Genomic DNA, 144,179 nt, shown 5'->3' with positions numbered 1-144,179 from the left:
TACCAAAAAAGGCATTAAATGGTATATTCACTTTATGCGTAAGTCAATAATATGATTCTGTAGAACTTTACCCTATTCTACATGTTATGGAGTAAGAATTGTTTTCTTAATTTGTTTCCTTTTGTCCAGCTAGACTCCTAGGCTTAAAATACTGGTTGGCCAGTTGGCTAATTTAAAGATTTGTTGATATTCCTGCCCTTCTGAAGTGAATAAAGATTTTATTGAAAAACCTGAAGCTGAAGAAGCTCATTGCTCAAGCAGGTGAGAAAAAAAAATCCATTGGAGTTTATTCACTCCCTATTTCCTCTAAATTAGCCTCAGGGCTCATCAAGTCCAACTGGTGGGTTTGTGCAACAACTTTATTCCAAGTCCATTGTGGTTCAATGACTTGCCTTCCTTGTCAGTGGCCTTACATTTTTCTTTGGATGATAATCTGCACAAGATGGAGTTGTTGCTGATGAAGTTGAAGGCAAAGCAAGGCAAGGATCTGTTTCAGTTGGATTTGAGGAGTGGCTGACAAGTCTTCCCCATCATTTGGTATATCTGAACATAGGAGAGCATTAGCTGATTCAGCTCCAGCTCCATAGCATTCTCCTAGGTGTTGGTGTTTTCCTGTAGATCCAGTTCTATCTATTCAGACTGCTGAAACCAGTCATGATCTTCATCTAAATCACTAAGATTGCTTCCCATTTCTTCTTTGGCATTCAGTATGATACTCTGATTGGTAGACATTTGCTTTTGCATGGTCTGGAAAAAAGAACCAATAACAGGCAAAAAAGAAATAAGAGAGAAATAGAGTTGGCAGGTGTAATGAGCAAGGTCTGTTAAAACAAAAAGCCACAGGGCGTAGGAAGTTGAAATATACCAGAACAAAACAATTCTAAGATAACTGCTGCTTTAGAAATTGATTATCATTAAACATTTTTGAAAGTGCCATTTTATTTACTTCAATCAGCAGGACTTTACAGTTTCCACCATGCAAGGGCCTTGGCCACTGGGACTGTAAGGTCCAAAAAATAGAATCCCAACCACAGGCATCCAAAGTGCTTTATCAGATCTTTTTTTATTCTAAAATATTTTATTACACATCAGTAATAACTTGCAGTTTTTGAGCTGATCTTACCATGCTGTAACTTGTTATTGCAAATAAAAAACTGTGGCTTCTACCTTTTTTGAAAAAAATAAACAGCCAAACTTCACTGTCAGCTAAATAACTCCAACTGAACACTACCTTCACTTGTTACCCATTAATCAAATGGCTAGATAAGGTGGAACATGATGGAACAGTTTTATCACTGTAGTAATTGATTTATAAGTGCTTGAAGGGTTTTTACATAATGGGACTGAGTTCCCATCAGTCAAAAAAGGGTTAAAGTAAGAACAAAGCATGGTTGCTATAAAATATAAGTACCAAAGCATTTATTGAATCATGAAAGAGCATAAAAAAGGCATCAAGTAATGTATTCACTTTAATACTAACTAAATTATGTTGTAAACTACAAAATTACCTTTCTTTAATACAAATATTATAAAAGGCCATCATAAGGTCACTGCCCTCTTCAATGGGAAGGGTTGGAGATAGGTACTTCAGAATAGTTTGACTTTGATCATTAGGGCTGTGGATCCATCTCAAAAGATATTCATACACTTGACTCAATTAGTTTCTAAGATAGGCAAAATCATATACTTAAAAAAAATTTTACCCATAACTTACAATATGGCTTTAAAGACATGTAAATGTATTCCATAAATTTATTGGAAAAGCTTTGATATGGGTTAAAATCCTGCAAAAACAATATAAATTGCAGTATACATGTTAAAAAAAAACAATTCTTACTTTGTAATGTGTAGAATAATTCAGGTTAACATATTTTTGACTACAGCTCCACTTTATTTTACCCACCCCACCCCCTCCTAATTTGCAAATATATAGCCCAAATTATTTATTTTCCATGCATTTTGCCATGCCATGTGATTGAAGTTTCTGTTACAAATTCAATTTTAAATCCTTTACTGACTCTCAATTATGAAACCTTTTTCTCTTATTTAAAATACAGCTTATATACCTGTGTTAGCACCAATCTTGTTAAAACCTTTTTACCCATAAATTGAATCAAGGGTGAAAAAATCAAGAATCCATAAATACAACCAAAATATATAATACAGGCTATATATTTGGGTAAGGTTATAAAGTTCAGGTTAAAATTGAGTTTGCAACAGAAACAAATGTCATCTTTGGATTCAGGATGAAATTCTGATTTTAGAGGTAAGTTTGTTTCTTAGCTATCTGAATACTTTGTTAATCTGAGTGTTTACCCATTTCAACCTATGTACCCATAAATTGAATTTCTCTATGACAAAATGAAGAAAATGAAAGATACATATGAAATACATAATTCGGTTTATATATTTGAACATTAGAGGGGGGCTGGGGGTAAGTATAGTGGACCTGAAGTCAAAGTCTTTTTATAATATTATTCTGTATATTATGAAGTAAGATTTTTTTTTCTTAACAGGTTTCTTTTTCATAGCCCCTAATTTAGGCTTATACCTAAATTACATTTCAAAGACTGTGGCCAGTGAAAAAAAGGACTAGAAACTCAAAATTAAAGTAAAATATATTTTTGTCCACACTTAGGTAGTTTTACACTTATTATCAGTTCAGTCTTTTAACCCATATAAATGAGAAAAAGTTGAGATAGTTGCTTGAAAACATCTCCCCAGGGTATATCTTAGGCCCTGCAGTCCTTTGCAACTACTTTGCAAGATAGTAAGTAGCCCCTAAGTTAGAACTCTACTTGTGTGAGGCTCAAACACTTTCCTTTTGCCTCATTTGAGCAGTAAATCTATTTCTCAGGGTCTTACTTCTATAACACAAAGACTGTAAAAACTTATCAAAGGCTGGTGCATTTTGGAGAGAGAATGAGTTAGATTTTTTTTTGTTTTAAGATACCTTTTCATGGTTGTTATGTCTGGGAGTTTCATTCAAATAGTTCAACTCCTTTCCTAGATGTTGAAAGGTCCATAATCTATAATTTTTGGGTGGCTATTTCCAAATTTCTTTTTCTGAAAATGAATATTGTCATCCCTTCCTCCCCTCCTCCCTGATGGTTCCATATATAGGCTTAATAATATTAAAAAAAAAAAACATTTGAACAATGAAATTCTTAGTTAATAATTTGCACTATGTTTTTATTAGTCAGATTTATCAATGTTTTCTTCCATTGTTATTCAATTCTTTAAATATAATTTCAAATAACATTTTTTTTAAATATTGCTAACAATCCAAGACTAAACTAGATCACATCAATTCTAGACTAAGAGACTTATGATGTATGATGACATTCAATTGACAGATAATTATTTTATTATGGCTATATATTGTACCATCAATTTGAGGGGAGGAGGTCTATAGTCAATAAAGTAACCATGATGTTTGGAAATAGTGTAACATAAGAAATCTAATGATATTACATTTACTGTGGCACTTTATTTGTTTAGCATGTTTCCTTCACAAGTCATTAGCCACTATGTATTTTTCTCTGCTTTCAGCTACTTGATAAGTGACACCTTGCACCTTATTATTTGTCAGTAGAAAGCAGAAAACAATTAACTATGGTTAGTGGTATCATCATGAAAGATAGTTGCCTCATCACTACCAAAAGAATGCAAAACACTTATCTTGTCTCCATGTCTCTTATCTAGGTTTGAGCTTGTTCAATAGTTTGTTGTTTTTGGCAGCTTGAAATAATTACCTACATTTCAGAGCATGTTGAAGTTTTGCTCTTCCAGTTTGAATGTAGATATTATTCAGTTGCTGTAGAATATTTCAGTATATTTTTTAAGATTGACAAACTAGAGACTAATTCCTATTCAAATAAAGTAATTTAATGTCTGAAGAATCATTTGTGAAGGTCTTTCTTCAATCATTATGTCAGACACGGCCAACAGTTTAATTCAAATGTATTTAGAAGTTTTGTGAAAGAATGATGCATAAATAGTTGAACTTCTAATCCACACCACCAAAATAATATACATCCAGTCTGTTACAATTCAAGCTGGAGATTGTACTTGGCAGAAAGTCATTATTGTTGACATATTGCAGCAACCTAGATTAGACATAATTAGAACTTCCAATGGCAAATAGTATTGGCAAAACAAGAAACACTTGTGACCATCTACACAAGGCAATATTAATGTCAACCCCCAAACTGCATTTGAAGAAAGAAGAGAAGACTACAGATTACAGAAGCAGTAGCATGTCAGATTCTTTGGTACTTAAGGTATAAAGTTGGAAGTCAGGTAATAATGAGGGAGATGATCAATTGATCAAAAGGCATTGTGAGTATGCTACCACTGCTTTTACTAGTTTTAATGTGACTACTACTAAGACTAAGAATATTAAGGTGAAAATTTCAGGAAATGTTGAGGGGGAAGGTAACTAAATTAAAGTGCACTATGTGCATACAGTTTGTCAAAAGGATGTATCAGCACCATCTTGAGGACAGTGTACAGTATTAAGTTGAAACTTCCCGAGTATGATAAAGGGAATGATTTGCATTCTACTATTGCTTCTGCTGTTACTACTGCTATGACAAAGGCTAAGGATATGAAGGTAAAAATTTTAGGGAATACTGAGGGGGCAGTTGAATGGAATCAAAACACCCTGTGTATATGCAGGATGTCAAAAGGGTGTATCACCAGTTTCTTAGAAAAGGCTTGGAGCATTAAGTTGAAACGTACAGGGCTTGTTGTTGGGGGGGGGGATTCAGAATTAATGAAAGGCTATATTTGCATGCTACCACTACTACTTCTACTGCTAAAGCTAAAGATATTTAGGTAAAAATTTTAGGGAATGTTGCAAGGGTGTTGGACTAAACAAAAACACAGTATGTGCCTGCTGGTGGTCAAAAGAATGTATCAGCAATGTTGCAGAAACCATTTAGGGTATTAAGTTAACACATTTAGCATATGCTGAGGGGAATTTTGAAAGGAAAGGTGCTATGTGCATACTGTTACTATTGCTGCTACTTCTACTACAACTGTTGCTACTATTGAAGCTAAGGATATTAAGGCAAAGCTTTCAGGGAATATATAGTGGGATGTTTAACTAAGTCAGGAAGCAATATGTGTATTCAGGTTGCCAAAGGGGCGTATCAGCAATATTCCAGGAATAGTTTAGAGCATTGAGTTGAAACTTTCAGGGTATGTTGAGTGGGAGAGGAAGTGAAAACGCACTATGTGCATGCAGGTTGTCAGAAGGGCATATAAGCAATATCTTAGGGACAGCTTGGAGTATTAAGTTTAAACTTTCTGGGCATTGTGTGGGGGATGCTGAACTAACCAAAAGACACTATGTGCATGTTACCACTATTTATAACTACTCTTTCTACTGAGACTAAAAGTATTAACTTTCCAGAACTGAAACTTTCATAGAATATTTAGAGGGATGTTGAACAAAATAAGACCTACTATGTGCACTTAGGTTGCCAAAGGGGTGTATGAATAATTTCTTAGGAATGGCTTAGAGTATTAGGTTGACACTTTCTGGGAGGTTGAGAGGGATGTTGAACTAACCAAAAGGCACTCTATGCACATTGCTATTGCTACTACTACTGAGGCTAAATACCTTAAATTGTATTGTCCAGTGAAATAAGAGAAAAATGCTGTAGAGTCACTGGGTAGTGATGATGGAGAGTCACTGACTGAATTGCATCCCACTCTGTCTTCCATGGTTTGATGGACCAACACTTGTCAATAGCAATCTTAAAGGCATCAACAAATGGAGTAATTGCAAACAGTATCAGGAAGATTGTTCCAATGGGCAATCACTCTATTGGAAAAGTAGTGGTTGAGGACTCGGGTATCTGCCCTCTTCTGGGAAAATTTCTTACTATGCCACCTTGTCCTGGAGGAGTCATCAAACTGAAATGGCTTTTGACAGGTGAAGTCAGCATTCAAAAGCTTATCAGTCATTATGGTCTAGTGGGCTTATAAGCCTAGTGGTGCAAAGGTGAAATTTTAAGGGAATTTTTACAGGATGTTGGGCAAAATTTACACAAAAAGTGTAAATTATGTTCTGGTTTTCAGAAGGCATGGGGGCATCACCCCTTGGGGAGAGAGGAGTGAAACCATACGTTTTGAGGATTTTGACCCCTACAAGGTGAATTTCCAAAGATACAAACTTCCTTTTTACGCTAATAGATAACCCAATTATTCACTTTTCTAGGTGATTTTTTTTTCAATGGCATCCATCAAGTTGTTTCTTGGAGAGACCCAAAAACGTATGACCTCTTTAAGTTTCCAAAGTTGCCCCAACCAGGGGGTGACTTTGGACATACATAGGGCATTTCTGGACATTTGTTGATTAATGCTTGTAATAATTGATTCAGATAATATTAACAATTATTCAGATAATATACAAGTTAAATGCAACACTAAATTTGTTTATGGGAAATTGGGCCAAATCACAGCCAAATACAAGAGCTTTGGCTGTTTGCCCAATTCGTCTTACTAAAAACAGTGTGGGAAGCTTCATGATAGTCTTGAAAGTCAGTTTCTGCACAATATTGACATTCAGGGAAGATGAACTTCCCACCAAACTTGCACAGGTATTTTTTTTGTTACTCTGCCACTTATTTCTTCAGCTTCACCAACTTAATAAACAGCAGAATTTTGCTTCTTTCCCACCATAAACCTTACAAGCACAAAATTTCCACAAGATAATTTTTCATCAGTCCCAATCTCACAGATACTTCCACAATATAAAGACTTGTCATCCAACTCGTCATTGAGCTGCATATCTCTGTCTGAAATGCTGCCTCTAGTTTTGTCGGCAATGAATGAAACCTTTGACTTTTTTTTATCAACGTTTTTTTTTCTTTAGCAAGCCTTAGCTCAGTCTCTGCTTCTAGTACCCTTTTTTCTGGTACTTCTGTCAGAATTCTACTTTTGCCTTTTTCTACAGTTATTACTTCATGTCCTCTATAACACAACACAAACGCTATTCATTTTACTGATATTCTGCCTCCAGCTACATTTAGTTCCATTTTCCAAGTTACAAAAGACTTCTGTCAGTACAGGGCGAAACTGGACACCATGAAAAGTGTCTGGAATTACCCCCAAAAAAGTGTCTAGAGTTGCCCCATGTTGATACCATTTTAAAAATTTATTTCTTTGTAGATAATGGCCTGATATTTACTGATGAAAATTGCCATGCAAATAGCAGGGGTTGCATCCTGCTAATTTATGGCCCAATAGCTACAATAACTTAGAAAATATTTGACAAAGGCTACATGTGTCAGGATTTCTATCAGGCATATAAAACTTCTTTATCTCTTTTCTCGGTTGTCTCTTTTAACCAAAATTGAAAACTTGTGCTAAATGTGTGTTACATGAAGGGTATCTAGTAGGAATTTTTTGAATGGATTAGCTCAAAAACTTTAGACAAGATGTCAAACATACGGAGTCACCCCTGTGCAGTTTCACCCCTCTCTCCCATACTGCTCTAAATTTCTGCTCATTTTGAGTTTGACTCAGTTATTTATTGTAATTTCTGTGTGTTTGGGTTTCATTTAGGTATTGACAGGATCATTCCAGAGTAACAAAGCTGTTTCCGAGGAAAGGCCGAAAGCTTGTAGAACTAAAGCTAGAGACCAAGGCCTCCAAATGATTTTTGACCTGGGCTGAAGCTTTTAGTGATTGAATCCCTGAAGCCCTGTTCAAAGAATTGTATTTAGTCATGCTGATATTCTCAACTCTGGTCCAATAATTGCAGTCATGGCAGAAAATTTTTCAGCAAACTGATTTTGTCCATAGCAAATTAGTGTGCAAAAATGAATGATCAGTATTCAGATTATCTCCAATGTGTGATCAAACAGTTTGTGGTAACCAAATTAGTACTTGGCCAAATGGTAACCAAAACTCTAAAAAAACTAAATTTTGGTAACAATTAACAGGTCAAAAGAATTGTTTTCTATGGTGATACGAAATATATAAAACTCATTTAGTTTATTAAATTACTTGATCAAATTCAGCACATCAGAGAACCCTACTGTTAATGTCTCAAGCTCCTATATGCGAAAATGGGGATTTTTGTTTTTGTATTTTGCAAGAAGAAAGATCATGGATGTGTGTTTATTTGCTTTTTGTTGTTGTTTTGCTGAGGTCGATTGTATTGTATGAATGGTTCAAGGAAATTAGACAGGGGCTCATAAAAATTTATACTGTGCTTTTCAGGCTCCTGAAAGATTGGAGGGTAACTAGCCCCCTCCCACTCCCTTTTTTCCCCAGAGATATCCAATCAAAATGTTGAAATAGCCATTTGGTTCAGCATTGTTGAGTGATCCAATAACTCTGCCTCTAGGGATCACATTACCCCCATAGTACCTGGGGAAAGAGCTGTAAGCTATGGAATTTCACCAATGTTTACATTATTATAGTATTTGTTATTGGGAAATTTATAGAGTTTTTTTCAGGTAGAGGGAGAGGATTACTGCAGGGGTAATTTTTCATGGGAGCTTTATGAAAAAACTAAAAATTTTAACCTAACAGTCCAAGGGATTGAGAAGGGTGCAACTCTCATATACAGAATATTTTCTGTTTGTTTTAAGTTTTAATGTTACCCCTTGTTTTCAGTCGTGTTTTTTATCTTTTTTTTTTTGCTTCTAGACCAACATTGATGAGTTGAAACCTGACAAATTAATATATATGTTTTGTATGCTTTTGTCCATTTTTCCTTGGATTTATTACTTATGTTTGTGAATAAACTGTATTGCTTCTAATCTACTTCTAAATTCTTTAGGGCAAGAGTAAAACTGTTTGCTTTCCCAAGAATAATATCAGCTATAAGTTTTTTTTTTTGTTTTTTTTTGCAATTATATAAAAAAAAATTACTGAATTCTATGTGCACTATTTACTATCAACAGGCAACAGATGAAATTAAACCCAGATACCTTTTGCTAGTACCGTATTGAAAGTTTTTTTTATCTGTGACCGTTCAAGAGTGGATTTTCTAGGTTACCAATTAGCTTTACAGATTCTTGTTACAGTGAAACATTAGAGGGAGCAATTCTTCTCTAGGTTACATGATTGAAAAGAAACAGCCATTATGTTAATCAATGATTAAATAAAAGCAACCTGCAAAGCACTTGCGTCATTTGGGGGGAGGGGAACTAGTTAGGGATGTAGACCCCTGCTGACTTTAGGAGGGGTCCCAAATCTGTAGTTGCAATTTCTATTGATTTGATCTGAAGTGTGAAAAGTTTGTGTGTAAAAAAATGTTCTCAATTGAATCACTGCCTCTCACAACGGCTAGTAATGAAAGATTCTTTTCTACACTAAGCCTGATTAAAACCTACCCAAGACCAACAATAGGTAATAAAGGGCTCAGTGATCTGATGCTGGTGTTTAGTGAAAATGCCCTTGTAGCCCAGTAAAAATAGTGTTTGAGGTCAAACAAATTGCAACAAAAATGATTTTTGCACCAAAAAATGCAGAAAAATAAGGAGAACAACATACTAAAACCAAACCAAAATCCACCAATGGAAAAAAGTTTGACAGGGGAAAGAGGGAAAATTCTAAAAAAATGCCAGGACCTCTGATTTTAGCAATGTAAATACCCAGTCCTACGTAGGTTGAAGTCGCAGAACTCGAATTCTGCATCAGAATTATTATATCACACCACCGGGGTATCTGATAGGGTTAGCAGGGGAAACAGGGGAAAATGAGGAAGACTCAGATTCGCTCGATTTCATTGCTGTAAAGACTATTTCTGATATTATTTGAGACGCAGAATCCAAATCTTCCTTCAGAATACTAGTTTCCCCTCATCGGAAAAAACTGGCAGAAAGTGAAAAGTAGGGAAATTTAATTCTCTTTCCTTTTTTTATTTTTTTTCTTTTTTTTTTTTTTTGGCTGCAGAGCCCATTTCAACAAGGATTCGATCACAGTATACTAAGAATCATCACGGTGTATAAAATTGGTACAGATGGATTGTACTTCGGCAAATCACAGACTTAAAGCAAATCAAATAATAAAAAACTTAAAACAGGGTTGTTGAAATCATCATCAAGGTCAATGCTTTCTGAATTTTGGCAGTTGGTACCATGACACTCGGCACATGCTTTTGTGCAGGGAAGTCTGTTTCAGTTGCAACGCTTTGTTTCACAACCTGGCTTGCAAGCACATTGTACCATTCTCAGTAGTGCTTTGGGTGCTGGCTTCAAGTCCATTGTTACAGGTACGTACTTGGTTCTGTCTAGCGGCCAACCCCAGTCACATGGGTCCAAATCAGCTGAGCAACCCATCCATTCCATGACCTGTAGGAAAACTCTGAAGAAGTGAAACTTTGCAGCTGACAATGTCAGAGGCAAGCTTTCTGGGCAGACAAACGAGGTCAAAGAAGCCAGTTTTGTGACAAACATGGTGTGAAGCAAATCCTGAAGGCTGGTATCAGCTTTAGCCCGATAAACAAGCAGTGTGAGCTTTTCGCCTGCACTGATGATCTGATGCTTTTCTGAGTTCTTCTGGCAAAAACCGCCGTATTTTTTTCTGAATTCTTCATTGATCTTAGCCAATAAAAGTGACACTGGCTTTTCTACGCTGTAGAACCTAGAGGTCGTATCACATCCCAGGAAAGCATGGATGGGCAGTATGACCTCTGCAACTTCCCCAAGATTGCTTTTTAGTTCTCTTATGTTGTAGAGTTTGGATATTCCTGGCTTGGTCTCTGCTCAAAAGAAAAGTGGGTAGCTTCCTGGCTGGCAATAGTGAAGAAGCAAGACGAGCAGGTTTGTGTCACTGCCAGCAAGACAGGTTTCTACCTCAGAATAACTTGTCACTGCAGCTGCTGCAATCGTGAAATCTGCTTCACCTGAAGCATACACCATGTGACATCCTGACGAGCTTAGCACTGCACCAAGCAGGAGGATGAATTTTCCCTTGCTCTTCAGGTTGTTCAGGAAAAAGTCTTTTTTGAGGGTTACCGCTGTTGTCCCAGTAAAGTCAATATCAGGAGATCTTATGCCTTTCGATTTTTTCAAGTGAGTCTGGTCTTTTGTTGACGGTGAATCTTCGTATCCGTCGAATACAACCGTAGCATTTCCAAAATGAGCTTTGACATAGCTAGCGTAGGCCAGACATATTTGTCCAAAAGTAGCGCTGGTTGTCCAAGGCAATTTATGTAGGAGCCATCCTCCATCTACAACATATTTGCAACTTGTTGAAAGATTTTCAGAAGAGCCTTCGATTCATTTTCCAGAGGGCATTTGAGAGGGAAGCCTTGTCAGCTGTGCGTAGTAGTTGGTATGACCCGAAAAGTGTAGGAGGAAAAGAGCAAAGTTCATAACCAAGAGTATCCGACAGATCCTGACCATCAGCAGTGGCTACAGCCACTAGTCGCTGGAACAATAACGTTTGGTCAATCTCAACTGGTTCACCATCAAGCTTCGGAGCCGACTTTGCAGCCATAGTTACGACTTTATCTTTCCTTTTGAGTACAAAAGTCTACTGGCTTTCCAACCATCTCTTGCAGTATGTGCAACCCAACCTCTTTTGCTTCGTCAACGTTGACCTCTGGCAAACCTTTCACTCCAGTAGCAATATTCATTAGCTCCTGACCCCTGTTGAACGGCTGCAAAGGCTCAAGGAACTTGAGCAACTTCTGCAAATCTTTGCTGTCTCTCAATATCCTGGACCCCAATGTATCAACGTGCTGGTCGCTTGTGTGGTAAACAGATCCGGTTAGGTCTTGCACGATTGCATTCATTTGAGCTCGCACTGGCATAGATGGTGTCCAGATCGACTGCTGCACTTCATTCATACCTCTCCCTCTAGTGAGACCGCCAGCAGTCTTCAGGGTTTTCATGAAGACTTGTTCTATAACAAGGATTCCTTTCTATAACATCTCCTTTATTATTATTATTATTAATTTATTGGAAAACCCGTCATACAAAAAGGAAAAGACGGAGCAATAAGCAAAAAAAAGCAATACACATAAACTTAGGTGTTGTACATGTGGTTTTTAGTGACGAACGCTGGAGCTTAGATCTAAATCAGCTCTTTGAACAAATTACACAAAACGAGAAAGAAAAACTCAATTATACACTGCTCTGTAGGTACACGACATGTTTCTTTTTTTTAGGCTCCTAAATACTGAACAAACATAAATAATATGAACATCATTGCATCAAGCTGCAATTGGTAAAAAAAAATAACCCAAATAATCATCAGTGAATTAGAAAAGATATACAGTAGATAATCATATCAACTAGTGTAAACGGTAAAACCAATTAAACAAACCAATCCCCGACGCAAGAACAAAACTGAACATTTTACACGACTGATAAGATGTTGTAAGCACTCCCTGTTTGTGAAATTTTTTAGTTTGATAATTAGGGAGATATGGAGCAACGAAATTCACGAGATTTGTCTTCTTCTGGTAGAAAACTGAAATTGAAGCACAAATTGAACGAACATAGTGAACTGTTGTCAGTGAGGTAACTAACACAGTTTCCACGGATTGATCATTTCAAGCATGAAGATTCGGTTCCAGGAGTCGCAAGATGCCGTTGGTAAAAATAGAGATAAAATGTCACGAAACTGAGTATAGTAGCCACTTAAAAGCGAAAGAATTCTCAATGGTACAAGATAAACAAAAAATGACTAACATTCTTGAAGATTCGGAACAAAAATGACCAAATATTCACAAGAAAACTTACCAATTTTGAGTATTCAGCGCGTTACATTTTGGGTAATTCAGTCACTGAAGAGACACTAGATTTCAGTCCAGAGAACTCGTCGCTAGGTGTCATGCCGAATGCTAACTTGTTGATGCCAGGCCTATAACCTGCTAGCAGAATGGTCGCATCTTAACATTGCAATGACCTGAAAAACCAAAATCTCCCCTTATTCCCCCCCCCTTTCCTCCATTCATAAATTTTCAGGGGACAGAGTAATCGAGATTCTGATGCAAGATTTGGCTTCTACGTTAAAAATTACATCGGAAATCATCTTGACTTGGATCAATCCAAACACTTCTGGATTTTGCGAAATTTCTCCTGGTTCCCCTGTTTTCCCCTGATTTTTCTGCATTTTTTGGTGTAAAAATCATTTTTGTTGCAATTTGTTTGAGGTTGGGCCTTTTTTTGAGCTATTTTTACTGGGTTATTGTGAAATCATTGAATCTTAATGCTATGGTTTATATTTTTAGAAAAATTAGACCTTGTTGATTCCCAGTGTAGCAATAAAACTGTAAATCACTTTACAACATGATGTTGGAAAGTTGTTGTTGGAACTGATATTGGCAACATCAGTTCTATCTGTCAACATCAGTTCACCATTGCTGTAAAGACAGCCAGCAAGCCCATAAAATCTATTGTCAAAATATTTTAGCTAGTGTTGTACTTGCATTCATTAGTACCAAGTTGGTACAAGAATAAATAGGCTATCTCAAAAATTGTTTTACTTGTAGGGTATATGTATTTAAATTTATTTTTTACAGCTCTAGGTTTATGATGATATGAAATTTAAAAGCACTAAAATGCCTTTATGAACCATGGTTGATACAAAAATTCACAACAACATAAAATTAAAAGTGGAAGTTAGGTAATTTGCAGAACTATGTCTATTTCTGATTTGATAGTCTGGTATCATTCTGTTCATTTGTTGTGTCATTCTTATTTTATAGTAATGTTCAGCATTAGCATTTTTGCATAATAGAGTCTCATTTTTAGGTGCCAGTAGTATGTTTTGTTTCCGTTTCAATTAGAGGAGTGACTGGACAAGTTCCCAAAACATTTAGTATATAAAGGCACTGCATGGTTTTAAATCTGTTCTTTCATTGACATTGTCATTTTGGAAACTGTCAATTATTTATTGCTTGTTAAAAAATAAATCACGTTAAACGGTATGAAAACAGAGCCAGGATCGCCAACGACAACAATGGAAGAGTTTTCAGATATGGAACCAGGGACAATAGCTAATGAATCTCGTAATAAGCATTATCCACGAAAGCGACGTGGATGGACAGAGGAGGACATGCAAGAGGCTTTAGAAGCTATTACAAGTGGGGCTTTAAGTGCATCAAAAGCATGTCAGGACTATAATATTCCTGCTAGTACAATGCAGTTGCGTTTGAAGACTTGGAAAGTAAAGAACATTGGACGTAAGCCACTAAAAAAGAAGCAGATTAGTAGTACAAAGGCGATTGACCGTGAAATGGAAAAGATCCTGGCACAGTGGATACTGGATTTGGCACGAGCTGGTTTCAATATTAAAAATTCTGAATTGAGAGAAACTGTCCAGAAATGCCTGAAAGATAATGAAGATTTTTTTGCTTCAGCAAATAAGTTCAAAGATGGCTTGCCAAGTGAAGGATGGGTTGCGGTAAGTGTTTGTAAGTACTTAGCAGCTCCCAATATTCATTCTAAATTTTATAAACGAGGTTCTTATTTTTTCTGTTTTTTGATTATAAAAGATAACTTTCAACTGTAAAATAAAAATCTAGTGACATTTGTAAGGGATGCATGAAAAAACTTGGACATTTTAACTATGGGTCCACTGAAAATCCCATCTAGAGGTGCTAAACCACATTTTTAGTTTCATTGGGAAAGATAAATGTTTAGATGATTCTCCAGAATTTTCGGATATAAAAAAAAAAACAAAGGAAGGTAGGCTAATGCAGTTTGTCTGTAATATTTATGACATGTTTTCTTCCTCATAAGGTGTCTCCAAGGGATGATGGCTACCTCCTGTTGGTGTGTCTCTCTTTTTAATATGCTGCCCAGCTACCTAACTTAGAAAAAACACCTTGGAAACTAAAAGTCAATAAAAAAAAACTGTATTAAATAAAAATGTTAAAGAACTTTAAAGCCATCAAAAATATTAAACAATGAGCATTTTTGTATTGTCATTTTTTACAATTTCCTGTAAGTAATGGGGGGAAATGCCCATATGTGTCAATCAGCAGTTTGGAACTATTCACCTTTATTAGTGGTGTCAAAACAGTTTTTGATATGACAAATTATTCCTATAACCTACTGACGTAAAGTGAACACCCGTATGACTTACCAGTTCAAAATTGCACACTTTTATTAGCTGTGTCAAAACTGAGTGTTTACTATTAAAAACAACTGTATTTTCCCATAATCTATGAGGGAGTGTAAGCATACCTTTGAGTATTGCAATTCTACACCACTAAAATGTGGAGGCATGCAAAATGTATTTACAAAATCCGCGGGGGGGGGTCTTTTTTTATCTAGAATTTGTGTGTTGGTGCATTTTAGTATAGATTGAGTAAAATTGCCTTTTGAAATAAATTAATTGATATACATAGCTGAATTTTGTGCTTGAATTTATATTTCTTTTGGGGGGGGCTGATTTTTTGGAAATTCCCTTATAAATTTATCACATTTTAGGATGTTCAATCTGTTTTTCCCTCTCCCCCCCTTCTATCTCTCTCCCTGTCCCCTCTCTCTCTCTCTCTCTCTCTCTCTCTCTCTCTCTCTCTCTCTATCTATCTATCTATCTAACTTACATATTTGATTGTTTTTGTTTTTTTTTATTGGGGGCAAATGTATGAAAAAATCTGTCTCCAGGGACAAATCTCGCACTCGATGATCCGGCCATTGGGCATTTTCAAATAATGCAAATACTACATGGATCTTAATAGTGCATAATAGTTCAAACTGTTTCAAGCTTTTGAAACAAGTGATGCAGGTATTATCTATGTTTCGAAATGACTGTAATGTTGTAAAACAGTGGGGATAAAAGAAATGATTTAAATTTAAGCATCTGAAGCATCATATCGTGCTGGAGTCAAGATAAAAAGGGACTTCACCATCTGGATGAAATTTTCAGACTATTAACACACCTGTTTCTGTTTAATTTGCCTATCTTTTTAATTATCATTAGAAGTCCCACATTTGATCTATCAAGCCTGTCTACTCTGAAGCTTAGTACTCTTCCCTTTTTTGTCTTTTTTTTATAACCGTTAGCCTTGGACAATTCAAGAGAGGGAAGCTGCCCATTGAAGCAGACGGGCATATTTTAATCTTAAAGTTGAGGTCCAGATCAGGGGAGATGTAAAACAGAGCACAGGTTGCAAGCATTTTTAGTACATTATTTATTTCGTTGAAATCCTTCTCTCCTCTGAAATTCTTGGGTATTATCTTGATTCTAATAATGTTGTATTTAAAAATAGTCAGTTAATTTGTTCCTTTCTTAAATGTTTTTTTTTTTTTAGCTTTTTCAAAATCGACAGTCTGCTACTTTTGACCAAGCTGAGAAGGAAAGACAAAAATTTAATAGCCTCGTCCATGGGCGCGATGGTTGGTTTTCTGCTGTGCGATCCTATTTGAAAGAAGAAAATAAGTTGCAAGTTCTTGATAAGGCTGGATCAGTTTTCTGTGGAGAAGAGCTAAGTTTTGAAATTAATCCAAATACTGGTGAGGTAAATTATCCATTTCAGCCAAATGCATTGGTAAGGAAAGGGGATCGTGAGATACTCACTTTGTTTTGTGTGACCTGTGCTGACGGAAGTCAGGCACCTCCAATGGTCGTGTATCCCTTTGAAACTTTGCCAGATGAAATAGGAGAAAGCATGCCCGAAGGCTGGGCGGTTGGGTGCTCTGGTGATGGTTGGATAAAATCCCAGACAATATTTGAGTATATCACCAATGTATTTTATGCTTGGCTATCTGAAGGCAAGGAACGTTTTCCTGTGGTTCTTTTTTTGAGTAATCGACGAGGTCATATGAGCTATCAATTGACAAAATTTTGCGCCGAGAAGGATATTATTCTTGTTGGGTGTCCAGAAGAAATGGCTGTAACGCGCTCAGTTTTCAAGAACATTATAGATGGCTGGCCTGAGATAAAATCAGGCAGGGATATAAATAAAGTAAATCTTGCTCCATCCTTGCAGCCCTTCTTTTCCAATCATAATATAGAAAGTCTCATAAGAGAATCCTATAGTGTATGCTCTATTTACCCTTTTAAAAAAGCTGCCACATCTGCAAAGTCTGTGCCACCAGTCCCGGCTGAGCCAAAAAAACCTGCCAAAAGATCTAAAATAGAAGCTTCAACTCTTGTAACTAATTCAAATGGATTGACTCCAAAACAGTCTACTGCTCCACCAGCCAAGCGACCGTCTACACCTAATCCTCGAGCAGAAACACCAGCACCCGTTGCTACATCGTCAAAAGATGTGAGACGATCAGGGCGTTCAAGTATAATGAATGGACTTCGTCTTCAGGAAATTCTAATTCGAAGCTCTAGCTCCCTATTTGCCAACTATATTGAGACATGGATTGATTCAGACATTAAGGCTCAGTTTATGTCGTGCAGGAGTGCAGGTGCTTGGTCTGGTGACAGCACTTATAAAAAGCTATTTGACTTGTGGTATCAATTAGCTACAATAGATGAGTGAAAGGCTGTTGCATCTTGTGTTACCAGATGATTTGCTTCTAATAATGAAGCCTGGGATATACTATTTCTGTTTAATGTCTTTAGTACTGAAAAGGCATTCTGAATCCTTTTTTCTCTTTTTTTTACTATTTATATTACACATAGTTCTACTTGTAGGAAAAGACACTTGAGTTTCTTCTGAAAATTAACTCTTCATTGTTGTCTTCTGTTCATCAGCTTATGATTTTTCAGCAAGTAATTTTCTGTATTTCAAGTAATTTTTACAGTGTATTAATTGTATAGAAAAAAATAATAAAAATTTAGATCGTGTATCACTGTTTCTGAGCAATATTATAGTCGTGACTACTTAGAGACAAATCTAGGCCAAAATTTGATTGCATTGTTTTAGAAAAGAGTAAAAAAAAAATAAGAGGATCATTTGGACATAGTTTTGCAGAAAGCATCCAAACTAAAAACAAAATTTGAACCGAGTTAGAATGAAAGTCCTATGAATCAATTTGTATTCATAACAAAAAAAAATATTTTGTTTGCTTAAATGGGATTTTGATGTTTAATAAGATTAAACCTCCAGAAGCGAATTGACGAATTTTTACTTTGGCAAACAAACCTTCAAGTATTTAAGAAATACTGGGACTTTGGCCAGTTACGGAACTATTGAACTTTATGGACAGCTTTTGCACTAACCCAAGTTCAGTCTATTGCTTATTTTTAATACATTTCAATAATATGTCTCTTGAAAAAAAAAACCATCATATTAGGTTTTATTTTCTGAGCTTTTTTTGCTCTTAGTACAAAAGATCATAGCTTAGTACAAAAGATTATATATATATATATATATATATATATATATATATATATATATATATATATATATATATATATATATATATATATATATATATATATATATATATATATATATATATATATATATATATATATATATATATATATATATATATATATATATATATAGTGCATAAAATTCCTCAGGGTGGCTGATCTGAAATGTGCAGTTTTTATCAAAAAGGAAATAACCTACTCCTTACAAATAATGTCCTGAAAACTTTAGCATGATTTAAGAGGTAGTTTTTAATCTTCGTTTTAAAGATAAACTCTGCTGTAACTTGTTTGTCACTGGTAATTCTATCCTTAATAAAATTTGAGCATATAGAATCACCAAAAATATTTTTTGTGATTCACCCCAATTTTTAATACGTTACGCGTGTTAAGTATTATCTGTTTGAATAATTACTATCTTATCTCGGTGGTGGATCCTGGATGACAGGTCAGCCTCCTAAAATCTGGTAATTTTTACGAAGTCGGCTCATAACTTTATTCGTTGCATATAATTCGGTTCATTTCAGGGGTGCCAACTGGAGCGGGTCAGCACCCCCACTCCACAGGTTTTGGAAAATAGCTGTTTTTGTTATTTTCATTGAAAAAAAACAAAACAAAAAAAACAAATTTCACCATTGGATTTTAAAAAATACATTTACCCCTCTCCCCCACCCCCTTACATTTTCATGAGTTAACACCCCTTGCTGATTTTCGTGTTTTTTCTAGCTCATTGGAGCGAACTCACTTATGCATAACTGAATTTGAAAATCATCGGTCCTCCATCTGGTGTTGGGCTTCCAATCTGCCTCTCCAAACTCTTAATATTTTATAGTTTATTTTATCACCAAAAATATGTTTTATTGTAATCACCGAAAATTGGGGAGAATTTTAATGCTGCATTGTTTTCAGAATAAAAAATTTACCTTTTTCTTAATTTCTGAACATTTTCATTTATTATTTAAATAGATTATCAGCATGTGACATTAAATTGGTATTTATTCATAGAGAAATTTGACACTAGACTAGATCTTAGTTTTTTTCAAACGTTAAAATTCATTGATTCGGTTGAAGCTACATTAACGATATACTTAAGCTGAATAACTTCTTAACAAGCCAAAATGGTGGTATTGCAGTAGGATGGTAAAGTCAGTATTTGATCAAATACTCAGGGTTTGACACAAAACTAGGTGGTTGACACAATGGAATCCTCACTTATACTATAAAACTTGACTCTCATTTTATAGTGAAAATCCGGCTGCTTCGTACCAATAACTTGAATGTAAACACACGTTGCTGCAAAAACTGAGTCATAAAGATTTAATCATCCATTGAACTTTTAATCAAATGACGGTTTTATCATCTTTCTGCGACAGATATATGTGAGGGTGAATTTGTTGCTCATTGAATTCCTCTGTCATCATTCCTCATTGAATTCCTCATGTCCTCTATGTATCTATTAAATAAAAAAAACAAATGTTTTCATCTGAACATAAGGAGCAACAATAAAACTCGAAACAAACAGAAATTATTCTGTATATGAGGGGGGGTTGTCCCCTCTTCATTACCTTACTCTATACTTCCCATTAACAAATACTATCCGTAGACAATGGGCAAATTTCATAACTTACAGGCCTCTCCCCAAGGGCTGTGGGGTGTCGTGTTACCCCTAAAAGACCTAGTTATTGGATGTTTTAACTATGCTGAACAAATAACTATCTAAAAATTTTGATCAGACAACTTTTGGAAAAAGGCATGGGAGGGGGGCTAGTTGCCCTCCAATCTTTTTGGTCCCTTAAAAAGGACGTTAGAGCTTAATTTCCGTTCGCACCGTCTCCCGATCTTCTAGGACCACTTTTTCGATACGATCACCACTGGGAAAACAAAAAATAAATAAATAAAACCTCATCCTTGATCTTTCTTCTGGCAAAAAAAACAAAATTTCACATTTTTCTATATAGGAGCTTGAAATTTCTGCAGTAGGGCTCTCTGATACGCTGAATCTGATGGTGTGATTTTCATTCAGATGCGTTGATTTTTAGGGGGTTTCCTCCCTTTTTCAAAATTGTTCAAATTTTCACAGGCTCGTAACTTTTGATGGTAACACTAAACTTAATGAATCTTATAGATTTGAATTCAGCATAATAATATGATTCTTTTGATGCATCTACTGATATAGAAATTCCGTTTTTTAGAGTTTCGGTTACTATTGAGCCGAGTCGCTTTACGAACGGTAAGTGTTTGATTAGTCAATGTGGTATCAATTCCCTGCTGCAAAACGAAATATAAAACGGTTTGCAAAAATTGGGATCAGTAGAAATAAAGGAAAGTAGGGTAAAATGTCTAAATAAGTACTGACCTTTATATTCCAAGATAAAAGGAAAGTTTTAAAAAGAAAACCAAAAAGCTTTTAAATGCTTGTTTCTTATAACCTAATCGGCATATACACAGAGAAATGGTCCTTTGCCATAGAAAAAACACTGATGTTTTAGCATTTTATTGCTCCTCCACCCCTCAAAGAAATGAATGCATACGTGCCTTGTACCTGGTCATGGTCAAACTTCGTAAATTGTTCAAACTGATGCTTGAAACGTACTAGGCTAGATAAAGTTATATATATATATATATATATATATATATATATATATATATATATATATATATATATATATATATATATATATAAAGAATTTTTAGTATGACAAAATAATTAGAATCATTTCAGTTTTGCTTGGGAATTTTCATTTATAAAAGCCTGTATTTACAGTTCTATTAGAAGAGGAGGTTTGTCATTACAATTTCGTTCTAAATGTTTGTATTTCGGCTGAATTCTTAGAACGCTTGTTATTGGTTAATGAACCACCCTTCAAGTACGCTTGGGGGGGGGCTCAGTATGGTGTGAAAATAGTAATTTTTTTTGTACCGTTACAGACTTGCTAATTCGTGTACGCTGTTATTCAGGATATTCTGTATTTTCCACTTTTAAATACTTCTACTAGAGGCGGAGCTTTGTCGAGTAATTGTGTATCTAATCTAATTTAAAGAATTTATTCGAAGCCTTTTGGGAATTTGTAAGGGCGTCCTTCTTTGTTTGTTTAGAATAAACCGAAATACTATTGAAATGCCAAGCACATACAAAATTAAAACATTTTTTGTTCCTTTACCCCCGTCTTCAGTCAATTCATACGTGAAAACCTTGACTTTCTCAAATTTTTCTCTTGGTTATTCCAAAATTTTGAAGTTTTTATGGCAGCATCACATTTTTGTCAGGGTTGATCTCTGAAAATAAATAAGCAAAACTGTTACTGATTAAATTCTTCAATGCTTTTCCGTCCGTAAAAGTTCAAATATTAACAGTCTGTCAATTCACGAAGACAACTACACCTTTAAAGGAAAGTTGTAAATTCTTAAGCTGTTGTGTACCACGGGTTTTAACGCTATTTTTGGTGACTTTTCATCCACTTTTCTTTTTTTAATTCAGTGGTTTCTATAACCAAAAACTACATAACTAAGGTGTTTTCATTAAAAATTTAAATTCCCGATATTCCGTAGTCTTTTTTTATATGTATACCTGGTTGTGTAAATATCCATGTGACCAATTCAAACAATAAGATTTTATTTTCCCTGTGCTTGGTAGTTAAAGGTAGAACATTGTTTGCAAACCTATTTTGAAACTATGAGAAAAAATCATCTTTAAAAATTCGAAATTATCAAAAGAAATCAAATATCTGTAAATGCAACGTCTTAATAGCCAGTGTGAGGGCCTAATGAATGGAATGCCCATCTTGCTGGGTGGAAGAGGCCGGAAAGAAGGAAATGTAGGGATGTAGATGAAAGAAAATGTAGGGAATTTATATATTAAAAAAATCAGTTCTGAAATCTCAAGTTTTGAGGGGTGGTTGGGAGGGCCCCAGACACCCTCCCTTTTCGCAAGGATATTTAAAATTTGAGAATTGAAGTAAAGTTATAGTATAATACCCCAGAGTTTGTGTCTTAGGAGATGATTCTCAAGCCACTCAATTTGCAACATCGCCAAACGAGGCGCCTGGATACGAAGAACAAAAAAAAAGAAAAGTGACGTAAATTGAAAACCTGAAAGCAGGATTAAGGCTTGTGACGAGCGACGTTATGCTATAAAAGGATCCTGTAACCCCTCAATCCGTACTGAATGTAGTACATTCGTTTGCTTTTGAATAAAAGATTGTGAATTGAAAACATTTTGCGCTGGTGCTTACACGACGGGTGTTTGAGGGCTTCCAAACTTCCTTATTTGTCATAGTAAAAGTCTATGCCAAAATTATCGCAGAATTTTTATAAGATTCAGAAATTCCGAAAATTTAATTATTTGTCCAATATTATTTATATTCAAAATATTCACCCTTTTCTTCCCCTCAAAGGGTACTGGCTGTTGATTACCAGGGACAGCGGTGTAAAAGTGAAGCCTTCAGAAATTAATTTTATAGCACAGATTACACCAAAAGAAAATATTTTGTGCTCGAGACGTTTGCTAAATTTTGATTTAGCCTACAACGTTTTAAAGAAACTGCAAAATGTTTTTTTAATCAAGAAAAAATCTCCATATAGCTTGGAATCCTCGAGTCATTGAAAACGTAACTGCTTGAATCAACCGCTCAATTAGCCTACTTAATTAAAGGATTGATGTGTTAAAAAAAATTAAGATAAGAATACTCAGTGGTGCTGATTCATGAAAAAAGGAGAGTGGAAGGGGGCAAGTATTTTTTTTTTAATTTCTTTCTTATGAAGATACAAAAAAGAAACTTTTAAAAATCAAGGAGGGGGGGGGCAATTCTCTACTTTGAGAACAGCTTAGCAAATGGGTTTTGAGTAGTTTCTGGCAATTGTTCCAGAAGCAAAAAATGTCAGATACAACCTTTAGGTGGTGCAGTGACAGTGTGTGACCACGTACACACGCACTGTCTGTACGCTTTATCTATGCACGCATTGTACTGTGGAGAAGTGCCTGTAGACAATTTCTACAGTCACTATAGGCTATTTTGATGACACTGGTTACAAGATTTAGAAGAGTATTTAACAGAGAATCTGTTAATAATTTTATGCATTCTGTTTTTGTCCTTAAAGTAGCACCTTTTTTCCTTATTTTTACTTGTAGAACTAAGACTTGTTTATCAAAAAGCTTGAGATCTGAGTGTGTTAATTATTGGAAAATGAATACTAATTATTTGCCGAATAGTGCATATATATCACAGAATTTAAAAAAAGCTTAAGTTCTTTAATTGAGTAGATATAGAAAGGAAGGCTTCTGCTCCTTGAAGCAGTATCCAGCGAATCCTATTCTGGAGGGAAATTGTAAGAAAAACTTGTTCAAGACGAGCAAATATCGGAATAAATAGCCCTAAAAAATCACTTTCATCTAGAACCCTTTTCTTCCTCGTAAGAACCGTGTAACAGAGTTTTGTGTCCTGAAAGACTTAGAAAGTATTACACTACAACTCTACGTATAATTAGTCTAGCGATAAGGCTTATATAAACAAGGCTATTTAAACGTAGATTAAAAGTGGTAAGTTTTGTCCTATTTATTATGCTTTTGTTATTTATATCTACTTGGTTTAAAAACAAGGCTAAAAATGTGGTGATAGATTAATTAAAACACCATCATACGGAGAAGGGCTTCGGTAAGCTGCAAGGACGGTTTCCTCTTAGGAACATTCTATCTGTTGAAGTAGCAAACCCTTTTGAAGGAATTTGAATAGCCTATTTCCTGGAGTTTTGTCTGTTTGTTCCTGTTTACTCGCTTTATAGAGTGCATTTTGACCTTGGACTTTTGCTATTGTTCAATTAAAGTCGATTTCAAGTGCTTTACCCTCCTTAGTCACGTGTATGCTGACCGTTTTATCAAAAACCTCAAGTTAACTTTCCCTGTCACTGATTAGAACCAGCACGTCGTCACTCGAGGATGAGTTCCATTTATTGATTTTGGACAAATATCTTAGTTTGTTCTGGAACGGATTCCGTTTTCAGCACTACAGACAGTTCGTGCAATGGGAATAAGTTCAAATATTTTGCAATACTGTTAAAGAAGCTAACTTTCGACATTTCAGCCCCATGGGAATTATAGTCAGAATTACTTTTGACATGATTGTGATAAATTCAAGTGTAGTCCACTACCGTAGCTAAGGGTCCGAGACTACCCATTGCAGTATTTTGTTCCGGGAAGGGTTTAACTCTGTGAAGAGCGGTTATTTTTAGCCATTAATTAAAAAAACTTTTTGCGCAAAATAAGTTTTTTTTTTAAGTAAAAAACTCCGATTCAACCAAAAATGAGCAAAAATAGAATCAAATAATCAACCAAGTATACAACTAATACAAATCAGCATCAATAAATAAATGAAACCCCAAACGAACAGAAACTAAAATAAATAATAGTCAAACTCAAAACGAGCAGAAATTAATATGAGTAGGATTCAAAACCCTATGACAGTGTTCCTTAAAATCTTATTTATTCCTTAAAATCTTAATTAATTTCTGATTTCTTAAAGTTATAAAAGTGAAAACATTTAAAAGAATTTTTTCACTTAAGTACAAATTATATTCAGGCTTTTAGAAAGCATATATTCAGGCTTTTGAACCCTACTCATATTAGTTTCTGCTCGTTTTGAGTTTGGCTCTATTAATTATTTCAATTTCTGTTCGTTTGGGGTTTCATTTATTTATTAATGCTAATTTTTAGTAGTTGTATGCTTGGTAGATTATTTGATTTTTGTTCATTTTTGTTTTAATGGAGTTCTGTATTTTTTTTGAAAAACTTATTTTGTGTGAAAAAGTTTTTTTAATTAATTTTTGTTCGTTTTGTATTTTCTTTTTCAGGGAAAAAGAAAATAACAGCTTGAATCTTTCATGTTTTCCTTTAAGAATTTATAGTTTGGCCTGCTATTTATATGCTGGAGAAACTTTTTCAGCTATTTTTAACAACATACTCTTTTGAAAATCATGACACAAATAGTAGTGTTTAATTTAGTCATACATATCCTCTAGTTGACCTGATGAATAAAAGTTAATACCATTCCCAAGAAATTACATCTATTTTCTTTCACAGCCTGGATACACTTACATGCTTTTGATTTAGTAAAATGTAAGAGCAGAAGTAGTGATAGAAGTTGCCCCAAAAATTTTAACTTAATACCCTCAGTCGTTCTTGCTATATTGCTGAGATGCCTTATTGGCAACCAGTATACAATCAATGCGTTTTGATTTAATTTTCAAGCAACATTTAGTTTTTAAGCATAATGGGTAAAATACATAACTGTGGGGGGTTGAGCTACCCAATAACCCTTGACATGTAGTTGCTAGACTATTCAACTATTCTGAACAAAATGACTGTTTTAAAATTTTGACTGGAAGTGTCTGGAAAATTATGAGCTAAAGAGGAGGGCTGATTGCCCTCCAATCACTTTTGACTCTTAAGAGAGCAATAGAACTTTTAATTTTCAATAAAATTAGCTCCTTTAAAATATCAATGATACTACTAGCTATGATATAGTATCGCTGCCTATGTCCTTATATGCCCTATAGTGCTTATATGCCCTTTTAAAACCTGCATGTATGTAGTTTTTGTTTAATTGAAACTCCTTCTAAACGTTCACTAAAAGTTTCGACTTAATGACATTAGTGTCGTTAGTTACAGTAACCGTAGAAAAAGCATTAAATGTATGAACACAGTGTCTTCAAGCTATCTCAAAATCCACATCCTATGAAGGTATGAAGGTGAAATTTTCAGAAAATATTTTTGTTGTACGGATGACAACCTACCTTCTGTATGCAGGTTTTCAAAAGGGAATATCAGCAATATCTTAGGAACAGTTTCGTGTGTGAAATTAAAACTAACAAAGCTTGTTGTACTAACCAAAAGACAATATCTGCATCATAATACTAATGCTTCTATTCCTACAAATACCACTACTGCAACTAAAGCTAAGACCACTGCTATTAACTGTACTCCTACTGCTACTACTATGTTTACTGGTGCTACTACTACTACTAATAAACCTAAGGACATAAAGGCGAAAAGTTTGGGCAATATTAGCACTATAACTTCCAATTTAAAATCAAATGACAGGGCTGCCACAGGTTCAAGTGGTGAAAAGTAGGGACTTAGGGACCTCTTTATAGTCGAAAAAGGGACCTGTCTAGGGACTACTCTGGACGCAAAATTAACCCCGAAATTCAGTTTCCAGAAAGCTTTTGAAAGAAAAAGGAGCGACACATCACCAAATGGCACTTGACTAAGAAAAAAAAGGGGGAATGATCTTTTGCAAACATCTCTCCGTGGTCAGATGCCAAGTGATAATTAAGAAACAGACCACCAGAGAATCCTCATGTCATGGGAGGAGTTTTTTCCTTCTTTTTTCTAAAAGCTTCATTTTCGAATACAAAAAAATCAGATACGAAAATATAAGGAAAGAGATAAGGTTACGGTAACTAGAACACATAACCTATTTGTTTCCATTATTTGCACTGGCATCCACTGGAACAAAGATTTTATCTGTAACTGCTTCTTTTACTCTAACTGCTGCTGATTCTTTTAGCCCCATCTATCATAGCCTGCGCTAGCTGTATTTCGACCATGTCCTTCTTTTCAATGCCCTTTTTCAGCCAGTTATGAGCTTTCTTCAGTAACTTGTCTGCGGCCTGTTCCTTGGAACCAAACGCTTCTCTTTCTTTTCCTTGAGAGATTTTCGTGAGTCTCTATTGTCTGTCTTTTCAAAGACGTTTTAGCGAGCTGCAACTCTCTCGGTCTTTCTCTTCCCTCCAAATTTTGCCGCCATTTCTCGGTTTTTTCTTTCAAGGCTTTTTCCTGCTGTAGGTACAAATTATAGCTCTTTCTAGTGGATTTAGCCAGTTTTATCTAGTCTTCAGTAACAGCAACATTTTGCACAGGTCCTCCAAATATGCCCTACCTATCTATCAGAAACAGTTTTGCATTCAAAGCTCGCTCATACATCGAAGTTCTTTCTTTGCTAAGAACTCGCCCGGAAACGGAGAACCCTTGCTCAAAACTGGCATACCCGTGTGAAATGGTCAAAGCTTTTTTTACAACTTCAGACGAGTTTGGATAATTTACTCCTTTGATCACATTGTTCCATTTGTCGTCGATCCTTCCTGGCTCCGATGGAAGTCCTGATAACTAGACTAGTTTAAACTCGTCAACTAACATGTCTTTTTGCGTCACGATGGGTAACTTCCTGGCAACATATAATAAACTGTGAGCAGAAACTGGCTCTGAAGCTTCATCCAGATACATAAAAGTTAACACTTTCAACAACTGCTTTCTGCCGGTTTCACCAAGGGTCATCTTCCAGAAATAGGGTCCAAGAGCTTCGGTTAAAAAATAAGCGAACATAGTTTGCTCGAAGGAAAAGTTTTTGGCCACTGTATCACGGAACATTTTCCCATATATATCTGCAGATTTCCCAGAATATTCAGACTCAATCATCTTCAGAGCCCATGTAATTTCATCAACTGCTGTTTCATCCCGCACTGTAAGCACCTAGGTGCATGGGCAATTTGCCGGTTCACCACTCTTCATGTAAGATGCTGCTGAGGGATGAAGCTGATTCGGCATTAGCTTTATGGCAACATCCTTCTTATGTTTAGCAGTCCTGGCGTTCTGCAGTAAAGCGTAGAAGCTCTTATGGTAGACAAGCGATGTATTGCAGATAGAACAGTAGAAAGAGAACACTTCTCCCGGAACGGCTCTACACCTCTTTTCATTTGGGGTCCCGTCGCATCTTTCTCTTCCAACCAAGTCTCCCCGAATTTTCACTTTCCCATCCTAATTCAAACTGAAACTTCAAACCCTAAACTTAAAAAGAAAATAAGTTAGTAGAAAAATATAAAAACTAATACCAGAGATGTATCATTGGCAGTAAAATTAGCACTTTACTGAAAAAAATACAAATGAATGTGCATTGTCAGTTTAACATGCATATACTGATATTTTGTAATCAAAATGTTAATATTATTTGATTTATTAAAGTTTTAAAAGTAAGAACATTTATATTTATCAGTAAAGTGCAAATTTTGTTCTGGCCTTGGGAAGGCATAGGGGTTTTGCGCCCAACTTATGTTAATTTCTGCTCGTTTTGAGTTTGACTCAGTTAATTATTGTAATTTCTGTTCGTTTTGGGTTTTAACCCAAAACCTTATTTTGTGGAAAAAGTTTTTTAAATTAACTCAAATAAAAAAGGGTGCTAGTAAGTAATCTAATAGTTCAAGAAATGTATGTAAGCTCAAAATCGCGCATGAAACCTGATCTTTAAGACAGCTTTTTTTTGTATTTTGTACTTCGAGCTATTCTCTTATTTTATTATCCTCTGTGTGCATCAAAATGCCACCCAGAAAAAAGTTTTCTAAGCAATTAACAAAGCCAACCAAACCTTGCCACCTCCTAGCCTATTGACTCCAGAGGCGAAGGGGGTCACTCCTTTTCGTAACTAGTCTGTCTGCTCTGTCCAGACAGTAACACTGTAGCGATCAACTGTAATATGTCTGTAGCCTATATAACAACAAGTTTTGTCTTTCTTAGACAAGCCAAAACAGGTTCCAAGAATCTCAATCGAAACAAAATACAAAAACTGTATACTCACAGGTATTGGTAGCTATCAGGATATGGAGCTTTAAACCGAAGCAAGAAAAGGGACTTTAGGGACCGTTATCAATTTAAGGGACCAATAGGGACCTTCACTCGATTTTAGGGACTTTGTGGAAGTCCTGAAATGAGACCCATGTGTATTTAGTACGACCACCCATTCCATAAAAAAAACGAATATGCCCCCGGGGCATAACTTAAAACCCTTTCCCCAGGACTTCGGGGGGCTGTGTCAATCCTAGAGGCATTGTTATATGTTTTTTAGACTACTTTAAGCAAAATTGCCCCCACATAATTTCAATCAGATGCATTTGGTGAAAAGAGGGGTAGTTGGATGGGGGGGGGTTTACTTGACCTCCCTCTCTATTTACTCTTAAAAGGGAACGAGAACTTCCAATTTCAAGCAAATGAGCCACCTCTTAAAGTTTATACAACCATCTTTTCCATAAAAACCTTAAATGCCCCTTGGGCATAACTTACACACTCAGGCTCAGGTGGTTTGTATCAACCTCAAAAGCCTTGTTATATGATATTTGGACTATTTCGAATAAAAGGACTGTCTCAAAATATGTATTGAACACATCTCAGGAAAACACGACGTGTTTGCGTGTGTGGGGGGGGGAGTGGATATCTGTGCTCTGATCACTTTGACTCTTAAAAAGGGCACTAGAACTTATGATCACCAATCCAATGAGTCCCCTTCAAAGCATATATGACCACCCTTTTTATAAGAACCTTATATACCCCCAGGGCACAGCTTAAGCCCTTTTTCTGAGAGTTGTAGGGGGGGGGGGGTCTTCCTCACAGACATAGTGTCCAAAACCTTCAAATACGATGAATAAAATTGCCATCTCTAAATTTTGATTGGAGGTGTGAAGGCAAATACTGAGCGTGGAAGGGGGGGGGGCTGTTTGCTCTCAAATCACTTTGACTCTTAAAAACGGCACTATAACGTCCAATTTCAAATCAAATAAGCCCGATCTGATATTTTGCGACCGCCCATTCCATAAAAGCCTTATTTGCCCTCATGGAATAACTTACAACCCTATCCCCAGGGCGCGTGGGGTTTGTGTCACCCCTAGAAACTTATTATATGTTCTTTGGACTATTTTGAAAAATATTGCTTTTGGTGCATTTGGTTGATTCAGATGCATTTGGTGAAAAGAGGAGTTTTCAGGGAGGGGGGGGCTAAATGCCCTCCCTAACTTTTGACGCTTAAAAAGGAACTAGAATTTCCAATATTCAACCAAATGAACCTATTTTAAGGCTAAACAACCATTCCTTCAATAGAAAGCTGAATTACCCCCTGGGAATATCTTACAACCCTTGCCCCCCATCTCTAGGCTTTGTTTCAACCCCAAAAGCCTTGTTATATGATATTTAGACTATTTTGAATCGAATGGCTATCTCAAAATTTCTATTAGATGTAGTTCGGGACAATATGACGTGTGTGTGTGTGGGGGGGTAGCTGCCCTCCGATCACTTTCACTCTTAAAAAGAACAGTAGAGCGTCTAATTATTGATCCAATGAGCCCCCTACGAAGTTTATATGACCACGCTTTCTAAAAAAAAAAACTTTATATGCCCCAGGGCATAACTTACAACCCTTGTAATGGGGGCTGGGGGGATTTATTATCCTCAAAGACATAATTTCCGGACCTTTCAAATACGTTGAACAGAAAGGCTATCTTAAAATTTTGATTGGAAGTGTTTGGGGAAATGATGGGTGGGGGGGGGTCATTTGCCCTCTGATTACTTTCGATTATTAAAAAAAAGGACTAATCCTCTCAATTTCCAATCGAATGAGCCCTTTTTTAAGTTTCTACCACAACGCTTTCTATAAAAACCTTATATGCCCCAAGGGTATAATTTACAACCCTTGTCCTGAGGGCTGTGGGGGGGGGTTGTATTCGTAAAGGCATAATTTCCAGACCTTTTAACTACGTTGAACAAAATGACCATCTCAAAATGTTGATCGGAAGTGTTTGGGGAAATGATGGGCGTGGGGTGGTTCTTCCTCCGATTACTTTCGACTATTAAAAAGGGCAATAGCCCTCTCGATTCCCAACTGAATGAGCCTTTCTTGAAGCTTCTGCAATAACGCTTTCTGTAAAAAGCTTACATGCCCCCAGGGCATAACTTACAACCTTTGCCCTGGGGGGCTGTTAGTTTAACAGCCCCAACAACAAGCTCTTACAGTTCCTACGCAATACACTTAACTGTTCTTAGGGTTTGCACCGATACCATTTCTATGAGAGCTGACAAAGCAAATGTTCTCTTGAAGCAATTTTGAAGTCTAGAATGTACTAAAAAGTACATGGTTTTTATTTAGTGATTGTAAATAACCACAACGATCTACAAAATATTAGTTTTAAAGCTACTTTAGATGAATGGGTATAGGGAATGTTATTCAATAAATGAATTGGAAATCTGCATAATCTTTCGAGTATTGTAGGGCTGAATTCGTTTTGGTCGCACTATGTTGCAATATTTTGCATAGAAAAATATTAATTGACCATTGCCCTTAATATGCCCTGAGAGTTTCAATTTTGATCTCTGCCGTTCCTTAGATGTCGCAGATACACTTTTTGAGAACCTTGGATGCAAATAGTGTCTTTTGGTTTAGTTCAATATCCCTCTCAACTCGGCCTGAAAGTTTCAGCTTAATACCAGTAGCTGTTCTTCAGACATCGTAGATACATCTTTCTGACAAACTTGGGTGATGATCGTATCGGACCAAGGGTTATCGTAGATTGGGAGAGAGATCATTCGAACAAAATTGAAAGTTTAAGTGACCAAACAGATTAAAGGCCAACTAGCCCCCATCCCATTCCTCTTTTTTCCCAGAGGCATCCGAAGGAAATCTGTAAATAGTTATTTGCTTCATCATAATTTGGAACGCCTAATCAATATGCTGGGGGCTGGTTGCCCTCCGATCATTTTTTACTTTAGAAAGGTCACTAAAAATTTCAATTTCCAATCGAATGAGCCGCCTTCAAAGTTTATACGACCACCCCTTACATAAAAACCTTCTATGTTAACAATGGACAACTTCCATAACTTACCGCCCACTCCCCAGTGGTGGGGGTTTTCAACCCCGAAGACATAGCTATTTTACCTTTGGACTATTTTGAACAAACTGGCTATCAAAAAATATTGATCGGTCTTTTTTTTTGGGGGGGGGGGTACTAGAACCTTTGATTTCCAATCGAATGAGCTCCCCCTGCGTTTATACAACTACCCCTTCCATTAAAACGTCATATGTTAACGTCGGGCAAATTGCGTAACTTACAGCCCCTGTCCCAGGACCGTGGGAGGGGCTTATAAACCTGGTGGCAAAGTTATTTGAACTTTGGACTGTTTTGAACAAAATGGCAATCTAAAAATTTTGATAGGATGCGTTTGGTGACAAAAGAGCGTGGGGAGGCCTGGTTGCTCTCTGATCACTTTTGACCCTTAAAAGGGCACTAGAACTTTTAATATCCAGTTGAATTATCCCCTCTAAAGTTTATGTGACCAGTCCTTTCATAAAAACCTTTGGGCTCTTTTGAATAAAATGGCTATCTCAACAGTTTGATCAAACGTATTTGGGGGAGAGGGCTCGGGGGCTGGTGACCCTCCAATTACTTGACTTTTCAAACGGGCAATAGAGCTTTCGATTTCCAATCGAATGAGCTCTTTCCAAGGTTTATGTGACCACCTCTTCCACGAAAAGCTTATATGCTGACGATGGACAACTTTTATAACTTACGGCCCTTGCGCCAGGACCTGGGGGGGGTATCAACCCTGGAGGCACAGTTATTTCACTTTTAGACTATTTTGAAGTAAATGGCAATCTCAAAATTTTGATCAGATGCATTTAGGGGGGAGCCGTGGGGGGCAGATTGCCCTCTAATCATTTTAAACCCTTAAAAGGGGCTCTGTAACTTTTGATTTTCATTCAAATGAACCCCCTCCAAAGTTCATGAGATCAGCCTTTCCATAAAAACCTTATATGTCAAAAATTGGCAACTTGCATGACTTACAGCCCTTGTCCCGGGGCTTTGCGGGGTTTGTCAACCCCGGAAGAAAAGTTATTTGATCTTTGGCCTATTTTGAACGAAATGGCTATCTCTAAATCTTGATCGGATGCATTTGGGGGAAAAAATAATGAGGGGGACTGGTTGCCCTCCGGATCACTTTTGAATTTTTCAAATGGCACGAACTTTTGATTCCCAGTCGAATGAGCCCCCTCGGAAGTTCATAGGACCTCTCCTTCCATGACAACTTTATGTGTTAACGATGGGCAACTTGCATAAGTTACAGCCCTTGCTCCAGGATTTGGGGGGTTGTCAATCCCGGAGGCATAGTTGTTTGACCTTTAGACTATTTTGAGCAAAATGACAATGTCAAAATTTTGATCGAATGCATTTGAGAAAAGGGGCATGGGGTCCTTCTGCCCTCAGACCACTTTTGACCCTTATAAGGAGCACCAGAAATTTTGATTTCTATTCGAAAGAATCCCCTCCAACGCTCATACGACAGCCCTTCCATAAAAACCATATTTGTTAACAATTGGCAACTTGTATAACTTACAGCTCTTTGTCCGGGGGTTGTGGGAGATTTGTCAATCCTGGAGGCATAGTTATTTGGCTTTTGGACTATTTTGAACAAAATGACTCTCTCAAAATTTTGATCGGATGCATTTGGGGGGAAAGGAGCTTGTGTGAGGGGGAGAGGGGGGTTGACCACCAATTCACTGTTGACTCACAAAAGAGCACTAGAACTTCTGATATCCAATCGAATGAGCCTCCTCTAAAATGTGTATGAATGAGGGGGGGCTGGCTGCTCTCCAATCACTTTTGGCTCGTAAAAAGAACACTAGAATTCCCGATATCCAATCGGATGAGCCCCCTCTGAAATGTATACGACCATCCCTTTCCTATGAAGTGCCTCTGGTAAAATATTAATAAATGATAATATTGAAGCCTTACGATCCTTTTATAAACGCTAGAGTGTTGCCTACTGGTCTGGTTTCATCTTTCATTCTCATTTTGATCAGAAAATGTGATGAACTGTTGGATTCAATTCATTTTTTTAAATTATGTTACCGAAAACGGCTAGTTCAATTTAAAACAAAAAAAAATACAGACAATCCGGTCATTTTTTACCCCTTAGGATATCTGATTGACGTTTTGAGTTACCCATTTTGTACTTTCTCTGTTGCTGCTGAATTTTGTACGTATGTTGTGGAATTTTCCGAGGAGGGACGCCTAGCACCATGTAGACAATGTGCCTCTTGCACATTGTCTACATCCTCAGAGGCATAATTATTTGACCTTTAGACTATGTTGAACAAAATAGCTGTCTCAAGATTTTGATCCGATTATTTGGGGGCGGAGGGCAGCTAAAAAGGGCGTGTGACCTAGTTGCCCTCTGATCAATTTTCAACATCCCCATAACACATCGTGAAAGTTTCAATATAATACCATCAGCCAGAACCGTTTAAAAGGGGAAGGGTGACCGGAGAAAGCTGTCCTAGGCGCCGTGGCAGGAGGGCTGCCCATTTAGATCGAAATTTTCACCATGATTCGGCTTTTTTTTGCTTATATTTGAGTCGGGAGGGAGTGCTGTAATTAATTTTTCTCGGGCGCCACCAATCTTAGGAACAGCTCTGCCATCAGTGGTTTCTGAGATGTTACTGGTATCCCACTTTGACGGCTAGCATGCGTATAATGTGTTTTGATTTTGTTCAACACTCCCTTCAACATTTTCTGAAAGTTTTACCTTGGTATTATAAACCTGCAAATTAAGTTCTGGGCTTTTGAAGACACGGAGGAAGTCATTCCTATTCCTCTTAATTTCTGCTCCTTTTGAGTTTGACTCGGAAATTTATTGTAATTTATGTTTGTTTTTTGTTTCATTTATTTATTGATGGTGATTTATGGTAGCCTAATTTTACACTTGAAAAAATCAATTGACTTTATTTCTGCTCGTCTTTGGTTTAATGTAGCTTTTTACTTTTCTTTGAAAAACTTCTTTTGTGGATTTTTTTTTTAATTAATTTCCATTCGGCTTTAATTGACACTGTCTCTTTCATTAGTTTAGAAAACAATATTTTTTTTTTCTACAACAATTCAGATTTTGGCTTACTGTTTATGTGTTGGACAAAACCTTTCTCTCATTATTGCCGTAGAAAGCGGGATTTTACCATATGTCGATATACATTGTATATTTTGGTATAGTTACACATTGTGCTATTTTGACAAACTGGATGCACGTACACTCTATTGATTTGGTGCAATAGTAGGAGCACAAGTAGTAATAGTAGTAGCCCTGAAAGTTCCAGCTTAATACCTTCAGTCGTTCTTGATATGTTGATGGTACACCCTTTTGACAATCAACATCTTTGATATATTTCTACATCCCGCTCAACATTTTCTGAAATTTTCACCCTAGTATTGTCAGCAAAACAATGGCAATTCCAGTGCTGCAGTTTTCATTCCAACCAACCGCCACTTTTAAGCGTTTTGAAGTTGTTTTTGAAATTCCTATTCATTTGTTTTTGCATTAAACCTTTACCACTAAGATTAATGGAAATCATAGTTACCATTGCTGAATCAATTTCTAATGACAATTGTTTCTCACTCGACAGTTTTCTTTGAAAATATTTTTTTTTAAGATTTGGCTACCTTGGGCCGTGTTTCGTTTTTTACTAGGTTGTAACTATCGCAGTAACCTTGATTTTTTTTTAATTCCCGCAAATTTTTCAAATAGGAATTTTTTCTCACTTAAAAGTCCTCTCCAAAAGGTTTTTTTATTTTTGGTTACTACGGGCCGTGCTTTGTTTTTTACTAGGTTGTAGTTGCCGCTGCAACCATTATTTTTCGAAATTTCTATAAATTTGTTTTTGCACCAAACTTATACTGTTAAGACTAATTGAAGTAAAAGTTACCATCCCTAAATCAGATGCAAATGGCAATTTTTGTCTTACTAGGCAGTTTTATAAACGTGTTTCTAAATTTTTACTCCTAACAGGGATATGGAACATCGTAAATAGCTGAATAAATAGCTGAGCAAAATAGTGATTTTCCTTGTTGCTCAAACCAGGGGGTTGTATGTTTCCTGTATAGGGTTTTCTGCAATGGCAATTCTAACATTGTGATTTTTTTCTATTCGATGCCGTTTTCGAGGGATTTCAGGGTATTTTGGGAAATTCCCATGAACTGGTTTTCAAAATCATATTTTACTTTTAAGACTCATTAAGATAAAAGTTACAGTTCCTGAATCAGCTTCTAATGACAATTTTCTCACTACCCCTTTTTTTTACCGTTTTTTGTTTATTCTTGGTAATTATGGGCCTTTTTTGTTCTCATCAACACCCCAAAGACAAAAGCTATGTCAATCAATAGTTCACCCATGGGAATCCAACTAGGAGGAGAGGACATCGAACAGGTGACAGACTTCAAGTACTTATGGAGTATAGTCACTTCCAGTAGCGACGAAAAAGAATTGCGTACCAGGATAGCCTTGACCAACGCATCATTTCAGAGACCTCTACCAGTCTGGAAATCCACCGTATACTCTCTTAAGTTGAAACTCAGCTTGGTCCAGAGCAATGTACTGTATGTCCTCAGTTACGCTATTTAATTTAATACCTTAACCTAAGTGCAAACTGCGGAACAAGAGAAACGCCTTACCGCCTTCAAGAATAACTGTCTTCGCCGATTCCTTAGAATCAGCTAAAGAGACCGTGTCAGCAAGATCCGTACCCGCACAGAACAGCCAGATATCGCAGCCGTTGTACAACTCCGTAGATGGCGATACTTTGACACATCCTCTGCATGCCAGATCACAGACTTCCAATAATGCTCCTCCACTGGCAACCGGAAGGCACCCGTCGCCGAGGAAGACCAAAGTACACGGTCCATAGGACTATGAACGTGACAGAATAGCCCTCCAGACGAGTGTTATCCCAGAGTGGGAATACATACGCAGCAGATCAAATGTGGGAAGATTGGAGGCTACTCACCGACGCCCTGTGTGCCTCCTAGAGGAACTAAGGTCTAAGGTAAGGTTTTATATATATATATATATATATATATATATATATATATATATATATATATATATATATATATATATATATATATATATATATATATATATATATATATATATATATATATATATATATATATATATATATATATATATATATATATATATATATATATTAAGTAGCGTTCATGCATTCATTCAGTAAACACCACTTGTTTTCTGAGAGAATTATCTGTTGAAAAAAAAACTGGTTTTTGGCTATATTAACTGCGTGTTTGAACTATTTTATTTGATTGGATTATTTCATTTGGATATTTAGAAGGCATTTACTGGAAAGGGGGGGGGGAATTAAAAAGCCCCCCTTGCGGGTCAGTCTTTGCTTAGGAACTTTACATTGAGATTTGACTGCGCTTAGACTTACGATGGCTGAAAGTAAAAAAATAATTTTGAATCCGTTATTGAATTGTGTTACGAGAGCACTTACAGATGGAATAAAATTAGACTGTAGCGTAAAAGCGTTTGTTACTTTTTATACACATGAAGACGTTATAAAGGCAAAGCGAATCCTTCATACTGAGTTGAATATTACGAATCGTCTTCCGGCCCGCTCTAAAGATGAAGACAGTATCATCGAAATGTGCAAACTTCTAGTAGCAGCCGCGAAAAAGAATGTCAGCATGCCAAAATTTGTCATCTTCAACCACTGCTCGGTTCTGGTCATCGGCGTTGCGGTGAATGCAACAGTTACTGCCAAAGTAAATGAATTTTCTCGGAAACTTGATATTTTTTAGCTACCAAGTCCACTCCAGCCGTCAGTAATTTCACAAGCAGTCGTAGTGCACCTGAAACGTCCAAGCCCAAAGATCTGGTGTCTTGTGTTGTCTTGGAATTCTGTTGGTTTGAAAAATATCTGTTGTCTTCTATTCTGTTGTCTAGAAAGATCCCCCCAAGGAAGTCAGAGGCCAAAATGACCGGAAAGCTTTCATAGACAGTTTCTGTGAAAATGCAAATGACAAAAGCCAACTTCGCAAATCTGCAAACGAATGGAAGCTTGTGGTCAGGTCGAAAGCTGCAGCAGCGAAAATCGCTGGGAAAGTGAAATCTTCCAAGTCCGATCCCAAAATTATTGTTTGAGAACCCCTGCACATAGTTATGCTTCGAAATGTCCCTGAGGATATGAACTGTGAAGGACTAAACAATCTGATCCCGAATAGTACGAAGACTAAGCAGTCTGGGAAATCTCGTTTTTCAATGCGTATTTCGACACTATCAGTGAGCTCCAACAATTCCTGAGTGTTTCGGTGATTATCGGGTACGAACGTCTACCTGCTGATCCGTTTAAGTTCTTGCCAATATGGAGCTATAACTGTCACAAAATCGGTCACCTCGCTTCCCAGTGTACGGCTGAACCTTTATGCTCTAGATGTGGCTCAAAATGATTATCGTTCTACGTGAGATGAACCATGCAGACAGCCGACATTCCGTGTTGATTGCAAAATTGGTAGTCACACGTGCTATAGTGTAAAATGCCCCTCAAACAGTAAACCACAAAAGAATTGACATCTGAAGCTTCTGCAGTTAAATGTGTGTCGCGGAACATTAATGGCTCGTTCGTGAATAAAATTCCGATTTTAAATGAGATATTTGATCAAAATGAAGTTGTCTGTTTACAAGAACATTTCATCACAAGCCGCAGTAAAAGCATTCTTAGTTTTAATAGTTCAGTTTCGATTTATACAGTTTCAGCGAAGCAGCTAAGTGGAAAAGGGCGACCCTCCGGTGGTATTGCCACTTTCGTTCGTTCGACTCTAAGATTTAGTGTATTCGAAGATAATGATAACTTTCTAGTGGTTCATGTTGAGGGCTGTGTTTTTATTAATGTATATTTGCCAACAAATTACCATGATGGCCGTTCGGCTCGTGCTTTCACTTTTTCTAGTGATAAACTCGGCCAGTGTATTAACCCTATTAGATCCTTAAGCCTTCAATGCATATTAGTTGATGACTTCAATTGCGATTTGACTGAACCGCTCTTATCTAGGTTTTTACGTTCTACGCTGTTGCTTAGTATTTTTAGAGACCAGTTTGATCTCAAGTGCAAAGATTTAAATTTTACTCACGTACACACCTCAATGTCTACATCAGATCTCGATCATGCCGCAGCGTCTGCAAGTCTCAGGATCTCGCCTGTCAATGTTGTCCTTGATTTTCAGCTATCTGATCACTTACCAATACAGTTCTCAGCCGAGATTCCTTGCCACAGCTCCGACACACAAACGCAAACAACTTCAAAAACACATCCTAGGTCTCGCCGTGATTGGCGTAAAATTAACCCTGTTTTATTTCAAGAAGAAGCCGCCAGAGTCCTTAGTAAGATCCGTGGCCCTTTCCATCTTCTCTCCTGATTGACTGCTCTTTCAAATGAGGAAACACAACTATCAGTCGATATATATTGCGCAGAAATCGGCCATGTCCTTTGCTGCGCTGAAAAAGCGGCCGTCCCTCTAAGTAGACCCCGTCATCCTACCCTTCCTGGCCGGTCCAAAAATCCAGAGTTAGTGGATACACATTCTAAGTCTAAATTCTGGCTTCAACTTTGTATTTCCTGTGGACGACCCCGTTCGGGGGTAGTCAATTCAATTCGCCTGTTCACAAAAAGAAAATTCGCGAATGAGCTAAAAGTTCAGCTATCCGATCACTTACCAGTACAATTCTCAGCCGAGATTCTTAGCCACAGATCCGATACACAATCGCAAACAACTTTGAAAACACCACCTAGGTCTCGCCGTGACTAGCGTAAAATTAACCCTATTTTATTTCAATAAGAAGCCGCCAGAGTCCTTAGTAAGATCAGTGTCCCTTCTCATCTTCTCTCCAGATTGACTGCTCTTTCAAAGGAGGAAAAACAACTATCACTCGACAAATATTACACAGAAATTGGCCATGCTTTTCGCTGTGCTGAAAAAGCTGACTTCCCTCTAATTAGGCCCCGTCATCCTACCCTTCCTGGCTGGTCCGAAAATCCAGAGTTAGTGGATACCCATTCTAAGTCTAAATTCTGGCTTCAACTTTGGATTTCTTGTGGACGACCCCGTTCGGGGGTAGTCAATTCAATTCGCCTGTTCACAAAAAGAAAATTTGCAAAGGAGCTAAAAGTTCACAGAAAAAAGATGATTGATATTGAATATGCAAGGGCCAAAAAGAATCCTTCTCTCCTTTGGCGTTTTCTATCCTCTAAAAGCGATGACTCTTTGTCCGCATCTTCTATCCCTGATTCTGAATGGTATGCGTACTATGAGTCAGAATTTGCGGCTCTTGACCCAGCCCTCAACGAAAGATACAACGCTGAGTAGGACGACTTCTTAGCTAGTTGCACTCAGGGTGATTATGATGTAACAGAGGGAGCTGTGTGCAAGGCCATCTCTCGCCTAAAGCCTAAACAATCTTTCGGGATGGATGAAATCAGGGCACTCCATTTAAAAAGTGGTGGGCCTGCTCTCATTAGTCACGTAACTCTCCTGATGCAGATTATCCTCATTCAGGGTATTGTCCCAACCACTTTCTCAGTTGGAGATCTTACGCAAGTCCCTAAATAAGGAAAAACTACCATGCAATGCTCCTCTTTCCGTCCGATCACGGTTGCTACTTCTCTTTGCAAATTATTTGAACTTTTATTCGTAGATGAGTTTGAGAAACTGTGTTGCAGTCCTCCCAGACAATTCGGTTTCCAACGTGGTATTGGTTGTGCTGAAGCTCTCCATGTCATTGCAAATGCACTCCTAAATGCACACAAATCAGGAGAAAGCCTAACAATCGGTGGCTTAGACCTGCAGAGAGCGTTAGATTCATTAATTCATGCGCTTATGTTGCTAAACTCAGCTAAAAGAGGAGTGAACTCAAATATCATTCGGGCTTTGACGTGATCTTTACTCTCGCTTTCGTGTGCAACTCAATCTCCCTCCCGATAAAGGCCTTCCGCCAGCACCACGGTCAGCTTTGATACCAGTCTGCAAAGGTGCCTGTCAGGGGGCTGTTTTATCCCCCAATTTCTTTAACAATTACATTATTGAGCCTCAAGATAGATGTCCTTCATCATGCATTCTCAGTTCCATTGACATGTCCCTGGTATGCTATGCTGATGACACGCTGAATCTCAGCCGGACACTTAACCGCCTTTCAGAAATATTCTCATGTCTGCAGTCCAATTACGAGAAAGTTGGTTTGAGATTTAACTCCCAAAAGTCCGAACCCTCCTACTAATGTCTCACTAGGTGATAGCTCAGTAAAACCAGTTGATAAAATAGTATATTTGGGGCTGCCAATAGGTACCTCAGTACAGCATACCTGCTCCCTCCTATTCTCACATCTTGAACGGCGAATTTCCAGCTCCTATGATTTGATCGTTAAACCCACTTTAAGATTTAACCGTCCACTACTGACAAGTATTTACAACGCTACTGCTCTACCACATATATTATATGAGATCCCTTTCTGGAAACTCTTGGCAAACCGTGAGAAGTCTAAAATCCGCTCTTTGTTTTTCCGTTTTGCCTAGTACCTACTAAAATTGCCATCATGGACAAAAGATAGTTTTCTGATTTAGCGCTATAACTTAGCCGACCTAAATCTAGCTGTTGAGAAACTTATTAGCCGGCCAAAAATAAAACCAGTAATTTTAAAGCACGAGTGGGCAAGTTTGCTGGTTTAATTATTCCATTTGTTTCCGATTTTTCGTCTCTCTTTTCCTTTTTTTTCTTCCAGAAGTTGTTGTTTTTTTTGCTGTTAGTTTTGAAGAAGTTGCTGTTTTTGTTGTTATTTTTTAGTACTTTTTCTTTCTGTTTTCTTTTTTTGATTATTCTGTATACTCTGTCATTGTACATTTACTGTAGAGGATGGGTTTTCAATATATTATTATTATATTATTGTATATATATATATATATATATATATATATATATATATATATATATATATATATATATATATATATATATATATATATATATATATATATATATATATATATATATATATATATATATATATATATATATATATATATATATATATATATATATATATATATATATATATATATATATATATATATATATATATATATATATATATATATATATATATATATATATATATATATATATATGCCGTACATAATTCGACGTAATGTAGACGATTCATGAATTAAGGGCAGTATTTTCCTTGTACGGGCCATATGAAAGGAATAGGAGAAATTTGGACAGGGAAGGAAAGGTAAAAAGTAAACCTTTCCCAGGTTTCAGATGGTCACAATTAACTTTTTTTGTTTTTAGATCCAGTTTTATGTCTTGTAACTTTCTATCGTATGTCTATTGTATCTTTTTTCGTATTTTAGGAAATGAGCGTAAATTACTGAATATTACTAAGTTCGATGATATGGACCTTGGAAGATTCGTTAATTAAGGTCATAGTTTAGCTTTTCTTGTCACCTATCTGTTTATCGTCATCGTCTTCTTTAAAGAAAACCTTTTTTATAGGACACTTGTGAATTCTTTACCTGATAAAGGAGAGAAAGTGAGAGAATCCGTGAAGAGAATCACGGAACTACTAGGGAAGAAAAACGGAACAGTTGATTCAGCAGCTTCTCTACTTGGAAAACTGACGATTGGTCCAAGAAATACTGTTGAAGAAGTACAATCTGTTGAATGGAAAGGAAGAAATATATCACAAACGAATTTGGATTCAGATGACGATTCAGATGCTGATGAAAAAAATGTTATTGGAATATTAGCATCATCTGCAATACCAGAAAAGATTATTAAGCAACAGAGGTAGTTTATTAATTTAAAATCTTTTGACCATAGATGATATGAGCAGCTTAGTTTGGACTAATCATCATGTTTTTTAATCATTGCAAGTATATGTGAATTAGAATAGGACTTCATCCTTTATGGCAAATGGGGCAGTAGTTACGACTTATGAAAGGGTGAACTACGGCCCATAGTAACCAAAATAAAAGAACGGTTTTTAAATAAACTGGTCTAGTGAAATATATTCCCGGGTTAAACTATTTCGAAAATAGTAATTTTCATTCTGATTCAATCGAACTATTTTCTTACTAGTAAAAATTTTTCAGAATTTATAAAAAAAATAGCTTGAAACGCCTCAAAATTGGACGCTAGTTGAAATAAAAATCACATAATTGAAATTACCATGGTCTCCCCAACTTTAACCACGAGGAAAATCACATCTTTCCATGGGTAGCAATTGTGCGTCTTTTTACCCCCAGGGCTGATTGTATTGAAATAATGGTTGTAGAACATTGGAAGTGGGCTCGGTTAGTCATTAACAAAAACTCTTAGTCATCTTTTTCAATAACTTTTTTCAGCTGTTTTTTTATGTAAAATACCAGTTTCTGCCCAAATTGGGCCAAAATGCCTAAGAACGCAGATTCTGAGGTGGCTAATTGACATAAAGCCTTGACATGGACTTAATTGACATAAAGCCTTAACATACAACCCTTAACATAGAGTTTAAACTTCTCCATTTTGAAAACCGAGGAAATTCATATCATGGAAACAACATATCAACTGATAAAATTTTTTTCAACAAAACTACTTGAAGCAAAATTTATATTTAGTTGAAATATTTAACTCATTATACTTAATTTCTGATGACCATTCTTCGCGTAATTACGACCACCAGCACTATTGGTCAAAGTTCGCTATTTACTCGCTTCAGCTGAAGAAGCTATCGGCTTTAGCTGTTTTTTATCAAACATATTATCCTGGCTTTGAGAATCTTTGTGTAATTTCAAACAGTTCGTGGTAACGAACTGTTTGATATTACAATAGAGCTCTGAAGCCAAATCCAGTCTTGTACTTGAAGATAGGCTTGGAAAGAGTGAAATTTTGCTGTTGCTGAAGTAGTAGGTAGATCTTGGGGATTGAAGAAGGTTGTAGACGTTGCTACTTTCTGCTGAAAAACTCGGTGTCGATAACTGTCAAACGTGTCAGTAGATTTTCCACCGTACAATATAGGAAATAGAGCCTCTTATACTGCTTTTATCTCTTCATTTGAAGCACACGGTCTACCTGTCCAGGAGAGACAACGAACAGTTTAGGGAAAATGCTTCAACATTTTCTCGAATTGATGCTTGGAAAGAAGAGATTAAAGCAGCAAGAGAGGCCTCACTTTCTATATTGTACGGTGGAAAATTAACTGACAATCTTAGTAGTTACCGACACAGAGTCTTTCAGCAGAAAGCAGCAACGTCTACAACTTTCAACCATACTCAAGATCTACCTTCTTATTTCAGCAGCAGTAAAATTTCACTTTTTCCGAACCTATCTTCAAGTACAAGACTGGATTAGGCTTCAGAGCTCTACCCTTCATCCTGAGATTTCGGGATGAAAACTCCAAAACTGCATACTGTACCCTATTCTCACAGATCTTTCAGCGGCACCAAAGAAAACTCTCACCGTTGTGAAGTGTGGTTGCAAGGTATCCTGTGATAGTGACCGGTGCAGCTACCATCGAAATAGCATCGAATACAACATTACTTGCAAATCTTGCAAAGGAAGTATTTGCTCTATTGCTTAGGTCCAAATCGAACTTGAAGAAGATAATGCGATTAATTAAATAAATGCGATGAATCTCTAATCCTTTTGCAATTTCAAATTACCAGTGATTTATTGTTCAAATTAAAATCATGGATTTACCTAGTTGTGACAAGCTGCTTATTGTATTGTAAGATTTGGGAAGGTCACGCTTAGGGTGGAAGGTGGGGTGCACAGGCGCCCGTAATGGGGGGTGGGGTGGAAGGAGGGGGCACCAGCCCCCTCCTGGCTGAATGATGCTGCCTTATTTGAATATTTTTGTTTTGAGAATTCTATTCTATAACAATAAAAGTGCCAATTAGACCAGGTAAGCCCCCCTGAAATTCAGCTTATGGGTGCCCATGGTGGGAAGTAAATTGACGTAGACACGACTTCTTCTCTGAATTAGCAGCCCAATTTTTTTCTGTAGGGATTCAACCTCGCTTAATGTTGTTTTCAAACCTACATTGATGCTTCATTTATGGGCGGGATTGTATTACTTAACTTGAGTGTTTAAAACAAGTGCATTTTCGTGATATATGTACAAGATTTACCTATTATCGACTTTCTATACGTGCATATTAAGTTGTTTTTAAAAAGTCGGGATTTTAGAAGAAAAGACGAAAAACGGTCAATTTGGCCTCGACGGATTTTGGCTAATTTTTTACATGCTGTAGAAAATATTTTTCCAATTCAAATGATACCAACATCAAAGCTTTTGCAATTTGTTTGAGGTAACCCCTAAAATTAATTTGGATTGACTGTACTATTGCTAGTTTCGGGGCTCAGTACAATTAATAAAGTATTGTAGATGGCGTGATAGTATCTCCGTGTGTACTGGATACCAGTAGGGCAATTACTTGCTAAAACCGTTACGCTAGGAAAAGGGTTAATGGCATGTATATGTGACGTTGTGGGAAACAACTGTGTTGATAAGCTACCTCCACCCCACCCCGCTCCTGAAAAGGCCTAAAATATATTTTCTGTAAGGCAAAAATGATGGTGCTGCAAATTTATATTCACTGGTTAAAGTAGCATTGGCCTCAGCTGACTAGTTTTGTGCTGAAGAAGAGCTTCCCACAGGAAAAAGTGGACTTGGTCTATTAGAATGGAAGTTCGGCTACATCACCTGGGGCAGCAGCTACGTCAAGTGGAAAATTCCTATGCAGGAAGAGGGGATTTTGGCATTAATATCTTCTTCCTCCCAAATCCTCGAAATTTTTCTCGCAATTGTATTTCTTTTTAAGAAATAAAATTTCTTTTGTATCTGTCTGATCAGCGCAGTTGTCTCGTCTTATACAAGTCAAACTTTGTTTTATTTCACTTGCTTAAAGTTGTTTGAGCTTTTAATATTTTTCAAAGTTATGAAATTCCTGGTATAAACTGGTATCTAGTCTCTCCAAATCCTCCAGTCTCTCTAGTCTCTCCAAATCCGATGGCTCCAGTATTTGCTCCTGTTTTATTATGGTTATTTCATTGATTTGGTTGACACCATGTTTTTGTCTTAATATCGTTTTAATCGTTGAATAAAATTAAAAAAGCTCTCTATATTAGAACAAACCTGTCAGAAGAAATACCTCTCACGACGAATAACCTCTTTTTTAATGCTCTTTGTCATTGATTTTTATCTCTGTTATGGGGATAGTTATTTCCTGTGCATGTAAATACTACAGATTAATCTGCCAAAAAGTCTAGTGACTTGTACTTCTACGACCTTTTCGAATAAACATAACATATTTGAATAAGTATGAAGAATAAGTAAAAAAAACATACTCAAAAGTAGAGTCGACAAACAGAGTTGAGCTAGGCTGACTCTGGTTGAGCTTGCGTAGTCTTACCGCTGAAGCATACTCCAACCCAAATAATCAGCCACAACAAGGACTTGCACCACAGGATTACAAGTCAAGCGTGCCAACCACTCGGCCAGTACGAATGAGACGTAAAAAAACATGCTCAAAACTTCCCCTTTGATTCTTCTACGTTACAAAGTATGTATGTATATGCAGACTGCTTTGATTGTGATCCATGCGAATGGACGAACAAGACTCTTATTTCAAGTCTCCATAAACACATTACAATGCTTTTATGCATGTGTGTGTTATAATAACTAATAGACATTGACAAGCCTTGTTTCTGAGGATCTAATTGGCAGAAGACCTTATGTATCAAGGGTATTTAGGAGAATATATGTTTGGTAGAATTTGAAGTCCTTAACCTCACGAAATGTCCCAATAGAACATGTAATTGTGGATTTTTGAAGCTTGCTTATGATCCTTTTTAAAGTTGGAAACCCCTGATAAAAAAAAGGGCATCTAGTCCCTCATTGTCCTAGGGTTCTAATTTCCTTACCAGTTTTATTATGATTATTTTATTGATTTATTTTACATTATGTTTATCTTAATATCATTCAAATCTTTGAAGGAAATTAAAGAAGGTTTGTATTCTGGAAAATAAATCTATCAGAGGAGTTACGTCTCATAACAAGTATCTCTTACCTTTTGTGACTCTCCTCGTCATAACGATACGGAAGAAACTGCCAAAAAGTGTTGTGATTTTTACTTCTACAGCCTATTCGAATAAACATCAAACATTTCAAAAAAGATGAAAAAACTTAACTTTTTCGCATGCAGACAGTGATCCGCGTAGTGCCCCATTCGTTGCTTTCGGCCATGAGTGTTATGCGTGGTTGGGGGAAATCATCCGACACTTCCTGTGTTTTTATTCCAGATTTCTTGAGGGAGGCATTTGGAGCTGGGTCGATCCTGACTGAGCTTACCGAATCACACCGCTAACCCATATTCCAAATCAGATAGCCAGTGACGCCTCCCTTATGAACACAGAATGGTAATTCCAGTGTGCCAACCTCTCAGCCAGTATGAAAAATCCGTAAAAATAGCATAAACCTCCTCTCTCCTATTTGTCAAAGTATGTGTGTATACGTGGTCTTTTGAATTTGTTACCTGTTTTAAATTATTTATGTAGTTCCAATTTCGTTTGTATCCTGTCTTCCCTAGAACCCACTCGAAATATACCACTTATATTGATATTTTGGTATTCTTGATTTGTAATGAATATTTTTATTTTTCCTAACTAGAGAAGAGAAGCCGGCGATTTCCAAAGAAGAAGTTGCACAACTTGAAGGTATGAGTTTGAAGACTTACGAAGCAAAGATCATTGAATTGAAGAAAAGAGCCGATGCCTTAGAGAAACAAAAATTAAGAAAGAAGTTTCATCCCCACAGGTAATTTTCAATAAAAATCGTTTTAAACCAAACAACCTTAAGACTGCATAAATGCTGAAAGAAGCTGGTTGTTATACCTACTCTCTCGATTAATCTCCACATAATGTATTTCTACCTTTGTATTTAATTTGACTCAGCTAAGTCACATAGTAATATCCGAGTGCTATTTTAATATCAGGCTACCAAACTATCCTTTTAAAGTCGGCGTCTTATTCCAACACTGCCCCTCTAATCTATCTCTAAATGCATAAACTAATGATCTACCCTTCCCATTTGATCATACTGCAGGTCAAAGCCGTACCCAGAGTGGGGATGAGTTAGGGGGTTTGAACCCCCCCCCCCCCGAAATGTTTGTTTGACTCGTAAAAACGTAACAAAAATGGATATAAACAAATTTTGTATGCGTTTTTTGAAGTTTTTTGTGTAACTCCCCCTCCTCCCCCGAAAAAATCTTCAAGTAAAACCCCCTCCGAAAACAAAATCCTGGGTACGGCCTTGCTGTAGGTACGCCTGTGCAAGAATCTTAACTTCTTCCTTGTTTTTTTCTTTTCTTAAAAATTTCTGATTCCTTAAAATTTATCTAGATGATTAAGGATGGAAAGAAAGTATGATCGTTATAATAAATCATTTGTTTAAGTACACCTTTGTATGTACTTAGGGTCCAAGAAACTGAGAGTTAGGTTCTGAAACACAAGGGTTTTTACCTAAGCTCTATACAGCACTACAGTTATTATCAAGAACAGACTTGTTTTACCTGATTGTGCTCCGTCAATTCCGACTAAAAAAAAAAAATTGTGTGCATTTACGTGCTCACAAAATATGGATAGAAGATGTCACAAACTTTTACAGTCTAAGAGATTTGAGCTATTTTGATATCTTGCTTTGCTATTTTGCTACCCTGTCCTATTTGTTTGCCGAATTCAATAAGGATTTGTGTACAGGTTCGTTTGAAAACGCTATTGAGGAACAAGCTGTTGTCTGGGAAATTTCTTTTTAAGTATTAACATTGATTCTGAAATAAAATTCTCTCTATCGCTGAAAAAAAAATCCGAATCGACCACATTTAGTATTAAATTGAGACTTGGTTATAACAATAAAGCTATTTGTTGAAAATAAAATTGTTAAGTTCAAGACTTGAAAGGTACAGAAGGCCTAACTCTACTTGATCTTGATTGAAATTGGAGGGCATATTAATAACTGGACTGTAAAATGTTCTTAATATCTCAAATCAAGGGACAATTCAGCATTTCACTTTTGATAAGTTGTAATTTGAAGAAGAGTCAGGGTGTCATTATCCAATCTACCTTTTCAAAATTTGTGAATAACGTACTAAAACGAAAAAAAATAAATAAGAAAAAGTTTTATTTTTCAGTTATATGATCCTCCATACTTCCTCCTCCAAGGAAATTATTGGCTACTGACCATCCTCAAAGTTAAAAGTGAAATACTTGATTTGCTTCAAAGCTCTAGCTACTTGATAAAACTATTGTAAAACTTCAACCAGAGGTCTCTAATTAAAGGAAGTCTTTCTGTCAACGGGGATACACTTTGGAGCAATGAACAGAGAAAGGCTGAAATTTAATGTGCATATCGAATGCATGGACTGTAAAAGGGTATTGCTAATTATGTTTGGCTGGGTTCTGTTAACCAAAATATAAAAGAAGATTCTAACACCCTTTCTCTTTGTGTGATACTGTTTACTTCACGGAGGAAAATTAATTTTTTTTTTCTTCTGAATACAAGCACCTGAATTCCAGAGTTGACTTTTATGTTACCTTAATTATTACGCTTCATTCAGTGTATCGTCGCGTTGAATAATCTTCTATCCTTCTTTATTGGCAGATTGATATTTGGCCATTCACTTACATTTAGTTTCAAATTTAACCTTGAGGGAGCCTTCCTTTGAATTGTTTGGAATTGTTTGTAAGGAAAATTCAGCTAAACGGACGAACTAGATTTTTATTTAAAGTTTCTAGAAAAATATTATAACGCTTTTTTGTGTGTTTTCAATGTGTGTGATAATGATTAATAGATATTAAGAGGCCTATTTTTGTAGACCTAATTGGCAGAAGACTTTTTGTATAAAAGGTCGTTAGTAAAGTAGACGTTTCGTAGAAGCATATGTCCTTATTCTCATAGAATGTTTCAGTAGAACATCTAATTGCGTATTTTGAAAGCTTATCCAATCTACTAGCGTACCAGTCTACCACTGTATCCAAGCAAGGCAGTGTAATCTGTAAGAACAATGAACCATCCCTTAAAAAGACTGTGCTAGTTTCTGTTCCGGTAATACAAGTTCAGAAAGATTTAGAGCAGAGGTTCCCAAATTTTTTTTTCTCATAGACCACTTTAAAAATTTTACTGGTTCCGGTGGACCCCCTTCAGCTACATTTCTACCAAATTTCTAAAACTCGACAAAAATTTGAGAACAGATATACCTATGGAAATTTGATTTGTGGCTGTAACAGTTTTGAGAAAAAAAAAAGTGAGAATTGTTTGGTTGATTAATAAACGGATTGTGCAGTAAGTGGTTGTCAAAATTCTGTTTCATCAAATGGATTTATGATCGCTGGTAGTATTTCCATCGTCAGAATATCTTCAAATCTGATTTTGAAGTCATCTTGCAGGGCAATTAAATGTTGAACGTATGTCTGAATTTCCTCATCAAGACCTGTGAAAGTGTAAAAATTGGGATAATTCGTGCTAACTAATACTTTGCTTCAAATATTCCAATTTCCTAAGACAAGCAGAAATTAAACCCTCTTCTTTTTTAAGTTGAAGCTGCCCTCTTGTAATTACGATTTGATATCATTAAATTTTTTGAACAAATCCGTCAAACACCTAATGTTTAATTTTAAATTCATCCAGTTGTCTCTTAAATATGGATCTTTACTTTCCAGAAACTCTAATAGTAATTCAAAATCTGTGTAACACCATTTTAAACAAGCACTTCTCTATAACCAGCTTACTTCAGTATGTAAGAGCAATCGTTGAGAAATTCTTCGTCATTTTCATCGCAAAATAAACGCGTATTGAATGCATTGCTTCTTATTTTGTTAACTGTATTAATCATAAATTGATTTCTCACTCAAATTTTTCGCTACTAGATGTTGTCGGTGGATGACACAGTGAATTGCAGTTACATCTGGTGGAATTTTTTTAAGATGGCTTATTAACCTATGATATCGCCCGACCATGGCAGGAGCTCCATCTGTTGCCACCAAAATAAAGTTTGTGAATGGAATTGATTTTTACTTAAAAAAATCACTGAGGACAATAAATATTAATTCACTTTTCGTGTCCGTCTTTAAAGTTTTCGCGAATATTAATTCTTCATGAATTTCTTCGTCCATAATAAATCGAACATATGCCAATAATGATGCTTCATTACCAGGCAAGGTTGACTCATCCAGTTGAATAGAAAAATGAGTTGTTTGCATATAATTACTTGAGAAACTTTCAGTATCAGAACTCTTTCCTTCAATACATCCCTGTTCTGTGCTGTTATTTAAAGAAATTATGTTGAGTATGCCGAACGAAGATCTGCCCAGGACAGTTTTTATAACTTATTTAACGATGGGTGAAACTAACTGTTACCTAACCGAGTGCAGTTTTCCAGATTTCGAACCAAGTAATGAGACATTTTGAGATGCTCGCAAGTCATCATCGTTTTTTTCAGACACTGGAGGAAACATGCTGTGAACAGTAGGTCTCTTTTCATATTTCTCCTTCGATTTTTGAAAATAATCCAAATCCGTATCTATTTTATCAGGATGACACCTTCTTAGATTATCTTCGAGCTTTGATGGTTTCACAGAGCCATTGTTCAAAGTTTAGTTGCATAAAAGGCATATGGGCAACCGCTTGTCTGCTTTTGATGGTAGAAAACAAAATTTTAAATAATCAACACTGTATTGGCAACATTCCTTTTTGGATTCAGCCATGATTCGTATCAATTACCTAGCGTACAGGCAGGTGACTTACTTCTTCCGACACTGACAGACACAAACACCGATTCACTTTGCACGTCTAAACAAGCGTTTCGGAAGGCGGTGATGGCAGCGGTAGTGCTTTGCATGTCTTGACATGTTATAGTGAATATACAATATGCGCGTTTTTACAAGTAACTGTGGCTAGGCCTCTTAAAATAATATCTGCGTTTACTAATAGGTGAAGTCAAGCCAACATTTTAGTTATTCACTATTGAAACCAGATAAAGTTTTGTGGGTCCCCTTTTACTAATTGTGAACCCCATTTTTTGTCACACCACCGTAGAACCCCGTCAAGCTTCCCGTGCACCCCTGGGGGTCCACCTGGACCACTTTGGAAATCACTGATTTAAAGGATATGTGTCGTCCCTTGTGAAAAATTTAGTGAGGTAGTGATATTTTATATCCCTAATTCAGCAGTGAAATCCAGCCTCAAGTACAAAAATCCTGAAAAATTTACTGTATAAAATTGGATTGTTGAAGAAACTGTTGAGGGACACGAAAAAAAGAAATTTTTCCTATTTCCAAGAGAGAAATCTCTTTCCTCCCCGTGTGCAGGTATATCCCTTAGAGTATCTTGCGATTACGAAAGTGTTTGGCAAGCCTCGTTGGAAATTACGCGAAATGTTATGTATTCATTTTTCCTTTTAGCTAAAAAGTGCCTTTTGACGCCTCTCCCTAAGAATATCTCGTTGATTCCAATGAAATTCTGTTTAGTCTTCCAGCAGTCCGAAGCCGTTATCATAGAATTGTTTAAATTGAGAGTATTGATTAGGCAATATGTTTGGCTTATTACTTTTGGGAAAATTTAATATTGATAGAGAGATACATATCTAGTAGTATTTCTATAATAATAAAATGTTTTCCAGAATAGTTGAGTACGGATATTTTGGGTACCCGTTTGACTTGCCGTATTCCAAATAGTAATCTCTACGAAAAATATGGTTCCATCCCACTTTCCAGGGCTATAATGAGAGAATGGCTCAGATGGCTAGGACACTTTTTGTGCATGAAGGATGACAGATTGCCAAAGATCGTCCTTTTTGGCTGTTTATGTAGGGCCAAACGATAAGCTTGCCGTCTCCGAATATAGTGAGAAGAGGTCGTAGGAAATAATTTAAAGGAAATAGAAACTTCTTGGGGGGTTGCAAAGGTGGAAGTTCTGAATATATTGGGGTGGAGGAGGAGCGCACCCAGCTGTGCTAGCTTCAGGTGTCTTGGTGCTGCAGTTAGCTGTTAGTACTTAGTAGTAGTAGTTGTATTCTCCTAAACTGTAATCTATTTAGTTTGATTTGTATTACTTTACTAGATTTACTGGATGTTTTGCTTTTTGTGTATATTAAGTTGCGTTCAATATGATTCTTTCTATTTTCTTATTTTGTCTAGATTTTTTATCGCTGATTTTCTTCAAAGATTTCGAAAAGAAAAATAAATCTCGTTCGTTCATTAGTGAGTAAGTTAAATGAATACATGTCAACTAACGCATAATGAACCAATAAATTCACAATGAATGAATGAACACATTGCCCTTAGTCTCTGTCCTTTTAGAGTGCCACGATCAACTGATTCATTTTGATACCGCAAGACCAGGGTTGCCACCCCTAGTGATTTATCACTATTTCTAGTGATTTTAAATATTGCCTTAACAAAAAAAACCCATTAAATAAGCATATAAATCACTAGATTACTTGAAATAATCACTATAATCTAGAGATTTTTTCTACCCGGTAGTAACCCTGTTCAAGATGTATGAATTAGAGGTTGTGATTCGTAGAATCGTGCGATTCACAAGATATAAATACGCCTAAAGCAATCAATTGTTTGAGAAAATATGTCACAATTTGATTTTCGTTTTTAGTTGATGAGACACAAATAGATAAATTTGTGAGGTTTTATTTCCAACTTGAAACTTATTTTTCCTGGTAGGAAAATACTTGATTCCGACATACGTTTAAATTTACTATAAATAATTAGGGTTTGTGTCAGTTTTTATTCTAAACTCTCCAAATTTCTTCAAGAAACCTGAAATCTGCATATGTTCCGCAAAACGAGTCCGATATTGAAAGGCCAAAATCAAGCTGGAGAGATGATGAAAGCGCAATCTCTCCTCCAACTATCTCCAAGTACTCTTCATGTGGCATGGCACTTTCATTAGAAGAAGCTCTTGTTCTTGAAAAATCTCAGCAACAAAAGTACAAGGTTTGTCCATAGGCTATTCTATTTTTTTATTACCATTGCTGATTTTTTCACTGTTAATACTACTGCTACTACTAACAACCTACCGCAGCACCAAGCCGCCTGATGCCAACACAGCTACGCACGCTCCTCCTCCATCACAAACCTATTCAAAGCCTCCCTCTTTAACCCTCCCAGGAAGTTCCCATTTCCCTTAAATGTTTCCTTACGACAGCCTACCACCCCAATCGAGGATCACCTGCTTTCTGTTTAGCCTTAGACGGTTGGTCGAAAAGGATGATCTTTGGCAATGTGTGATGCTTCATCCGCAGAATGTGCCCGAACCATTCAACTTTTCTCTCATTATAGCCCTAGAAAGAGGGATAGATGTCACTGTCAATGCCACTGTTAGTGGAGGTCAAATAAGTTGAAAAATAAAGTAATAGCATTGTGGTAATTTTTACGTCCCTAATATTGGTGTCTTCCAAATCGACAAATTCAAATACAGGGATTGAATACGGTATCTTAATTAAAGCGAAATTAATGTGTTTCTTAGAACGCCGTTGAAGTGGGCTCTTTTTCAATTACATATATATGATCATCCTGATGTTGTGAAAAAATAACCAAATTTGGGAAAGTATCAATATAATATGCTTGTGTTTGCTGTTGAAACAACGCCTTTGTTTTTTCCTGCTTTTATTCTGTCTATCTCTTATGCTGCTGAATTCAATTTATTCCAAAAGAGTAGGAAAAGAATAACCTCTTCGGCTTTTACGGATAGAGGAGACCTCAGGCTGGATCGCTGGACGTGACATTACATTTTGGAAAGCTGGGATCAAAAGAATAGTTTTACTTTTTCTTGAGCCAGTGTATGAGCTGAGACGGGATGTCATTTGGAGTTGTTCCACGGAGCCTTATTTTCTTCGAGCCAAGTTTCTGCTTTTGAGTTCAAGAAGGTACCAGTTTCAATTGGAAATTAGGCTAAATTTAAAGTGCTCGGTATGAGTGACGGTCCCCATACCCCATTCCCAAAACATCTTTTTAGTAAGATTAATAGAAAAATTCGGAGACAAAAATTGAAGTATCTTCCAGCAGATCCAAAAGCTACCCATCTACTGTCAAAATTCGTGCTGTTTTTTAGTTAAGTTTGTTATTGCATTTTCTTCGTCTTCTATGTTTTGCTTTATTCCTCTACTGAAGAGGAATGGTATCATATTTTCCTCCTAAACTTCAATGTTTCTCTTCGGTGCCAGAGGAATTGAAGCTTATCTTTTGTTCGTTTCTTAGTAGTGATATTGGAAAGTTGGCCTTTTGGAAAATAAATCAATTTTTGAACTAAGAAAGGCTGATCAATAGTCCTGGATGTGCTAATAAAAGTATATGATATAATATCAGTTATTCGTAAGAAAGGATTTATTAGATACATCTTTTTGAATTTTTTAGGGGCCGGCAGGTTTGCCATTGTGGTATACAGGGGAAAATTTTTGAAAAGTCACTCAGTGGAAACACAGGCTAAGTCCTGATTCGAAACAAAAAAGAAAAAAAACGAACTAAGTCCTAGTTCGCTTAAAAAATAAGATGAGGCACAAAATAGTCATTCCCTTCAAGCCTTTGATAGAGTCTCCCAATTGACTCTTTAGCAGAAAGCTGCACTTTTTTAAAGCAGAATTGATCAAACCTTTTCTGCCCGTATTATTGGAGGCCTAAAATGAGCCTATGGCACTTCCAACACCCTCGTCTGTCTCATCGCCACTATTAAAATGTGGCCAATCTTTAAAAATTGTAAAAGTTACCCTACATTTTTTAAGCATTGTTTGAATTATAATCACGCAAGGATTTTTGTCTTTATGATTCGAAAACCAGTTTGAAGCATGGCCTCTCCACCTGCCCAAACTCCAGCCAACTTTTTGCCAAAAATTAAGCATACTATTTCTTTGCAGAACCAGAATTTTGCAAGGACCTTCTAAGTCTATGGCTCGAAGACCGAAGTGTGCCTGGGCCACTTTGACCCCCCCCCTCAATTCTCTCTCTCTCTCTCTCTCTCTCCTCTATCTTTCTCTTTTTTACAAAGGAAGGCATGCTGTACCTTTTTGAAGCAGAATTATGCATATTTTAGCAGCATTCTAAGTATAAAGTTTGCCCATGGCCCCTCCCATTCCTCTTACTACAAATTCTCCAGCAGTATGGCAGACATATTGAACCTTGTTTGAACTGGACTCAAGCAAGAATCGTCAATTACTGAGATTTGAAAAAAATAATGGGGCTACAATATCCCATTTCTCCTAAGTTGTGCTGCCAACTTTTTAGCACAAAGATAGATAAATTTTAGGTAGTAGAGAGTCATGCCTGTTACACTTTGTTTCAACCAGAAACAGGCCGGGGGGGGGAGGGTGCTTCTGATACCCGCTCTTTCGGAGAAGTTTGTAGCAAATTGTTGGACATGTTACACATTGTTTGAAGTGGGATCATGCAAGTATTTCCAACTTCTATGATTTGACGCAAAACGTTGGCCCTTAGTTTCTCCAACAACCCCTGCTTCTCCCATTACCAACATTTTTTGTAAAAAGGTAAGCATTTGGCGCCTTTTTTTGAGTAGAATCATGCGTCTATTTTCAATCTGTATATTTATAGGCGCAAAGGGGGCCAGTAGCTCCTCCACCACCACCCTCCGCTATCAACTTTTTTGCAGAATGGTGGGCCCAAATTTATTTTACGGACTGACCCAAAGATTATTATGCTAGTGTTTTACCTGATTGGTTATTGAAAAGGATATTTTTAGAGCCGCAATCTCTTTTTCCAACATTTGCACGGAAGCTCTCATATATGCTTGGAGCTTATCGAGCAAGCACCCTGGACCAAGGGGGCATGTATAATGGAGAAGCATCAGAGGCGTTCGCCACATCTAAGATTTACTTTCCGCGCTTAAGTGTCGTGACGCACTTGAATTTTGGCTGACAGGTACCTATTTTGTGGTTTCATGAAGGTAACTGCCAATTGGGAATTAAATAGTTTAAGTTAGTCTATCTTAGTTTTGCATATATTTTTTAGTTACATTTTTCATTTTTAGTTTCTAGTTTTTCTTTTTTTCTACGCTGAAGACGCCTTGTTGTATATGGGCGAAATGTTCGTTTGATTTTTCTGTTTCTCTTCATTTTCATTTACTGGCCATAGACCCGTTTGTCGTCTTTACATTCTTTTCTTTGTTTTTTGTTATGGCTGACCAGTTTGGCTTTAGATCTTTATCCTAGGGTGTGACTTGTAAGCAAAAATCGTGATGTATGTTCATGTTGGGGGGGATGGGAGGTGACAGGTTACGCACTAGTAATAATTTATTTTAGTTTTTACTTGTTTTCGATGAACTTTAGAGTAATTTATCTTCATACGAGTGGGACGCTAAATAATAATGCAGTCCAATGACACAATTTTTCAAAGATTAACGAATTTTTTATGAGGTATTCATCTGGTAATAAACTTGGAATTGGATTTTATTTCTATCAAATAAATCTGAAATGAAATGATAAGTTTTAAGCGGCTTTCACACTGTATACGCAATTTTCTATGCTTAGTGGTGAAGTTACATTACATCAAGTGTAACCTTTCAATCTTAAACAAGTAACAGTCCTCGCTCACTATTCATAAAAGCATTGTACTTGTTGGCTAAAACTATCACAATCATCGTAAGAAAAGTACTCAAAAATTCAAAATGTGGAATGAACATGGAGATTTAATCCCTGATCAAGCGTGAAAGGCTTTCCATGAAAAGTTTACTAATTTATTTTCAAAATATAAAAATTACTCATCCATGAAATACCATACTGTATTTCACATTTCTCCGTAACATTGAATAACGCTCCATAAAGCATTACATTATCATAGTGTGAAAGTTCTGCAGCATGATGTGATAGAACCCTTACTTTTTTAGGCACATATTACATTTTATAAATATCTGAGTACCTTGGTTTATGTCTTATGTTTAGGAAAAAGTAATACAGCATTAGCCTGTGCATCTGGTGGATTTAAAAGTAAAAATTTTGATTAGATGTCAGGCAATGAAGAACACATTTTGTTTTACTGGAAACATGTTTTACGTATTTTCCATATTTGAAACGTATTTAAGACCGTCTTCAAGGACTGTGTTATCGTTTAATTTTGAAGAAAAAATAATCATACCATTCTAAAAGTATACAGGTGCTGGTAATTAGAGCGTTTGATCACTGACGAAAAAAAAAAATAAAACGTTGGTTGTGTAATACTTTTGTCGGTGAAGTACTTTATTTAATAGGAGCAACATAAATCTAGTTTCTTCGTCTAATAGAATGAGACTAATAGGTCAAAATGTGAGCAATGGATAACACTGATGAAGCTTGTCATGTTTCAAACTAAATTCAATTTTGAAAAAAAAATAGATATATGTCCTTTTCTTGTAATGGCAACTGTGATGGAACTACGAAAGTTTAATCCACACCTCGAATTCAATGAACTTTAAGTTTGGAGAATCACTTCAACAACAGGCATCATCACTGGATTTGTAGATTTCTGAAAAAAAAAAATTAGGATAAAGTTTCATATTAACTAGATTTATTTTTTGTAAGAAAAGGACTTACAGAAACTTCCACATCTTCTCAGTAGATCTTGTAAGAAGAGAACTTACAGAAACTTCCACATCTCCTCAGTAGATCTTATTTTCGGCACATTCAAAGAAATTACTAAGGAATATAAGTACCAAAGTTTTATAGACGAGGCTGGTAGGCTAACCTCATCAATGTCAATTTAATAGAATCTTAATTTACTTAAAGAGGCATTGTTTTATGGAGTTTTTTAGCCCTTTCAAGCTACACACAACAGTACTCTACCACTCAAAAACTTCAAGGGTCAGTTAGTTTGAACAACCGCACTGAAGTTGGTGTCTACACTAATGAGTCCAGGTATTACTCAATTTTGTTTTCCAAAGGGATAAAATTTACATTAGGCTTGAGCTTGGATTAGTGTTGAACGGAGGGTTGAACTTTAGCTTATTTCAGAACAGAATCTGAAACTACTGAATTGCTTATTTAATTTCTTTGAAACAGTAAAGTTTTTTTATTTTTTTGATGAGGTGGTGCTTACATTTCAAGTACAACACATCACATAGCAAGCATTTTTGCTTGAACTACTTGTCACAACAATACAGTACGTTCCATTGGGACCTTGATTGCCTATAAACCAGGGCATAGACCATACACCGTTGATAATCCATATTAGCACAAGCTCATCAAACGTAACAAAAAATTGTTCATTTGAACAAATTGCCAAAATAGCATGTATCAATTTTACTGCCATCGATAACAGAAAATGTCATGCCAAAAATTTAAACTTATGAATCGTCAAAATTCTTATTGGCAGTGAGGTTGCGTGGCAGAACGAGGAAACTGCTACGCTTTTATATATATATATATATATATATATATATATATATATATATATATATATATATATATATATATATATATATATATATATATATATATATATATATATTATATATATATATATATATATATATATATATATATATATATATATATATATATATATATATATATATATATATATATATATATATATATATATATATATATATATGTCCTTATCCATGTTTTTGTCCTCATATTTCTTCCAAAATTGAAATGAAAATTTATTTTATCTCCCGAGGCATCTACGCGGGAATTTCTTTCAGGGGTTGGGGGGGGGGGGGGATAATCCGTGCCATAGATTACCCATAATCCATTATTTGGATTGTATTATCATATATAGCCGTGGAAAGCCAATGTAGATGGATTATTAATTTTTACTTGTATGCTATATGCTTGACAGTTTCAATTTTTTTTTATTTTAGTCGTTGTTTTAGAACAGAAGAAAATATCACGACGCTTCCGTATATTATGTATATATATTTATATATATATATATATATATATATATATATATATATATATATATATATATATATATATATTATATTTATATATATTATATTTATATATATATATATATATATATATATATATATATATATATATATATATATATATATATATATATATATATATATATATATATATATACTTATAGGAATTGATGATGCAGCAAGCTATGGCTCGACTTAGCTTTGGACCTAGTGCTCCCATTGTTGAAAAAGACACTGAGTCATGGTCAGATGAATATGATGAAGTATACGATGATGAAGATTGTGACAAAGCTGGGACTGTGACTTTTTCCTTTAAAGAATAAGTCAAACAAGGATTTGTGTGATTTTATTGGATTTTGAATACAAATGAAAATTTTTGCTTGTACGTCAGATCTCTAATATTTTCAATATCCAAACGTTGTATTTAATTACACGACGTTTGAAACAAGTGAATGAAATATAGAGGGACTAAAGGCACATCAAACAAGAAAAGTTCGGAGAACTTTTGCTCTGTCATCTGAATCAGCGGTGATAAGGCGCTCAGTCTATTCAAATAGAGAGACTCATGATATTTGCCCCCATTTGTTGAGTTCTGAAAAATTAATGCTCTATTAAAAACATAAACCGACGCAACTAAACAGAATTAGGAACATAAAAATCCTTAGGTAGCCTGCTGAAAATTAAAGACTAATTTACAAGGCTCTTCAGGGTCGTTCCTAAAATTGGTGGTGCTGGAGAAAAATCAATTATGGCACCCCCTTTAGAACTCAAATATAAATATATAAAGAGCCTCAACAGCGGCATCCCTCTGCCACAGAGCCTGGGGCAGCAATGCCCCGGTCCCTCCCCTTTAGAATTGTTGATCATTAAAATTCTATTATTATGAAAAATAAAAGGTTAAAATAGGAAATTTATCCAAATACAGGGGGTAGTGCCTTTCCCCTGCTCCCAAATGACAGACTTGTGGGTGGCACTACAGCCAATGACCGATTCCTGCACACCTTGACACAGGGGCGGATCCAGAATTTTTTTTTTAGGGGGTGGGGGCAAAATAGGTTGATCCGATAAAAAAAATTTAGGGGGGGTCAAAATTGGTTGAACTGATAAACTTGCGTTAGGAGCAAGTTTAATTAACGCAAACTAGAGTTAATTAAGTAAATTACACTACTTTAGACTACGCTAGGGGGGGTTCCCCCTCACCCCCTGGATCCGCCACTGCCTAGACGAAACTAAAACTATAATTGCGAAAACTGCACATGGTTCCACATTTCAATGCTCCTATGATATCCCTATGTCCTGCTAGTGCTGGAGAGAAAAAATAGGTATATCAAGGTTTCAAGCTTTTACGGAATTCACGAAAATACGTTTTGGGATTTTTCCTTTACTGTTATGATAAACATTAATAGTATTTATTATGATCCTGAACAAGTTTTGAATTTGAGTGAAAACATTTGTCACTAAGCAGCTTCTTTTTTAAAATTCATTTTTTTATCAAAGGGACTCAATTACTAAAGGGAATGGGAGGGGATTGCATCCAAGCGAAAGTTTTTTTAGTATTAGGTCAAGAATTTTTTTCTCTAGAGATTTCAATAGTATAAAACGTAAGAAGTCCTATTTTGGTACCAGATGGCACCATGCGCAGGTGGTGTCAAGAAAAATATATGCGAAACATATGCATGTAAGTATTGGTTTTCAAATGGACTCTTAGATAGGCTTTCTATTTTTAGCCTGATTTTGGCACCTACCAGTACTGAAGAAACAAAATGAATAAAAAAAATAGACAGCAGCGTTTCAAGCTATTTTCTGAACCTTCCGAAAAAAACATTTTCGTGGCTAACTTTGCGGTTAAGTTAAAAAAAATAACATTTATTATTCTAAAACAAAGTTTAATTATTTTTGTTTTCCATTTGGCAATTATTTTTTTTCAGAATAAGTTCTGTATTCACTTACTAAAGCGGCTGAGAGGGTATTTTACAAAAGAGGGAGTTCTAAACTTCCAGTTAAGGGTTTTTTGCCATTGAGATTACAATGGTCCCTTTTTATCCTTTCCAGCCCTTTAAATCTGGGAATAGTACCGAAAATGTCATTTTTAAAAATAAAACAAGTGAGATTTTAACAAATGACTTACATCCAAGCTGTGCGAACTTGTGAGTCAAAAGTGAAAAATTTATCCTGTGTGGTATTATAAGCAGCTCAAAGCCCATATATGCTAAGGACAGAGAGTCTAATTTCGAGTTTTTCAAGCTTTCTACAATTGGACATACTTTTGACATTGGCCCCAGGGGCTAATCTCCTGCATTTTTATTGTGGAAAGGGCAAGAGGGGCCCAGATCTGGATAGTCAAAGGGCATGGGATGTATAATATATTTTCTCTCCACATTATTGGGGGGTGGGGCAACTGCCCTCCCTTGCCACCCCCAAACGTCGCCCCTGATTGGCCCTCTGCCTATAATTATTTGTTTTTGGCCTAAATGTGAATTATAAAAACTCTATCTGTCTAAACCGCTTTTGTTGAATCCTTTGAGAATTTTTAAAAAAATGCTATGTGTCTGAACTGAGCTTTATTCTTAACTTAACAAATTTACTATCTTAACCCAGTCTTAACTTAAGTCCAAAATAGGTTAGTCTCAGAGCTGTTTATACGGGGAAAGGCAGCCGGGGCAGTTGTTCCGGACGTCGTACCCTAGCACACCAGCCCTATGAACGGCTCTGATTAGTTCTACTTTATACTTAGCAGAGTAGTTCTTCTAAGCAGCATAAAACAATTGCAACTCTGATTTGAGTTTAAAAATAAAAACTAGCAACCTATGATTTTTAATATTATTTAGATTAAGTATAAAATAGGGGCATCGTTGTTTTTTTTTTTTTTTTTTTTTTTTTTTTTTAAAGCATTATATCATATACAAAGATATGATAGCTCTAAATGACGATTAGCTGTTGCGTTACCTGTGGTCCAAGCTCCGAAAACGCAGCCCTGTGCAAATCTATACAAAATTCCGCCATTTTCTTTAGTTCATTTTGGAATCGCGAAACGAGAGGGTCCACACGACGGTAGTTTTTAATTTAATATTCTACATTTATATTTATTTATTAGCCCTCCTTTTTTTTGCTTAATAGCTGCTAAATTCTGAGTGATGCTGCTCTTCTCGGTAAAATTCTACTTTCTCCACTCTAGAGGGTCCAGAAACTTGCCTACATTACAGGTCTAGGCTATGCATATTGAAATTTTGACAAAACCACATTTCACTTTAATTTTCGGTTATTAGTTTCTTTTTCTCTGGCTTTAGTTCTGAAAATTAATTTCCTGTTATTTGAGTCAAATTTTAAGCCATATCAATGTTTTTTTTTTCAAAATTTAGGAAATGTATTTTCATATCTTGAAAAACATATAAATTGGGATTGAGCAAAATTGTGAAGCTAAAAACAATTTGGTAAATATTAGGGGTTAGCTTAAGGTGCTTGAAGATATTATTTAAGGTTAGCAGATAAAGTTAGCCCTTCTTTTTTATGGTTGAGAGCTGCCACAGGGCAACCAAAAAGAATGTGGTTGATGGTCTTGTTGTGGGTTTGGCATAGGTTTCAAAGAGGGCTTGTTACCATTGGAGTGGCTGTGTTTTAAAAGTGATAAGTTTGGCAGTTAAGACCAGTAGCATTTGATCTTATTGTGGTATATCTAGGGCCTATGTGTCTTTCTGGGATGTGAATGGAGAAAGGTTTGGTAGGCTTTGGTTTGCTAGATAAATTTTTAGCAAAGTATAAACACATACAACAAGTACTGACAAAACCTATCCTCTCCACACAAAAAAGTGACCCTTTGTCCCTGTCTCCGGAGACAATTCCATACCTATGCAAACCTGGTGAGTAAATCACAAGTTCCGTAGGTGATTATACTTGTTCTGTAAAAGTTTTATTAAATTTAATTTATTGGCTCCGAGTGATTAAGTAGTACAACATTTACCCTCTAGAGGCGCTGAGGTACATGGGGTCACTTTTAGAGAGTTTTGTCAGTACTTGGTCAGTATGTGTTTATGCTTTGATTTTTAGGCACCAATGGTTTATATCTCTTACTGGGATAGGCCTTCCAGATATTATTTCAAACTGAAGGGTAGATTTAGCTATTTCATCTGCCTTTTGGTTTCCTTTAGTGCCCATATGACTTGGGATTTATTGGAATTTTGTGGATATACCTTGTTCAAGTAGTTGGTTTGATAGTACAAGAGTGGTAGAGATATCATTGTCTGTGTAGTCTGAATAATCTGGTGATATTGAGGCAAGGGCTGATTATGAGTCCAAATGAATTATAAGAGGTGTGTTTCTTGGAGGGTTTGGCATCTTTATAATGGTTTCTAATGCAATGTTGATGACAGATATTTCAGCTGTCATGATACTACTTTCACTGAAGAGGAAGTTGGTTCTGGTGGGGTTTCTGAGGCCAAGTATAGCATAGATCATAGTATTTTAGACTGTCTCCAGACTGCATAATAGGGTTTTTGAGCATGAGCTGTAGGCTAGACAGTTAGTCCATAATCAATCTGAGATCTGGTATAAGTTTTATAGAAATGTATTAGTTTTTTCATGGCAACCCTAAGGCATATTAAGTAGCCTTTGTAAGATGTGCATTTATGAGGCATTTTATTCTCACATTTTCAATGTGGAGCCTGAAAGTTAGTTTTTGGTCTAGATTGAGGCCTAGGTATTTTATGTGTTGTTGCTCTTGTATGACAGCCACCATTTAGGGTTAGTAAGGTAGATTTGGGGTTTCTCTTATTATGAAACTGTATTATAGCTGATTTTGATGTGGTGGTGGGTAAGCATGAATTGTTGGAGAAACATTCAAAGGCATAAAGCAACTTCTGTAACTTTGATTGGGCCAGTTCAAAATTGTTTTAGGTAGACCATAGGACTATATCATCTGCAAGCTGAATATTTGTTTGGGGTAAATTCCAATCCTCTAAATATAGCAAAAACAGGAGACAGCTGAGGAAGGCCTTTGGAGACAGACTTTTTAGCAGAAATGTAGGAATTAGCTTGGAGAACAAAAGAGCATTTGGATTGGTCACTTAAAGAAATTCACTACAGGTAGCAAAAAACCCATTTTTGATAATTTTTGCAGAAGGAGTGGATGTTGGATTTTTTAGGCCAATTTGACAGCACTTTTTCACTTCTTCTGGAAGCTCCAGTCTCCAGTGTTGCCTTTTAAGACTCAAAAGGCAGATCATGTGCATTTGAATGACATTTTTCAGGAAGTCTAACCTGGTGAACAAAACCTGGGATTACTAGAAGAGCTTCACCTGACAAAGCTGTAGTTGAAATAGGGCTTATTTGAATAGGGAAAATCAGATAGCCTTGAAAAAAGAAAAATGTCAACAGGGCTCCCTTATTAAATGTTTTCCCCAAATATAGGGCTATTGTCAAAATGCCTCTCAGTCTCTAAATGGGACCCCACAGTCCTAGGTGGAAAATTTCTCTTTTATGAATTCATTTACCAACTAAAAGATAAAGATGCTGCTGATGTGTCTGAATAGGCTATTTTCTGAAGACAAAAATTGCTATGTCCACCTTTGCAAGTGCAGGGTTTATGAGCCCCCTGTAATAGTTGCTGGGCAGTATATAAGCATTTATAGAATAGACTATACAAAAGTTTACAGTATCTTTTATGTGGTATCTTTCAAAATGTCATTATTTGGCAAAATGCACAGGCTGTGAAGGAGAACTAAGCACTAAAAGATTGCAAGCCTACTAAAACAATGAACTCATGTGCAGCCAAGTGCTGTATCTAGCCTCTTGGTGCAGGAATAAAAACATTTTGGTCTCATTGTAAAAATTGAATGTACTTGGTATAATTCTAGACTAGTTACTTTTTTCTATGGTATCTTGGAAAGTGGGCAAGGACTAAACTTCTGTGCATACTCAAGAGTTATATGTGGGCTTGGGATGCATTTTACGTAAATTTATGTAAATAAGGAAATCAGATAGCCTTGAGAAAAGAAAATGTCAACAGGGTCTCTTCATTTATTATTTTCCCCAAATATAATAGGGCTGTTCTTTTACTCATCTTTGTGCTAATATCTTACATCTTTTGACAAAAAACACTTAAAATGAAATCTTAGCACTAAGATCTTGCATCTTATAGTGTTCTTTTGCAGATGTCTCATCATTCTGCTCTGATCAGCAGTCTAAAAACAATGATGAGTATATCATAACAGTTCTCTTAACGTTGTTCTATGTGGCAGAAAGATGGCATCCTTAACACTTTTTGCTAACATCAGTGAGTTGTAAGATCTTAGAACAAAGATGAGTTAAAAGAACAGAAATCTTTGCAGAAAGATGTGAGATCTTAGATGTAAGATCTTAGTGCAAAAGAACAGCCCTAATAGTTAATAAGACTATTCTCAAAATTGCATCTTAGCCCCCAAATGTGACCCAGAGGCCTAGGTGGAAAATTTCTCGTTTTATTAATTCATTTACCAGCTAAAAGATAAAGATTCTGGTAATATGTCTGAATAGGCTATTTTCTGAACAAAAAAATTGCTGTCAACCTTTGCAAGTGTAGGCTTTATGAGCTCCCTGTATTACTTACAGGTCTGGATATAGGCATTTATAGATTTAGGCTATACAAAAGTTTGCAGTATTGTATATATAGTATCTTTTTTCAAATTGTTTTTATTTGGCATAATGCAAAGGCTGTGTATGAGAACTAGACACTAAAAATTATGCAAACCTACAAAAACAAATATGAATCTGTGTAGCCAAGTGTTATATCTAGCCCCTTGGTGCAGGAATTAGAACATTTTTGTCTCAATGTAGTATAGGGCAAAAATCAAACGTAAATTTTTCATTGTTCATATTATTGACCTACAGATAAATTGAACATACTACTAGATGCCATTTTTTTTGCTCTTTCTCAATATAACTTTCCTTGCAAATTTAATTTTAAGCCCTTTTAGGACCCTAAAATAACAATTTTATTCTATATTTTTGAATATATGAATGGATTATAACAGTTGTCTAAAACTTACAATTTCAGATACTGTTCTAATACCTGTACAGCACAAGAGACATCCACTTGACAATAGCAAAGATTTGATGCTATCTAATGCTGTTTTAACAAGTATTCAGGGGTTTCTCACTCTGAGAACTATATTTTTAACTTTAGTTTTTAGGGGTTTAGTTGGGGGAAGGTTAGGTTATGTATTTAATATATGCTGTGCTTTACCTCCCCCCCCCATGCAAATATATAGCCCAATTTTATTCATAAACTGTTATATTTTCATCCTGTTCCGTTTTATTTCATTAGCATTAACCAAACTTCACTTCTCATGTGTTGTACAGATATTAGAAAAGTACCCTATTTCATTATAAATCCATTTTATAAAAGTTGTATAATTCACAAACATCAATTTGACAAGATTAAGGTGATTGAAAAAATCAAAGCAAATCCACCTTCTATGTCCAAAAATATCAAAGCCAACAGAAGAAACATTGCAGACAGTTAAATGGAGAAGTTGTTTTAAATATTTTGTCCAACTTAATCATGGTAAATCAATGCTTGTGGATTATATAACTTTAAAAATGGATTAATAATCAAATCGTAAGTTTAAAATCCATGGTCTAAGCCATTTTTATACCCAAAAACTTAGAAATGATTTTGTCATTTTCAAGGGCTCAAAAGGACTTAAACTTGAATTTGCAAGAGAAGTACTCATGCAAAAAAGACTGCATCAAGAAAGACTGAGATGCTTAATGAAAAACAGGCTTATGTTGCCTTGTGAGGTATAAACTAAGGGTTTTTCACTCTGGGAACTATATTTAAACTTTAGTTTTTAAGGGTTTAGGGGGACTAAAAGGTACCTAAGTTGGGTTAAAAGGTTAAGTTAGTTTACATATTTAATATATGCTATGCTTTACCCCAACTCCCCTTAATGTGCAAATATATATAGCCCAAATTTGTTCATAAACTTATATTATCATCCTATTTTGTTTTATATTATTAGCATTAACCAAACTTCACTTCTCACATGTGCCCTGGATTTTAGTACTGAAGTACCTACTTCTGCTCCTTTTCCCTCTAAAAGGGCTCTGACCATTTAGCTTAACCAAGGAAAGGAAAACCTAACTTGCTTTGCAGGTCTGTAGGAAAAGTCTTGCTTTTTTTTGGGGGGGGGGGGTTGTCATCAGCCTATTTTTTATGCTTTAGTTATTTCCTGTCTAGGCTACATTTTGTTCATAATGCTAAATTCAGCCAATCTAAAAAAAATGACTAAACTTCTGTGCATACTCAAGAGTTTTATCTCACCCTATCGGGGGGGGGGGGCAGTGGGCTCGATGCATTTGACATAAATTTGAGAAACACTGTTCTAATAGCCTATAACTTCAGTTTTTGGTATATATATATATATATATATATATATATATATATATATATATATATATATATATATATATATATATATATATATATATATATATATATATATATACTCCTATATTAAACCTACTCTTTTATATACTGCAATGGGAATTAGCCACCAAAAACCTGTTTTGGACGGCTTAATTCAAGACACCACTATGGGGTAATACAATGTATAGTGTGGTTTTCATTGTGTATGCAATATTTAAACGGTTCCATTGTAACTGAACCCCCCTGCAACTGAACCCTCGTGCAACTCAACCACCGTACTTACATTGGGTAAAAAACAAGCTAGAATCTTAACATGTTCAACCTTATTGGAATTGTTTGCTTTTTTAAGTCTATATAAATTACTGTCAAGATGATTTACAAAAATGCTCTGTTTTGTTGCAAAAAACAAAGAAAATCGGACGTCATAAACTCTTAAATCCAGATTTTATTTCTCATTTTATGTCTGTTAATGGGGTTTCCCTTCGCCCTGTCACTTTTAACCGGCATTTGTGATTCAGGGGTTTATGATTCGAACAAAATTCGAACTTTAGCGTAAAGAGCGAGGTATTGACTAGGGGGCGAACTCCCTATTATACGTAAAAAAAATATACGAATATAGAAATTAACTACGAAAGTTAATTCGTAAGTTACGTCAGAACAAAATTTCGAGAAAGCCATTACCAAAAAAAGGAAAATTAATATGCGAATTTCGTTTTAATTATTCATGTACGGTGAGCCAAAAACAAAGCTATATTAATTCAAAAACGTTCAGAAATTAGATAAAAAAACAAGTTTTTTTTAACTGAAAGTAAGGAGCGACAGTAAGACTTAAAACGAACAAATTACTCCGTATATGAAAGGGGCTGTCCCCTCCTCAACGCTTCTCTCTTTACGCTAAAGTTTTTATTGTTTTAAAAAATAGTGTTGTGAGAAAGAGTCAAACTTTAGTGTAAAGTGCGCGGCGTTGAGGAGGGGACAGCCCCTTTCATATACGGAATAATTTCTGTTCGTTTTAAGTTGCCATTTTGAAAATCTGCATGCACATAGTGTCTTTTGGTTTAGTTCAAGTTCCACCTCAAATACCTCATTCTGTCAAATTTTCAACTTGATATGCGTAGCCTTAATAGTGCTAGTTTAATAGTAGCAGAGGTCGTGGTAGGAGCAGTAGAAGTAATAATAGTGTTGAATTAGTAGTAGTAAGTAGTAGCAGGTAGATGCCCCAGAAGTTCCATCTTGATACACTAATATGTTCCAAAAAAAATTGCTGATACACCTTTATCAGCAATCTGTATGTTATTGCAAGTTACCAAATCTTAAAATTTAAGATTTTTATAGAAGGGATGATCGTAAAAACTTTGAAGGAGGCTCATTCGATTGGAAATTGAAAGTTCAATTTCAAAAAATCAAAGGTTATCACAGGACAATCAGCCTTTCCCTCTTAACTGACATCTCCCCCCCTAAATACATCCGATCAAAATAAAAATAAACATTTTGTTCAAAATAGCCTGAAAATCAAATAACCATGCCTTTGGGGTTAACAACACCACCAGCAGCATCTGGGGCAAGGGCTGTAAGTTACGCTAGTTGCTCTTTGCTAACACATGGTTTTTGTAGAAAAAATTTTTGTATGAACTTGGGGGGGGGGCTCAGTCGATGGGAAATCAAAAGGTCCATTGCCCTGTGCAAAGTTAAGTGATCGGAGGACTTCCACCCCACCCTATTTCTCCCCCAAATACATCCGGTCTAAATTTTGGGACGGCTATTTTATTTAAAACAGTTTAAAGGTTAAATACTATACGATAGTTAAATAACTATGGTTCATAACCCTATTGTGTTTTACCCAATGTAAGTACGGTGATTAAGTTGCACGAGGGTTCAGTTGCATGGTGGTTCAGTTACACGAGGGTTCAGTTTTACGGTGGTTCGAGTAGGTTTAACATAGGAGTATACTTTCTAAAAGCCAGAATATAATTTGTACTTTACTGAAAAAATTCAAATGAATTTACTGAAAAAAAAGTGCATTGTCAGTTTAATATACATATGCTGATATTGATTCCTTACAAATTATGTTCTGGCTTTTAGAAAGCATAGGGTTTAGAACCCTACTCAGATTAATTTCTGCTCGTTTTGAGTTTGACTTTTAATTTCTGTTTGTTTTGGGTTTCATTTATTTATTGATACTGATTTGTGGTAGTTGTATGCTTGGTAGATTATTTTATTCTATTTTTGTTCATTTTTGGTTTAATGGAGTTCTTTACTTTTTTTTTGAACTTATTTTTTGCAAAAAGTATTTTTGATTAATTTCTGTTCGTTTTAGATTGACATAGTCTTTTCCAAGGAGAAAGACTGATCCTCATGTGAAGTTAAACAACCATACCTTCCATAAAAACCTTTAATACCCTCTGGACATAAATTACAACCCTTGCCCCTAATCTCTGGGGTTTGTTTCAACCCCAAAAGCCTTATTATATGATATTTAGACCATTTTGAATAGAATGGCTATCAAAATTTTTATAAGATACATTTTGGGACAAAATGACGTGTGTGTAGGGGGGGGGGGGTAGCTGCCCTCTGATTACTTAGACTCTTAGAAAGGGAACTAGAGCGTCTGATTACCAATCCAATAAGCTCCCTTTGAAGTTTATATGGCAACACTTTCTATAAAAACCCTATACGTTCCCAGGGTACAACTTACAACCCTTGCCCTGAGGGCTGTGGGGGAGTGTCCTCCTCAAAAACATATTTTCTATCTGGAAATCAACTACGCTGAACAAAATGGCTATCTCAAAATTTTGATTGTATGTGTTTAGGGAAATGTTGGGCATGGGTGTGAGAGGGGGTTTAGTTGCCCTTTAATGACTTGACTATTAAAAAGGGCACTAGCCCTTTGAATTTCCAATCAAATGAGCCTTTTCTGAAGTTTCTTCAACAACGCTTTCTATAAAAAATCTTTTATGCCCCCAGGGCATAACTTATAATCCTTGCCCTGAGGGCTATGGGGGAGTGTCCTCCTCAAAACATTATTTCCATCTGGAAATCAACTACGCTGAGCAAAATGGCTGTCTCAAAATTTTGACTGGATGTGTTTGGGAAAAGGGTGGGCGTGGAAGCGGTGTTAGTTGCCTTCCAATCACTTTCGACTATTAAAAAGGGCACTAGCCACTCCAATTTCCAGTCAAATGAGCCCTTTCGAAGTTTCTACGACAACTCCTTCGACACGAAGAACCCTGGACTAAAACCCCCCAAAAATAATTCATTGTGCCAACATTGTTCTTTACTTGGCAGCACGATTGCGCTGCCTATGATTACCTTTGCTTAATCTTTTTTACAAGGTTTTCAAGAATATGAGAAAGGGTGTTTTAAATTTAAAAGATGAGCTTAGACCTACACGTGGACTGTAGATCAGTGTGGCCAGATCGTGAACAAAAAAGTAAGCTGCAGCCTTTGAAAAACAAGCCAAAAATAAGCCAGACAATTTTTTGCCCAAAATCTAATTTTACTTTTAATGGTGTCCAAGTTTTGACAGCCGTTTTATAGAAATACTCACCACTATTCAAGTCCTTTGATCCTACTGGCATTATCCACCTTTCAATTTGTTCCTTGGTTTGCGGAAGTTCAGTTCCAGTGTAGAGATTAATTTGAGGCTGCATTTAGTAGAAATGCGATAAACCACTACCCCATGTGGAACTCTAGAGACTTTACAGAAATTCCCGCGCGCTATGTTCAGAAAATGCTCGACCGTGCTTACTTTCCTGTCCTACAGTTCAGGGAAAATTATTGACGAGGACGCCCACCAGCTCGATTTCTCCTGTGTTAGTTTGAGCTCTGTCCGTGTGTGCGCCGCAATTTCTGCAAATATCCCATAATTTCACTGAGTCGGACCTCCGATTACTATAATGATACTCTGTGACCCAATGCAGCACAACTTACAATGCCTGCCCGAGGCTCTGAGGGGTAGTGAGGACACCTGAATTTTTGCTATCTGAATTTTGAGCCATTTTAACCAGAATGGAAATCTCAAAAAATTGAGCGACCACATTTGGGGACAAAGACCATGGGGGGGGGGGCGATTTAGCCCCCACTCACTTTTGAATCTAAAAAAATGAAATATAACATAAAATTAACAAAAAATATTGCCTAATAAGAAGATTTTAAAATCATCACTTCAATAAGAGCCATTAAGTCCCCAGGGCATAGCTTACAGCACCTGCCCCGGGGTCTTGGGGGGATCTCTTGACCCTGAAATTGTTGTTAAATAAACTTTGAACTATTAAAAAAAAAGCTCTATCATAGTTCTTGTCGAATGGGTTTTTGAAAAAAAAAGCCAAGAGGGGAGGTAGGTGCCCTCCAATCTCTTTTGACTCTGAAAATTGAACTAGAACTTTCAATTTCCAATCAAGTGATCCCTCTTTGAAGTGAATATGAGCATCCTTTCCATAAGACTTATATATGCCACCAGGGCACAACTTACAATGCCTGCCCTGGTCCCTGGGGGGTTGTATTGTCACCAGAATTTTTGTGATATGATCTTTGAACATTTTTATTGGATACATTTAAAATTTTTATTGGATGCATCAGGAAAAAAAGAGGTTGGGGGGGGGGAGCTGGCTACCCTCCAAAATCTTTTGATGCTTAAAAATTGAACTAGAACTTCCAATCAAATTTCCAATCAAATGAGCCCTCTCTGAATGTTATATTATTATTCCTTCCATTAGGTCTAAGGCCAAAAACCTCCCCCCTCCCATGTACCCAACTTAGTTCGCTTTCTAACGATTACATACTTTATATAAACAATGGACAAATGTCATACATGAAAAAACTGTATCCCGGGGGTTTTTGAGGTAACCTATCACTTGTAGTTATGTTAATCTAACTGATTATATCTTTTAAAAATCATTATTTTCCTGGTACATTTTTATTATAAGCCCACCCTGCATGAGCAGTCTGGAAGAGAGTATGGAGGAGTTGAATTTAAATTTAATTGGAGATCAATCACCCCAGGGTTAAACTAGAATTCCTCCCCTCAAAATAGGAACAAATTGAATCCCAAACTGCAATCCATGATTTCAAACAGCTCCTAAAGGGAATTTAATGGATATGCCCAAGGATATGTTGATCGATCTTTAAGTGAATAGGGATTGTGGAAGTGGATGCTTTTTAAAAGAGCTCAGCCTATGCATTATGAAAAAACACAAGACAGGGACCAGCACACTAACAGCTGAAGTAGCTGCAATCAATTTGTGCTTAGAGACCCTAATTAAACTGAAACAGAGCAATTAACATATAGTAATATTCTCTGACTCTAAATCTGCTCTCTATATCCTATGAAACACTAGGCATAGGCCTACATCAAACCAAAGAAAACCTAAGCAGCCTTGGAAGATTAGGCTTTGTTACTAAATTTCAATATATACCTAGTCATCTAGGTAAAGAAGGAAATGAAAAAGCAGACGAGATAGCAAAGCAAGAAGCAAAAAGACAGATGGAACCAGTGAAATTTATAACTATAAGTGATACAATTTGATTATGACTAAAAACATTGCTTGAATTAAAGCCACCAAATTTATCCCCCTTTCCAACCAGTATACAATCAGTCTGGTTCAACTGCCTGTGTTCAAATAAAGCTAATTTCAACCACCACTCTCCTTCATACAAAATAAAGCAGCCAAATGGAGAAGTTGCCAATAGCCTATTTTGCAGGTACTGTAAAAACACAGAAGAAACCCCTGAGTATATACTATTGAATTGTAAAATACTGGAAAGAAAACTGTCAATGGATCTAAATCTACAACACCATATATAGTAGGTCAAAATACGCTGACTATATTGAATTAGATAAACCCTACTATGATGTTACCTCACATTATTAGCTAATAGCTGATTTACATCTTTCCATATTCATCCACATTTTGAATATTAATAAGCAGTTTTTACAACAAGGCAGTTTACTATAACAGTAACATAATTTTACAACAAGAGAAACTATGTAGTAAGGGATTATCTCATTCAGTAAAAATTGAATTCTCCCAAGAAGAAGTGTATGAACTTATCATGAGAAAAGAAGAACAAATTAAAGATTTGGATCTATTGTCAACCCAGCCCAGAGAGAAGAGGGGTCAATGATCTGATTTTCAGGACACTTGCCTTGATTGTCTACAGTTGATTGATTAAATTTAATATAACAATGAACCTTGTCTATTTCAAAATCTGAAAGGTTTTTTTCTAAATAACAAAACTATAGGATAACTTCCATAGTTGCTGTCTGTTAAAGGTAATGTCTCATGTTTAATTATCAATGTTGTGGTCAAGATTTGTAGACTATTGGCCAAGATTGATAATTCTGAAAATTAGTAGTGGTCAAGATTAAAGTCTCAGCTGCCAGGTAAAGGACATACTGCATTCTAATCAGAGATACAGCTCAGATTAGGCACTAGCTAATCACTAGGAGTCTTACCCTATAGGCCTAGGCTACAGCAACAGTAACAAAGAAATCAGACATCAAAGCAAGGGTAACTCATCTACTTATCCTGCTCCTGTATTTATATATCTCTTTCTGATATTTTCATTAGTATTATACTCGTATGGTACTTTATTACATATTAGCTATTAGCCTATATTATATATAACTAATTTCTCTAGTATTTAACTATAGGCTAATACATTGGGAAAAACGAATAAAAGTGAGTCTGAAACAAGATTGATTGCTTCAGGTTTGCTTGTGTCACAAGCTGATACTCATCACTGCTAAAAATGGGGGTGCAAACCAGTCATGTACACCAGCTCTTTTTCTGTGGCATGTACCCAATTTGCTGGTAGCCAATGCATTGAGGTACACACCTCAATGCATTGGGTACCCCCATACCAGTTAGGGATTAATTGTTTTATGTACAACCATCAACATATAATGTACTCCTTCACCACTGTATTAGTATACCACAGGACCTGTACCTCAGAATTTGATACCTACATCTAACCAAGTGTACTACTCCATATATAGCATAGCAGGACCTACTCCATATATAGCATAGTAGGACCTATGCCATGTTTAATGTAGTACTGATTGTGAGGTGTAGCACTCAAATTCTTAGGTACAGATCCTATGGTGTACTACTGTAGGGGTGAAGTAGTACATTATGTTGATGGTAGTACATAAAACAATTAATAGCCCCAACTGTCCCATAACGATCTTCACTTTTGCATGTATTCTGAGAAAACCAATGACCAATTTGCTTCTTCCCTTTAGCATATTTAAACTGAAGTGATGCAAAGAAAACCTCAAATATAAATAAATATATTTTCTCAGAATAGCCCTAAACAAAAATTGAAAAAGGGTATGAGGGTACCTAATATAATGGGGGCGGTACCCCATGCATTGGGGTATGTACACAGTAGACTAGGCTGTGTACACAATCTGTTTGTACAGAAATACAATCCACAGAACATAGCCAGAATGTACATGATGACAGCCTGACAACTCCTGGATGATTTAAATGAACTAAACAGTTAAACAGAATCTCTAGATGTTACAGACATGTCTGTTATGAGTTTGATTCCTGGTGTTGTTCTATTCTAATAAGTAACAGCTAATATACTGTACCTTCAGCTGTAGTTCAACCCCATGACTTAATGGCTAATGCTTTTTATACTGTTGTTACAAAGCCACGTGTCTCTTAGGATTTGAAAACTTCAACGCGGTGCCGCGGTTAGATTCGTATTTTGACCATAGAGTTAAAACGTGATTTTGACCTTTCGTGAGCATTCGTTCGTTCGTTCGTTCGAAAATCGGATGAATTGCCAAAAAATATAAATTCTTCCCGAAAAAGTAAATCACGCCAAGAAATAAGCCAGCTCAAAATAAAAATAGCCAAGTTTTAAGCCACAAGCCAGTTCCAAAAATTTTCACGCCAGTCACCAACAAAATAAGCCAGTTTGGCGTAAAATAAGCCAATCTGGCCACACTGCTGTAGATCCCGCTTTGGTTTATTCTTCTGTTACAAGTTTTCCCAAGTGGAAAGTCACTATCCCAAAGGGTAGAAGTAGTAACTTGAAAATTCCTTCTTGGATCCTAATTTAAGACTAATGTAGACTTCGCATTGGAAGGTGTACTTTGAAAATGTGACTGTTGGAGTTCCACCCCTGTTTCTTTTCTTTTCAGATAAATGACCTGGTTTTGTTCTGTTATTACATTTGCTTAGGTTTGCCTATAGTATAATTTTCAATGACAATTTAAAATTCTCGTTGCTAAGCTATAGTTGTTTTGCAATAAGTAAGCTTTGAAGTAAATTCAATTTTGGACTTCCTGGTTTGAGTCATTGAATAATAAAGCTAAGAAAGTAGAATTGGTTTTGAATGGGGATTGAGAGGATTGGCTGGGCCAAGCGAAGGTCCATCCCTATAAACAGTTTCTGTAAGGAATATTATTCTTGAGTTAGTCTGCATTTAGACACCCCGTTCGGGGAAGCATATTTTTTTATTATAAGTGACCGTTGGAAGAATACAGGTCAGGTATTTTCTACAAACTGTCTACTAATTTTCCTGGAACCCATGCAGGGTAGGAATAGAGTTACGAGATACCTTCATTATTATATTGACAGGGGGGTTTGTTACCTCCAAGGAGAGAGTTAGAGATTTCTAGTAGTAACCCAAGGGCGGGTGCACTTGGCTTTAGAAAGTGGCCATTTGACCACTCGATCGCGTTATCATACCCTGGGACAGGGTATGCTGTAAATAGGGTAGTACCAAACCCGATATTTGCAGAACCGGTGTGGTAGACGCGGGCATCACATTATAATTTGGAGCCAAGGCTTTCCCCTCCAATAAGTGGTGACACCCGTACCTTACACACCCAATAGTGACAATTTTGCTCGTAAGTTTTAATCTACTGGTTGACTAGCCATTGTTGAAAGAGACCACTTTCATTTTCATTCTGTTCCTGGGTATAATCTATTTCAAGGTTAGAATTTTAGGACATGTTTGTCGTAATCTTGCTTTCATCTATAGATGCTCTCTTGCTTACTTATAGTATTAGTATATAGCATGTATTATTTATCTGGTTATTTGTTTATAGAAAAAAAAATAAGTAAATTTATTAAAAAATTGACTCCATCTCAGAATTGAAGAATTTGGGTTAAAAAAGTAAACATAGATGCATCACAGCTCTACTTGTTGCTCAAGCTGTTGCATCCTTCCTTGAAAAGAAAGTTAGTTCCCTGAACTCAGAAGCAAATACAGGGCTTTAGGATTTAAATTTATTTATAATTGAATGTAGGTGTAATTTTTAAGTTTTTAGCCTAAGACAAAGCATTCAGTTTGATTGTTTTTTTTTTTCTAATGAAATTAAAGAAATTCCTACCAACCAAACCAAATTCTGAAATTTAGTAATAGTAATATTATTTGCTAATATCGTGAATTCAACATTGTTTCCCAGCAAGCTACAGTACACATTAGAGCTGAAATAGAAAGATTGAAGATGGATATGACATACCCACTGTCTGATATTCAAAATTTTGGTTGCCAAAGATTGTCATACAAAGAGACGTGAACGCTGCTAGAAGTTCTCTTTGGGGACTTTCCAGTTTGCACTATGCAGTCTTCCTTTTTTTGCTGGTTTTGTATGGAATGCAATTGAGTAAATGCTCAAGAGATGAAGATAAATGCATCATTTACCACATGTTTTTATTTTCGAACCTAAGAGTAGTTCAACAGCTTAAGTTGGTTTTGTTTCTGTGGTGTTGATTGTGTAGTGACTCAAATGGGTCATCTTTTGGTAAGTGGCTTAAACCTGTAGTTTTTGTCAAGAGGTTCCTAAAGTGTAAAATATCTATTTTACAATCTTCATAGTAGTTATACTGCTGGTGCGTTTTTGAGGTATTTGCGCATTAATTTTTTAAAGGAGGTACAATTTTGTAGAGGGGGGGGGGGGGGAATCGTTAATTTGCGCATTTTCATTAGAAAAATGAAGCTTTTGGTGCATTTTCTTTTTTATTTTGGCGCAACTTTAAACCAAACATATGGCAACACTGGTCCATTGTAGTCATTCCTGTTGTTTAAAAAAAAAAAAAAAAACAATAAAAATAGACTTCAGTTAAAAGAAACTTGATTTTTACTTTGTTTGTGATACTAGCTTTCCTAATTACAAAGAAATGAGCTTCAAATCTAATCTGATTTGTCAATCTTAAAAATAAACGCACGTAATTTTTTTTCATTGAATAGTGTAGCTTGACCATTATTGCAGTAAATTTTTATGTAAAGAAAATGATGCAACTATTTAAAAAAAATTGAAGGTTGTTTTTTTTTTCAAAATGCTTTTTTAAACTATTCTTCACATTGTCTTTTTGGAACAGATTCGCCCTATCTTGTCTCTCACAATTATTTTTTGTTTGTGTGGCTAAACTTTAAAATTAATCAGGTGGTTTTATAGCAACATGTACAGCTTGGATAAGATCTGAATAAACAGCAAAAAAACAACAAGCTCAAAGAAAGTATCATCTGAGCAATTCGACAGCTTTGGGAATTCCCTGTTGTGCTCTCTACCTTCATTGAAACGCGTGCCGACCAGGGGCCGTATTTTTTATGCCTTATGTACATTGCATAGGCAGGGCTTTGCTTAACAATCTGTAAGGGATAGTTTTCTTTATTTTTAAAGTAGTCTCTTGTTAGCTTTTAGAACCGTTGACACATTTCAGGCTATATCCATTTTTACCAAAATCGCTTGGGAGTTCCTCATTATGGTACTTGTCTCTGGGACAGTCAGCTGGTGCTGGATCTCACGAGATGATTTTTGAGGTTCGAATGACCTAAATATAACTGGCTAATTTCCTCATAGATAATGATGTCAAGATTATACGTTGGCAATCTGTTAGACAGTGTCCGTCGTGAAGATCTGGAAGATGAATTTAGCAAATATGGGACTTTGAAGAACGTATGGGTTGCCCAAAACCCCCCTGGTTTTGCCTTTGTTGAATATGAAGATGAAGCCAATGCAAACGATGCTGTCTCAAACATGAATGACGCAGAATATTTTGGATCAAGGATCAAGGTTGAGGTATCTGCTCCAAGACGTGGTGGAAGAGGGGGCCGTGGTGGTGGCCGTGGCTTTGGGTATGTACAGATCAGTTATCTTTTGGATTGTTGTCATTGTTCTAATGTTATTAAATTTAAACTTTGTTTTTTGAAAGTTATATCCATGTTTTAGCCCTCATATCAAATAGTTGTTCATCAATGATTTCTTTTGGTTTAAAACAGTATAAATAACTATTTGTGTAATTTTTATTTATTTTATTCAATTACATCCTTAATTTTCTCATTGATTTTGTTAAATTTATTTAATTTCACCTATTTTTTAAATTGCTGAATGCTTTTACCTTGCAGGAATTTTGTATGGGCTATTTATTAAGGGGAGTCAATACCTTAAAGATCGCCCTGTCTATTATAAACTTAATTGATTCGGCAGTCTGGCCATAACTTATGGTGCTTGGGTAACAGATCCGAGTTAACGACAGGGAACTAAAAGTCTGCACCACCTTTTCCTGTATTTGTGGGAGATGAGGATATTCCAGATCTAATGAAACTTGCATCATTAGAAAGTTAATTTTGTAAAAATATTCTATTCTTCCTGCTTGAGACTCACTTGAAAATCAGCTCAAAAGAAGTATCATTTGAGTAATTTGACAGCTTTGGAAATTATCTGTTGTGCCAACTGTCTTGATTGAAAATCTTGATGACACATGATGATAATTATTTATGCTGTATATACCTTGAATAGATAGCTCTCTGCTTAACAAATAGTAAGAGATCGGATTTTTTTTTATTATATGAAACTAGCCTCTTTTTAGGTTTTCAAACTACTGAAACATTTAAAGATCCCAAAGCAATTCTTACCAAAATTGCTTTGGGAATTTCCTCTGGTGCTGAGAAAATTTACAAAACGGGTTTTAATTCCTTGAAGTAAAGTATGGATTTAGGCCTAGCCACTGATAGAACTGTTTCATTTGCTAATTGTGTATTCTATTCATTGTTATTAGAGCTATATTAACGCTTTATCCATTTATTGAAAGAAGATTTGTCTTCGTTTTTCTCTTATTGTTTAAATTTATTCAGTCTTGAAAAGTCTTTTTTGAATAAGTTTCTTTCTTTCTTGTATAGGAAGTTATGGGCAAGGCATTTATTATTTTTTTTTGGCTATATTGGGACATGAATTTTCTGTTACGTGCCCCCTGAAATGCAGTTTTTCTCATAAAATGCCCCCTTTCTTCCAAGGTAAATTTGAATATATAAAATAGTTGATTTTGATTTCGACAAATGAAAATGACCCTAAAAATCAACCCTTAAGGGTTCTCCAAGTGAACTGCGCATTTTATCTGCAATGGTATTTAGTTGCATCAGTTGGTTCACAGTGCATATAAGGAAGAGAACGTTGGGAAAAAGATTTGCCAAATCTGCTATGGGGACATAACTTGCCCTGCTAAATAACAGTCAGGTTCAGGTTCAGGTTCATACATTTTTTTTAAAAAAAAAACAACTCAATGTGACAACATGTCGCACTAACGCAAGAAGATGCTTGAAAAAGCGACCGGTTGGATATCATGCATGCCAAATCATGCAGTGGCTTTTAACAGGTATGCTATGTATGATCTGCTGATATGGCCTCCCCTGCTAAATACCTGTCTTGTTTGTGCCTCTGCTCCAAGACGCCGAAAAAAATGTCTTTGAAGCAGGACACAGTTCCCCTGCCTTTGACATGTCCAAGGGAAAGATCGAAGTTCAGAATTGCAGTCTTAACTGCCTAAATGGTCTGTCATTCATTTTAATAGAGGATTCCTCAGTAGTCTATTGACTGCACATTCTTTAGTTGAATGATCCTGTCATTCAAGGCCCGGGGTCTATCTCCTCCCCCTCCCCCCCGCCCAGGGAAAATTATGATATTTTGCCCTCGAACGCTGGATCTGTGTTACTATACTGTTTAAACGTTGTCTTCTCAAAGCTTGAAGAGTGTTTTGTTTTAATAAACCATTGGTACGTCCAAAATGCTTTTAACTTATTCTAATGAGTTTTATTTTTGTCTAGTGGAGGCCGTGGTGGTTACGACAGAGAAGGTGGTGGTTACAACAGAGAAAGTGGTGGTCGTGGCAGTTATGGCGGTGGTGGCCGTGGCAGTTACGGCAGCCGTGATGATGATTACCGCTCATCCCGTCCACGAGGAGGTTATAGTAGTGGTGGTGGAAGGTATGTTTTTTTTTTATCCAGACTGAAGTATCATGAATTTGAAATCCAATATTTGAAAACTTAAAACAATAGTTACAAACTACTTAATGTTCATTTTGTACCTAACTACTGTTTCTCAGGGTAATGGAAAGCCTCATTTGATGGTTTAAGAAAATTGGTGATAAGAGACACTGCAAGACTGACATCGGCGTCTTTATATGCCTCAGTGTCATTCTACTTTCTAGTAATTAATCCTAAACTTCTAATACCAGGTTATCTCTTTAGAAATCAAACCGGAATGTATTCTTAAGGATATTTTCCAAATTGTATATACTTTAGGTAAAAAAAGTGAAGCGTTGGTACAAAAAAGAGCCTGACAAACTACATCTAAATTCATCCTTAAGCAGAATCAATACTATTTCAACCTGGTAATAAGGAAACTAGTCTTATTTTCATAGCATTTTACAAGCAATTGTTATATCCTTGAAAAGGGGTATTGAAGTGCTCCAAATATTCCATTTTGAGAGAACAAAGGCTACCTTGGACACTGAACACATCAGGTTTAATTCTTTATATAGGCTGGATGCCTGTTATATTTGGTATTTTAGAAAGGTAAATACTTTGTTTTTTACATGATAAGAAAATTGTTAAAACACGGTCAATTGATGACTTATTGGGCTAAAAAAAAATTCATGAGGTACCGAAATGCACTTAGAAATATGGTTTGGAGTGATTTGAACCCAAGACTTCCTTCTTCTTCCTTGGGAGGGGGGCGTCTATTTTTTTGTACTATTTTTTATAAGTATCCAGGGAAGAAGAATTATCATTAAGTATGATACACAGATATGCACTCAGCTGTGCTATGAACTTCGCAGTTTTGACCACGTATTACATCAAAGATATAGAAAATTAGGATTATGTAATATATTTTGAATAGCTAAATTGGTCAGTCCCCCCCCCCCCTATCATGGGCTACCTTGACTTACTACTGCAGTTTCTGTTTTTGACTTACGGGGTACTCCGTCGGCGAAAATTTTTGCTCATAACATTTCTCAATTTAAAAGTTAGATTTACAAGCTTATGAAAATAGTTCTAGTCTGAAATCAACCCAGAAACGTTTCAACCAAGGTTGAAACGTTTCTGGGTTTGTTTCTCCATGTTTTTACTCAGTTGTGCTATACTGTGCTGTATTTAGTAGGTATTCTATTGTATGAATTATTAAATGCAGCGCTTAACATTTCAAATCATCTTTCTTAGACACTTGAACCAAGTCCGTTTCAATGGTAATTATGGAAATTTATTGAAAAGCTAAATAAATCGAATACTCTCGTTATGTCAAAATTCGTCCCTTAATTTCCCCATAGACTTCAATTCTGTTGCTTTCAGTAAACCCCATTAACTGCAAGATTATTCCAGGCTAAAAATGAGAGGAATTTTGGGAGTCTAAATATGGGTTTTTTGTTTCTTGAACCTACCCAACTTGTTGGTACGAAAAATTTACAACTACGGATAAGCTTTACGTTCTGGTTTGTTAGTTGCCTAGACCATTGGTTCTGGAAAAAATGATGGCTAGTCCACTTGCATCAATTTAGGGTCCCGTCTATTTCAAGGATTATTGTTTTTCGCAATGCAATGAACGTTTGAACATACTTGTTCAAGTGGTAATCTAATTACATCTCCTCATCCTTCATCTTTGCTGCGTTATTGAACTTAAGCTGAGATCTTGAATCGCTTGCGGAAAAGCTTCGGTGAGGCCTCTACTTCCATTAATTAACAGTTGCATATTTTGGTATGCAAATTTAAAAAAGTGTAGCAACTGACAAACAAAATAAATCTTCAAAAATGAAAGACTAGTTTGTAAAGGTTCACTATTTAAGTCATATTTGGCCTGACGAATTCTTAATCAAATATCTGTAACCAGTGCAGAGGAAAGGGGGAGTTGTTCACATGGGTGGTCGCACTTCAATATATTTAAACAATCCATTGGTTTAAAATTTCGGGAACCAATGATAATGTGCAATCCTTTAAATTACATTTTTTTTCTCTACTTTCAACTTGCTCTAAGATATGTTTAAAGGATGTTAATTTTTATTACTGCTTTTCGATTATATACACTGCTTTATATCGCTAACCCAACGCTCATTTCTTCACTACAGCCGCTATGTCGACTCATCAAGTTACGGTGGATCTTCTTACGGCAGTGGCGGCGGTGGCCGATCCTATGGTGGATACTAAAAACTTGACTGTATCTACAAAATACTCTTCTTCTTCTTCTTCTACAATGTACAAAATTATCGCTGAGATGAGTTCCTTTACACTCGACCAATTCGCAATCGGAAAGCTTCGTATACGTCCAGCGTCTTCAGTGTTCTTCGATACGGACCCATTCGTTTCGCATTCGTCGTTTTGTAACTGTATTTGATAATAATATACAAATGAATATAACTTCTACATCTTTGCCATATATTCGACGTTTTAGATCTTTTTTTTTTTTTTTGTTCGTGTATATTGGGTCAAAGCCCCTTCTGGTAAAAAGAGAAGCAACGTGTGGATGCCATTGTGCGAGCTCGGTGTTGTTGTTAAATACTAAAATTGAATCTTTTATAGCTACACTACGAGAGGATTGATTTTTTGTCAAGCATTAAATTTCTGAATTGTACTATTGAAGTGTTCTCTTTTATAATGATAAATGATTTTCAAGTAAGCTATGTCTTTTAATTTCAATAAATGTAGATGCAAAGTCTAAATTTTGCGTTGAAACAAGAACAATCTCAGACAATCAAAAGATGGGGGGTTGGGTAAAACTATTATTTTTTCAGTTTCGGGTACATCTAGGAAACATTTTCTGGCTAAAAAGAAATGCTAGTCTTAAGAGAGGGATGAATCCATGCACAATTATTCCTTTTTGCTAAAAACTTTCTGTAGTAATCTGATATAGTGGGTTGAAGTCAAGTATCCCTGATTTATGACAATACCTTTTAGCTACCTTCATGAAATTCCAAGATTACCGCTTCTGTTGCTTTGGGGTATGGGAGGTGATGGGGCTACAGAATTTTAAGCTGATGTATAATTACTGCTCGTCCTTGTTGGTTGGTTGCTTAGTTTATATCTAGGAGAAAGGATGGTTAAAGGAAGGCACTGAATATAAGTTGGTAATTAGGTATTCTTGAGTTATGGGCGGTAGTTTTCAAGGGTTTGACATGAAGGAAAAAGTTTTAAAGCAGAATGTTATAAAGGAACTTCCGAAGAAAAGTAGCCAAAGTAAGTTTTCTTCTATTCTTAATACTTTTTTTTATACGTTGTAATTACCTGGTATTGAGAAGAGTGTTCCAGAGTACATTTAAATACTGAATGCAAAAGGTTAAACCTGCCATTTGAGTTATTTTGTTTAGCTCAAATAGTTCCGTAAGTGTCTTGACTTTCGAGTTTTAGCAAGAAGGCATTTATAAGCAGATTTTTACCTTGCTTTTGCTCATAGAAATAATTACAAGATACATAAATAGCAAGTTACGAATCTGGGTCGCTTTGTATTTGACCCTCTGATAGTGGTCCTGTCAGGATCATTTTATATGTGAATAGAAAGTACCTTCGCAAGGGTACTTATCCTACCATTTTGTATCAGGGGCTAGGTCTGTTCTCCAGTTGGTGGAACCAGTACTTAAATTTATTAGCAGGGCTAATTTTGCAACTGAATGTTCATTGAAGGAATATTTGGTAAGCTGAGTACCCTATTATTGGTGCTGTAATTTCTCAAATATAGTAGAAATAGGTGTACTAAATAAATCAGTAAAATATTTGGTTGATTATTTCTAAAGGAATTTTAGATACATAATGATCGGGATGCCAAATGAACGTAATTGCTCAAGTCCACTGAATGTGTGTCGTATTATAGTGAGAAATGGTATCTTGTTGGGACAAGGGGCTGTGTAGTGTAACTTGGCAACTTTGGCTGTAGCAATTTACAAGGCGTCAACTTAATCAAATAAACCGAAATTGCTGTATTGAGTGGCTTATTTTGCGTGTTTTTTGTTTCTTAAAGTTACTTGGAAACGAATCTTTTGGTTTTAAGCTGTTTATTTGCCAAGTGGATGGTCTTAAAACCCTCATGTTTATAAAAACAAGTCTGCAATCTGGCTTTTTGCTATTATTTAAAATATGTTTGACGTCTTTCGAATTATTTTTATGGATTTAACAATGACTTTTGAGTTGAATCTAACGGGCAACAGTGAAACTAATTTCCAAATAAAAATTTTGGAGCTATTATTTACTTTTAATATTTGTAAGATAATATAGAAATGGTTTTAGGCTGTTTTTTTTTTTTTTTTTTTTTTCAAAAAAAAGCATTTTAAATCAATTAATTCCATTCACATTGTGATATAACATGAGCTGAGATTCAGTCTGTTTCCTAAACCTAGTATATGCTAATTGTAATGATAGGGCTTTAGTGTGTACACACCACTGTATATAAATAACGTACTGTAGAATCACGACTCGGTAATATTTGGCTACTACAGTTTTGGCGTGTATAAAAGCTCCACCCTTATCCTCGTCCATCAACAGTTCAGTGTATGTTACCCTGGAACACGTATTTTCGCAGAAACTTTCTCTAAATGCCTTTGAAACCTACTTGTAATTTGTAATAATATTACACTACTAATTACCAATTTTTATACACGTATTGGAGTAAATTAATTTAAAATCAGATTTTTAAAAAGTTAGTGTTACAAAGATGAAGCCAAGTTTCGAGGTTAAAGGAAATCTGATTTGTTTACCCGTGAAAAAATCTAATGTCGCTTATGTGTCTACGTACTCCGGAGCGCTTGCATCTCGGTCCGGCTTTGTATAATGGTTGAGATAGGGAACGATTCTACTGTATATTACTTGTATACAGTGATGCATAACTCAGTGATGTAACTCGGGATCAACTATTGGTCCCAGGTTGGTTTGACTCCATTGAAGAAGTGTTTGTCTCCTTTTTTAAACAATAAACTTTGCCAGAAAGAAATATTTTCTGATCTGCGTACGTATGTCGTTTTTGTCTTCATAAATAAATTGCATCATGGTAAAAATTCAAACAATTGATGTTTTTATCTTGAGCAGATTTCCCATCAATGTATGTCGTCAGTGGCTGGCCTTTATTCGTGAGCAAACTCCTCAACAGGATAGCAAAAGCGGGGCAAAGTTAAAAAACTTGATTTTAAGTGTTACTGAGACGCAAGATTCTAGTTTCCAGGACATGTATAAACTTGCTGAAAAATTTAAGGGTTTTTAGTAATAATATCTCCAACAAAAGTATTAAAACTCGTAATGGCTATTTGAATGGATTGCTAGAACGAACAACATTTTGAAAAGGGCACGTATAAGAAATTGAAAGTAACTCCCTTATAAACTCGTGCATGTACAAAACCGCGTCTTTTATTGTGCATTGTTCTACACAGAACGAATCCAAATTCATGAAATGCTCCCCACCCTTCCATGTGATTAATTATCTAAAGATAACTTATTATCACTTTCAAAATTTGACGCAAGTTTGAAGGTAATCTCAACTATACCACAACCGATATTAGTTTTATTTTCTCGGAATATTAAGTTTGAAAGTAACCTCAACTCTAAATTGTTCTGAATAATGACAACTTATAATTGAAAATGGTTGGGTAATAGTACATTTCTAGTGTAGTGGTACCCTTGGGCACGATTGCAACCCCAATTTATCTTTTTGAGACTACATGGTTTCTATTAAGACTATATCCAGGGTATCTGGGATTCTTGATCTGAAGCCATTCCACTCTGGACCAAAATACCGCTTGTGGCCTAAATTTAAAGATCTTACTGTTATTTTACAGGTTTTAAACAAAAGAATTTGCTAATTTTTAGTCAAAAAGGAAACAATTTTTCAGTTAAGTTGAAAATCAGTTTTGTAAATTAACACTGAATCTTCGTTCACGTGATAAGGCGACTTCTGTTTTTGATGGATTTTCTCAAGTTTAGTGACTGCCGCTTAGAGCAACATCAAATAGTAATGGCGATAATACATTTCTTATGTCCCGAAGAATTTCGGCAATCTTAACAAATTTCTATAAACACTTTGGATTGATTATATTAGAGAAAAAAACGCAATAATATTCAAATGAAATTAAGCGAGGAGACTGTACCTGTAAATATAGACTGGTATCCCCTTTAAAATGGACAATAGTTGCAAAATAGGAATGATGTCTTTTTACATCAGTAACGCGTGGGATAGATAAATATAAAAATATCGACATTTCGCTTATGAATTTTTGCTGGTAATGAGAAGATATTAACATTATACTTGTGAATTTTTGTTAAAACTGAAACAAAAGTGAAAGCAGTGTTTATGTTTATACCTTGTGGAGATGTAAAAATTGTGTCGCCCAGATTGGGTTTTGTTTATCAGCGGCTTAGCCAGGTCTGCTGAAAACGAAGACCGGATCCTGAGGATGAATTTCATATGCCTCTTCAAAAGGAGGTGTGAATTCAAATTAAGCATGTAACGTTCCCTAGTCGTTCTGCACTTTTGGGCCATGTCCTACAACATAATTTTCTCGACTTTTTTTCTTATTGATCGGAAAGGATCTGCCTGGAAAAAGATACCACACAATTTTTGAAAAAAAATATAATTGAATTAAAACAAACTGGTGGGGTCGTATGCAGGGGTTTACCCCCCTGATATTTTTGTCTTGACTCGTACAAAAGTAGCAAAAAACATTCAAGTAAATTTTCATTCTGTTTTGTTAAACTTTCCATCTACGCTCCCCGAACAAAAATAAAGGATACGGGCCTGCAATCCTAAACTTTCTAAAAACTTTTTTGCATGCTGGCGAATGGTTTGCGCAGCGCAGTTAACGATCTCCTGATTTTTGGCCGGGAGTGCAATGCATGCAAACTGGTAGCATAAATCTCTTCACCCTGGGAAAACCACACTGGCCTACTTCGATGCTCGGACCCCCCGAAATACCCTCCCTTCCCTTGACGTTCAAGGGCCTAGCACAGCTTTATCCTGGAGAAGGCCCTGCAAACTGATAGCTTAATTTTTTTAGTCATAGGCAGCGTAATAGCGCTGCTTAGGTAAGGAACGATGTTGGCACAATGTATTATTTATTTATTTATTTCTTTGTTTTATACTAGGGCACTTCATTTAGAAGGTTTTGTCGTAGAAACTTCAAAAATCGCTCATTCGATTGGAAATTGGAAGGGCATGTGCCCTTTTTATCTCCCGAAAGTGTTTGGAAGGCGGCTAATACCCCTTTTACGCCCACCATTTCCCCAAACACATCCAATCAAAATTTTGAGATAGCTATTTGTTCAACGTGGTTGAAAGATCTGGAAATACTGTCTTTTAGGATGACAACACTCCCCCCTACAACTCTCAGGGTAAGGGTTGTAAATTATGCCCTGGGGGCATGTAAGGTTCTTATAGAAAGCGTTATCGTAGAAACTTCAAAAAGGGCTCATTTGATTGGAAATTCAAAGGGCTCGTGCCCTTTTTAATAGTCGAAAGTGATTGAAGGGAAACTAATCCCTCTCTCACTCCCACCATTTCCCCAAACACATCCAATCAAAATTTTGAGATAGGCATTTTGTTGAAAGATCTGGAAATTAGGTCTTTGAGGATGACACCCCCCCCCCCCACAGCCCTCAGGGCAAGGGTTAAGTTATGCAAAGGGGGCATATAAGGTTTTTTTTATAGAAAACGTTGTCGTAGAAACTTCGAAAAGGGCTCATTTGATTGGAAATTAAAAGAGTTTGCGCCCTTTTAATAGTCGAAAGTGATTGGAGAGCAACTAACGCCCCTCTCACGCCCACCAGTTCCCCAAACGCATCCAATCAAAATTTTGAGATAGCCATTCTATTCGACGTAGTTGAAAGTTCTAGAATTTATTTCTTTGAGGATGACAAACTCCCACAGCCCTCAGGGCAAAGGTTGTAAGTCATTCCCTGGGGGTATATAAGGTTTTTATAGATAGCGTTGTCGTAGAAACTTCAAAAAGGGCTCATTCAGTTGGAAATTGAATAGGCTAGTGCTCAGGGCAAGGGTTGTAAGCAAATGTTGGAGAAGGGGGGGGGGGTAAATAAAAAACGTACAAATAAACTTTCAAATGGGGATAAAACAACACCTAATTTAAAGGTGTTACGTCGAAAAAAAACGTGAGATTTCAACAAATGACTTACATCCAAGCTGTGCGAACCTGTAGGTCAATAGTGAATAATTTATTGTTTGTGATATTATGCGCCGGGGTTGTGACCCCGGCGCCGCGCCGATAAGGGAAGGCCGATGTGGCGGGGCCAAAAAATAATAGCGGGCGGCGTGCCGCCGATGATTAATCGCGCCGCTGGCGCGATTAATTTTGACTGCAAACACTAATGTTTTTATAAGTTCTCTAATCCCAGCTTGAATTTACAACAGATTTGGGCCTATTGATGAGTTAAAAACTTCGCAAGTTACTGGCTGGACGCTGGTCTTCATCGTTATTCATCTAGAGAAGAAGAAATAGATGGTAGAAACGAAATGGCTGTGGCGTTTCGGGACCTTTGCATAATAGTTGTAATAATAAATAATAGATTTGCTGTGGCATTCAATAAGATCCAAGGAATCTATTGAAAAGGAAGCACACACAAAAGCCACATTAGGCCAGTAGCCTATGAGAAATCCAAAAATACCCAAGACAATAAACAAGTCCCAACGGGGGCCCTGGGTTTATCAAAATATTTCTATGATTTCCCAAGGAATTTGATATCATTAAGAAAATGTATATAAAAATAGCAAAAGAAAACAAATTTCTACAAACTTACGATTCAGCTGTCGCAACAATCTGTTGACTATCGATTTCAAAATCCAACTGAACCAGTATAGTGTATGCGTTCCGTTCAACTTAAAAATAAAATTCTCGACTACGAATGATGTAAGAATCTAATAGCAATTGGAAAACTGCATTCTAAATAGTTTTATCTCATCAAACAGTTCGTGGTAACGAACTGTAAGTAAAGAGTGACCCGGCTCCAATAGGAACTGAAAACAATAAAAACGGATACCAATTTTGATACCAATAGATACATCAAAATAATCGAATTTTTATGCTGATTTCAAATATATAAATTTCATCAAGTTTAGTGTTAGGTGTCAAAAACTACGAGCCCGAGAATATATGCCTTATTTCCAAAATGGGGGAAAACACCCCGTAAAGCTCATTGAATCTTAATGAAAATCACACCATCAGATTCAGCGTATCAGATAACCCTATTGTAGAGATTTAAAGTTCCTATATGCAAATATGTGGAATTTGTATTTTTTTTTCTGCCAGAAGAAAGATCACGGATGGTTTTTTATTTGTTTCTTTTTTTTCTTCCCAGGGGTGATCGAATCGACCCAGTGGTCCTAAAATATTGGGAGAGGGCTCATTTGAACGGAAATCAAAAGTTCTAGTGCTCTTTTTAAGTGACCAAAAAATTGGAGGGCAACTAGTCCCCCTCCCACTCTTTTTTTTTCCCAAAGTCACTGGATCAAAATTTTTAAATAGCCATTTTGTTCCAGCCATTTTTTGTAGGTGTAAAATGACCCGCCGCAGTCCCCGGGGGAAAGGACTGCAAGTTGTGAACTTTGCCCATTCTTTACATATAGTATTTGTTATTGGGAAGTATACAGCCATTTTTTTTGCGGCGGGGGGGGGGGTTGTCCTTGGGTTGGATTTCTAAGGGGAGAATCTTCCTTTGGGAGGGAAATTACTGATGAATAGATATTCTAGGGGAAATGTTACACTGGGGAGATTTGACATAGTTACTATACGAAATTCTTTTTAATTGTCTTTCATTCTCTTGTCTGCCAAATTTTTTGTGTGGAGATGTTTCGGGGGAATTATCAGGGGGCTTTTTTCCGCGTGTTTTGTTTTCTGGGAAATAATTTTCACGGAAGGGGGCATTTTCGGAGTGATCGAGAAACCGATTAGAGATTAAGTCTTTTCCCATAAAAAAATGCTAAGGAGAATTTTACCGGGTGAATCGTCCACAAGCAATTTTACAGAGAGGGGTGGGTTCTCAGCGAGGACGGAACTATCTGGAAGGAATCTAACGGTGGGGGGGGAATGCACTTTAAGCTGGATGAAATTTCCACGGAAGAGTTTTCCGTTGGGGGGAGGGGTGTATTTAATGGGGTGAATCAGATTTACCGGCATTATTTGGAAAACGAACAGAAACTATGCCATATATGAAGGGTTGCCCCCTCCTCAATAAATTGTGATGTTGCTCCTTACTTTCATTTTAAAAACTTTTTTTTTATTTAATTTCATAAAGACGATACTTTTGTCAATATATGAAGAACCGTGTATATTGCAATTGTATCTGTCTGTTTTATATGCAAAATAACGCAAAAGACGAAAATTAACGAACAAGAGAGTGGTGAAGAATTATAATATACAATGTAATATTTGGCAGGGATAGTCACTAGTGATACATCACTAGGGGTGGCACCTGATTGGGTGATTTTTGGGGATTCGGGGAACCAAATTTTTTTTCGGGGTGACACATGATTTCGGGGAAATCCCCGAAAATTTGGGGATAGTGCAAGCCCTGCTTTATTTTTAATCAAAAAAATTGAAATACTTAACCACACGAGAAAAGAAAAGCTCAGACTTTGCGGCTGACGCAATAAAGAATTACCGTAAAATTGATTTAAAGTCAGCCAAACGCCGCCGCCTCTGCCTGTGGCGGCGTGCGTGCGGCGCTCTGGTGGCGTTTACGATATTTTTGGTGGCGGTCAACCGGGCCCCTCGTTGGTGGCTTTCGGTCGATGCGCCGGCTTGGCGTCGTCGTCTAATTATAAGCAGCTCAAAGCCCTTACGTGGCGAGGACGGAGAGCCTGAGTCTAATTTCGAGTTTTTCAAGCTTTTTGCAATAGAACATGCTTTTGACATTGGCCCTCTGTCTATAATTACTTCATTTGGCTTAACTGTAAATTACAAAAACTATGTGTCTGAAGCGCTTTTGTCGAATCCTTTGAGGATTTCCTTAAAAACACTATGTATCTGAACTGAGCTTTATTCTTAACTTAAAAAATTTACTACCTTAACTTAACTCCAAAATAAGTTAGTCCCAGAGCTGTTTCTAGGGGGAGGGGCAACCGGGACAGTTGCACCGAGCATCGTACCCTAGGACACCAACCTTAGGAGTGGCTCTGATTAGTCCTATCCTACGTTCTGCTTTTTACTTAGCAAGATAATCCTTTCTTAAGCAGTATGAAACCATTGCAACTCCGATTTGAACTAAAAAAAAAAAATAATAATAAAAACTAGCAACCTGGGATTTGTATTATTGTGTAGATTATGGAGCAGTAGATGTTTCGCTGTTATTTATTTATATTTTTTTACAGCATCAAGTCATAGATAAAGATATTATCAAATAGTTCGTGGTAAGGAACTGTAAATAAGGAGTGACCAGGCTCAATACTAATCAAAACTGTAAAAAACGGATTTATGATACCAGTAGATATAGAAGAAGAATTGGATTTTTTTGCTGATTTCAAATGTATAAGTTTCATCGGTAAACATTTACAATTGTGGCCTATGATAAAGAGACATGCTAAGAAAACGATTCCTACTTTAAAATATGTATAATGATCCTGGTTAACATATTATCCAAGAGGAGAACCTTTTCCTCTTTTTCCCTTCTTTTTCCAACTTAAAAGAAAAGAAATTTCTATTTTTGCATGTTCTCAACGCAATGTGTAAATCTTTTGAAATTTGCCACGAATTTGTTTTTATAGATGACGTTGAATCCAGTTCCGTCTTTTTAAACAAAATTTTAAAATACACTTCCAAAATAAATTGAAGAATATCTTAGAACCTATATACTAACAGAATATATACCCCCCCCCCCCTAGTGTGCAAACATATACCCAAAATTGTATTCTGAATCTAAATATAACCAAATGAACTTTACCTTAACCCCTAAATATATCCAAATCAGGGTGACAAAAAAAATTGGAGAGCAACTTGGCCCCCTCCCACGCTCATTTGTTTCCAAAAGTCGCCCAATCAAGATTTTGAGATAGCCATTTTTTCAGCATAGTCGAAAACCTACTAAAAATGTCTTCGAGGATGACTTAGTCCTCCACAGTTCCCTGGGGAAAGGCTGCAAGTTATGAAGCTTGTCCATTGTTTACATACAGTATTGGTTATTGGGAAGTATACAGACGTTTTCAGGAGGGATTTTTCTGGGTGGGGGGTGGAGGAGGGGATTACGTGGGAGGATGTTTTCTTGGGTGAAGTGACATTTCTATGAAGGGAGCCCCGGATTTTCCAGCATTATTTAAAAAACGATAAGAAATTAAATAAAAAACAAAAGTTGTTATTGAACTGCAAGTAAGGAGCAATACTAAAAATTAAAACGAAAAGAAATCATAATATATATGAGGAGAGATTCCCCTTAGTCAACACCCTGGTCGTTATGCTGTAGTTTTTTTCACTACTTTCAAAAGAGCTATATATTCTAATTAAACGGCCTTTGTGATTCAGCGATTTGTGATTCAAACAAAATTCAAACTTTAGCGTAAAGAGCGAGGTGTTGACTAGGGGACGAACCCGCTCATACACGTAGTAATTTCTGTTCGTTTTAAGTTTTAATGTTGCTCCTTACTTTCAGTTCAAAAAACTTGTTTTTTTTTAAATTATTAGATATAAATGACGATGAGCTCTTGCGTTACCTATAGTCAAAGCTCTGAAAACGCAGCCTCATGGAAAGACCTACAAACTTCCACCATTAGGCCTGTTTTTTCACTCATCAATGTGCTAAGATCTTACATCTTTTGTCAGAAAACGCTTAAAAGTGAAATCTTTGAACAAAGATCTTACATCTTTGGTCGTTTTTGTGCAAACGTCTTTCATCATTCTGCTCTGATCAGTGGTCTGAAAACAATAATGAGTAGATCATCAATGTTCTTTCATCATTGTTCTATATGGCAGAAAGATGGCGTCTTTCACGTATTTTGCCAACATCAGTGAGCTGTAAGATCTTAGAACAAAGATGAGTTGATAAACGATAATCTTTGCAGACAGGGTTGCCACCGACGTTACGTTTGTACCATTTTTGGCACACTATGATTAAAAAGATAAATTTTACGTTAAGGTCCTTAAAATGTTACATTTCTGTTACGTTTTTGAATTCATTTTACAATTATGTTATGCTTTTGAGTAATAAGGAAGTTTCGCATTTTCTGAGTAATCTATTTTTCTCCTGTGAAAGAATCCGCTGTTCCCATTTTATATTACACTGACAAGAGTATCGACATTTTTCCACATCGCGGTCGTTTAATCTTATCAAACAATCACTCAGTTATTAGGATGAGACTATACCCACTTCGCTTACTGGTATGGTAAGTTAAGATAACATTGTCTCTCATGAGCATACGATTATCATTTGTTTAGTGACAAGTGACAATAGTCAGTTAGTCACCTTTCAATTTCATCAGTTGACTTTGAATCTTGTTCCGTCAACAGTCATACTAAAATTAAATGGAGGAGGAGCTAGTTTCATTAGTTAATGCTAATGAAATAAAACAAAATATGATGAAAATATAAAAGTTTAGAACCAAATTTGGGCTACATATTTGCACACTAGGGGGGGGGGTGTTTAAAGCATAGTATGTATTAAATAAGTAACCTAATCTAGGTACTTCCCCCCCTAAACCCCAAAAAATAGTAATTTAAATATTGTAAACGCAATGACAAACCACGCTTTGCGATCCAATTCTCTATTGACTGATACCCGTTTGACTAGTTTCCTTTAGCATCTATCTTGCGTGTGTATCAGCTAATTGACTAGTACCGATGATATATGTATTATTCTTTCCGTTACAACCTCACCCCTCCCTCCTTCTGATTGGTTTGACATAATATCAGGTTATATACAAAAGTTGCTCTTTTTATATGGGATTATGAACAGCTGGTATTGACAAATTATATAAAACTGTAAAAACAAGCCATTTTTTGGTTATATCTAAGCATTGAGAAGGGGGTGGGTTAGTTGAGCCGGAATTTTCGATTTTATGCTAAACTTTTTCCAAATATCATGGTCACTTTTTTTTACATTATACCCCCCCCCCACCTGCGGTCCATATATAACTGTATAAATATATTTCATCGTTGTTTTGAACCTTGTGAGGACATTATTTCTCGTTATATTCTTTCGTGTTCTTTCATATAGTAAAGTAAAAGTTTTATTGGTTGATTTTTTTAATATTTTACTAGGGCTACATCCCGGACCATCGGGGGGGTGGGTGTATTTTAAGAAAAGAGGCCATGATATTTGGAAATAGTATAAAATAAATAATTTGATGGTACTGCTTGTGTGTTTAGCATGTTTTCTTCCGAAAAGGCCAATCACTAAATATTTGGCTTTAGAAATGGACAACTAGACTAATGCCTTGGATTTTACTTAAAAACTGATTCAGAGGGGCCACGCAGGCTGGACTGGGGCCCCAACCCCATGAAAACGTAAATTTATTGGCATTTCCTTATTAAATTATAGGTTTTTTAGTATCCCCCTTAATTTTTTTAATTAAATCATTTCCAGTTCATTTTTATTAACTCACTGATCTTTTTGTTCCATCTTCCTTTTATTTCTTTTTCACACAACTTTTTTTAATTTGTGGACTATTTTTCAACAACTTCCGAATGTTCAGTTAGTTCCCACTTTTATCAGTATAGCACAACGGTAAGAGCACATCCTGAGGCTGTGTTAACTTAGGATGTAATATTCGATGAGACATTATATTTTTTAAATTGGAAAATTAAAAATTTGAAAATATCAAATATAAGTGAAAATTCGGGGCAGAAAAATCGATTTGTTTTTGCATAATTTGATCTTTTTTATTTATTTTCCTCAACTCATCGACTTTTTCCGTGTATGCATTTATAAACTAGATAAATTTGGTGTTTATGTTATGTAAAACCCAATGCTTTTGTGCCCGTCATGTTCGCTTATATTCATATATTCTTGAGAAAAAAAAATTCTCTACTTTTTGGTTCATTATGAAAATGAATTTAATTTTTTTTAGCGTAAAGAGCGAGGCGTTGAGGAGGGGACAGTCCCTTTCATATACGGAATAATTTCTGTTCGTTTTAAGTTTTAATGTCGCTCCTTACTTTCAGTTTAAAAAACTTGTTTTTTTTATTTAATCTTCATAATGGAACGATGCAAATTTGAAGCTAGATGTGGTGAGACTGAGACAGAGCCAATCTAAAATATTAGACGGGAAGGGAGCGATTAAAATGATTTTTTCGGGTCTTTTCAAGAAGTTGCATTTATCAAGACCGTTTTTATTGAAATTTAACAATAAAAAAATCTAGTTGGTTTTCTTCTTTTCTTCAAAACTCTAAAGTGTCCTGTGTTAATTGATTTGCCTTTTATTTTGTACGTATTACTCATCAACTTTTGGTTTAAAACACCAATAATGGCAATTAAAAACAACAAGATCAGCAAAATAGTAGCCTGGGGTTTTATACACGCATCGGGGGGGGGGGGTGTCTTTCTGTTGTGCAGGTAAACTGGAAGCAGCACTTACATTTGAATAAATAGGAATTTCCTGAAGGTAAAGAAGCATGAATTGTTATTATTGTATACTTTTTAGGCACCTTTTAAAAGTTGGAGGGAGGATTTTTAATGAAATTACATAAAATATATTTTTCAAATTATACAGGCAACAAATGTCACATCCCCCCTTTACGTACCGCTCTTGATAGTAAAATTATAGCGCCTTGCCTTCAAAAGAGATTTTTCTTGCGCTTGCTGTGAAAAAGTTACGTTTTAAAAAACCTGACGGTACAACACTTTTTGGTCTGGTGGCAACCCTGCTTTGCAGAAAGATGTAAAGGTTCCTTCACATTGAAACGTAAGAAATTACGTTATGTCGTTAAGTTACGTTACGTCTCTTAAGTTATGGAGCCCTTTTCACACTATTACGTCCACTTTCACATACAAACCCATAAGCCTCTACATAAAAATCCATAATTTCGTCACTATCAGCAGCAGCGGTTTTTTTTGAACTAGCAATATGTGGAACGGTGAAGACTCAAGCAGCTCTGATGATGAAATTTTGATGCTTTCTGCAGCTCTTTTGTGTGTAAAAGGAAAAAGCCCAAAGAAGAAAAAGAAAAGAGACTATTGGGTGAGACCTATTTTTACATCTGAAAACAGAGATGCATTTGGACAGTTGAACCTTCTACAAGACATGATTCTGTGTGATGATGAAGAAAAGTTTTTTAATTTTACCCGTTTTTCAAGAAGTGAATACCTTGACATATTTGAGCAAGTCAAAGATAAAATTCGGAAGCAGGATACAAACTTTCGAAGAGCTATTTCTCCTGAAGTCAAGCTGGCACTAACTTTGAGGTACCTGGCAACAGGAGCCTCCATGACTTCATTGCATTACGACTTCCGTCTGGGAATCTCTACAGTTAGTGGAATTCTAAGTGAAACTTTAAAGGCTGTTTTTGATAGTCTGTCACCAACTTACCTGCAACCACCCTCAAAAAGTCAAATGGAAAAAATTGCAGACGATTTTCTGAAGAAATACAAAATGCCAAATTGTGTAGGTGCAATAGATGGGAAGCACATAAGGATGCAGTGTCCAAACAAAGGTGGATCTCTGGACTTCAACTACAAAGGTTTCCATAGCCTTGTACTACTGGCTGTCTGTGATGCCAGTTATAAATTCAGCTTTACTGATGTAGGCGCCTATGGCAGTGAAAGCGATGGTGGCATATTTGCAAGATCAGATTTGGGAAAAGCCATTGAAAACGGAAGCATACAGTTTCCTGCAAACAAATTGCTACCAGGCTCAGATATAGCTTTTCCCCACTTCTTGATTGGTGATGAAGCGTTTTCACTGAAACCATACATAATGAGAGCATATCCTGGCAAAAAACTGAATGATCAACAGAGGATATTTAATTATCGATTAAACTCGGTCAGGAGGATAATAGAAAACAGTTTTGGGCTTCTATCACAAAGATTTCGCATATTTAGAACAGAGATAATAGCCCAGAGAGAAAAAGTTTGTCAAATTGTGCAGACAGCAATCTGCCTTCACAATTTCCTTATTGTCAATAGAGGTGTCACTCCTGAAGGTAGCTCTTCAGCATCATCTGATGGCTTGGGAGATATACGCCTGGCCACTAGCAACCACAGCTCAAGACCTACCCGAAACCTACGAGACAAGTTGGCAGACTATTTCATGACTGAAGCTGGTTCAGTGAGAGGACAAATGCAGAGGGCATTTCAAGGCTCATTTTGATTACTCCCGATATTTTACTTTTTTTTTTCCTTTAATTAATTTTGTAAACTGTTTATGGATGACTGCAACAAAGAATTAAAGCAAAGAATAATCTCAGAAAGGTTATTAACATTATTTCAATCTCGTTTACAAAAATATATATGAAAAAGGTAACTTCAATTACAAAAGAAGCTCATTCTGTATGCAATGTATTTTTCTTTCTATAATTCCTGATGATACTCAGAATCTCAAGTTGACAGTCCAGTTTGTCTTCCTGCGCCACTTGCTTGAAATGGGGTAAGATCGACTGAAGGAACATGAAATCTGGATCTGAAGTGGGACCACTTGTGTCATCTTTCTTTCTCTTTGAAGAAATTTTTTCAACAAGGTAGTTCTTCAGGGTTTCCTCTAGCTCACTGCTGTCTTCCTTCACTTTAGAAGAAGTACTGACTCCTGATCTCTTTCTCTTAACATGATGAACAGGACCAGGTGATACTGGGAATTCCTTTGGTAGGTTCTCCTCTTTCGACAAGTTAGCAGACCCTGGATCGCAACTTTCCTGGATCTTAGTGCTAAAAAACGGGCCTATTTTCTTTAGTTCATATTGGAATCGCGAAACGAGAGGGTCTATATTCGAAGGTAGTTTTTAAATTAATTTTGTATATTGAGATTTAATTAATAGCCCTCTTTTTTTGCTTAATAATTTCTGAATCATGCTGCTCTGATGAGTTGAGTATATTTTGTTTCAGTTTGGAATTAAACCTCTTAGTCAATAGCCTACCCAAGAAGATTTTTAAGGCCTAAATTAGGTTAATTGTGGAGCAGAAACTAGGTTGAAAAGAAAGTATTAGTTGCATTAACTTAAAGTAACCTAACCCTTTTTATACCTATTTCTTGTTAAAAGTCACTTTATAAACCCAATCTGTAAAGCTTTTCTACTAAGGTCTCTTGGGTTATTCATAATAGGCTAGCCTGGAAGTCTCCATTCTTGTCCTTTTAAGGCTCAAAAGGCAGATCATGTGCATTATTCAGAAAGTCAAATCTGACCAAGCTGTAGTTAAGATAGGACATGTAAATAAAGAGAATCAGATAGCCTTGAAAAGATAAAGGTAAAATTCTACTTAGCTACTTTTGGCTCTCTTGGAAAGGGGTTAGGTTAGGAAAATGAAACTTTCAAGGATGGGTCTACAGGCTAAATAGGCTATGTCCTAGGAAGGTATCCTGAAGTACCTACCTCCACTCATTCTCCCTCTATAGGATCCTGAAATTTGCCTACATGACAGGTCTATAGCCTATCTATTGAAGTTTTGACAAAACAACATTTTTCCTTAATTTTCAGTTATCAGTTTCTTTTTCTCTGACTTTGGTTCTGAAAATTCAATTCTTGTTATGTGAGTAGAAGCTTAAGCCATATCAATGTTTTTTTTTTCAAATTTCATGAAATGTATTTGCATATACACCAAAACACACACTCAGTTTATTCCTCCAGATTTAACAAAAGAATTTGTTGATTCAGAGTTTACAGTCCAGCAGGTTTATCTGACACTCCAAAATCTTGATCCAGGAAAGGCACCAGATATTGATGGATTTTCCAATGTGATGTTACGTGAACTTGCATCTGTGCTTGCTGGACCACTCACTTTTCTCTTTTATCTCTGTCTCTCATCTGGTAAATGTCCTTCAGCTTGGAAAAGAACTATCATTAGGCTGTTGTACAAGAATGGTTCAAAGTCCCATTTCAATAATTACAGACCAATTTCAAATACATCAATCTTTTCCTATATAATGGAGAAAATTGTTGTGAGTAGAATCCAAGCACATTTTGAGGAAAACAACTTATGGCATTCTGCTCAGCATGGTTTCCGTAAACGACGATCTTGTAACGCGCAACTTCTTGAGGTGATTTGTGATTTTCAATTGATGGCTGATAATGGTATTTTGTTTGATTGTATTTAAATTGACTTTTCCGAAGCATTCGAGAAAATTTCCATTCCACTTCTGATAAACAAATGTCAACTATATGGTATAGGCCCACAAACTAAAGCATGGATAACAGATTATCCTACAAATAGAACCCAAGAGGTTGCAGTAGGTGATGCTTTGTCATCACCTATTTCCGTCATAAGTGGAGTTCCACAAGGTAGTTGTCTTGGGCCAGTACTCTTCTGCCTTTTTATCAATGATTTGCCAGGCGTTGTTAGGAATTCGACCATAAAAATGTTTGCAGATGATGTAAAAATCTACAGGCCAGTCATGAGTGAACATGAAATTTCTTTACTTCAAGAGGATTTGGTTGCTCTGGGCCAGTGGTGTACTGCAAACTCTATGTTCATTAATGAAACCAAGTGCAATGCTGTGCACTATTTGCGTAGACTTCCTCAACATTACCATTACTTTGTTGTTGGTAAGTTAATTTCAAGTTTAGAATATGTTTGTGACCTTGGTATTTGTTTTGATTCAAGTCTCAAATTTAATAAACATGTATCAGATATCACCCATAAGGCGAATTACCAATTACTACGTCTAAGGCGTAATTTTTCTAAGTTTAATCTCCATTCACTGATTTCACTTTATGTATCCATTGTACGTCCAGTACTTGAGTATTGCTCATCAGTATGGTATCCCCTTAATAAGAGAGATAGAGAGAGGGTTGAGAGAGTGTAACGTAGGGCCACCAAACTCATACCATACCTGAGTCATCTACCTTACCACCAGAGAATGCAAAGACTACAGTTGCCTTCTCTCCAGTTCAGACATGATAGAGCCGATGTAGTAAATACATTTCGCATTGTTAGGAATATTGATAATATCACCCCAACTCACTTTTTCACTTTTACAGAATACATTAGTACCCGTCAACACCAACACAAAATTTACCCAACATGTTCACAGAAAAGATTAGGCCAAAACTCTTTGTCTAGCCGAGTGTGGAAGACTTGGAATTCACTTCCATCAGAAATAGTTGCAAGTACCTCGGTCCAGTCTTTCGAAAGTAGTTTAGCCTCTAGATATTTCTATACTAGGTCCTATCACAATCCATTTTGAGATTATTTTTATTTTTGTATTACCTGATTTGTGACAGTGTGACAGTTATTTTGTAGGCTTACTTTTTTGTATGTTTCAATTATTAACAGATATGTATCTGTTAAGTTGGTATGTTCTTGTATGTTTCAGTAATATTGTTTTTCCAATGTTTTTAAGTTACTGTATGTTTTTGTTATGTCATTGATATTGTTATTGACTTTTTATAATTGTTTTGTGCGACAAGCTTGTTAAAGCTTACCGTATCTTGGTATTAATAAATAAATATCTTTGAAACCTTATAAATTGGGATTGAGCAAAGCTGTGTAGCTGAAAACAGTTTGTTGTACTTCATTTAAGCAGAAGATCTATTTCACAAGGTTTCACTTCTATAACACACATATTTTTAAAGGTCATCAAAGGTCAGGACCCTCTAGAGAGGAGTGGAGATAGGTACTACAAAATACCTTCCCAGGACATACTTTAGCCTGTATACCCATCCCTGAAAGTTTCATTTTCCTAACCAAACTTTTTTCCAGGATAGCCAAAAGTAGCTAAAGTAGAATTTTACCAAGAAAAATGTCTACAGGGTTTCCTCATTTATTATTTTGGTAAATTTTTGGCAGTTCATATTTTGACTTACAAATAAAGTAAACATACCATTTGATGCCTTTTTTTATGCTCTCCAAATATAACAATTATTTTTGTTGGAAATGAATTTTACCCCTAGGCCTATATACCAATTCAGGTTCTATATTTGCACATTAGGGGGGTGGGGGTAAAGTTTATTTCTGATGCAAATTAAAGGTAAGTTTAAACTTTACATCACCCCCCTCCCCCCAATGTGCAAATATATACCCTAAATTGGTCTATTTAGTGATGGGGGTAAAATTCATTTCTGGCATAAATGATTATTATATTTGTAATAAAAAAAGGCATTGAGTTTGAGTAGTATGTTCACTTTATTTGTAAGTTAATAATTTCCTAAATGTAATAGTCAATATCCTACCCTAATGTCAAAATTTTATCTCAGCCCCCCAATGGGACCCCAGAGGTGTAGGTGTAAAAATTCTTTTTATGAATTCATTTACCACCTAAAAGATAAAGGTGCTGTTGATGTGTCAGAATAGGCTATTTTCTGAACACAAAATTTATTATGTCCACCTTTGCAAGTGTAGGCTTTATGAGCCCCTGTGTAATAGTTGCAGGGCTGGATACAAGCATTTATAAAATGGGCTATACAAAAGTTTGCAGTATCTTTTATGTGGTATCTTTCAAATTGTCATTATTTGGTATAATGCACAGGTTGTGAATGAGAACTAGACACTAAAAAGAGTATTCTTTAATAATGAACCAAACTTGACTTGTAAGGTGTCCATATAATAGGAAAGTACCCTAAAATGTTATGCAAGCCTACCAAAATAGGTATATTTCTTATGGGTGATGTAATTTAGCTAAGACGAAAATGAAAATTCTTCATGCTCTCATCATTCATGCTTTTTTTATGCTCTCATAATTAAAGAATCACTTCTGGGGCTAATTGCATCTTGAGCCCTTAAGGGGCCACAAGGGTATTTCATTGTTGTAACCACAGAAAGAAGTTATCAACACTAATTAAATTATTGAAAAGTGGTAAAAAAAAACATGACTAGTTTATAAATAAGTTGTTCAAGAGTAATATATTCCAAAGATGCTTATTTGTAAAAACTCAAACCTCATTTATTAGGCAAGACAAATATAAACCATTTTCCTACTGTTTCAATTCAACTTTCTTTCTTTTTTTTTTTTTTATGCCAATGACAAAAATGGCACTGAATTTTGCGATTTGTAACTTTTCCATCAACAATTCAGGGTGTATATTTGCACATTCAGGGGGGGGTGTGGTAAATTTGCATTGGGCTATATAATTTAGCTAGGATGAAAGTGAAAACATCATTTGATGCTTTTTTATGCTCTTTCATAATTCATAGGAAATACCTTCAGGGCCCCTTTAAGGACTCAAGATGCAATTAGCCCCAGAAGCAATTCTTAAATTATGAAAGAGCATAAAAAAGGCAGTTTAGGCAAAATTTGAAAAACAGTGTTCTAATAGCCCATAACTTAAGATTCTGTTAAATATATATAGGTCTGTAATATTCTATAGGCCTAACTGACATTAGGCTCATTCTGAATTTGTTAAATTTTTTTTCTGGGATATATTCTATTTTGAGGCCTAAAAGGGTAACTTAGTAGCCTACCTTGTGTATAGTCTAGACAGTGAAGTAAAGTTAAAAATTAGTTTAAAACTAATTAAATCTAAAATTTAGCTTTTAAACAAGCCCTGAAACAACTGTGATGTTTTGAAGCCCTGTCAATGAACAGAAAAAAGGGAAAAAAAAACAGAATAATAAAAAGAGAAGGAGGATGTATTAGTACTACCCATGCACAAATGTGCTTTTCTTGTTAAATGTGAGGTTGTATACATTCTATTTAGGGTTTTCAATAGAGGGTTGCTTTTTGTTTTGCTGTGATGCCATTTTGAGGAGTTTCGGGCTCTTTTTAAGAATTCCTCAAAAAAAATTTTCCAAAATTACATTTTACTATAAAGACTAATGAAAGTAATAATTACCATTCCCAAATTAGTTACAAATAGAATTTTTTTACTCTCTGGACAGCTTTTTTTAAAAACATGTTAATATTTTGGTTGCTATGGTCTGTTTTTGAGCCCCTTCAAAGGCTCAAAACCTTCAATGAATTTTGTACCAGAAGTGATTGTAGAGTTTGGAAAGAACATAAATATCATCAAGCAATGGATTCACTTACTTCCTACCTAATTGTGCGAAGATATAGGGGCCTATATTTATGCACATCTATGGCTCTATGTATTTCTCCATTAAATCAATCCACTCATCCATTGTAGCTCATATATTAAAGCTTTAATCCCAGTAATTTATATTGGGGATTGAGGGCACAATTTACCAAATATCATTGGAAACGATTTTAAAAATATAAATAATCAAAGGAAACATGCTAATCTGAGAAAAAGAAATCTGCATTTTATAAATCAGGAATTTCATTATTTTGTCTTAGTTTTTATATATTCCTTTGGCTACATATGGGAGGGGGGCTCATTTGAAAATGAGTTCATTACTATATTTGGAAAGAGCATAAAAAAAAGGAATCAAATTGTGTATTCACTTTGTCTTAATCTCAGCTGTTGAATTGTGTGTCTGCTTTTTCCTCTCTAATCAATACTGAACTTTGATGAACTTAGGTCAACTTTGGCGTTAAAGTTCTTTTTAAATATGTGCAAAGCACAAATTAGGCCCAAAACGGTATTTTCAGCTTCCTAATTATGTCAACAGATTTGAAAGGAATATGTGCCCTGCAGAGGTTTTTTGAAGTTTTGACTTCTCCCCCCTTAATGGCCATTTACATTTGCTTTTTATTGATGCAACCTTCAGAAATACATATACTGGTTCAAGGAAAGTGTTTTGAGGCTTATTACCTTTGCTTAATCTTTTTACAAGGTTTCCAAAAATATGAGAAAGGGTGTTGTAAATTTGAAAGATGAACTTAGACCTGCATGTGAACTGTAGATCCCTTTCATGGTTTATTCTTCTGCTACAAGTTTTTCCCAAGTGGAAAGTCATCCCAAAGGGTAGAAGTAGTAACTTGAAAAAGCCTTCTGGGATCCTAATTTAGGATCAATGTAGACTTTGCATTGAAAGGTGCACTTTGAAAATGTGACAATTTTGTTGGTAAATTTTAAAGCTAATGGTTTTTATGGTTGACTAGCCGTTGTTAAATGAGATCCTCATTCACTTTCATTACTGTTCCTGACTGTAATCTATTTCAAGATTGGAATTTTAAGACATGTTTTTTGTAATCTTGATTTCATCTATAGATGCTCTCTTGCTTACTTATGTCTATCATTTATGTATTAGTATATAGAATGTCGTCCTATCGCTAGCAAGTGCGATTTAAGGTAATTTAAGGTAATGTCTTATTTATCTGATTATTTGTTTATAAATAAAAAAATAAGTAAACTTCGAAAAAAATTAACTTCTGCTCGGAATTGAAGAATTTGGGTTAAAAAAATATGACACATTTCAGTTGCAACTGTTGACACATTTTGAGGCTATATCAATTTTTACCTAAATCACTTGGGAGTTTCTAATTATGGACTTAGTCTCTGAAACGGTCAGCTGATGCTGGAACTCACGAAATAATTTTTGAGATTTGAATGACCTGAATATAACTGGCTAGTTTCCTTATAGATAATGATGTCAAGACTATACGTTGGCAATCTGCTAGACAGCGTCCGTCGTGAAGATCTGGAAGATGAATTTAGCAAATATGGGACTTTGAAGAACGTATGGGTTGCCCAGAACCCCCCTGGTTTTGCCTTTGTTGAATATGACGATGAAGCCAATGCAAACAATGCTGTCTCAAACATGAATGACGCAGAATATTTTGGATCAAGGATCAAGGTTGAGGTATCTGCTCCAAGACGTGGTGGAAGAGGAGGCCGTGGCTTTGGGTATGTGCAAATCAGTTATCTTTTGGATTGTTGTCATTATTCTAATGTTATTAAATTTAAACTTTGTCTTTTGAAAGTTAAATCTATGTTTTAGCCCTCATATCAAATAGTTGTTCATCAATGATTTCTTTTGGTTTTAAAACTGTATAAATAACTATTTGTGTAATTTGTGTTTATTTTATTCAATTATATCCTTAGTTTTCACATTGATTTTCTTAAATTTATTTAATTTCACCTATTTTATAAATTCACCAATTCAGGTAAAATTGAATTCCTTTTAAATGGCAGAATGCTTTTACCTTGCAGGAATTTTGTAAGGGTTTTTTATTAAGGGGAGTCAATAACTTAAAGATCGCTCTGTCTAGTATAAACTTTATGGCCAAACTTTGTAGAATTGATTGGGCAGTCTGGCCATAACTTCTGGTCCTTGGATAACAGATCCGAGTTAGCGACAGGGAACTAAAAGTCAGCTCCACCTACTTCGTAAAATTTGGAAAAACAATTTAACTTTTCCTGTATTTGTGGGAGATGAGGATATTCCAGATCTAATGAAACTTGCATCATTAGAGTTAATTTTGTTCTTTCGATTGAATAGAGTCGAATTTTCTTATTTAAGTTCAGGAAAGGAAAGATCTTAAAAATATTCTATTCTTCCTGCTTGAGACTCACTTGAAAATCAGCTCAAAAGAAGTATCATTTGAGTAATTTGACAGCTTTGGAAATTATCTGTTGTGCCAACTGTCTTGATTGAAAATCTTGATGACACAGGATAATTATTTTTTATGCTGTATATACCTTGAATAGATAGCATTTTGCTTAATAATTAGTAAGAGATTGGATTTTTTCTATTATATGAAACTAGCCTCTTTTTAGGTTTTCGAACTATTGAAACATTTAAAGATCCCAAAGCAATTTTTACCAATATTGCTTTGTGAGTTTCCTCTGGTGCTGAGAAAATTTACAAGATGGTTTTTAATTCCTTGAAGTGAAGTATGGATTTGGGCATAGACACTGATAGAACTATTTCATTTGCTAATTGTGTATTCTATCCATTGTTATTAGAGCTATATTAACGATTTATCCATTTATTGAAAGAAGATTTGTCTTCGTTTTGCTTTCTACTAAATAACAGTCCGGTTGCCTTTCTTATCATCCTTACAATGGCTTTTAACAGGTATACTATGTATGATCTGCTGATATGGCCTCCCCTGCTAAATACCTGTCTTGTTTGTGCCTCTGCTCCAAGACGCCGAAAAACACGTTTTTAAAGCTAGACACAACTCCCCTGTCTTTGACATGTCCAAGGGAAAGATCGAAGTTCAGAATTGCAGTCTTTTCTCTGTCTACAATTAGCCATGTCTTGATGCAACCTATTGCAAAATACTTGATATTTTCAATTCAACTGCCTATATGGTATGGGATGCATTTTAATAGAGGATTCCTCAGCAGTCTATTGACTGCATATCCTTATGGTGAATGATCCTGTCATTCAATGGGCACAAGAATGAAGTCAGTCTAATAAACACACTTGAGGTCCAGGGTTCATTCCCCACAGAAAAAATTATTATATTTTGCCCTTGAACACTGGATCTCTGTTACTTTGTTGCTTAAACGTTGACTGTTCCTAAGGCTTGACGAGTGTTTTGTTATAATAAATCTTTGGTCGTATTGGTAAGTGCAAAATGCTTTTGACTAATTCTTATGAGCTTCCTTTTTGTCTAGTGGAGGCCGTGGAGGTTACGACAGAGAAGGTGGTGGTCGTGGATTCAGTCGTGGTGGTCGTGGCAGTTATGGCGGTGGTGGTCGTGGCAGTTACGGTAGCCGTGATGATGACTACCGCTCATCCCGTCCACGTGGAGGTTATAGTAGTGGTGGTGGAAGGTATGTTGTTTTTTTTATCCAGGCTTTAAAGTATCATAAATTTCAAATCCAATATTCGAAAACTTAAAAATAGTTACAAACTACTAAATGTTCATTTTTTACCTCACTACTGTTTCTCAGGGTAATGGAAAGCCTCATTTGATGGTTTAAGAAAATTGGTGATAAGAGACACTGCAAGATTGACATATTGGCATCTTTGTATGCCCCAGTGTCATTCTGCTTTCCAGTAAATAGTCCTAAACTTCTAATACCAGGTTTTCTCTTTGGAAATCAAGTGGGAATGCATTCTTAAGGATATTTTTCAAATTTTATGTACTTTTGGTAAAAAAAAGAATGAAGCGTTGGTACAAAAAAAAATGCATGACAAACTACATTTAGATTCATCGTTAAGCAGAATTGATACTATTTCAACTTGGTAATAATGAAACTATTCTTCTTTTCATAGCATTTTACAAGCAATTGCTATGTCCTTCAAAAGGGGTATTGAGTGCTCCAAATATTCTATTTTGAAAGAACAAAGGCTACCTCTGGATGCAGAACACCTCGGGTTTAATTCTTTATGTAGGCGGGATGCGAGTTATATTTGGTATTTTAGAAAGGTAAATAATGTGTTGTACCTGATAAGAAAACTGTTAAAACACAGTAGCATATAATAAGTGAGACAACCTGCAAAATTTTTTCAAAATTAAGCAAGGTCAATTGATGGCTTGTTGGGCTAATTTTTTTTTATGAGGTACCAAACTGCACTTAGAAATTTGGTTTAGAGGGATTAGAACCCAAGACTTGCTTTTTCTTCCTTTGGAGGAGGGTGTTTGTTTTTGTACTATTTTTTACAAGTATCCAAGACAGAGGAATTACCATAAAGTATGATACACAGATATGCACCCAGCTGTGCTAGGGACTTTGCAGTTGCTGACCACGTATTACATTAAAGATATTGAAAATTAAGATGATGTAATATATTTGGAATAGCTAAATTGCTCAGTGCCCCCCCCCCCCCTATCATGGGCTACCTTGATTTGCTACTGCAGTCTCTGTTTTTGACTTCTTGGGTACACGGTCGGCAAAAATTATAGCTCATAACATTTCTGAATTTAAGAGTTAGATTTACAAACTCTTTTGAAAAAAGTCCTAATCTGGAATCAATCCTCAGAACCAAGGTTGAAACGTTTCTGTTTTTTTTCTCTATATGTTTTTACTCAGTTGCTATATTTCATGTATTTAGTGGGTATTGTATTGTGTGAATTATTTAATGCAGCGTTTAACATCTAAATCATCTTTCTTAGACACTTCAACAAAATCCGATCATGTGGTAATTATGGAAACTTATTTGGAAAGCTAAATAAATCGAATACTTTTTTTGTGTCAAAATTTGTCCCTTAATATCCCCATAGATTTCAATTCTGTTGCTTTCAGCAAACCCCATTAGCTGCAAGATTATTCCAGGCTAAAAATGAGAGGAATTTTGGGAGTCTAAATATGGGTTTTTTGTTTCTTGAACCTACCCAACTTGTTGGTACGAAAAATTTACAAGTACGGATAAGCTTTACGTTCTGGTTTGTTAGTTGCTTAAACCATTGGTCTAGAAAAAAAAATGTTTTGCCCACTTGCATCAATTTAGGGTGCCGTCTATTTGAAGGATTATTGTTTTTCGCCATGCAATGAACGTTTGAAGGTACTTGTTCAAGTGGTAATCTAATTACATCTCCTCATCCTTCATCTTTGCTGCGTTATTGAACTTAAGCTGAGATCTTGAGGTGCTTGCGGAAAAGCTTCGGTGAGGCCTCTACTTCCATTAATTAACAGATATAAATTTTGGTATGCAAAGTGTAGCAACTGACAAACAGAATAAATCTTCAATAATGAAAAACTAGTTTTTAAAAGTTTACTTTTTAAGTCTTATTTGGTCTGACGAATTCTTAATTAAATATCTGTAACCAGTGCAGAGGAAAGGGGGAGTTGTTGACGTGGATGGTTACACTCCAGTATGTTTAAATAATCCCTAGCTTTAAAATTTCGTGAACCAGTGAGAATATGCAATCCTTTAAATTACATTTTGTTTCTACTTTCAACTTGCTCTAAGATGTTTAAAGGATGTCAATTTTTATTACTGCTTTTCGATAATATACACTGCTTTATATCGCTAACCCAACGCTCATTTCTTCACTACAGCCGCTATGGCGACTCATCAAGTTACGGTGGATCTTCTTACGGCAGTGGCGGCGGTGGCCGATCCTATGGTGGATACTAAAAACTTGACTGTATCTACAAAATACTCTTCTTCTTCTTCTTCTACAATGTACAAAATTATCGCTGAGATGAGTTTCTTTACACTCTACCAATTCGGAATCGAAAAGCTTCGTATACGTTCAGCGTCTTCAGTGTTCTTCAATACGAACCCATTCGTTTCGCATTCGTCGTTTTGTAACTGTTCTTTATAATTATATACAAATGAATATAACTTCTACATGTTTGCCATATATTCGACGTTTTAGATAATTTTTTTGTTCGTGTATATTGGGTTAAGCCCCTTCTGGTAAAAAGAGAAGCAACGTGTGGATGCCATTGTGCGAGCTCGGTGTTGTTGTTAAATACTAAAATGTAATCTTTTATATCTACAGTACGAGACGCTTGATTTTTTGTCAGCATTAAATATCTGAATTGTACTCTGGGAGTGTTTTCTTTTATAATGATAAATGATTTGCAAGTAAACTATGTCTTCTTTGGACTTCAATAAATTTAAATACATATTCTAAATTGTACGTTGAAACAAGAACAATCTCAGACAATCAAAAGATGAGGGGTAAAACTATTATTGTTTCAGTTTTGAACACATTTTGGAAACATTTTCTGGCTAAAAAGAAAATGCTACTCCTAAGAGAGGGATGAATCCATGCACAATTATTCCTTTTCGCTAGACACTTTCTGTAGTAATCTGATAGAGTGGGGCAAAGTCAAGTATCCCTGATTTATGACAATACCTTTTAGCTACCTTCATGAAATTCCAAGATTACCGCTTCTGTTGCTTTGGGGTATGGGAGGTGATGGGGCTACAGAATTTTAAGCTGATGTATAATTACTGCTCGTCCTTGTTGGTTGGTTGCTTAGTTTATATCTAGGAGAAAGGATGGTTAAAGAAAGGTACTGAATATAAGTTGGTAAGAAGGCTATTAGGTAGTCATGAGCTATCGGCGGTGGTTTTCAAGGGTTTGACATGAAGGAAAAAGTTTTAAAGCAGAATGTTATAAAGGAACTTCCGAAGAAAAGTAGCCAAAGTAAGTTTTCTTCTATTCTTAATACTTTTTTTTATACGTTGTAATTATGTGGTATTGAGAAGAGTGTTCCAGAGTACATTTAAATACTGAATGCAAAAGGTTAAACCTGCCATTTGAGTTATTTTGTTTAGCTCAAATAGTTCTATAAGTGTCTTGACTTTCGAGTTTTAGCAAGAAGGCTTTTTATGAGCAGATTTTACCTTGCTTATGGTCATAGAAATAACTACAAGATACATAAATAGCAAGTTACGAATCTGGGTCGCTCTGTATTTGACCCTCTGATAGTGATCCTGTCAGGATCATTTTATATGTGAATAGAAAGTACCTTCGCAAGGGGTACCATCTTATATTACCAATTATCCTACCATTTTGTATCAGGGTTTAGGTCTCTTCTCACGTTGGTAGAAGCGGTATTTACGTATTGGCGGGGCTAATTTTGTAACTGAATGTTCATTGAAGGGAAACTTTAGTAAGCTGAGCACCCGATTGTTAGTGCTGTAATTTCCCAAATATAGTAGAAATAGGTGTACTAAGTAAATTAGTAAAATGTTTGGTTGATTATTTCTAAAGGAATTTTAGATACATAATGATCGTGATGTCAAATGAACGTACTTGCACAAGCCCACTGAATGCGTATCGTATTATAGTGAGAAATTGTGTCTTGTTGGGACAAGGTGCTGGGGCTGTGTAGTGTGATGAATGTATCTAGTCTCGGCAACTTCGGCTGTAGTGATTTACAAGGCGTCAACTTAATCAAATAAACCGAAATTGCTGAGTGGCATACTTTGCGTGTTTTTTGTTTCTTAAAGTTACTTGGAAACGTATCTTCTGGGTTTAAGCTGTTTATTTGCTAAGTGGAAGATCTCAAAATCTTCATGTTTATAAAAACAACTCTACAACCATACGATCTGGCCTTTAATATTATTTAAAATATGTTTGACGTCTTTCGAATTATTCCTATGGATTTAACAATAACTTTTGAGTTGAATCTAATCGGCAAAAGTGAAAATAATTTCCAAATAAAAATTTTGGAGCTAGTATTTACTTTATTATTTGTAAGATAATATGAAAATGGTTTTTGTTTTTTTTGTTTTTTTTTTCAAAATAAAGCAGTTTAACCAATTAATTCCATTCGCATTGAGATATAACTATAGCTGAGATTTAGTCTCTTTTTTAAACCTAGTATTAGCTAATTGTAATCATAGGGCTTCAGTGTATACACACCACTGTATATAAATAACATACAGTAGAGTCAATAATCAGTAATATTTGGGTACTACAGTGTTGGCACGTATAAAAGCTCTGCCCTTATCCTCGTCTATAAAAAATTCAGTATGTATTACCCTGGAACACGTATTTTCGTAGAAACTTTCTCTAAATGCCTTTGAAACCAAGGTGAGACTTTGAAACTTACTTGTAATTTCAAAAAACATCTAATAATAACATTACACTACTAATTACCAATTTTTATATACGTATTGGAGTAAATTAATGTAAAATTATATTCTTTAAAAGTTGGTGTTACAAAGATGAAGCCTAGTTTCGCGTTTAAGGGAAATCTGACTTGTCTACCCGTGAAAAAATCTAATGTCGCTTATGTTTCTACGTTCTCAGGAGCACTTGCATCTCGGTCCGGCTTTGTATAAGGGTTAAGGTAGGAAATGATTCTACTTTGTATTATTTGTATACAGTGACGCATACATTGATCCAAGCCATTTGTTTTTGTAATTTTGAGAATGGTAATCTAATGGGAATTCTACGAGTCTTAAGGTCTGTGTTCAAAGTGCAAACTTGGATCTGTTATCATATATATATTTTTTTTTTAATTCTGTTTTTGCGTACGATTTCAATTTTTCAACATGGAAATGCCAATTTTGCTCTAATTCGGCAAGTTAGAAGCAGTTTTATCTATATACCGCATTGTATTTCTGAAATTACTTTGCCCGTTCAATATAAAAAGCATTGAAAAAATAATCCTATTAAAAAAAAAAATCCTATTATGACTCAGGGTTTGTCGCGATTTCGCCAAAAGTCATAATTGAGTCGGAGAAAGTAATAATGTATCACTGGTAAGTTTATTTTCCCTTCTGCTAGGACTAAGAACTTAGCCATTTCTACTTGAGAGTTTCTAACAGCACTGAAAATTTATGATCAATGATTAGAAACACTGCTACAAGGGATTAATGTAACTCAGGATCGACTATTGGTCCCAGGTTGGTGTGACTATTGAAGAAGTGTTTTGTCTCCTTTTTTAAACAATAAGCTTTGCCAGAAAGAAATATTTCCTGATCTGCGTACATATGTCGTTTTCGTCTTCATCAATAAATTACGTTCATAAACATCAATAATAATTAAAACATCATAAATTGATGTTTTTATCTTCAGCAGATTTCCTATCAATGTATGTCGTCAGTGGCCGGCCTTTATTCCTGAGCAAAATGCTCAACAGGACTGCAAAAGTGGGGCAAAGTTAAAAAACTTAACTAAAAGTGTTACTGAGACGCAATATTCTTGTTTCTAGGACATGTATAAACTTTCTGAAAAATTTAAGGTTTTTTTTCCAGCTCTCTTGCTGGTAGTAATAATATCTCCAATAAAATTATTAAAACTCAAGATTGATGTTTGAATGGATTGCTAGAACGAACAACATTTTGAAAAGGAAACGTATAAGAAATTGAAAGTAACTCACTTATAAATACCCCCCCCCCCTACAGCCCTCAGGGTAAGGGTTTTAAGTTATGCCCTAGGGGCATATAAGGTTTTTATAGAAAGTGTTGTATTAGAAACTTCAAAAAGGGCTCATTCAATTGGAAATTGAAAGGGCTAGTGCCCTTTTTCATAGTAGAAAGGGATTGGAGGTTAACAAAACCCCCTCTCACGCCCATCATCTCCCCAAACACATCCAATCAAATTTTGAGATAGCTATTTTTTTCAACGTAGTTAAAAGTTCTGGGAATTAGGTCTTAGAGGAGGACACTCCTCCCACAGCCCTCAGGGCGAGGGTTGTAAGTTATGTCCTGCGGGCATATAAGGTTTTTATAGATAGCGTTGTCGTAGAAACTTGAAAAAGGGCTCATTGATTGGAAATGCAAAGGGCTAGTGCTCTTTTTAATAGTCAAAAGTGATTGGAGGACAACTAACCCTCTCTCACGCCCACCTTCTCTCCAAACACATCCAATCAAAATTTTGAGATAGGCATTTTATTCAGTGTAGTTGAAAGTTCTGGAAATTAGGTCTTTGAGGATGACACCCCCCACCCACACAGCCTTCAGGGCAAGGGTTATAGGTTATGACCAGGGGGCATATAGGAATTTTATAGAAATCATTGTCGTAAAAACTTCAAAAAGGGCTCGTTTGATTGGAAATTGAAATGGCTAGTGCCCTTTTTAACAGTTGAAAGTGATTGGAGGGCAACTAACCCCCTTTCACTCCCACCATTTCCCTAAGCACAAGCAATCAAAATTTTGAGATATCCATTTTATTCAACGTAGTTGAAAGTTCTGAAAATTTGGTCTTGGTATATGATAACCCCCTCAGAGCTCTCAGGGCAAGGGTTGTAAGCTGTGCCCAGGCGGCATATAAGGTTTTTATAGAAAGTGTTGTCGTAGAAACTTCAAAAAGGGCTCATTTGATTAGAAATTGTCGAAAGTGATAGGAGAGTAAGAACTCTCCACGCCCACCATTTCCCAAAACATCCAATAAAAATTTTGAGATAGCCACTCTGTTCGACGTAGTTGAAAGTTCTGGAAATTATGTCTTCGAAAATGGCAAATACCCCTCGGGTCAAAGGTTGTTCGTTATGCCCTGGGGGCATATAGGGTATTTATATATAGGGTTGTTGTAGAAACTTCAAAAAGGGCTCATTCGGTTGGAAATTGAAAGGGCTAGTGCCCTTTTTAATAGTCGAAAGTGATTGGAGGGCAACTAACCCCCCCCTCTCGCCTACCATTTCTCCAAACACATCCAATCAAAATTTTGAGAAACCCCATTTTGTTCAACGTAGTTGAAAGTTCTAGAAACTATGTCTTTGAAGATGCCAAACCCCCAACACCCCTCAGGGAAAGGGTTGTAAGTTACGCCCTGGTGGCATATAAGGTCTTTATAGATAGTGCTGTCGTGGAAACTTAAAAAAGGGCTCATTCAATTGGAAATTGAAAGGGATAGTGCCCTTTTTAAAAGTCGAAAGTGATTGGAGGGCAACAAACCCCCCTCTCACGCCCACCATTCCCTAAACAGATCCAATCAAATTTTGAGATAGCCATTTTTTTCAACACAGTTGAAAGTCCTGGAAATTAGGTTTTGGAGGATGACCCCCCCCCCCCCCAGCACTCAGGGTTGGGGTTGTTAGTTATGCCCTGGGTTTTTTTTTTTATAGAGTGTTGTTGTAGAAACTTCAAAAAGGGCTTATTAGATTGGAAATTGAAAGGCCTAGTGCCCTTTTTAATAATCGAAAGTGATGGGAGGGTAACTAACACCCTTCTTACGCCCACCATTTCCCCGAACACATTCAATCGAAATTTTGAGATGACCATTTTGTTCAGCGTAGTTGAAAGGTCCGGAAATTATGTCTTTGAGGATGACAAACCCCCCACAGCCCCCTGGGTAAAGTTTGTAAGTTAAGCCCTGGGAGCAACTAAGCTTTTTATAAAAAGCGTTGTCGTAGAAACCTCAAAAAGGGCCCACTCAATTGGGAATTTAGAGGGCTAGTGCCCTTACTAATGGTCAAAAGCGATCGCAGGGTGAATGCTCCCCCTCCACGCCCATCGTTTCCCCAAACACTTACGATCAACATTTCAATATAGCCATTTTGTTGAGCGTAGTTGAAGGGTCTGGAAATTATGTCTTTGAGTGTGACACCCCTTTCCACAGCCCTCAGGGCTAAGGTTGTAAGTTATGCCCTGGGGGCATTACGGTTTTTAATGAAAGGGTTGTTGTAAAAACTTTAAAAAGGGCTCATTCGATTGGAAATTGAGAGGGCTATTGTACTTTTTAAAAGTCGAAACTAATCGGAGGGACAGTCCCCCCACCCATGCCCATCATTTCCCCAAACATTTCTGATCAACATTTTGATATGGCCATTTTGTTCAACGTAGTTGAAAGGTCTGGTAAATTATGTCTTTGAGGATGACAACCCACAGCCCTCAGGACAAAGGTCGTAAGTAATGCCCTTGGGGCATATAAGTTTTTTTTTATAGAAATTTTTGTCGTAGAAGCTTCAAAAGGGGCTCGTTCGAGTGGAAATAGAGAGGACTAATGTCTTTTTTATTTGTCGAAAGTGATCAGAAGGCAAATGCCCCCCCCCCTCCCCACGCCCATCATTTCCCCGAACACTTCCAATCAAAATTTTGAAATAGCTGTTTTGTTCAATGTATTTGAAAGGTCTGGAAATTATATCTTTGAGGATAACAAATCCCCCCAGCACTGAGGGCAAGGGTTGTAAGTTATGCCCTGGGGACATAAGGTTTTTATTGAAAGCATAATCGTATAAACTTCAGAGGAGGCTCCTTGGATCGGTAATCATACGCTCTAGTGCTCTTTAAGAGTCAAAGTGATTGTAGGGCAGCTACCCCCCCCCATACACTTTGTATTGTAATAAAGAAATTTTGAGATAGCCATTCTATTCAAAATGGTTTAATTACCATGTAGCAAGGCTTTTGGGGTTTAAACAAACCCCAGAAATTAAGGGCAAGGGTTGTAAGTTATGCCCAGGAGGTATTTAGGGTTTTTATGGAAAGGGATGGTTGTTTAACTTGGAGGAGGCTCAGTCTTATCCCCTGAAAGACCATCTCAGGTACGAACAGAAACAGACAGACATAAAAAGAACAGAAATTAACTAAAAAAAAAATTCCACAAAATAAGTTTTTCAAAAAAAAAGTAAATAACTCCATTAAACCAAAAATGAACAAAAATAGAATAAAATAATATACCGCGCATACAACTACCACAAATCAGTATCAATAAATAAATGAAACCCAAAACAAACAGAAATTAAAATAAATAACAGTCAAACTCAAAACGAGTAGAAATTAATATGAGTAGGGTTCTAAACCCCTAGCTTTCTAAAAGCCAGAATATAATTTGTACTTTACTGAAAAAATTCTTTTAAATGTTTTCATTTTTATAACTTTAAGACATCAAAATTAATTAAGATTTTAGGGAATAAATATCAGCATATGTATAATAAACTGACAATGCACATTTTTTTCAGTAAATTCATTTGATTTCTTTTTCAGTGAAGTACAAATTTATAGACGAGGTTTGGTAGGCTAAACTCATCGATGTCAATTTAATAGAATCTTAATTTTGCTGAGAGTCAGTATTTATAGTTTTTTTTTTGGCTTCACAGTTTGTGCAACATATATCTGAAAAACTGATTCAGACAGACTCGTGATGTTTCCCCACATTTGGCGAGTTCTGAAAAATTAGTTTTCTACTTAAAACACAAACCGACGCAACAAAACAGAATTAGGAACATAAATCCTTAGGTAGCGTGCTGAAAATTAATTACGGATTACGGCGCTTCCTTTCCAACTTAAATATAAAGAAAAAAGCCTCACCCGTGGCACCCCGCAGCCAAAGAGCCTGGGGCAGCGATGCCCCGGTCTCCCCTTTCGAAAGACCCTGATGCTCTCAATAGCCTTATCTTGGCCATGAAATCAATAAGTTTACAATATAATCTTAATTTTCAATAAAATTCGAGTAAGCTCTGTTTGTCATGCATATGTTGCATAAACTGCGAAGTTCCAACTAAAGTTCCAACTTTGCTCTTAATTTCATAAAAACTTAATTTTCCAATTCAATTTTGTTCGTTTTCTGGATTTAAAATATACGAAGTAAACCTTGCAATAGGGTTTTGGTCCAGCTTTGGTAAAGAAACTAACGGTGTGGACATGAGTTTTTTTTTTCTTCTTCTTAATAGAGCAATAAATGTAGATTTTATTTAGCAGCTTTCTTAAACTTTTTCCTAAAGAAATTTACAATAATGTCACATAAAAAGTTCAAACGGTAAACTATCCTTGGCATCACTGAGGAGTTTAAAAAAAAAAAAATTAAAATCCTCTTACTATTATTGCAATTCTCTACTGCAATGATGTAAAGAATTTTGAGCACCTAATAAGAAAATATATTTTCATTATTTTTCTTTCTTGAACTTCAGCATTTTAGAAGAATTGATAATCAAAATTATATTACTATGAAAAATAAAAGGTTAAAATAAGAAATCAATCTAAATTCAGGGGGCAGTGCCCTTCTGCTTCCAAACGACAGACTTGTGGGTGGCATCACAGCGAATGACCTACTGCTGTACAGCATGCCGAAAGTTAAACTATAATTGCGAGAACTTCACACATTCCACATTCCAATGCTCCTACGATGTCCCAGTGTCCCGCTAGCGCTGGAGAAAAAAAAGTTAAATATATCAAGGTTTCTAGCTTTTACGGAATTCACAAAAATTCTGTTTCGGCATTTTTCCTTTACTGTTAGGATAAACGTGAATAGTATTTATTATCAATGCTGAAGATGTTTTGAATTTGAGTGAAAACATTTGTCTCTTAGCAGCTTGTTTTTCAAAATTCATTTTCTTAATAAAGGGGCTCAATTACTAAAGGGACTGGGAGGGGATTGAATCCAAGCCAAAGATTTCAAGCATTAGGTCAAGAAATTTTTCACCATAGAGATTTAAATAGTACAAGGCGTAAGAATTCCTATTTTGGTGCCACATGGCACCTTACGTAGGTGGTGTCTAGAAAAATATATGCGAAACATGTGCATGTAAGTATTGGCTTTCAAATGGACTCTTAGATAGCTTTCTATTTTTTATTTTGGTATCAACTAGAACTAAAGAAATAAAATGTAATAAAAAAAAAATAGACTGCAGCGTCTCAAGCTATTTTCTGAACTTTCCGAATAAACATTTTCGTGGTTAACTTTACGGTTAAGCTAAAGATAAATAATAATTATTACTCTAAATTATAGCTTAATTATTTTTGTTTTCCGTTTGGTATTTTTTTTTCAGAATGTAAATTTTTTTCTAAAATGTCATTTTTGGTGCCATATGACACTTTTTGATGACAATCTCAAGACAAATCTACGTAAAGCATGGTGATATGATTAAAAGCTCTGAATTGAGCCATTCGTCGTGTCATTCAATAAGATCCGAAAGAATCTAATTAAGAGGGAGCGCGCACAAAAGCCAAATTAGGCTAGTAGCTTATGAGAAATCCAAAAATACCCAAGACAATGAACAAGTCCCAATGGGGGCCCGGGGTATATCAAAATATTTCTATGGTTTCCCAAAGAATTTGATATAATTTTCTTCCGTCTCTGCTTTAAACGGAAAAAAATTATTAGCTTTTTGGCATCCTTACTTTCAATTAAAAAAAAAATTGAGGTATTATCATTTAAAAATGATAGCCCCCTATCCCTCCCCCTATAGGAAATTAAATACAATTTTTTTTATATATCATATTTTTGGGGTCATCTCATCAAGCAGTTCGTGGTAACAAACTGTAAGTAAGGAGCGACTCGGCTCAATAGGAACTGAAACTCTAAAAAACGGATACCGATTTTGATACCAATAGATACATCAAAATAATCGAATTTTTATGCTGATTTCAAATAAAACTCATTGAGTCTTAATGAAAATCACACCATCAGATTCAGCGTATCAGATAACACCTGTAGAGATTTAAAGCTCCTATATGCAAAAATGTGAATTTTGTAATTTTTTAAAGAAAGATCACGGATGGGTGTTTATTTATTTATTTTTTTTTTTTTCAGGGATGATCGTATCGACCTAGTGGTTCTAAAATATCGCGAGAGGGCTCGTTCGAACGGAAATTAAAAGTTATAGTGCCATTTTTAAGTGGCCAAAAAATTGGAGAGCAACTAGGCCCCCTCCCACGCTCATTTTTTTCCCAAAGTCACCGGATCAAAATTTTGAGATAGCCATTTTGTTCCAGCCACTTTTTGTAGGTGTGAAACACAGTTTATATAAATATCCAGTATGATCTTTCCCTATCTCACCCATTATAAAAACCCGGACCAAGGTGCGAGTGCTCCAGAGAACGTTTTTGCAGATAGAAACATAAGCGGAATCAGATTTTTCACGGGTAGACAAGTCAGACAGTGATCTAATCGGAAACAAGTGGAAGCCCGCTATTACGAATAATGCACTTTGTTGGAAACAATCGGAAACAGACTAACCCGCTAATGCAGAAAGAAGTGGGAGGAGCTTTTTGTTCGTACCGAGAATGAAGACCAGAAATGATCTGCGATAAACTTACTGGATAATTATATAAACTGTGGTGTGAAATGACCCACCACAGTCCCCGGGGGAAGGGCTGCAAATTTTGAACTTTGCCCGTTGTTTACATATACTATTTGTTATTGGGAAGTATATAGCCATTTTTGTTTGGGGGTGGAGAGGGGGTTGTGCTTGGGGTGGATATCTAAGGGGAGAATCTTCCTCTAGGAGGGAAATTCGTGATGAGTGAATATTGTAGGGGAAATGTTACACTGGGGAGTTTTGACAGAATTACTACACGAAATTCTTTTTAATTGTCTTACATTCTCTTTGCCAAATTTTTTTGTATGGAGATGTTCCGTGGGAATTATCAGGGGGCTTTTTTCCGTGTTTTGTTTTCTGGGAAATAATATCCACGGAAGGGGGCATTTTCGGAGTGATCGAGAAACCGATTAGAGATTAAAGTCTTTTCCCATAAAAAAATGCTAAGGAGAATTTTTCAGGGTGAATCGTCCACAAGCAATTTTACAGAGAGGGGTGGGTTCTCAGCGAGGACGGAACTATCTGGAAGGAATCTAACGGTGGGGGGGGGGTTCAGTTTATGTTGGATGAAATTTCCACGGAGGAGTTTTCCGTTTGGGGGAGGGGTATATTTCATAGAGGTTGAGCCAAACTTGCCGGCATTATTTGAAAAACGTACAGAAATTATGTCATATATGAAGGGTTGCCCCCTCTCAATAAATTTTAATGTCGCTCCTTACTTTCAGTTAAAGAAGTTGTTTTTTATTTAATTTCATAAAGACGATACTTTTGTCAATATATGAAAAGCCGTGTATATTGCAATTGTATGTGTCTGGTTTATACGCAAAGTAACACAAAAGACGAAAATTAACAAACAAGAGTGGTGAAGAATTATAGTTTACAAAGTAATATTTGGCAGGGATAGTCGCTAGTGATATATCACTAGGGGTGGTACTGTGATTTGGTGATTTTCGGGGAAATCCCCGAAAATTCAGGGATAGTGCAAGCCCTGCTTGATTTCTAATCAGGAAAATTGAAATACTTAACCACACGAAAAAAGAAAAACTCCGACTTTGCGGTCGACGCAATAAAGAATTGTCGAAAAATTAATTATGTCAGTCCAACGCCGGTGGTGGCGTGCGTGCGGCGCACCCGCGGCGTTCGCGATATTTTGGTGGCAGTCAACCACGCATTTCGTTGGCGGTGTTTGGTCGATGCGCTGGCTCGGCACCGGGGTCTAATTATAAGCAGCTCAAAGCCCTTACGTGGCAAGGACAGAGAGCCTGAGTCTACTTTCGAGTTTTTGTATGCTTTTTGCAATTGGACATGCTCTTGACATTGGCCCTCTGCCTATAATTACTTCATTTGGCTTAACTGTAAATTACAAAACTGTTCGTGTCTGAACTGAGCTTTATTCTTAACTTAACAAATTTACTACCTTAAAGGCTGGGCATACGTAGCTGATTTCTGGAACTGATTTCCAAATCAGCGCCGATTTTAAAAGAAATCGGCGTCGATTTGAGCTTGAAATTTTTTTTTTTAGTTTTCGGTGCCAATTTTCATCATGATCATCATAAAAAAATAGAGATACAAATAAAAAGCCAGCCAGAAATGTCTGTGGTGAAAGACCCCGCTACTGAGCTGAGAAATAAACTGAGAACTAAGTTGAGACCAATCATGTAACTATTAATAAGCTCCAGTTGACCATTTGTGTCTATGATTTTTTGTTTTGAAAATCTCGCGCAACAAATTTTTCTTTCAACAAATTTTGCTTAGCGCAATCGTTTGTCCACTGATGCTGAAATCGGTTCCCGAAATCAGCTACGTGTGCCTAGCCCTTTAACTTAACTCCAAAATAAGTTAGTCCCAGAGCTGTTTCTAGGGGAGGGGCAGCCGGGACAGTTGCCTCGAGCGTCGTACCCTAGGGCACCAACCTTAGGAACGGCTCTGATTAGTCCTATCCTACGTTCTACTTAGTAAGATAATCCTTCTTAAATCCAGTCTCCATTTGGCAGATTCCGCAAATCTGCAAATTTTATTTCAGTGGAGACTTCTTTTCCGGTTCCTTATTGGCAGTTTGCAGATACTGCAACCTTCGACGTTGTTTTTTTCTGCAAGATGGCAGAATGGCAGAATCTGCCAAACGGAGACTGGCTTTTAAGCAGTATGAAACAATTGCAACTCCGATTTGAATTTAAAAAAATAAAAACTAGCAACTTCGGATTTGTACTAATGTGTAGATTATGTAGCAGTAGATGTTTCGCTGTTATTTTTTTTTTTTTTTTTTTTTTTTTTACAGTATCAAGTCATAGATAATGGAGATATAAATGACGATGAGCTCTTGCGTTACCTATGGTCAAAGCTCCGAAAACGCAGCCTCGTGCAAATCTTTATAAAATTCCGCCATTTTCTTCAGTTCATTGTGGGATCGCGAAACGTGAGGGTACATTCGAAGGTAGTTTTTAACAATTTTGTATATTAAGTTTTAATTATTAGCCCTCCTTTTTTTTGCTTAATAACAAATTCTGAAGGACGCTGCTCTGACGAGTTGAGTATATTTTGTTTCAGTTTGGAATTATACCTCTTAGTCAATGAGCCTAGGGTAAAAAACCAGTATCCAATTGAGCAAAATTATGTAAAACTAAAACCCTCACATCTTGTTACCATAGAGGAATTGAGAAGGATTGGGTATATTAATGAATAGCTAAAAGTCTAAGCTATGCATCAATAGGGTTATTATTCAAATTATTTAAGATCAACCACTTGAAACTATTAGTTTATTGACTTACCTGCAGGGACCTCTTTTTGGAAATACCAATTATCCTATTTTGATGTATATATCCTTTTAGTGTTTCAGTTTTATTCATATATTAACAGAAAGCTGATTTTCTTCTGATTCTAGAAATGTAACTTTTATTGCTTGATATTTATTCTATACATCACAAATATTTAAATATAATTTTTCTTTTCAGATGGTTTTCAAAACCGAGGCCACATTTTTCAATTTACGCTGACATTTTTAGCCTAGTGAAAATTTGACCATGAAGGCAGGGTTCTTGTTATTTCACCTTGCTTCATGTTGTAACAAAAAGGAGTGGCCCAAAAACCCATTGCTATTTTTCCAGAATGCCAAAGAAAAGGGATCTTTCCCAAAAAGAGGTCTTTTACCCTAGTCTACCCATGAAGATTTTCTAAGGCCTAAATTAGGTTAATTTTGGAGCAGAAACTAGGTTGGAAAGAAAGTAGCCTAGGCTATTAGGGTAAATATATGCCAAATCATATTATCGAGTTAGGAATAAAGTGAATAAACCATTTGATGCTTTTTTATGCTGATTATATATATAGGCCTAATAATCATTTCTATCAGAAATGAATTTTAGCCAACCCCCCTATATATGCCAATTCAGGGTATATTTTTCTACATTAGGGGGGGGCAAATTTTGTTTGTGTTGTAAATGGGAGGTAAGTTTAAACTTTACCCCACCCCCTCTAATGTAGAAATATATACCCTGAATTGCTATTGATAGGGGGGGGCTAAAATTCAATAGAAATGATCATTATATTTGGGTAAATTTCTACCAAATCATATTATTGACTTATGCATAAAGTGAATATACCACTTTATGCCTTTTTTATGCTGATTACAAATATAATAATAATTTCTATTGGAAATGAATTTAAGCCCCCCCCCCCCCTATATAGGCCAATTCATGGTATATATTTCTACATTAGGGAAGGGGGCAAATTTTGTTTCTGATGTTAATGGGAGGTAACTCCCCCCCCCCCCGAATGTAGAAATATATACCCTGAATTGGCATATATAGGGGGGCTGAAATTCATTTCTGATAGAAATGATTATTATATTCATAATCAGCATAAGAAAAGGCATCAAATGGTGTATTCACTTTATTTTTAACTCAATAATATGATTTGGTAGAAATTTACCTATATTTGTAATCAACATAAAAAAGGCATCAAATGGTGTATTCACTTTATTCCTAACTCAATAATATGATTTGGTTTATATTTACCGCCTATTAGTTGCATTAACCTTAGTAACAACCCTTTTTATACTTATTTCTTGTCAAGTCACTTTATAAAGCCTTTCTACTAAAGTCTCTTGGGTTATTCATAATAGCCTAGAGGCTCTAGTCTCCATTGTTGCCTTTTAAGGCTCAAATGGCAGATAATGTGCATTATTCAGAAAGTCAAATCTGGTGAACAAATAACCTGGTACCATTTAAAGAGCTTCACCTGACAAAGCTGTAGTTAACATAGGACTTATGTAAATGAGGAGAATCAGATAGCCTTGAAAAATAGAGAAAAGAAAAATGTCTACTGGATCTCCTCATTTAGGCCTATTATTTTCACCAAATATAATAGTCAATAGCCTATTGTCAAATTTTTATCTCATTCCCCAAATGGTACCCCAGAGGCCAAGGTGTAATTTTTTTTCTTTTAAACAGCATTCACAAGCATGTCTAGCTGAAATCCCATGTCTAGCCAGAATTCAATGTCTAGGCAACAACTGTTCACAAGTAAAATTTGGTGCTTAGCTAAAACTGCAAATTCAGTTTTCAATTGTCCAATCAAGAGAGCTTATTTGGGCAAAACTTACAAAATTGTAATCCCTATTTTTATAATGAGATAAGCAGAGCAATTGCTTTAGTGTGCTTCACTGTTATGCCTGGTGGTTCATATTTGCCTAAAATGAAAAAACAATTAATGAGAAAACAAAAATTAAATTTCAGTTTGAAATGTAAACGATAATGATGAAAATAGTGGAACTTGACACATTCTGATTGGCTTAATAAAAAATCCTAGACATTGAATTCTAGAGTCTAGAACTCAATGTCTAGCCAAGCACCTTGTCTAGTGTGTCTAGCTAAAGTGGCGTTCACAAGCGTGTCTAGCTAGAATTGCATGTCTAGACATGTGTCTAGCCAGAATCAGATGTCTAGGCAATGACTGTTCACAAGTAAAATTTGGTGCTTAGCTAGACACACTAAACAAGGTGCTTGGCTAGACATTGAGTTCTAGACTCTAGAACTCAATGTCTAGGATTTTTGATTACAGCCAATCAGAATGTGTCAAGATCCACTATTTTCATCATTTTGTTTACATTTGTAAACTGAAATTTAATTTTTGTTTTCTCAATAATTGTTTTTTTTTTCATTTTAGGCAAATATGCAACACCAGACGTAATAATGAAGTACATTAAGGCAATTGTTTTGTTTATCTCATCCATTAGCTTGTGACAGTAAGAATAGGGATTATAATATTTGAAAATTTTGCCCACATAAGCTCTGTTGATTGGCTAGAAATGACAAATTGAAACTAAACTTGTAGTTTTAGCTAAGCACCAAATCTATCTTTGCAAGTGTAGGTGGTAAATTTTTTGTTATTTATATTATTGACTTCTGAATAAAGTAAACATACCACTTGATGCCTTTTTTTGTGCTCTTTCCAAATATAATAATCATTTTTGTTGGAAATGAATTTACCCCCACCCCTATATATACCAATTCAGGGTATATTTGCACATTAGGAGGGGAGTGGGGGGAAAGTTTAAACTTACCTCTCATTTACATAAGAAATACAGTTTACCCCCACCCCCCGATGTGCAAATATATGCTCTGAATTGGTATATATAGTGGTGGGGATAAATCAAAACTAGTTAAGTTATTGAAAAGTGGTAAAAAACATCATTAGTTTATAAATAAGTTGCTCAAGAGTAATATATTCCAAAGATGCTTAGGTCTATTTGCAAAAATTGAAACCTCATTTATTAGGCAACACAAATATAAACCATTTTCCTACTGTTTCAATGTAACTATTTTGAATGCCAATGACAAAATAGCACTAAATTTTATGATTTGAACTTTGCTGTCAACAATTCAGGGTATATATTTGCACATTTAGGGCAGAGGCGCCATTTCAGCCAAACCTTAGGGTGGGCAAGCAATCGACATGGGCCCCAAAGCAGGCTTGTATATAAAAAAAAATTGCCTCTAGCTTTATCCAAAAAAAAACTTCCTTCCATGGGAGTTACCATAAAAATTAAGGTAATTGTCTCAATTGCTTTGCCTTTCCTTCTTTTGCTCTTATGCCATAGGTTCGGAAAAGGCCAGATATCTGAAGAAAACGGAAACGGTATGTGTGATGTTAAAAAAACAGCCGTTTGGGAATCTTCCACTTTTCTGAACCTATAACTTGACGAAAGCCGAACCTCTGTAGAAACTCACGCTTTGACTAAAGTATATTCTGTAGCCGAATTATTCAGCTCGCTGCTTACAGTAAATACTTAGTCCAAGTAGGAGTCACGCTCTGGCTATGACAATGCAAAACTTTGCTCGATCAAGTATATTTACAAAATCAAAAAATACAACACAATTTTGAAACAGATCAGTGAACACTCAAGGCAACAAGGGGAACCGTGTGGTTTCATCTTCGCAAAGTCGTCAACAAGCTGGTCGAAATCCCAAGTTTTTAACTAAATCGTTCTCTGCAAAGATCAAAAGCAGGTGACTAAGACGATCGTCTCCTGTGGTCGAGCACAGATAGTTCTTCACTATTTCCAGCCCAGAAAACAAGCGTTCATTGCTGGCTGTCGTGAAAAAGGAAGTGTGGCAGCAATATGAACTTTGATAATTTCTGAATAGGCCACTGGAAGTGTCTCGATATTATCGATTACGTCCATGAAGTTCTTCGGCTTTGCCTCCTCCTCGAGCAAAAACCGCTTGGCCATACCAGCTTGGGCCTCAAGAAGAATCTGGTCAATGTCCATTTCAGAATAAAGTTCAGAGAATTGCTTGAGGAGCCCTGCATCCATGAACATGTTAGAGCTGGGGTCCAAAGCTTTCAGTTTACTGAGCACTGGAAGGTTATCTCGAAACCATGTATTGGATTCTGCAGTCAGACGATCTACAGTCTCCAGGTATTCTCTATTCAGTTCTTCCGCTAGATTTGGAGCTCTTGTCGGATTCAACAAAGTTTTTTCCTAAGGTCGAAGTTGTCATGAATTCTTTCAGGTGTTTAATAACTTATTGGGTTCTTTTAGGTCGTCCCTTCTGACCCTCAGAGGAGGATCCGGTCGCTGGCCCATTCACGTCAGGTAATTCAAGTTCAAGACCTTCAGCAAACTCTTTTGCCTTCTCCAAAAGCGATACAAATGAAGTGTCATACCGCATTTCAGTTATTTCCTTCCTTGTTGCTTGAATCAAGGTGCGGGACATAAGATATTACCAGATCAACTGCCTGAAGCTGCTCAGAAAGGGAGTTTGTCGTCCTCAGAATTGCTTCCATATAGAGCAACTGGAATATAACTGAAAGATTCCATTTTTCTCTGGAGCCCAGCCGCTTCTGCTCGAGCTTCACTATCAGCTTCCTTGCTGACTGCAGACAGTACATCCAGAACAAATTCATATCGGAGTGTTATCTTCGATACTGATCGATACCAGTGTGACTATCTTGTCCCAGGACTCCTTTCTAATTCCAGAACTGCCATTTGAGTAGCCTTTTGGGACTCAACAAAAAGCTGATGTCTGGTGTTGCTGTTGGAAATTAACGTGTACAGATTTTGGACTAACTTAACAGCCAACCCCCCCCCCTAATGTGCAAATATATGCCCGGAATTAGTATATATAGGGGTGGGGGTAAAATTCATTTCCGACAAAAATGATTATTATATTTGGAAAGAACATAAAAAAAGGCATCAAGTGGTATGTTTACTTTATTCGTAAGTCAATAATATGATTTGCGAAAAATTGACCTGTACATAAATATATATATATATATATATATATATATATATATATATTATATATATTTATATATATATATATATATATATATATATATATATATATATATATATATATATATATATATATGTTTTACTTTCATCCTAGCTAAATTACATAGCCCACTGCAAATTTACAATTAATCTTACCCCCCCCTCAATTAGGGGTGCCATTCGGGGGGGAGGGGCATTGCCTACCCTAATTTTTCTGGGGGGCCCAAGCTTCCTCCCAAAAAGGCCCTTTTTTTTCTTTTACAAAATATACAGGAACAAAATTACAATTAGCAATTAGTCAAAATTTTGAAACTGCTATATTTATATGTAGATTAACTTAGATAATAGTGAGATTAATAGTGCAACTGGGTCGTGCATAGGATTGCCAACTGGACATATTTTATGTCCAAAGGACATATTTCTATGTGCCTGGACATAATGACATAATAGGGCAAAAATGGACACATTTTAGACATTTGGGACATAAAGTGGACACATTTTCCAAAATTATTATGTAAAACAAATTACTTTCATAAAAAAAATGTCATTCATCACCAAATGAGTGCTAAGACTTATATCTACTATTTTTTAAGCTCTGTATTTATTTTCCGGGGTTGCTTGCTCTTCCCCGAAGCAAACTTTCTGAAAATGCCTTCAGAATTCTTTCACCTATAAATGGTATTATTGCCCTGATTTTTACTCGGCACGGTCAAGATATAGGAACAAGCTGTCGCCTTTTTCATATAAACTTACTTCCCGCTTCCGAACGTCAGACAAAAATCTCAATGAAAAGTTAACAAAATGCAACCTTTCGATTGTTGGTGTTCTGGAATCAAAACTACAGCCAAGTTGTCAAACACCCGGGGTAAATTCCTTCAGTTTGAAAATTTTCCTCACAGGATAGGAGCTGAGATAAACTTAAGTAAGTAAAAATATAATGTTAGGTGATATAGCTCAATTATATATATATATATATATATATATATATATATATATATATATATATATTATATATATATTATATATATTATATATATATATTATGTATATATATTATATATATATATTATATATATATTATATATATATATTTTATATACATTATATATATATATATAATTGAGCTATATCACCTAACATTAATGGCAGTATATCATTGTAAATTTGCAGTGGGCTATGTAATTTAGCTAGGATGAAAGTAAAATATCCTTTGATGCTTTTTTATGCTCTCATAATTAATAGAAAATACCTTCGGGGCCCCTTTAAGGACTCAAGATGCAATTAGCCCCAGAAGCAATTAGCCACAGAAGCAATTCTTGAATTATGAAACAGATTAAAAAAAGGCATTTTACACAAAATTTGAAAAACAGTGTTCTAATAGCCTATAACTTCAGATTCTAGTAAATATATATAGGTCTATTATATTCTGTAGGCCTAACTAACATTAGGAAAAGATAAACACTACTTTATTCCTCTATTTATTTTCTTCCCTTGATATTTTGGTCAATTCAAGTACAAATGCACCCCTCCCCCTTTCTCCTCATAGACCTACGACTATGCAGCACTTAGCCTATGTCTTAAGTATGCTCATTCCAAATTTGTTAGTCTTGTTTCAGTTTGGGATTATACATATAGAGGTAAATAGATAAATCTTCACATAATTTAGCTAGGTTTAAAGTAAATGCATCACTTCTGCCTTAATTGTGCTCATTAAAAATTTTTTTCTGGGGTATATTCTATTTTGAGCCCCTAATGAGGCTTCAAAAAGTAACTTAGTAGCCTACCTTGTATATAGTCTGAACAGTGAAGTAAAGTTAAAATATTAGTTTAAAGATGATTAAATTTAAAACTTAGCTCTTAAACAAGCCCTGAAACAACTGTGATGTCTTGGAGCCCTGTCAATGAACATAAAAAAGAAAGAAAACAATAAAAAAGAAAAGGAGGGTGTGTTAGTGCTACCCATGCACAAATGTGCTTTTCCTTGTTAAATTTGGAGGTTGTATGAATTTTATTTAGGGTTTTCAATAATGGGTTGCTCTTTGTTCTGCTGTGATATCATTTTGAGGAGTTTCAGGCTCTTTTTAAGAATTTCTCAAAATTTGTTTCCAAAATTACATTATACAATAAAGACTAATGAAAGTAATAATGACTATTCCCAAATCAGTCACAAATAGATTTTTTTTTTAGAACATGTTAATATATTGGTTAATATGGTCTGTTTTGAGCTGCTTTAATAGCTCAAAACCTTCAATGGATTTTGTACCAGAAGTGATTGTAGAATTTGGAAAGAACATGAAAAGCATCAAGCAATGGATTCATTTACATCCTAGCTAATTATGTGAAGATAGAGGTCTATATTTAGTAACATCTGTGGCTCTAGTTATGTATTTCTCTATTAAATCAATCCACTCATACATTGTAGCTCATATATTAAAGCTTTAATTCCCAGTAATTTATATTCAGGATTGAGGGCACAATTTACCAAAATATCATTTAAAATGATTGAATGATGAAAATATAAATAGTCAAAGGAAACATGCTAATCTGATAAAAATTCTGCATTTTATAAATCAAGAATTTCATGATTTTGTTTTAGTTTTTATGTACTCCTTTGGCTACCACAATCAAAATTGGGGGGGGGGCTCATTTGAAAATGAGGTGATTCCTGTATTTGGAAAGAGCATAAAAAAAGGAATCAAGTTGTGTATTCACCTTGTCTTAATCTCAACTGTTGAATTGTGTGTCTGCTCCTTCCTCGTTTAATCAATACTTTGATGAACTTAGGTAAAGTTTGGTGTTAAGGTTGTTTTTTTGTTATTTTTAAATAGGTCCAAAGCACAAATTAGGCCCTAAACAGTATTTTCATCTTGCAAATTATGTCAAGAGCTTTGTAAGGAAAATGTGCCCTGAAGAGGTTTTTTGAAGTTTTGACCTCTCCCCCCTTAATGGCCATATATATTTACTATTTATGGATGAAAACTTCAGAAATACATATACAGGCTCAATGAGTGTTTTGAAGCTATTACCTTTGCTCTATCTTTTTATAAGGTTTCTAAGGATATGAGAAATGGTGTTCTAAATTTGAAAGATGAACTTAGACCTGCATCTGAACTGTAGATCCCTTTCATGGTTTATTCTTCTGCTACAAGTTTTCCCAAGTGGAAAGTCATCCTAAAGGGTAGAAGTAGTAACTTGGAAAAACCTTCTGGGAACCTAATTTAGGATCAATGTAGACTTTGCATTGGAAGGTGCAATTTGAAAATGTGACAATTTTGTTGGTAAATTTTTAATCTAATGGTTTTTATGGTTGACTAGCCGTTGCTAAAAGAGATCCTCATTCACTTTCATTACTGTTCCTGGGTGTTATCTATTTCGAGGTTGGAATTTTAAGACATGTTTGTTGTAATCTTGATTTCATCTATAGATGCTCTCTTGCTTACTTATGTCTAGCATTTAAGTATTAGTATATAGCATGTCTTATTTATCAGATTATTTGTTTACAGATAAAAATAAGTAAACTTCGAAAAAAATTAACTTTAGCTCGGAATTGAAGAATTTGGGTTGAAAAGGTATTCAAATCTTAGTCCTTTTTCTAAAGAAACATTCTGTTAATTGTTAGGAATTGGCTATTCAAAGATCACTTAATAATTGATTTTGTTTCTGTGCGTTGATTGCGTAGTGACTCAAATGGGCCTGCTTTTGGTAAGAGGTTTAAACCTGTTATTTTTGCCTGAGGTTCCTAAAGTGTAGAATGTCCATTCTACAATCTTCATAGTAGTGATACTGTTGGTGCTGATACTGAGGCGTTTGCGCATTTATTTTTAAAGTTAGCACAGTTTGGGGGGGGGGGGAATCGTTAATTTGACGAATCTTTATTATAAATATGAAGCTTATGGTGTATTTTCTCTTATGATGGCGCAACTTTAAACAAAACATGGTAATACTGGTCCATGGTAGTCATTCCTGTTGAAAAAACTAAACCAAGACTTCAGTTGAAAAAAACTTGATTTTTTCTTTGTTTGTTATACACTAGCCAACAACAAAATAGCTTGGAATTTGTTTGAAAAGCCTATATCAACTCTAGTTTGTTCTAAAGTAGATTGTTTCTTGTTAAATATGTAAATCGTATGTCAGGTGTTTAATTAGCAGATATATCAACTCATGTTCCAGTTTCTATCATTTCTAATTACAAGAAAAATAGCCTCAAATCTACTCTGATTCGTCAATCTTAAAAAAACGTACATAGTTTTTTTCATTGAATAGTGTAGCTTAACCATATTGCACTGAATTTTTATGTAAAGAAAATTATGGAACTATTTTAAAAGAATGAAAGTTGTTTTTTTTTTAAATGCTTTTTTAAACTATTGTTCTTCACATTGTCTTTTTGGAAAATATTTGCCCTATCTTGTCTCACAATTATTTTTTGTTTGTGTTGCTAACTATTTAAAATTAATCAGGTGGTTTTATAGCAACTTGTACAGCTTGGATAAGATCTGAATAAACAACAGAAAAACAAAAGTCAGCCCTTACTTTCCGAGAAATCTGAAAAAAACATTTTGCTTCTCCCGTCTTGTGGAGGAGATAGAAATATATAGGTTTAATGAAACTTGTATCATTAGGAAGTGTGAATTCCGTTTTTTTTTATTTTGATTAAACAAGGCTGAGTTTTATTGTCAAGTTTCAGGAAATGGTAGTTCTAAAAGTATTCTAAGTACATGCTTGGAAGACATTAAAAACAAGCTCAAAGAAAGTATTATCTGATCAATTTGACAGTTTTGGAAGTTACCTGTTGTGTTATCTACCTTCATTGAAACAACCAGGGGACGTATTTTTTATGCTGTAAGTTCATTGAATAGACAGGGCTTTGCTTAACAATCTGTAAGAGATAGTTTTTCTTTATTTTAAAGTGGCCTCTTGTTAGCTTTTAGAATCGTTGACACATTTCAGGCTATATCAATTTTTACCAAAATCACTTGGGAGTTCCTCGTTATGGTATTTGTCCCTCGGACAGTCAGCTGGTGCTGGATCTCACGAAATGATTTTTGAGGTTCGAGTGACCTAAATATAACTGGCTAGTTTTCTTGTAGATAATCATGTCAAGACTATACGTTGGCAATCTGATAGACAGTGTCCGTCGTGAAGATCTGGAAGATGAATTTAGCAAATATGGGACTTTGAAGAATGTATGGGTTGCCCAGAATCCCCCTGGTTTTGCCTTTGTTGAATATGAAGATGAAGCCAATGCAAACGATGCTGTCTCAAACATGAATGACGCAGAATATTTTGGATCAAGGATCAAGGTTGAGGTATCTGCTCCTAGACGTGGTGGAAGAGGAGGCCGTGGTGGTGGCCGTGGCTTTGGGTATGTTCAAATCAGTTATCTTTTGGATTGTTGCCATTATTCTAATGTTATTAAAGTTAAACTTTGTTCTTTGAAAGTTAAACCTATGTATGTTTTAGCCCTCATATCAAATAGCTGTTCATCAATGAATTCTTTTGGTTTTAAAACTGAATAAATAACTATTTGTGTAATTTGTATTTATTTTATTTAATTTCACCTATTTTATAAATTCACCAATTCAGGTGAAATTTAATTCCTTTTAAATTGCAGAATGCTTTTATCTTGCAGGAATTTTGTAAGGGTTATTTATTAAGGGGAGTCAATACCTTAAAGATCGCCCTGTCTAGTATAAACTGTAATTTTTATGACCATTTGATTTAGAATTGATTGGGCAGTCTGGCCATAACGACAGGGAACTAAAAGTCAGCACCACCCACTTCGTAAATCTTTGAAAAACCATTTAACTTTCCCCGTATTTATGGGAGATGGAGATATTCTAGATCTAATCCTGTCCAGTATAAACTTTTTCTTCCTGCTTTACTCACTTGAAAATCAGCTTAAAAGAAGTATCATTTGAATAGTTTGACAGCTTTGGAAATTATCTGTTGTGCCACCTATCTTGATTGAAAATCTTGATGAGACAGGATGCTTATTATTTATGCTGTATGTGCCTTGAAAACATAGCACTTAGCTTCACAATTAGTAAGAGATTGGATGTTTTATTATTTGAAACTAGCCTATTTTTAGGTTTTTCGAACTATTGATACACATTAAAGATCCCAAAGCAATTTTTATCAAAATTGCTTTGGGAGTTTCCTCTGGTGCTGGGAAAATTTACAAAATGGTTGTTAATTTCACGAAGCAAAGTATAGGTTTAGGCCTAGCCACTGATAGAATTATTTCATTTGCCAATTGTGTATTCTATCCACTGTTATCAGAGCTATTTTAACGCTTTATCCATTTATTGAAAGATTTTCTTCGTTTTTCTCTTATTTTTTAATTTTTTTTTTTTTTTTTTTTTATTATTTCATTTTATTTTTTTGCTATATGGGGACATGAATTTTCTGTTACGTGCCTCTGAAATGCCATCTTCCAAGGTAAATTTGAAATTAAAAAATAACTGATTTTGAGTATTTGCAAATGAAGGTGACCTTAAAAATCAACCCTATGGGTTATCCAAATAACTCCTTCACTGTCAGTTTATTTTATCTGCAAGGGAATTTAGTTGCATCAGTTGGTTCACAGTGCATATAAGGAAGAGAACGTTGGGAAAAAGATTTGCCAAATCTGCTATGGGGACATAGCTTCCCCTGCTAAATAACAGTCCGGTTGCCTTTCTTATCATCCTTGTAGTGGCTTTTAACAGGTATGCTATGTATGGTCTGCTGATATGGCCTCCCCTGCTAAATACCTGTCTTGTTTGTGCCTCTGCTCCAAGACCCCGAAAAACACGCTTTTGAAGCTAGACACAGCTCTCCTGTCTTTGTCATGCCCAAAAGAAAGATCGAAGTTCAGAATTGCAGTCTTAAGAGCCATATGGTCTGGCATGCATTCTACTTGGATTCCTCAGAAGTATATTAACTGCGCATCCTTAAGGGGAATGATCCTGTTATTTAATGGACATGAGAATGAAATCAGTCTAATAAACAAACTTTTTGAGGCCCGGGGTCCATTCCCCTCACAAAAAATATGATATTTTGCCCTTGACCACTGTGTGTGTGTGTGTAACTGCACTGCTTAAACGTTGACCGTTCCTAAAGCATGAAGAGTGTTTGGTTATAATAAACCATTGATCGTATTGGTAAGCGCAAAATGCTTTTGACTTATTTTTATGAGTTTTATTTTTGTCTAGTGGAGGTCGTGGTGGATACGACAGAGAAGGTGGTGGTCGAGGATTCAGCCGTGGTAGTCGTGGCAGTTATGGCGGTGGTGGTCGTGACAGTTACGGCAGCCGTGATGATGACTACCGCTCATCCCGTCCACGAGGAGGTTATAGTAGTGGTGGTGGAAGGTATGTTTTTTTTATCCAGACTTTAAAGTATCATAAATTTCAAACCCAATATTAGAAAACTGAAAAAGAGTTACAAACTACTAAATGCTCATTTCGTACGTCATTAATGTTTCCAAGGGTAATGGAAAGCCTCATTTGATAGTTTTAAGAAAACTGTTGATAAGAGACACTGCAAGACTGACATATTGGTGTCTTTGTATGCCTCAGTGTCATTCTACTTTCTAGTAATTAATCCTAAACTTCTAATACAAGGTTATCTCTTCGGAAATCAAACGGGAATGGATTCTTAAGAATATTTTTCAAATTTTATGTACTTTTGGTAAAAAAGAGTGAAGCGTTGGTACAAAAATACGTGACAAACTAGATTTAGATTCATCCTTAAGCAGAATCGATACTATTTCAACCTGGTAATAATGAAACTAGTCTTCTTTTCATAGCATTTTACAAGCAATTGTTATGTCCTTCAAAAGGGGTATTGAAGTGCTCCAAATATTTCATTTTGAAAGAACAATGGCTACCTCTGGATGCAGAGCACCTCGGGTTCAATTCTTTATGTAGGTGGGATGCGAGTTATATTTGATATATTGGGAAGGTTAAATGCTGTGTATTACCTGATAAGAAAAGTCATATCAGGTACCGTATAATTGGTGAGACAACCTGCAGAAATTTTTCAAAATTAAGCTTGGTCAATTGATGACTTATTGGGCTAATTTGTTTTTCTGACGTACAGAAATGCACCCAGAAGTTCGGTTTGGAGGGAATAGAACCCAACACTTTCTTCTTCTCCCTTGGGAGGGGAGTTTCTATTTTCTTGTACTCTTTTTTACAAGTATCTAAGACAGAAGAATTGTCATAAAGTATGATACACAGATATGCACTCAGCTGTGCTAGGAACTTTGCAGCTGCTGACCACGTATTACATCAAAGATCATAGACAAGTACGATAATAAAGTTTATTTTGAATAGCGAAATTGATCTGCCCCCCCCCCCCCCTATCATGGCCTACCTGGATTTACTAAAGTTTCTGTTTTAGACTTATGGGGTACTCGGTCGGTGAAAATTTTAGCTCATAACATTTCTGAATTTAAAAGTTAGATTTACAAGCTCTTATGAAAATAGTCGTAGTCTGGAATCAATCCTCAGAACCAAAGTTGAAACGTTTCTGGTTTTTTTTTCTCTATGTTTTTACTCAGTTATGCTATGGTATATTTCATGTATTTAATATGTATTATATTGTATGAATTATTAAATGCGGCGCTTTACGTTTCAAATCATCTTTTGTAGACTCTTCAACTAAGTCCGATTAAATGGTAATCATGGAAACTTTTCGGAAAACTAAATAAATCGAATACTTTCGTCATGTTAAAATTTGTCCCTTAATTTCTATTTAGATTTCAATTTTGTTGCTATCAGTAACCCTCAATAGCTGCAAGATTATACAGAGCTAAAAATTTGATGAATTTTATGAGTCTAAATATGAGTTTTTTGTTTCTTGAACCTACCCAACTTGTTGCTACAAAAAATTACAAGTACCAATAAGCTTTACGTTTTGCTTTGTTAGTTGCCTAAACCATTGGTTCTAAAAAATAATGGTTAGCCCACTCGCATCAATTTGGGGTTCCTTCTATTTCAAGGGTTATTGTCTATCGCCATGCAATGAACGTACTTTTTCATGGTGGTAACCTAATTACACTCCTCATTCTTCATCTTTGTTGCGTTATTGAACTTAAGCTGAGATCTTGAGTAACTTGTGGACAAGCTTCGGTGAGCCCTCCACTTACATTAATCAATAGTTGTAAATTTTGGAATGCAAATTTAACAATGTGTAGCATCTGACAAACAATAAATTTTCAATAAGGAAAGACTATGTAAAGGTCTACTATTTAAGTCGTATTTGGTCTGGCGAATTCTTAATTAAATATCTGTAACCAGTGCAGAGGAAAGGGAGTTATTCACGTGGGTGGTTGCACTTCAATATATTTAAACAATCCATTGGTTTAAAAGTGCGGGAACCAATGATATGGTGCAATCCTTTAAATTACATTTTTTTTTCTACTTTCAACTTGCTCTAAGATATGTTTAAAGGATGTTAATTTTTATTACTGCTTTTCCATTATATACTCTGCTTTATATCGCTAACCCAACGCTCATTTCTTCACTACAGCCGCTATGGCGACTCATCAAGTTACGGTGGATCTTCTTACGGCAGTGGCGGCGGTGGCCGATCCTATGGTGGATACTAAGAACTTGATAGTATCTACAATATACTCTTCTTCTTCTACAATGTGCAAAATTATCGCTGAGATGTGTTTCTTTTACACTCGACCAATTTGGAATCGAAAAGCTTCGTATACGTTCAGCGTCTTCAGTGTTCTTCGATACGGACCCATTCGTTTCGCATTCGTCGTTTTGTAACTGTATTTGATAATAATATACAAATGAATATAACTTCTACATCTTTGCCATATATTCGACGTTTTAGATAATTTTTTTGTTCGTGTATATTGGGTCAAGCCTCTTCTGGCATCTTTGCCATATATTCGACGTTTTAGATCATTTTTTTTGTTCCTGTATATTGGGTCAAGTCCCTTCTAGTAAAAAGAGAAGCAACATTTGTATGCCATTGTGTGAGCTCGGTGTTGTTGTTAAATACTAAAATTGATATAATGATAATCTTCTATAATGATAAATAATTTTCAAGTAAGCTATGTCTTCTTTTTAACTTCAATTGATTTAAATACCAAGTCTAAATTGTACGTTTAAACAAGAACAATCTCAGACAATCAACAAGATGAGGGGCTAAAAAGAAAATGCTAGTCCTAAGAGACGGATGGAATCCATGCATAATTATTCCTTTTTGCTAGAAACTGTAGTAATCTGATATAGTGGGTTGAAGTCAAGTATCCCTGATTTATGACAGTGCCTTTTAGCTACCTTCATGAAATTCCAAGATTTCCCCTTCTGTTGCTTTGGGATATGGGAGGTGATGGGGCTACAAAATTTTAAGCTGATCTGTAATTACTGCTCGTCCTTGTTGGTTGGTTGCTTAGTTTATATCTAGGAGAAAGGATGGTTAAAGGAAGGCACTAAATGTAAGTTGGTAAGAAGGCGATCAGGTAGTCATGAGCTACTGACGGTAGTTTTGAAGCATTTGGCATGAAGGAAAAGGAGTTTCATAGCAGAATGTTATAAAGGAACTTCCGAAGAAAAGTAGCCAAAGTAAGTTATCAACTATTCTTAATATAGACTTTTCTTTATACGTTGTAATTTAGTGGTATTGAAAAGAAGTCCCAGAGCACATTTAAATACTGAATGCAAAAGGTCAAGCCTGTCATTTGAGTTATTTTGTTTAGCTAAAATAGTTCGGCTTTGTATGAGCAGATTTTACCTTGCTTTGAAATAATAACATGATACCTAAATAGCAAGTTACGAATCTGGGTCGTTCTGTATTTGACTCTGATAGTGGCCCTGCCAGGATCATTTTATATGTGAATAGAAGGTACCTTCGCAAGGGGTATGAATAAAAAGCAGAAATAGGAATTGCTGTATTTAAAAAGTTCCAGTTATCCTACCATTTTTTATCAGGGGCTAAATCTGTTCTCCAATTCATGGAAGCAGTACTTAATTTATTAGCGGGGCTAATTTAACTGAATGTTCACTGAAGTGAAAATTTGGTAAGCTGAGCACCCGATTGTTGGTGTTGTAATTTTCCAAATATAATAGAAATAGGTGTTCAAAATAAATCAGTAAAATGCTTGGTCGATTATTTCTAAAGGATAGATACATAATGATCGGGATGCCAAATGAACGTACTTGCTCAAGCCTACTGAATGTGTATCATATTATAGTGAGAAATGGTGTCTTGTTGGGACAAGGTGCTGGGCCTGTGTAGTGTAATGAATGTATCTAGTCTCGGCAACTTCGGCTGTAGTGATTTACAAGGCGTCAACTTAATCAAATGAACCGAAATTGCTGTATTGAGTGGCATACTTTGCGTGTTTTTTGTTTCTTAAAGTTACTTGGAAACGCATCTTCTGGGTTTAAGCTGTTTATTTGCTAAGTGGAAGGTCTCAAATCCCTCATGTTTATAAAAACAAGTCTGCAACCAAACAATCTGGCTTTTTGCTTTTATGTAAAATACGTTTGACGCCTTTCGAATTATTTTTAAGGGTTTAATAAAGACTTAAGTTGAATCTGACCGGCAAAAGACAAAATAGTCTGCAATTTTAAATTTTGGAGCCAGTATTTACTTGTAATATTCGTAAGATCATATAAAAATGGTTTTAGCCTCTTTTTCCTTCAAAATTAAGCATTTTAAGCCAGTTAATTCCATTCACATTGAGATATAGCTATAGCTGAGATTCAGTCTGTTTCCTAAAGCCGGTATTAGCTAATTGTAATGATAGGGCTTTAGTGTGTACATGGCATTTATCCAAGCCATTTGTTTTGGTAAATTTGAGGATGGGAATTCTACGAGTCTTAAGGTCTGTGTTTCATGTGCAAACTTCGGGTATGTTATTATATATATATATATATATATATATATATATATATATATATATATATATATATATATATATATAATTTCTGTTTTGTGTACGATTTTAATTTTTCATCATGGAGATGCCAATTTTCCCGTAAGTCGGTAAATTAGAAACAGTTCTATCCATATACCGAATTTTATTTCTGAAATTACTGAGCACTTTTAATATAAAAAGAATCCTATTTTTAAGGAAGTTTTGATTATTCCCTAAAAAAAAAATTCGATTATGACTCAGTGAATGAGTAGATCTTGACGGTCAATAGTCTAGCACGGTGTTTTGAGCGCCCTGTGTGGTATCAAGTTTACTGTTTGCTTGCTTGAACGTACGACTTGTCCAAAACATCTTTGTGTCTGTTTTATCCTTTGATTGAGGTTAATCAGTGATACAAACACACTCAATAACAGTTCTGTAATAAACTGCAAACGCCCTTTCATCAACAAATCACTTAAATGTTGACAAGAAACGCTGTAGAGTGCTTGGATTTGGAGCGTGCAATTTGTGATAATAAAAATCGAGGCTGTACGGTAAAAAGAAAAGAAGAAGAAAAGTTGAAATATTTGAATGCAAATAAAAAAAGCCATTATAATTTCTTGTGAATGGCATAATAGTAGATCTCTTTTTGGAGGTGCGGAAGAACCCATTTTTCTAGTTATTAACTGAGTGGTCTGGTGGCCACAAAGAACTGTAGTTACATGGAATGGCACGTTTGCGGGAATTTGTGTCAAATACGAGAATAAGTTCAAAACAAACGAAACCAAACACTGCCTATTGACCCGTACTCCCCGCCGCTTCTTAATAAAATTAATTAAAAAAACTTTCCACAAAATAAGTTTTTCAAAGAAAAGTAAAGAACTCCATTAAACGAAAAATGAACAAAAATAAAATCAAATAATCTACCAAGCATGAAACTACCACAAATCAGCATTGATAAATAAGTGAAACCCCAAACGAACAGAAATTAACCTAAGTTGCGCGCAAAACCCCTGTGCCTTCTCAAGGCCAGAATAAAATTTGCACTTGACTGAAAAAAATTAATGTTTTCATTTTTATTACTTCAATAAATCAAATAATTTTAACATTTTGATTACTAAATATCAGTATATTTTTATTAATCTGACAATGTAAATTCATTTGTATTTTTTCAGTACAGTGCAAATTATGTTCTGACCTTGGGACGGCATAGTGGTTTTGCGCCAAACTTATGTTAATTTCTGGTTTTTTTAAGTTTGACTTGTTTAGTTATTGTAATTTCTGTTCGTTTTGGGTTTCATTTATTTATCAATGCTGATTTATGGTAGTTTCACGCTTGGTAGATTATTTGACTTTATTTTTGCTCATTTTTTGTTTAATGGAGTTCTTCACTTTTCTTTGAAATACTTTTTGTGGAAAGTTTTTTGAATTAATTTCTGTTCGTTTTATATTGGCAAGATCTTTTCAGGGAAAAAGAAAATAATACTTTAAATCTTTTCGTTTTTTAAGACTTTATAGTTTGGCCTGCTATTTGTATGCTGGAGAAAAATTTTCATCAATTTTTAACAACATACCCCCTTTTAAAAATTTGGACGCAAATAGTACTGTTTAATTTAGTTTCATACCTCCTCTAGTTGACCTGAAATGGAAAACTTGATACCATTCGGAAAAAAAACATTCGGATACACTTACGCTATTTTGATTTGGTTAAATTTTAAGAGCAGAAGTAACCCCGAAAGTTTGAGCATAATACCCTCGGTCGTTCTTGGGATAATGCTGAGATGCCTTATTGGGAATTAGCATTATCACAGTGCATTTTGATTTAATCTTAAGGCAACATTTAGTTTTTATTCATAATGGGCAAATGGGAGGGTGGGCGTGGGAGGGAGATTAGTTGCCCTCCAATCACTTTCGACTATTAAAAAGGGCATCAGCCCTTTCCATTTTCAATCGAATGAGCCCTTTTCGAAGTTCCCACGACAACTCCCTCGATACGAAGGGCCCTGGTCTAAACAACAACAACAACAAAAAATATCACAAATCACTTTCGACTGTTAAAAAGGGTACTAGCCCTTTGAATTTCAAATCGAATGAGCCCTTTTTCAAGTTTCTACGAAAAAGATTTCAATAAAAAACCTTCTATGCCCCCAGGGTATGACTTAAAATCCTTGCCCTGAGGGTTGTGGGGGAGTGTCCTCAAAAACATTTTCTATCTGGAAATCAACTACGCTGAACAAAATGGCTATCTCAAAATTTTCATTGGATGTGCTTGGGGGAATGATGGCCGTGGGGGGGGGGGAGGGCTAGTTGCCCTCTAATCACTTCTGACTATTAAAAAGGGCAGTAGCCTTTTGAATTTCCAACCGAATGAACTTTCTTTGAAGTTTCTACGACAACGTCTTCTATAAAAACCTTATATGCCCTGGGGCATAACTTAAAACCCTTGCCCTGAGGGCTGTGGGGGAGTTTCCTCCTCAAAAACATAATTTCTATCTGGAAATCAACCACACTGGACAAAATGGCTATCTGAAAATTTTGATTGGATTTGTATTGGGGACTGATGGGCGTGGGGGGGGGAGCTAGTTGCCTTCCATTCACTTTCGACTGTTAAAATGGGCACTAGCCATTTCAATTTCCAATCGAATTATCCCTTTTTGAAGTTTCTACGACGACGCGTTCTATAAAAACCTTATATGCCCCTAGGGCATAACTTAGAACTTTGCCCTGAGGGCTGTGGGGGAGTGTCTTCCTCAGAAACATAATTTCTATCTGAAAATCCACAACACTGAACAAAATGGCTATCTAAAAATTTTGATTGTATGTGTTTGGGGAAAAGGTGGGCGAGAGGGGGGGCTAGTTGCCTTCAAATCACTTTCGACTGTTAAAAAGAGTACTAGACCTTTGAAATTCCAATCGAATGAGCCCTTTTTCAAGTTTCTACGACAAAGATTTCAATAAAAACTTATATACCCCCAGGGCGTAACTTATAACCCTTGCCCTGAAGACTGTGGGGGAAGTGTCCTGCTCAAAGGTATAATTTCCTGAACTTTAACTAAGTTTCTACGACAACGCCTTCTATAAAACCTTATATGCCCCCAGGGCATAACTTACAACCCTTGCCCCGAGGGTTTTGGGGGAGTGTACTCCTCAAAAAGATATTTTTTGTATATGGAAATCAACTACGCTGAACAAAATGGCTATCTCACAATTTTGATTGGATGTGTTTGGGGGAATGATGGGCGGGGGGGGGGGGGCTAGTTGCCCTCCAATCACTTTCGACTTAAAAAGGGCACTAGCCCTTTGAATTTGCAATAGAATGAGCCTTTTTTGAAGTTTCTACTGCAACGCCTTCTATAAAAACCTTATATACCCCAGGGCATAACTTAAAACCCTTGCCCCGAGGGTTGTAGGGGATTATCCTCCTCAAAAATATTTTCTATCTGGAAATCAACTAAGCTGAACAAAATGGCTATCTCAAAATTTTTATTGGATGGGTTTGGGGGACTGATGGGCGTGGGGGGGGGGGCTATTTGTCCACCAATCACTTTAAACTATTAAAAATGGCACTAGCCCATTGAATTTACAATCGAATGAGCCTATTTTAAAGTTTTACGACTGTGCCTTCTATGAAAAACCTTATATGCCCCCAGGGCATAACTCAAAACCCTTGCCCCGAGGGTTCTCAAAATTTTGATTGGATGTATTGGGGGGACTGATGGGCGTGGGGGGGGTTAAGTGCTCTCCAATCACATTTAATAATAAACAACGTGTCCAACCCTTAGAATGTCCTATAG

At 35.8% G+C, this 144,179-nt stretch overlaps 4 protein-coding genes across 7 annotated transcripts in view; all 4 read left to right on the top strand.

The window, feature by feature from the left end:
- The window catches only part of LOC148956785 (uncharacterized), a 19,134-nt gene extending 1,401 nt beyond the window's left edge, over positions 1–17,733 (top strand). Inside the window, exons 2-3 of the mRNA XM_089087271.1 lie at positions 13,734–14,385; positions 16,244–17,733. Of these exons, the coding sequence (XP_088943397.1) occupies positions 13,909–14,385; positions 16,244–17,425 (1,659 nt within the window). The 5' untranslated portion in view covers positions 13,734–13,908 and the 3' untranslated portion in view covers positions 17,426–17,733. The remainder of the gene's footprint in view (positions 1–13,733; positions 14,386–16,243) is intronic.
- Positions 17,734–62,836: 45,103 nt separating this feature from the next.
- Positions 62,837–83,924, top strand: LOC148956784 (uncharacterized). 2 transcript variants are annotated; one of them, XM_089087285.1, is made up of 4 exons: positions 62,837–62,926; positions 79,102–79,376; positions 81,342–81,500; positions 83,636–83,924. In XM_089087285.1, exons 2-4 carry the CDS (start codon positions 79,105–79,107, stop codon positions 83,712–83,714), a joined length of 510 nt encoding a protein of 169 aa, XP_088943411.1. In that variant the 5' UTR covers positions 62,837–62,926; positions 79,102–79,104; the 3' UTR covers positions 83,715–83,924. The 2 variants fall into 2 exon arrangements, with proteins under 2 accessions (XP_088943411.1, XP_088943403.1); XM_089087277.1 differs by lacking the exon at positions 62,837–62,926 and having other exon boundaries at positions 79,147–79,376.
- LOC148956783 (putative splicing factor, arginine/serine-rich 6) lies at positions 81,361–110,651 on the top strand. 3 transcript variants are annotated; one of them, XM_089087297.1, is made up of 4 exons: positions 81,361–81,500; positions 106,041–106,303; positions 108,026–108,184; positions 110,357–110,651. In XM_089087297.1, the coding sequence occupies exons 2-4, from the start codon at positions 106,044–106,046 to the stop codon at positions 110,433–110,435; spliced, it is 498 nt and encodes a 165-aa protein (XP_088943423.1). In that variant the 5' UTR covers positions 81,361–81,500; positions 106,041–106,043; the 3' UTR covers positions 110,436–110,651. The 3 variants fall into 3 exon arrangements, with proteins under 3 accessions (XP_088943423.1, XP_088943422.1, XP_088943421.1); XM_089087296.1 differs by lacking the exon at positions 81,361–81,500 and adding an exon at positions 99,323–99,399; XM_089087295.1 differs by lacking the exon at positions 81,361–81,500 and having other exon boundaries at positions 106,087–106,303.
- Positions 110,652–123,027: 12,376 nt separating this feature from the next.
- Positions 123,028–138,319, top strand: LOC148956782 (uncharacterized). The gene is made up of 4 exons (XM_089087265.1): positions 123,028–123,179; positions 133,607–133,881; positions 135,713–135,871; positions 138,036–138,319. Exons 2-4 carry the CDS (start codon positions 133,613–133,615, stop codon positions 138,112–138,114), a joined length of 507 nt encoding a protein of 168 aa, XP_088943391.1. The 5' UTR covers positions 123,028–123,179; positions 133,607–133,612; the 3' UTR covers positions 138,115–138,319.
- Positions 138,320–144,179: the final 5,860 nt, after the last annotated feature.

This window comes from Artemia sp. Qi Xiang Cuo, chromosome 1 (genome assembly GCF_049724085.1).
Source record: "Artemia sp. Qi Xiang Cuo chromosome 1, ASM4972408v1, whole genome shotgun sequence".
In the NCBI taxonomy this organism is placed as follows: Eukaryota; Metazoa; Arthropoda; class Branchiopoda; order Anostraca; family Artemiidae; genus Artemia; species Artemia sp. Qi Xiang Cuo.
Note: the sequence above shows the minus strand (reverse complement) of the source record. Positions and strands in the feature narration are given on the sequence as shown.

Excerpts from the sequence above, each read along its gene's own strand:
- LOC148956783 (XM_089087295.1), top strand. The coding sequence starts at position 106,222 with ATGACGCAGAATATTTTGGATCAAGGATCAAGGTTGAGGTATCTGCTC. Across the intron at positions 106,304-108,025 it reads AGAGGAGGCCGTGGCTTTGG|TGGAGGCCGTGGAGGTTACG; the intron begins GTATGTGCAAAT and ends CTTTTTGTCTAG. Across the intron at positions 108,185-110,356 it reads TATAGTAGTGGTGGTGGAAG|CCGCTATGGCGACTCATCAA; the intron begins GTATGTTGTTTT and ends TCTTCACTACAG.
- LOC148956782 (XM_089087265.1), top strand. The coding sequence starts at position 133,613 with ATGTCAAGACTATACGTTGGCAATCTGATAGACAGTGTCCGTCGTGAA. Across the intron at positions 133,882-135,712 it reads GGTGGTGGCCGTGGCTTTGG|TGGAGGTCGTGGTGGATACG; the intron begins GTATGTTCAAAT and ends ATTTTTGTCTAG. Across the intron at positions 135,872-138,035 it reads TATAGTAGTGGTGGTGGAAG|CCGCTATGGCGACTCATCAA; the intron begins GTATGTTTTTTT and ends TCTTCACTACAG.
- LOC148956784 (XM_089087277.1), top strand. The coding sequence starts at position 79,283 with ATGACGCAGAATATTTTGGATCAAGGATCAAGGTTGAGGTATCTGCTC. Across the intron at positions 79,377-81,341 it reads GGTGGTGGCCGTGGCTTTGG|TGGAGGCCGTGGTGGTTACG; the intron begins GTATGTACAGAT and ends ATTTTTGTCTAG. Across the intron at positions 81,501-83,635 it reads TATAGTAGTGGTGGTGGAAG|CCGCTATGTCGACTCATCAA; the intron begins GTATGTTTTTTT and ends TCTTCACTACAG.